Source organism: Paroedura picta, chromosome 5, assembly GCF_049243985.1.
Source record: "Paroedura picta isolate Pp20150507F chromosome 5, Ppicta_v3.0, whole genome shotgun sequence".
NCBI lineage: Eukaryota > Metazoa > Chordata > Lepidosauria > Squamata > Gekkonidae > Paroedura > Paroedura picta.
In genome coordinates, this window is record NC_135373.1 from 16,850,745 (window position 1) to 16,990,541 (window position 139,797).

Sequence of the window (139,797 nt, forward strand, 5' to 3'; positions counted from 1 at the left end):
TTGATTTTGTTTTATTATCATCTCATCCAGACCACTGATAAAAATGTTGAAAAGATCCACACTCAGTCCCAAGCCCTGTGGCTCCCCACTGCTCTCCTCCCTCCAATCTGATGAAATACCATTGACAATTACCCTCTGGGTGCAGTTTTCTAACCAGTTCCCTCTCCTCCTCTTTCTAAGCACAACGCTGACCTGGTCACCTGCCCTTGGCAATAGAAAGCGGGTTCTCCCACCAATCTGCAAAGTGAGGTTTGAAACCATGTCTTGTTTTAAACAATGTCCATTTAAAACAACGTCCAGATGTCTGTGGTCAGCAACATCAGCCTTTGGCTCTGTGGCATTTTTGTTTTTTTTGTCCTGGGTCAGCACTGCAAAGGGCCTTCAAATAGCCCAGATCTACATTTCTAAAACAAGATGCCCTTGAATAGATCTGTGTTGTGGTCTCATTTGGGATACTATGCGCAGTTGGAATACTTTTTCGATCTGGGCCCCAGCTTGATGGAATGTTCATCCAAGCTGCTGGAATTGTACTTGGCAAGTAATTTGGTGAAGTTTGCCCTGAAGGACTGTTGTTGTTTAAGCCACTGAGCTGTGCCTTTGTGCTCACTAGTGGCATCAAACAGTCATTTGTCAGGTTGCAGGGAATTCTAAGCTGTGTGCTCTGAGGATTCCTTTGTTTAAGGTGGGCTTCCACCTGCTTCCTTTTTCTTCAGGAAGAGCAGATCAGTGTGTGCTTTTGCTGAAGCAAGGCACATCCATTAAGGCTCTCAGCTGTCTCCCAACTGCTGGTATGTAGGGATGTAGTCCGCTTGCAGTCTAGCCACAGAGGCTTGCAATGTGCTGCTTTTGTAACTACTCTTTAAGCTTTTGTACTCTGCTTCAGTAAAAGAGCCTCTTGTGGCACAGGGTGGTAAGGCAGCGATATGCTGTCTGAAGCTCTGACCATGAGGCTGGGAGTTCGATCCCAGCAGCCGGCTCAAGATTGACTCAGGCTTCCATCCTTCCGAGGTCGGTAAAATGAGTACCTAGCTTGCTGGGGGGGTAAAATGGTAATGACTGGGGAAGGCACTGGCAAACCACCCCGTATTGAGTCTGCCAAGAAAACGCTAGGGTAGCGATCCCCAACCTGTGGGCCATGGACCTTCAACTAATTGGAGGTGGGTCCTGAAGGACGCCTTCTCTCCCCCCCCCCCAGCCCTTTACTTCATCCCCCCCGGCCCTTTACAACACACTTTGGGTGTCATTGTCTCCCATCACTCCCAGATGGGACTATCTCGTTGCAGAGAAACAAGCTCAGGGTTCCCATTGATTTGTCATTGTCATGAGTTAAAATTTCCATAAAAATAAAATGTTCCTTATGTTTGTTGTTGTGGCATGTCTGTATCTTATTTTGAAGGGGTGTTTAAATATTACCATAGCAATCAGAGAGCGTTAGGGCAGTGGTTGAGAGTAGAGGAGTAAACTACCCCCACACACACACCGGGCCTCAGTACAAGGCGTTGAGTGGTCCCCAGCGTTGAGTGGTCCCCAGTGATAAAAAGGTTGGGGACCACTGCGCTAGAGGGCATCACCCTAAGGGTCAGACATGACTCAGTGCTTGCACAGGGGATAACTTTACCTTTACCTTTACTCTGCTTCAGTAAGGAGACTGAAGCAGGTGAATATGATATCTATTTGTAAATAATCTTTCCTGGTAAAGATTCTCTCTTATAAACTTCAGTGCTGTGGGTCTGGATCTGTACATCGTCCACAAAAGTAACTAATAACTGCATACTTTCAGAACACTCTGCAGCTCTATTTCTCTGGAGGGACACAGGATCAAGTCAAGTCCTAAAGTCCCAACACAAGCAAGATTATTAAACAATTCCGCCAGACCTGCAAAACAAAGTTGTTCCACCGGACCTACAGATGACACCTAAAATTGTTGTGATGATCTCTGGCCTCCCTACTGAGAAGCATTTAATAGCTCTTGACTATCAGAAAACTTCTGACAATTTAGCACCTTATGTTTCCCCCTCTCCTTCCAGAGAGAAGGTAAGAGGGATGTGCGCTTCGGCACAGCCTGGCTGCCTCGGCTGTCACCGAAGCCCGAGGTGGCACGTAGGAGGTCAGTGCCTACGCACTGCCTCGGCCTTCGGAGATCGCCGAGGCGGCCAAGCCAAAGCACGCATCCCTAGTAACAACTCAATATGGCTTTTAACTCATTTAATTGGACTGATTTTTAAACGTTTTAATGTGTGTTTATTCATATTCTAATGCTATGTTATTTTATAGGATGCTGTGAGTTGCCCTGAGCTTTCGGGGAAGGGGCGGCATACGAATCTGAATATAAATAAATAAAATAAATAACTTGCAGTCACCATATCTGGAAAAGGCCATTGCAAAAAGTAGAGGAAGGCAACCGAGATGAATCTGGGACTCTTCTGTTTAGCAAAGAGACAACTAAGGGGGGACATGAAAGAGCAGGGGTAGTCAAACTGCGGCCCTCCAGATGTCCATGGACTACAATTCCCAGGAGCCCCTGCCAGCGTTCGCTGGCAGGGGCTCCTGAGAATTGTAGTCCATGGACATCTGGAGGGCCGCAGTTTGACTACCCCTGTGATAGAGCTTTATAAAATTACGCCTGGCGTGGAGTTGACAAAAAGCTGTGTGGAGTACTCCCAAATGTCATGGCCATCGCAGAATTGCCAACTGATCAGAAAAAAACTGACCTGGCCTGCTTCTGTGCCATAAACTGCAGCTAACTTTGCAGGGATGCTCGGAACAGAGTTATTTCCTGGGCCAACTGAGCTGATCTTCACAACACAGCTGCAGACACAGGTTTGAGAAGCTGGCAACAGTTCCTGCTGTTGTTTTGGGATTACAGGCCTGATGGACTGGAGGGTGCTGTGATGACCCAGCCTGCTGTGTTTTCTTTGTGTTTTGTTTCCCAAGTAACCGTTTCAACGTGGAATGACAATGGGGCTTAAAAGCCTGAGATTAAATAAATGTAACAGGAGGTTGATTAGAGTTCCGAGCGAACAGCTCCATAAAGAGAATAAGTGCTCCAAGGTTGGCCCAGTGAGTCTCTTTTCCAAAGTGTGGTTTCATTTCCCAGAAATCAGCTGAAGTGCTTGCAGACAATAATAAGATAGAGTGCGCTGGGGGGGGGGGGAGGACCGGTACTCTGCAGCACTGAGACGGGAAGGAAAACAGATTTTTTTTTCTCCTTCTTGTCAAAGTGTTATTGAGGCAGGCCGATGACGCTTCCTCCACCACTGCCTCTCCCTGCCTTGGAAACAATGCCTGTTGTGGAAAGAGTTGCCAACCCCCAGGTGGGGCCTGGAGAGAGAATGTCAGTCCAATGAGAATGCAAAGTGAGAAAAGAACCGACCATGGCTGATCAATAAAACCGTTTATTACTCAAAATATGTTTTTCAAATCAATGTCTTAAAGTTGATTAGCAAACTTCTGACAACAATATTGGGTCACCAAAATGGGTATCTAGGTTCATACCATGTTTTCCGGAGGAATTCCTTTCTATATGGCCTGCCTTCCAATTCTTCTGATTAAAATCCAGTTTTTACAGATAGGGTGAAACAAAATATTTTATAGTATTTATTTATTTATTAAATTTATATACTTCCCCTCCCAGACCAGCCAGATCGAGGCGGTTCGCAACAACACCACAATAAAAACACAAAATACTATAAAAATACCAATACATATCCCAACTGCAACACAGAAGGTGGTGACCATTCATGTCTCTATTAAAACCCTGGACACCTCGGCACTTCGGTTCCCGGGCGTGAATTCACTCATATTGCTGGATGATGTTAGCCCAAGGGGCAATGTTCGGCCCCCAGGGGGGAGATACGGGGGAGGAACCCATCATATTTCCCCAGTCTTTAGCCCAGCCTCAACCATAAGCCTGGTGGGAAAGAGAGAGCTCCCCCAGGGCCCTCAGCTCCTTTGGGAGCTTATTCCACCAGGTAGGGACCAGGACCGAAAAAGCCCTGGCCCTGGATGACTACCAGCAAATTCATGCCTGCAGAGCAAAGCACCCTGCGGGGAGCATAAGGAGGTAAGCGATCCTGCAGATAGGTAGGACCCAGGCTGCATATAGTATCACATAGGCAACATGCTCATCAAATAATGGAGAGTCCCACACGCATATCTGAATGGAGGAGATGGCTGCTTTGGAGGATGGACTCTTTGGTGTAAGAGCCCAGTTGAGCACCCTCCCCTCCCCTCCCCAGGTTACACGTTCAAATTGTCAGGAATGCCCTGAAAATAACAGTGCAATTTTCATACAACAGCCCATCTTCCTACAAGCGTCTCTCCCTCCATCTAACCCAGGGGTTAGTCAAACTGCTGCCCTCCAGATGTCTATGGACTACAATTCCCATGAGCCCCTGGTAGTCCATGGACATCTGGAGGACCACAGTTTGACTACCCCTGGACTCCAACCTAACCTTGTTCAACTTTTTTACCTTCTACAGGCAGCAAGAAACCCCAGGAGTGGGGCAATCAGACAGAATATAGTTGGGAAGCATAGCTGTGGACACGCCCACCTGGGGCCCCTCCCTTTCTCCCCCTCCAGGACCATCATTGGCCATTTTGGGAGGGAGGGGCAGGTCAGCATGACTGTATATGGTCATATTATCCAATAAATGTTTAACATTTTTTAAAATATATATTAAAATTAATTAACTCTACCCATCCAGGAAACCCGGAGCCATCAAAAAACACCAGGCTTTCATGAAACCGTGGTTGAGAAAGCCTGGTTAAACCTCACAGGATTGTGAAGACAAAACAAGGGGGAAGAACCACATACGCTGCTCCGAGCTCCTCCAGATAGACAAAAGCGGCTTTCCAAACCAGATATGAGCAATATATTTGATGATCGACCCAGTTCGTCCCTGGGGTTGGTAACCTCCAGACGGGGCCTGGAGATGTGGCATCTGATCCCCTGGAGGAGATGGCTGCTTTAGAGGGTGGTCTGTATGGTTTCACACCCTTGCTGAGCTCCCTCCCTCCCCTCTCCTCCCCAAGCCCCATCCCCTAATCTCCAGGAATTCCCCAAGCAAAAGTTAGTTGCCCTATCCAGAGAATATACCACCAAGTTCTCTAGGCAACGCAGCTTCTGTCCTCTGCTCGATCACATCGCAAGCATAAGAGACCCCACCCCACCCCATAACAGCCAGGTGGTTCTCTTGTGTGGCCCGGAAGCCTCCCTAGCTGGCTAGACCAGACCTGCCCTGGGGCCTTTAAATATCAACTTGACCTCTGCCAACCGGGTGGAGCTTTGCCTTTCCCATCAGGGAGATAAGGATGATGGAGCTGTCACACTCTCCCTCTTCGGGATGGTTTCCAAAGCAGAAGGGTTGGGCGTGTGCACAATCGCCTCTTCCTTGGATAAAACTTGGCCAGTTGTCCAGGAGCCCCTGGACTCAGACTTTGTCCTGCTGTTTCCAGGCCCAGGCGGGTGCCCACCTGAAATCTGTCCTCACGCTGCAACCGTTTCCTTTTTTGAAATGCCCCAGGGAAGACTGGCTCTCTGCCCTGCCCTTAACGGGGAGTAGCAGCTACTAGGCCCAACCTGGTGGAAGGAGCTCCCAGGTGAGCTGCGGGCCCTGCAGGAGCTGTCAACATTCCGCAGGGCCTGCAAAACAGAGCTCTTGCACCTGGTCTATGGTTGAGGCTGGGGTCTGCGAGGTAGATCGAGCCCCCCGGGTATGAGCAGTACATCGACTTCTGGCCATCCCCTCTGGTAGTGGGGATGGGGGGGGGGGTTCCAGCATGTTTGGGATTTTTATATCTTTTAATGGGGGTTTAATGGGTTTTTATGAGACTTTGTAAGCCGCCACGAGCTGGCCTTGGAAGTGGCAGGAAATAAATCAGGAAAAAAATCAGAAAAAAATCGATAAAATAAATAAATTGTGTTGTGAGTCCTACCCTCCAAAGCAGCTGTTTGCTCCAGGGGAAGTGATCTCTTCAGCCTATAGATCCATCGTGATTCCAGGAGCTCTCCAGGCCCCACCTGGAGGCTGGCACCTTTGTCTAAAAATTGATCAAAGTGAAGTACCAAGCTGGGGTGGAGAGCCAGAGGGATGGAGAAGTCCCATGTTCAAAATTCCACTCTGCTAACCTTGGCTATGGTCTCTTTCTCTCTGAGTCAAACCCACCTCACAAGGTTGTTCTGCCTTGGCGTTAGCCTCTCTTTCCCTCTCTCTGAGTCTAACCAACCTCAAAAGGGTGGTTGTGTCTTGGTTAGTACATGGATTCAGCTTCCAGTGTGGTGTCTTGGTTAACAGTGGTAGCCTCTCACCTGGATAGCTGGGTTCAATTCCCCACTCCTTCTCCAACTGATCTTGGGCCAGTCCCAGTTCTCTTAGAGCAGGGGTAGTCAAACTGCGGCCCTCCAGATGTCCATGGACTACAATTCCCAGGAGCCCCCTGCCAGCATTCGCTGGCAGGGGGCTCCTGGGAATTGTAGTCCATGGACATCTGGAGGGCCGCAGTTTGACTACCCCTGTCTTAGAGCTCTCTCAGCCCCACCTACTTCACAGGAGGGTCTGTTGTGGGGAGAGGAAACTGAAGGTGATTGCAAGTCACTTTGAGACCCATGAGACCTACTGGGTGACCTTGGGCCCATCCCAGTTCTCTCAGAGTTCTCTCAGCCCCGCCTACTTCACAGAGTTCACTGTTGTGGGGAAAGGAAAGTGACTGTAAGCCGCTTTGAGGCTCTTGGTAGTGAAAAGCAAGGCACAAAATACCAGCTTGTCGTCTTCTTCTTCCAAGTCAGACTCCTGCTTCCTGATCCGTCTGTATGATTCATGACTATTTCATAGCATCCCTGATTTTGTTTTCCTCATTCTGGGCTTGACACTATTCAGAAATAACCGCTCTCCTCTTTGTTTTCCGCCCCCTCCCTCCACACCCTCCCCAGCTCTCCCCACAGGTGCCCAAGGTAATTCCTCCACTTTCCTCCTCTCATTCTTTCTGGGTGAATTATTGATGCACCATTTACTGGAATCTCACTTCTCCTCCCAGCCAGGGCTTAAGAGCTGAGGGTGGAGGATGCCGGGCGTTTACCTCCGGTGGCTCCAGCTTCCTCAAGCGATGGCCGCTGAAACTGCAGCACTTGGCAGGCAGCAGAAGTCGTGAAGGACGTGATTCTCGAAGAGAACCACTCAAGGCTATAACTCAATAATACAAATCTAATACATGGGAGCGTGAATTAAATTATTCTGTTTCAGAGTCCACCATAAGGTAGACAGGGCTTGGCTTGGATGATTTCCTCCAACTTTCTCAGAGTTAGTTGTCACTTGGAGAGAGGGAGAAATTGTGACTGTAGAAGAGAGTCTGGGGGAAAGACCCTGCGTCAATTTTTTTTTACCTAAATTGATTTCTAGCCTCGCTTCCCCAGCTGCATTTATATCCTCACTTCTCCCTCTCCCGTTTTATCCTCCCAACAACCTTGTGGGGTAGGTTGGGCCCGAAAGGTATGAAAGCGCCAAGGCAGAGGGGGGGATTTGAACACCGCTACCCTGGCGCTACGTCAGGGGTAGTCAAACTGCCGCTCTCCAGATGTCCATGGACTACAATTCCTATGAGCCCCTGCCAGCGAATGCTGGCAGGGGCTCAGGGGAATTGTAGTCCATGGACATCTGGAGGGCCGCAGTTTGACTCCCCCTGCTCTACGTCTTTAAAGCAGCTGTATGGAGTTACCAATATGTTCAAAGGGTTACTAGAAATCTTAACCTAGTGTTGTCCCTGAGGGTACTCTTCAACAGATATTACAAAAAAGGGTGTTGATCACTGTGGATCATGTGACCCTCGGGGCAGTGTGATGGGGGGGGGGGGGAGAGCCTGCTTGGAATCCAGTTCAAATATCACCTTTGCAGATAAAATACCAAGAAATATCACCCCATTCCAGTGTTTCCCCGTATCTCTCAAGATCATCTCCCAGCCTAGAACTTTGCTCCCCATTCCAGTGTTTCCCTGTACCTCTCAAGATCATCTCCCACCCTAGGACTCTGCTCCCCATTCCAGTGTTTCCCCGTATCTCTCAAGATCATCTCCCACCCTAGAACTCTGCTCCCCATTCCAGTGTTTCCCCGTATCTCTCAAGATCATCTCCCACCCTAGAACTCTGCTCCCCATTCCAGTGTTTCCCCGTATCTCTCAAGATCATCTCCCACCCTAGGACTCTTCTCCCCATTCCAGTGTTTCCCTGTATCTCTCAAGATCATCTCCCACCCTAGAACTCTGCTCCCCATTCCAGTGTTTCCCCGTATCTCTCAAGATCATCTCCCACCCTAGAACTCTGCTCCCCATTCCAGTGTTTCCCCGTATCTCTCAAGATCATCTCCCACCCTAGAACTCTGCTCCCCATTCCAGTGTTTCCTCGTATCTCTCAAGATCATCTCCCACCCTAGAACTCTGCTCCCCATTCCAGTGTTTCCCCGTACCTCTCAAGATCATCACCCACCCTAGGACTCTGCTCCCCATTCCAGTGTTTCCCTGTATCTCTCAAGATCATCTCCCACCCTAGAACTCTGCTCCCCATTCCAGTGTTTCCCCATATCTCTCAAGATCATCTCCCACCCTAGGACTCTGCTCCCCATTCCAGTGTTTCCCTGTATCTCTCAAGATCATCTCCCACCCTAGAACTCTGCTCCCCATTCCAGTGTTTCCCCGTACCTCTCAAGATCATCACCCACCCTAGGACTCTGCTCCCCATTCCAGTGTTTCCCCGTACCTCTCAAGATCATCTCCCACCCTAGAACTCTGCTCCCCATTCCAGTGTTTCCCCGTACCTCTCAAGATCATCACCCACCCTAGGACTCTGCTCCCCATTCCCGTCTTTCCCCATATCTCTCAAGATCATCTCACAGCCTTGAACTTTGCTTCCCATTCCCATCTTTCCCTTCAAGGGGCTTTCCTCAGTGCTGAATGATGTAGGCTATAGATTAGATGAACTGATATCCAGTCTTCAACCATCATGTCACTCCCAGACTGGGTAGGGAACCTGAACTCGTTTCAGCTGGTGTTCCTTACGAGGCAGGTATAGAATGTTGCCGCTGTGTGGATTCCCCGTCAAGCGGATGGGAGAGCTGGACTAGGTAAGGTGATCCTTTCACTGGGAGCTGGTTCAGTGGGGCGTATTGCCTTACCTCCCCGCCTCTTTTGTGCAATGCTTGTTAGCCCGTCATTAATGGCTGGGTAGATTTGATGACCTTTGGAAGAATAGCAGGAACTGATCCCCAGCAATGAGGAAGGATGTAACTATGTAAGCTAGCAACAGTTGTGGTAATACGCTGGGCTTTCACGTTTTAAAGTGATCATGTTTCTAGTCCTTATGGGAGGGGAAAAGCCCCATAAGGAGATTGTGCCAAATTCTCAAGAGGAGTCGGGCCTTTCAGTAACCAACTGGTCATGCTATGAAAATAATCATTATATGTAGGTCTTTCGGGTTGCCATCCTCCAGGTGGGACCTGGAGATCTATGGACATGCCTTCCCCCAACTCCACCCCTAAAAATCTCCTGCAATTCCTCAACCTAGAGTTGGCAAGCCTGACATTCTGGCTTCATTTATGAAGAAGAAGAATTGGATCTTATATGCCGCTTTTCTCTACCTGAAGGAGGCTCAAAGTGACTTACATTCACCTTCCCTTTCCTCTTCCCACAACAGACACCCTGTGAGGGAGGTGAGGCTGATAGAGCCCTGATATTATTGAAGAAGAAGAGTTGGTTCTTATATGCCGCTTTTCTCTACCCGCAGGGGTCTCAAAGCACCTTACATTTGCCTTCCCTTTCCTCTTCCCACAACAGACACCCTGTGAGGTGGGTGAGGCTGAGAGAGCCCTGATATCACTGCTCGGTCAGAACAGCTTTATTAGCACTATGGTGAGCCCAAGGTCACCCAGCTAGCTGCATGTGGGGGAGTGGGAAATCAAACCCAGCTCGTCAGATTAGAAGTCCGCACTCCTAACTACTGCACCAAGCTGGCTCCTGGACGCATTTGCAAATATAAAATAAATAAATGAATCTTTATTTTTGGAAGCTCAGGGTAGGTGAATTTTGAATATAAAAATCACATACTGAATGTAACCAGTAAAACATTGTATATTTGAGTAGACCCCAACTAGTTTAGACTGGGGGAGGGTTCAAATTCTTGGAGGGCAGATTCTCCCTCAGTTTTCAGCCGTGGGAACGGCCCTTTTTGATGTCCTGCTTTTGGGCCCTGGTAGAACAGCTCTATCCTGCAGCCCTGGGGAATTGTTAAGGTCTGCCAGGGCCCTGATCTCTTTCTCCAGAGCATTCCACCAGGCTGGGTCCAAGGCTGGTATCTCCTTTGGGCTACAGATCCTAATCAGGTTTTGGCCAGATGAGCTTAGCGTCCTTAGGAGGGCATAGTGGAAAAGTCAGTCCCATAGATACGCTGGCCTCTGACCATGTAGGGCAGCTTTTCTCAACTTTTTTTACCATTGAGAACCCCCTGAAACATTCTTCAGGCTCCACAAAAAAAGCCCCAGAAGTGGCATGATCTTGCAGAATAGGTTTGGGAAGAATAGCTGTGGACACATCCACTTGAGGCCCTTCCCCTTTCAACCCCCTCCAGGCCCTGCAATGGCCAGTTTGGGACGGGGGGGCAGGAAGACATTAATGTATATGGTCATATCATATAGGAACTTAAAAACTATATATAAAAAATTAATTCTATCCATCCTGGGAACCCTTCCAGGGTTGTCAAGAAACCCCATGGGTTTTGCAAAATCCCGGATGAGAAAACCTCGGTTTTAAAGGTTAGATTCAAATGGGTCGCTGTGTTGGTCTGAGGTAGCACAACAAAAATAGAGTCCAATAGCACCTTTAGACCAACAAAGATTTATTCAACGCGTGAGCTTTCGTGCACCCCTTGAATAAATCTTTGTTGGTCTTAAAGGTGCCATTGGACTCTATTTCTATTTTAAAGGTTAACACAAAAACCTCAAACCTCTTCTGGTCTCCATTCTGGAATCAACGCAGCTGGGAGCACACCAGGGTCATATGTGCCCTCCACGATTTCCCTTGATGATCTGTGACATCCCATTTTGGACCAGCTGGAGCTTCCAACTCTATGATTCTGTGGTTCTGTGATTCCAGAGCTGTATCAAGGGAAGGCCAGCCTAATGTCTGAATTATTATTTAACTGCATCTGACAAACTGGGTGTGGAGGGGTTATCCAGAGAGCTGGGCGCAAGAGGGGCCTAAGACACAGACTCAGCTTAAAGATCTGCAGTCACTTGTGGGATTTGGGTCAGACCCTAATTGTTACAGATTTTGTATAGAGGCCAGCTGCCTTCTATGGCCATTCCTTTGAGGCTGGAGTGCCACCTAGTGGCAGTTCTTGGAATGCATTTGAGGAAGTGTCCATGCACACGAAAGTTCATATATACCTTGAATAAAACTGTTGGTCTTAAAGGTTCTGCTGCTTCAAAGCAATAGGGCTAACCACTTGAATTAGCTCTCCTCCTGCTAGACTTGAGAAATTCAGATTTGACACTCAGCATAATTTTCTCAATTGTTGTTGTTAGGTGCAAAGTTGTGTCTGACCCATTGCGACCCCATGGAAATGATCCTCCAGGCCTTCCTGTCCTCTACCATTCCCATTTAAGTTCACACCGACTGCTTCAGTGACTCCATCCAGCTACCTTATTCTCTGTCGTCCCCTTCTTCTTTTGCCCTCAATTGCTCCCAGCATTAGGCTCTTCTCCAGGGAGTCCTTCCTTCTCATGAGGTGGCCAAGGTATTTCAATTTCATCTTCAGGATCTGTCCTTCTAAGAAGCAGCCAGGACTGATTTCCTCTAGGACTGACTGGTTTGTTTGCCTTGCAGTCCAAGGGACTCACAAGAGTCTTCTCCAGCACCAGAGTTCAAAAGCCTCAATTCTTTGATGCTCGGCCTTCCTTACGGTCCAACTGTCACAGCCATGCATTGCAACAGTAAGCCCTGTGAAAACTGAGCTATGGTTGGACATGAAGCTAAGTCAGATAATTTGTGACCAGATTAGAGACCTTGGAAGGCCAGTGCCAAGATCTTTTGCAGATGAAGAAAAATGGATATGCACATAGAGCTCTCATTTTTTCTTCATCTGCCTACTCTTGGCAGATGCCTTAAGAGAAATCAATAAATATTCAATTGTGCTGTCCATTGTGTATATTTAAAGATATATCACATTCTATCCCAAGGGCTCTCCTATAGTGACTGCACTCATAAGCTGGAACACATGGATATGCATATAGAGATCTCATTTTTTAAAGAGGGAGATCTCATATTTAAAAGTGATATCATAGAGAAACAGGGTGGTGTCATGGTTAAGAGCAGCAGCCAATAATCTGGAGAACCGGGTTTGATTCCTCATTCCTCTTTCACATGCTGTCAGCTGGATGACCTTGGACCAGACACAGTTCTCTCAGAGCTCTCTCTGCCCCACCTACCTCAAAGGGTTATCTTCTGCGGGGAGAGAAAGGGCAGACAATTGTAAACTCCTTTGGGTAGTAAAAAAGAAGATACAAACGAACTGCTCTTCATCATAAATGGAACAAGCCTGTCCCAGTATGTTACCTGTAAGAATTAGCCAATTATAGTATCTACTCAAATGCAAACCCAGTCCCCCCACCCGGCAACTAGATATGCCCTTAAATAAAAGAGGGAGTTGTCTCACACTTGCATATAAGTTTGTTATGCCCAAGAATAATTTTGCATCTCTAAAATGTCATTTTCATTCAGGGTCATTTTCCCCATGGGGTGACCTTGGGCCAGTTGCATTCTCTCAGTCAAACCTACCTAGTAGGGTTAGAATAAGAGAAGGGACCTCCTGGGTCATCTAGTCCAACGCCCTGCATTATGCAGGACACCCACAACCCTATCACTCATCCACTGTAACCTGCCACCCCCTTGAGCCTTCAGATGGTTATCTAGCGTCTGTTTAAAAATTTTCAAAGATGGAGAACCCACCAACTCCCGAGGAAGCCTGTTCCACTGAGAAACCGCTCTAACTGTCAAGAACTCCTTCCGGATGTTTAGATGGAATTTCTTTTGCATTAATTTCATCCCACTGGTTCTGGTCTGTCCCTGCAGGGCAAGAGAGAACAACTCTGCTCCATCCTCTAGATGGCAGCCTTTTAAATACTTGAAGATGGTTATCAAATCCCCTCTCAGTCGGCTCCTCTCCAGGCTAAACAGACCAAACTCCCCCAACCTTTCCTCACACATCTTGGTCTCCAATCCCCTCACCATCTTTGTTGCCCTCCTCTGGACACGTTCCCGTTTGTCTACATCCCTGGCAGGATACACTTGTCGGGGATGGAACTCTGCATACAAGAGGAATTGGGAGAGTTAATAAGGAAAATCTCTGCTTGGGCATACTGGGCAGTTGGCGCCACCCTCTCATGGGTTAGATCAGCCTTTCTCAACATTTTTACCATTGAGAATTCCCCGAAACATTCTTCAGGCTTCAAGAAACCCCAGAAGGGGTGTAAAAATGCAGAACATGGTTGGGAAGCAGAGCTGCGTACACATCCACCCGGGCCCCTCCCCTTCCCATCATTGTCCATTTTGGGAGGGGAGTGGGTCAACATTGAACCATTTTAAAAAATATATAAAAAATGAATTAAGCCCCACCCATTGGGAAACCCTTCCAGGGCCCTCAAGAAACCCCAGTGTTTCATTAAACCCTGATTGAGAAAGCCTGGCTTAGATTTGGAGCCTCTTTGGCCATTGCCTATCTTTTGCTTTATCTTATCTCGCCCTCTCTTCTTCACTCTCTTACCTGGGCTTGGAGCTGAAGCAAATTAACCTGTTCCCAATAAATTAAATGTACCGACATGGATGTGTCATGAAAGATGCACTCATATTTTTGGAAGTAAAATTTCTTTCACTGGTGACCATTGAGTCAGATGGATCATCTTTGTATTTACTTTGGCAGACAGCATTTCATTCTTAACCGGGAAACCTGGAGGAGCGTGTGACACTTCTGTGCTTATAAGTGAAATGACTCCCTCCCCCTTAACCTAATTCTAAAAAATGGAGGAGAGGAGAACGATGTGAGCTGATTTGGTCAGGACGGAAGGTTGAGGGATACAAATGAAACAAATTTTTTTAAAAAATTAGTTTTGTGATTACAGCGCCCCCGTGTGGTGATTCGGGAAACTGCATGTCCTCTAGCAGCCTTTTCCTTCCTTTCTTAATAGCAAGAGGCAGGAGTACCTTCCCTCCCAGCTTCAGTTAACACTTTCAGACCTGAAAGAACAGAAAAGAACATTCAGGCCCCATGAATATGAATCGAGAATTTCCCAATGACGGGGAACTTTACCATCGCCAAGAGCGGGCCTCAGATTGTACCCAAGAGTCCAGAGGAGGATGAACTTGGAGACATCACTTTAGAATGGTCCCTGAGAGCCAAAGGACCTTCTGCAGCACTCGTTCCCCAATCCCACAGGGGTCCCCCAACATGGTGCTTAGCTCACTGACACTGTTGCTGGAGACTTTTTAGAACATGGTTTGGGCCTGTGAGGCAAGGGTAGTCAAACAGTGGCCCTCCAGGTGCTCATGGACTACAATTCCCATGAGCCCCAGCCAGCGCTGGAAGGGGCTCATGGGAATTGTAGTCCATGGACATCTGGAGGGCCACAGTTTGACCACCCCTGAGGATTCTGCCCCACAGGGCCTTTGGAGATCGGATTGGCTGTGCAGAGTTATTAAAAGTTGCTTCTTCACGGCAACTTTGTGTGTGTTTGCCAGAAAATATCTTTTTAAAATATGTTCATATTTTTAAAAACTGTCCCATTAAACATATAGCTGATGAAGAGACCTTTGGCTTTCAGAAGCTGATGTCCAGACAATCTTGCCAGTCTCCAAGACACTCCAGCTGTCAGAAGTGCCAGGCTTCTGCCAAAAATTGTAGCTACAGTAGATGTTAGGAATTGATGCCTCTGCTAAGTGCCCCTACGACCTGTTCCATTTCCTTTTGCTTTCATGCCTTCCCACCATCCATCTCTCCGGGGATGTGGATGGCAGCCTTGAAGTGCACCACTCTCAGGACTTTTGAAGAGTTCCTGTGTTTCTCCGCTTCTCACAGGAGGGGGGCTAACTGTGGGCTTATATGCTGAACCTGTCCTGTTGTTCCTTAGTTCTGACAAGGTATTGCTTTGGTTTTGTTTGCTTTCAATAAACTCAGTCTTCTGTGCCAAGGATTCGTGTATCCTGCAGAATCCTGATGCCAGGTCCCCGTCAGCAGGCGGACATGGCTGCCCTCCAAAATCATCCCGTGAAAGAGCTACTTAGAGCAATGCATAAAATCACTCCCTGACATTTTGAGATTGGGTCCACCTCCTTTGGCAGCCATTTTGCCACTGGCTCCACCTCCCACGGGAGCCAATTTGTGGCTATTCTGTGACTTGAAAGGGTTGGAGACCTCTGCCCAAATACTTTCCTCACACCCTCTTCCTGCCTAATCTAGACTGGGGATTGGAGGAGGGGGTTTCTCTTGTTCCTCCTGCCCCAGTTTTGTGCCAGTGCTCCAAAAGTTACCTTAACATCTCCTGGAGACAGAATCAAAGCCAATGGCCTCACTCACCGTATGCCTCCTCTGCCCCAAATAAGGATGCGGTGGTATTCTTCCCCTCGGTCCCCCCGCACGTAAGCAACAGCAGCCGCCTGAGGGAGAGAAAAGAAACTATGTTGAACACCCATTCTAGATTGGCCGGTATTTCTGTGAGAGGCTGTGGCTCAGGGGCAGAGCCTCCACTTGGCACACAGAAAGCACTGGGTTCAATCCCTGCCCTCTCGAGGGGCAAAGGGGGGCAGGCAGGAAGTGCTGGGAAAGAACTCTGCCTGAGACTCTGGTGCTGCTGTCAGTCAGCGTGGACAATACTGACCTTGATGGACCACAGGTCTGATTCAGTTGAAGGCAGCTTCACCCTGTTTACTGTTTCAACACTAGCTCCTAGGACAGGGGTGGACAAACTGTGGCCCTCCAGATGTCCATAGACTACAGTTCCCATGAGCCCCTGCCAGCAACTGTAGTCCATGGACTTCTGGAGGGCCACAGTTTGACCACCCCTGTCCTAGGAGCTGCCTTCTGACCCCTCTCCCCTTTCTCTTTTGTCCTCTTTTGCTCGCCACATGGCCTTCCACCGAGAAATGTGTGTGTCTGTAGGTCTCTCCTGTAGAGTTATGCCCTCATACTCCCACACACAAGATGCTGGACAAGCCGGCAATTTGTAATAGGAAAAGGACTCTTTAGTTTAGCCTTTCTCAACCTTTTTCACCATCGAGAAACCCCTGAAACATTCTTCAGGCTTCAGGAAACCCCAAAAGTGGCGCGATCCTGCAGACTGTGGTTGGAGAAGCACAGCTGTGGACATGCCCACCCAGGGCCCCTCCCCTTCCCACTCCCTCCAGGATCATCAGTGGCCATTGGGGAGGGAGGAATCAACATGACCATATAGGTCGCATAACCCGACAGATGCTTAACACGTTTAAAAAATATATCAAAAATTAATTAACCCCTACCCATTTGGGAAACCCCTCTGGAGCCATCAAGAAACTCCAGGGTTTCATAAAGCCCTGGTTGAGAAAGCCTGCATTAGATTCTCTCTTCTCTTGACCGTAGCCTGAATGTGAACTGGACCAATTTGAATAAATGTAAATCAGCTTTCTTTTTTTGCAATATCTTTCTTGAGAGATTTCTTTATCGCACCCAGGATCACACCTTTGTGGAGGGACCTGCAGAGACATGTGTCTCCATGAAAGACGATGCCAAGAGAAGGAGAGGGTTGCAATTCTGTGACTGGGCAAACTCTGCCACATTAACCAAATATCTCCAAACCAGGTTACCCCGACCCACAGACAGCCTGCAGACCCACCCTCTGCCTCAACCAAGCATCTCAGGGTCAGATCCAGCCTGCTTTTCCTCCTCGATCCCTTCCAAGTAAGTTTTTGCCAGTGTCGGTGCAGTTCGGCCACCTCAGCAATCACGAAAGCCCGAAGCAGTGTGTAGGATGCCAGAGCCACTTTGCACTTCAGTGATTGCCGAGGCGGCCGAACCACGCCGAATTGCATAACCCGACTTCCAAGTCCCCTGCTCTCTGGAGTCACGGTCCCTTGTGGCTTCTGTTTATGTTCCACAATCCCCACTGTGGGCTTTTCAGGCAGAGCTGCTTTCAGGGGTTATGAGTGGCCCCAGGGACCCTCAGCTTTCTTCCACAATGCCCCACCCCCCACACAGCCTTCTCCTGCTTGCAAGCTCTCACGCTCGGTTCCCTGCACCCCCTGAACACCTTTTCCCCAATACTGACAGATGCTGACAGATGCATCTGGCCATGGGGTTGCCAGCTCCAAGTTGGGCAATACCTGAGTGTTGGGTTTGGGGAGGAGACGGACCTCAGTGGGGCAGAATGACCTCCCAAAGTGGCCATTTTCTCCAGGGGAACTGATCTCTGTCACCTTGAGATCAGGGGGTGAGTAGGCAATACCCAGCTAACGCGTGGAGGTTACAACACACAAAAACTGGGGTACATAGTAAATGGAAAATACCAGAGGGAAAGGGGAGCAGCGTAATGGTGACTCGGAAACTATAGTCAATAACGCTTCCAAAAGTGAAAAAGAGCCATTTATAAAGTATCATCAAAACAATCATAACCACCAAACAACACTGTAAATCTGTGTACAATGATAAAACAATTCAACAAGTGTGATGCAAATAATAACTCAGGCAACAGTTCAACTGGTTAGTTCCAACTGAAGTTCAAACGAGGATCTGGTAGTCCCCCGTTTTGCAAGGTGGCTTCTACAGTGGCCCCGACAGAAGAAATGACGTTATCTAGTTTCACGAGGGAATAAGTAAGAAATTCTTAGAACAAATCCCCCAAAAGTGTACTAAATTCCCTACATCAACGGTGATTTTCAAGGCTGCACGTAGCTGACTCTGCGATCCAGGGAAGGATCAACTTGTCGAATTGTTGTATCACACTGAAGTGTTGTATTACTGTACACAAATTTACAGAATTGTTTGGTAATCAGGATTCTCTTTATGATACTTTATAAATGCGTCCCACAGGGAGGTTGGCAACCTGCGTGAGGAGGGCTGCAGTGGCCACTCAAGAGCAAACCTGCAAGAGCAAACTGGGAGCATGGGTACAGATGGATGGCGTGGGAGGGGTGGGGGTGAAGGTCAGCAGCCGTCAGGACCCGCCTGCAATCCTGGGGCCACTCAGCTAACCCCACCTCAGGAGATCTTGATAATGGCCCTGGGTTTGGGGTCTCCCTTGAGGGAGCAGCAAAGCTGGTGGGATCCACGCCCTCTAGCTCCCTTCCTGAGAGGTAAAGGCTGGGCCCGATGTCTTACTCACAAAAAATGCAGTGAATGAGGACTCCAATCAGCACTGCCATGCACAGGGCCCCAATCGCGATCCCAGCAATAATGCCCCTTTCCATCTTCCGTGAGCCTGCGGTGGGAGAGAGCTTTGAGTGAGCAACTGGACCAGCCAGCAAAATCCGACCCCAGCACCCCTCACAAACCGACACTGTTCCCCAGGGTGTATCAAGTGAGTATGGAGATTAGCATGTCTGATCAAGAGGCACAAGACCCAGGTTCAAATCTCTGTTCTGGCATGGGAGCTTGTTGGGGACAACCTTGGGCTGGTCTTACTTGCTCCACCTAACCTACCTCACAGGGTTGGTGTGAGGATAAAACAGAGGAGAGTGATGTAAGCTGCCTTGAGTTCCCAGTGGGAGAAAAGTGTGGACAAATGTTGATAAAATATTGATTAAAGCTCACTTTGTTGGAGATACCTTGGCTCACGACCTGGGAATATTTCTTGGTCTCAGACTCAGATTTTGTTCTGACAAAGGAATGAGGTGAGGAAGCTCATGTAGCTTTTCTCCCGCTTGCTGCCTGCCTTGCTTAATAAATCAACAGAAGTATTCTTAGGGACGTGAGGGAATCCATCTTTGTTTTGTTGACTCAGGCCCAACTGCCAGCAAATGGCTTCCCTCTGGAACAGGGGCGTTCCCACAGCTGCCAGTGGAGGGGAGAGGAAAACTATGTTTTGCAGCCTTTGACCTTAGTTTTGGGGGTTACTGTGGCAATCCAAAATGGCACCTGAGATCCCTACAGCCATCACTAGAAAGATATTGGGGGCGGGCAAGAAGAGACTGTGGAGAGGAGGAAGAGGAGAGTCAGATATTTGAATTTATTTAAAATATATTATTTAGCTGCCTTTCTCCCTTGTGGAACTCAAGGCAGCTTACAACAATACGGTTTCACTTGGAACTGATACCACAGTGTCAGTATTCTCTCACTGCTCTTTCCTGGCGGTAATTTTTTTTAAAATCATGCCTCTTCTCCCCTGCACTTTGGCTTCCTGTAGCTCCGTTTTCTGCGGCAGCCATTTTGTGGCTGGCTGCATCACCTGCAGCAGCCATTTTGTTGTGGTGCCCACCGCCCTGGGTCTGAATTCCAAACGTGTGCACAGGCTCAAAAGGGTTCTAGACACCTGGCTTAAAGAATTAAATCTCCAAAAACATAAGAAACAGTCAACAAAGCCTACCCAAGGCTGTTACATATGCAGCCCCTATCTCAGAAGAAGCACCCCTTATGGCCTTGTACACAGTATAGTTTCTGGCATCCTCTGACTTCAGTCTCCTGATATGCAGAGGGAGCAGTTCAGCAGCCCTCCAGTCTCCCGCCCAGTATGGGCTGGGCCATTCCATTGCTCAGGCCTCAGCAGGTACATGAAGATCCACTTCCCTTTGTCCATTCCACCTCCATTGATACCAGTTGCAGAAAAGAAAGTCAGGTGACCCTCCAGGAGTTAGGGGAAGGTTTTGTCCTTCGAATGGACGCAACAGTTCCCACGTGGCAGGAATTTCCAACAGGAATTTACTGTACCAATCATGGAGGGAAGGTTGCAGCAGATCATCAAGACATTGTGCGCAAAGCAGCTTACAGAAGCCTCACAGCTGACGTCCAATTTGCTACTCCTTGGACACCCTTCCTCAAGGGCAGTAAGAGACTGAACTACCCTAAACAATTGTGCCAGACATGAGCTAGCGGACATGATGGGTGCTGCATAGAACTTGCATTAAGCAACCAGTCATAGGTTGAGGTAGGGCCAGAAAGGACATCGGGGAGGGATCTCGTTGATGGCAGCCAGCAGCCAGATAAGTGAATTGCTGACCAAATCATCTAATGCAGGGGTAGTCAAACTGCGGCCCTCTAGATGTCCATGGACTACAATTCCCAGGAGCCCCTGCCAGCGAATGCTGGCAGGGGCTCATGGGAATTGTAGTCCATGGACATCTGGAGGGCCGCAGTTTGACTACCCCTGTTCTAATGAGTCACCAAGAGACACTGGGTCCTGCAGAGCAGGGTTAGTCAACCTGTGGTCCTCCAGATGTCCATGGACTACAATTCCCATGAGCCCCTGCCAGCATTCGCTGGCAGGGGCTCATGGGAATTGTAGTCCATGGACATCTGGAGGGCCGCAGTTTGACTACCCCCGAGTCACCCTCCAAAGAACTGATCTCTGTAATTCTGGCGGATCCCCTGGGCCCACCTGGAGGCTGGCATCCCTAGTTACAATGCTAAAGACTCCTCCCTCCAGGGGAAATTGATCTTTTTCGCCTGGAGATGAGCTGTAATTCCGGAGTGGGGGGGGATCTCCTGGTCCTACCTGGAGGCTGCCCCCCCTATTCGTGGCTATTGCTCTGGCCCATTCAGACCAAGGGGCGCGGGACCCCCAGAGGGTCGGAATCCGGCCGGCAGGGCGAGGGGGCGGCTTGGCCAACTGCCGCCAGCCCGGTAACCGACGGCCATGGCGCAGGGCCGGCGGGGAAAGACGCGAGGAGGGCGGGTTTGGTCCGCCCCAAACCCCTTGAGCCGCCGCGAGGGCTTCCTTGGGGCAGGGAAGGCGGGATACAAACGCGGGCGGGCTCTCTCCGACGCCCTGGACGGGGCGGGCCAGAATGGGAAGGAGGAGGAAGAAAGCCCGAAGGGGTCCGCCTGGCCTTTTCGGCTCCCCCCCTCCCTCCCCCAGAGGGCCCCGATCCCCGTCACCTGCGAGCAGCCCTGCCCGCTAAGATCTGCCCCCCCGACGGCTGCAAGGCGAGGGCGACGGCTGCTTCCCCATCTTGGGACGGCGCTCAAGCGGAGCGTCCCTCTCCGGCGCCGGCCATCGCCCTCCCGCCGCGCCCGCGGAGCCCACGGGCATGGAACGGGTTGGCTTCCGGGGGGCGCGTTTCCCTAGAGCCACCCCCACCCCCACCCCCACCCCGGGGACTGCCTCGGCTCGGGGCTTGCAGGGAACCGAATGCAACCGGAGGCTGAGCCGTGGGGGAGGGGGGTGGGGAGTCTGCTGCACCCTTACTCCAGAGTAGGAGCCCTTGACCCAGGATGGTCACCTTTTTTTCCAATGCTGAGCCCACTTCGGTTTTGAATTTCCTTCCGTTCTTCCACCATGAGACCCAAACGCCACCCGCTCGCTAATGGCCTAGGGTTGCCAATCTTCAGGTGGGGATCTGGAGGTCTTCCGGAATGATAGCTGCTCTGTAGGGTGGAGTGGTCATTGGGCTGAGATCTGTGGGAGCCCAGTTCGAATGCCTACCTGCCCACGGAGGCTCACAGAGTCACCTTGGGGCATTTGTACTTTCTCCCCGACCCACCTCACAGGGTTCTTGTGAGGGGGAAATGCAGGAGAGGAAGGATGTCCGCTGCTTTACAGGCAGGACAGAAGGGAACGGAAGAATTGATAGCCATACATACAGCTGGTTGGGAAGCAGTTTAACTGGGGGATGCCAAGACTTTCCCACCACAGCCTGTCCCAACAGGGAAGTAGGGCCACCCCGCCACTGGCAGATGACAGGGGGATACGGTTGATTCTCCCAAGCTGGAAAACTACTGGAGATTTTGAGATCTAGCTTGGGGAGGACAGGGACTTCCATCTCTTTCTCTGCTCCTCTTCCATCTCTCAGGGGATTTCCACACCTGTTAAATGTAGTGTCATGCCAGTCGAATGTAGGCATTATATTCCCGCCTCTCCACATCCAGCGTCTGGCCACCCGACAGCTCACTACAGCTTCCTTTTTAAAGCACTTCTTTGGGAATCGCATAAAGTAAATTCACCACCCTAAAAAGTGCTAGCTTATGGAGAGCAACCAGTAGAAGGAAGGTATGGAGGCTCAAACGTGCTAGAGTCATCTGTAACGTCCCATTCTCGTACCTGCCTCCCTCTCCCGGGATAGAAATTCCTTTTCGAATATGGCGACATGCATGGAGCGACAAATAAATGGACATGAACGTAGGCGATGCCAGAAATAAAAGACCTTGAACGGAGACAGATGTGGCGGGGGGGGGGAGATAAGGCATCAGGGGAAGGGGCTGAGTGGTGAATAAAGACAAATAAATGTTTGTGGTACAAAGTGTGGCTCTTGAAAGCACTATCCATCTATGATTCCATGCATAGAGATTGCAATGAATAAGTTTGAAAGTTAAAAAATTTAGCGGGCATCATGGGACCTTTAAACTGCTTCATAAAATGGAGGCAGGGGATTGGTTGCCTGGATTGATTGACAGTCAGAAGCATGACGCTGGTCTCCCCTCATCTGCTGGTCCCCCTCAGACACCCCCTCCATGATCTGAAGCAGCCTGACCTCTCTGAGGGTTGTCCTATCATTCTGTTGAAGCCATTGTTAGATTATTGTTGACTAGTAATCAAGACCGCTGTAAAATAAATACAGCGGGCGCTAGGCAAGGGAGCCCCCGGCAGTCACACGCAGCGCGACTGCCGGGGGCTCCCTTGCCGGCAGCTCCCTTGCCGGCAGCCTGACGCGTCGGAGGTGCTTTGCGCCTCCCGATGCATCAGGCCGCCGACAAGGAAGCAACTGTGAGCCGCGCTCTGCGCGGCTCGCAGTTGCATCCTTGTAAGCAGGGTGGGAATCGGCTGGGCTAATCGGCAGGCGTGAAGCGCCTGCCGATTGGCCCGGCCGATGGTCTGTCGGGAGGAAGGGGCCAATCGGCACCCTTCCTCATCCCGGACAGAGCCCGCCCTAACTTCTCCCCCTAAGCCCTTACGGCTTTATTCAATCCGCGGCGCCTGTGGTGATGCGGGCTGTGTAAAGATATGTTATTTATGGCTATGTCATGTGATTAGACTGTTCTACAATGTTTTCTGTGAACCGCTCTTAGCCGCATGGGAGGGCGGTATAAGAATCAAATAAATAAATAAAAAGGTTAAGGTTCTTCATTTAGATAGAAAAAAATCATACGAATCACTATAGGATAGGGGAGACTTGTCTTGGCAGTAGCAGATGTGAACAAGATCTGGGGGTCCTAGTAGACCAGAGACTGAATATGAATCAGCAGTGTGACTCGGTGGCTAAAAAGGCAAACAGGATTTGGGGCTGTATCAAAAGAAGTATAGTGTCCAGATCATGTGAGGTGATGTTGGCATTTTACTCCACTCATGTAAGACCTCACTGGGAGTACTGTGTTCAGTTTTGGGCAACACAACTAAAGAAAGTTTCAGAGAAACTGGAGCATGTCCAGAGGAGTGCTACAAAGATGGTGAAGGGTTTGGAGGCCAAGTCGTATGAGGAAAGGCTGAGGGAGCTTGGTCTGTTTAGCCTGGAGTGAAGGCGAGTAAGAGGTGATATGATAACCATCTTTAAATACTTGAGGAGCTGCCATATAGAAGATGGAGCAGAGTTGTTTTCTGTTGCCCCAGAGGGGCCCAATCCAGGTGCACCCAGATTAGCCCATGGAGCGTGTCCGGCCAGAAGTAGAGGCCAGACAGCCAGAAACGGATTCCAGACACGTTCTTCCCCCAGTGTCTCTACTGAAATAGTAGAGCCACTAAGTGGTAAGGATGTTTTGTAATGTCTTAATGTAATTAATGTATTTTAATCATGTTGTTAGTGGCCCCAAGACTCCAAGAGAGGGACGAGATATAAATTAAATTATTATTATTAATAATAATAGTAACAATAATACAGCATCGTCCTGCACATGCGTCTTGCAGAACTCCCTTGACCAGACCTGAGGAGAGATCTTGTCGATCCATTTTACGCTTGCCTGTTCTCCTGATTGTCATCCCTTTTGTCCTTGCAATTCAAGTCACTAACCACCAAATGGCTTGCCACAACATCTTATTTATCCAACTGCCACTTTCATCCCCAGGCCGTATCCCTGGTGCATGGGGGGGGGGGGGGGGACAGGAGCCAAATGGAGCTTTTGCACAGCAGGGGTTCTGACCAGCCCTTGGAGATCTAATTGGCCCTGTCGATTTTAAAAAGTGCTTAGTGTAGTGGTTAGGAGTGCGGACTTCTAATCTGGCGAGCCGGGTTTGATTCCTCACTCCCCCACATGCAACCAGCTGGGAGACCTTGGGCTCGCCAGCTTTTGATAAAGCTGTTCTGACTGAGCAGTGATATCAGGGCTCTCTTAGCCTCACCTCTCTCACAGGGTACCTGCTGTGGGGAGAGGAAAGGGAAAGCGAATGTAAGCTGCCTTGAGACTCCTTCAGGAAGAGTAAAGTGGCATATAAAAACCAACTCTTCTTCTTCTTTTGGCAGCAGATGCTGTTGCAGCACAATGGAATCTCCCTTGTTTGAGGACAAGATTTGCAAGAGCTCCTCAAACAAAGCCAAGCAGGTCCTGTTACAAGGAAGCCATTCTGCACCAGTGCCCCCGGAGGACTGCCCCGAGACGATCCCTTTTTCTGTCCCACTCTCAGCCTTCCCAGAAATGATATCAGGAGAAGACGAAGGAGGTGGCAGGGGGGGAACGGCCGCTGATCATAAAAGGTTGGTGGTGAGAGCCCTGGCACGACACGGCCACTAACATGGAAAGAGTCCTCCTCTGGCTGCTGCTGCTGCTGTCCTTCTCCGTCTCTTGCTTCTCAGCCGGAGAGAAAGGTGAGCGAGAACAAAGAGGTCGGCTCAGGAGGTATCGCCTTCAAGAGCCAGCATAGTTTCGCAGTAGTCTGATCTGGAGAACCAGGGTTGATTCCCCACTCTTCCCCCATACGCAGCCAAGTTGTGGGCCTTGGGCCAGTCACAGTTTTGTTAGAGCTGTTCTTGAGGAGCAGTTCTCTCAGAGTTCTCTTGGCCCATCCACCTTGCAGGGTAGGTTTTGTAAATTGCTTTGGGATTCCTTTACTTCAGCGGTCCACAACCTGGGGGTCGGGACCCCTTTGTGGGTCGAACGACCCTTTCACAGGGTCGTGGCAGGGCAAGCAGCTTGGCTGGGTGGGGGGGCGCCACCACTGTTGCTGCTCCTCCTGCAGGCAGCCTTGCGGGGTAGATCGAGATAGAGTGCTCATCTGTCTGGAGCAGCAGAAAAGAGTGAGCTCAGCATGGTGGGACAAGAGGCAGAACTGAACTGAGAAACCCCGGAAAAAAGCAAATTTATATACAATCATGAACAGTAGATTTTCATGCCATGGGCCAGTTTCGGTTTAATTTCTATTAAAGAACACTTGCATAATTTTATGGTTGGGGGTCACCACGACGTGAGGAACTGTATTAAAGGGTCACGGCATTAGGAAGGTTGAGAACCACTGCTTTAGATAGTGAAAAGCAGGGTACAAAACCCCCAGCTTTTCATGTTACAGTCTTCCTGGCTTGCAGACAATTAGCCGGGGAGGGAACAGTATCTTTGCTTTACCCCGGCAGAACAGGACTGTAAAGTTAACTGCAGGATTGGGACCGGCTGAGGAAATACCCTTTTCACTCCTAATGTGAACCTCTTCTTGTACAGACTTGCCTGGACATTCAGGCCACTGTCCTTCAGGTGAATGAACAAAAGTCCACTACAGACAGGGCCTTTCCCCTGGTGGGCTCTTCCTTGTGAAATTCCCCTGCTGCCGACTCTTTTGAATTTTAGGCACGTTTAGTTGGAGAAGGGCACACCTGGTCTAGGCTTGCTTTTTGTTGATTCATCTTGCTGGCTTTTCAACTTTCCTTTTCCTGATGCGGTTCTGTTCATTTGTATTTTAGCCAGGCTCCTTGACCACCACTTGTTGCCATTTTAATAGCTGCTTTTAATATCCCTGTGTTTAAAAACAAATATTGTGGTTAATTTCTACCAACCCACCCCCAAAACCAGTTATTTATTATTGTATCCTGTATTATTTTACTGAGAACTAGATTCAAAGCCCGTTCCGAAGAATGAGCTTTGAAGGCCCCCCCTCCCCGCCGCCGCAGCCAGCCAGGACACCCGGCACTGTGGCTTCCCGGGCCCTCCGAGGACGGCTGCTGCCTCTGTGAGGCGGCAGGCCTGCTTGGCGGGCCCAGCAGAAGCCATCCCCGCCCCCCCCACCGATGCCGCGGCTTTCCCTGGCCCCTCTGAGCAGGCTCAGATCACAATGGTAATGCAGCTGGCATTCTACCACCTTCGTCAAGCCAAACTACTAGCACCCTACTTGGCCCCGGATCACCTAGCCTCAGGGATCCACATGAGGAAGTCACCTCTGGACTGGACTTCTGGAACTTGCTCTACGCAGGCCTGCCCTTGGCTTTGATCCGGAAACTGCAACTGGTCCAGAACGGAGCTGCCAGGGCAACGCCTCAGAGGTCCCACATCCTCCAGCAGCTGCACTGAAAATACATAACAAGAACAGATGTATTCTTAAACAGAGTTATTGTTAACTGATACCTATAGAGTAAGAAAAACACGCCTCTTCTTAGGAATGTACTGTGAAACTGGTTAGCCCCAGTCCCCATGGCAGCCATTTTATGGTTGCATCCAGCACCCTGGGTCAGAACACCAAACACGCTCAGAGTCTCGAAAAGGGCAGACACAGATTGAACATGTGAAGGGGAATAACCTCTTCTCAGATTCTGTGGTCTCAAGGAGTACATGTGGTAGGGAGTGTCAGACGCACAGGAAACTCACAACAAAACTTATTCAAAAGAAAATAGTTTTATTGATTAGCACTATACGCATTGGACTGAAAGTCAAATCTGACTCGAAGCCAGATTTGCCTCAGCTTATCAATACATTTCTCCCGCCCAAAACTTGACAGTTCCCAAGGAGGGGGGTTAGTGAGAAAAGACATATGTGAAACAACAACAGGATTCCAAACTCCCATCCTTGAGAGAAGTGACAACAACCCTGTGAGCCCATAACAAGATAAGGTTAAAATAACATCACTATTCTATTTTATTGCTTACAAACTACAAGGCCGGGGCTAGCAGGCGCCAGGTCCAATTAAACAATATAACTGACATGGAGGAACTCAGGCTAATTTATGACAGAGATTCTATAATCCTGACATCCCTCCGCATTAAAACTAACTTCACTCCCCCACCTAGCCGGCATCTACCGGGCGAGGACAATCAGGAAATGCTCGATGGAAAGCCCGGAGAAGGCGGGGTGCCTTCACATTCCCTGCCTCCACCCACTCTTTGTCCCCCGAGGGGAAATCTTTCCAATCGACCAGATATTGAAGGCGACCCTTGTGTAAACGAGAGTCTAAAATTTGGTTGACTTCATAGTGGGTGTCTTTGTCGATGTAAATTGGCACAGGCTGGTCTGGAGGAGGGTGCCACTCGTCTGGGACCGGAGCTCTTCGCAGCAGGCTGGAATGAAAAACCGGATGCACATTCCTATAAGTCTTTGGTAAAGCTAGCTCAACAGTCACAGTATTAATCAGTTTTACCACCTTAAATGGCCCCACGTATTTAGGGCCAAGTTTCTTTGATTTCTGCTGGCACCTCAGGTTCTTAGTAGACAAATAGGCCAGGTCTCCCACTTTCCAATCAGGTGCAGGTACTCTTTTCTTATCTGCTTGAGCTTTATAGGCTTGCTTTGCCTCCTTGAGGCTAGCCACAATTTCTGGCCAACCTGAACTGATGGTCGATACCCATTTATTTATGTCAGGAGTCTCAGTGGAGCTGAGTTCCCATGTGGGGGCTGTTGCCAAATCAGTCCCATACACTACTTTGAATGGTGATACCCCCGTTGAGGCATGAACCCCATTGTTGTAGGCAAATTCAGCCAGCGGTAATAAAGAGACCCAATTGTCCTGCTGGTGATTGATGAAACAACGCAAGTACTGTTCCAGGATTTGGTTTACCCTTTCGGTCTGACCATTTGATTCAGGGTGATAGCCCGAAGTGAGGGCTTGCTCCACCCCCAATAGTCTCAGGAGTTCCCTCCAAAACTTGGAAACGAACTGGGGGCCCCGATCCGTCAGGACACGTGTCGGGATCCCGTGCAGACGTACCACGTGTTCAATGAAAAGAGAAGCCAATTTTGGTGCTGAAGGCACTCCCGTGCAGGGAATGAAGTGAGCCTGTTTAGAAAAAGCATCCACTACCACCCATATGACGGTGTTCCCGTGGCTGGGAGGGAGGTCCGTAATAAAGTCCATAGTGACATCTGTCCATGGACGAGAGGGGGTGGGCTGTGGTTGCAATAGCCCCTTTTTCTTGCCCCCAACCGGTTTTGAGGCAATACAAATAGGGCATCCCTGCACATATTTCTCCACATCTTTGCGCAGGGACGGCCACCAATACTGTCTCCTGACTAGGTGCAGAGTTTTCACGAAACCAAAGTGGCCAGCAGTTTTTGCGTCGTGGCAAAGTTTCAAAACTTTTCCCCTGGCCGCCACAGGAACAAAGAGTCTCTCGCCCTTAAAAAAGAGCCCCCCTTTCTCAGTCAGATCAGGGCGGAGGGAGCCAAACTCCGGATCTTGTGACATCTGCTTCTGGACCCAGCCCCCTGGGATGGGCGTAACAGTCTTTACGTGGCTGCGCGTCACGGCGGCCATCCCTAGTTGGGCGGGGGTGAAAACGGTGTCTACCAATGGGTCTCGTTTGCTGTTGTACTGGGGCAGGCGTGATAATGCATCTGCCAAAAAGTTCATTTTACCCGGCAGATGCTTTAGGGAGAAGTTGAAACGGGCGAAAAACTCCGCCCAACGCATTTGCTTGGCGGAAAGCGATCGGGGCTGCTTGAGTGCCTGAAGGTTTTTATGATCCGTCCAGACTACAAATGGGATCGCGGACCCCTCTAGCCAATGCCTCCAGGTGGAAAGGGCCAATTTTACTGCGGCCGCCTCCTTCTCCCAAATTGCCCAATTTCGCTCTGCACCCGAGAATTTCTTTGACAGATAGGCCAGCGGGTGTAATTTCCCGTCCTCCCCCTCTTGGAGGATCACGGCCCCCATTGCTACGTCCGAGGAGTCTACTTGTACAGTAAATTGCTTAGAAGGGTCAGCATGGGCCAGTACTGGTTCGGACGTAAACAACAACTTCAGTTTGTCAAATGCGTCTTGACAGGGGGGAGTCCACAAAAGGGGCGTCCCCGGGCGGCTCGCCGTTTTTCCCCCTTGTTTGGTTTTCAACAAGTCAGTGAGGGGCAACGCCACTTTGGCAAAATTGGGAATGAAAGTCCTGTAAAAATTAGCGAATCCTAAGAAACTTTGCAGTTGCCTCCTGGTGCGGGGAGGTTCCCAAGCCAGCAAGTCGCGCACCTTGCCAGGGTCCATCTCAATCCCAGCCTGGGAGACACGGAACCCCAAAAACTCCACCGCATCGCGGTGGAACTCACATTTAGACAGTTTAGCAAACAATTGGTGCTTCCGCAAGCGGTTGAGCACTTCGCGCACCAGATCAGCATGACTCTCAACATTCTCTGAATACACAAGAATATCATCAATGTAAACCATCACCCCCTGGTACAATAAATCATGCATAATTTCATTAATCATATTCATGAACACGCCCGGAGCGCCGGCGAGGCCGAACGGCATTACAGTGTACTCAAACTGCCCCAAGGGGGTATTAAAAGCCGTTAGATATTCGTGCCCCTTCTTGATCCGAACTCGGTAATAGGCTTCCCTCAAATCCAATTTCGTAAAAATTCGTGCCTTCCCCAAGTGGCCCAACAAGTCTTTTATCAGGGGGAGCGGGTAGGCATTGCAGGTGGAGACCGCGTTCAACCCACGGTAGTCAGTACACAAACGTAGCGAACCGTCCTTCTTTTTTACAAAAAGGACCGGGGCCGCCAATGAAGATGTGGCCGGTCTAATAAAACCCCTCGCCAGGTTCTTATCCAAAAATTCCCTAAGCTCCGCCATTTCCCGGGGGCTCATGGAATAAAGTTTGGCTTTGGGGAGTGGTTCCCCTTTCTTCAATTCAATGGCACAGTCAGTTTTACGGTGGGGAGGAAGTTGGTTGCACTCCACCTCCGCGAACACATCAGCATAGTCCCGATACTCAGGAGGGAGCGCTGCCCCCCCCCGATCCCAAAGCGGCCACAATCCCCGTGCGTGGGGGATCCCGCGGTCGAGCGTGCTGCTCGCAGACGGGAGAGGTAAAGTCCACAGTCCCTTCTTTCCACTTCACTAGGGGGTCATGTTCCTTCAGCCAATCCAACCCCAACACACAAGGGAAGGCAGACTGAGGGGCTACCAAAGGCTGGATTTGCTCCCAATGTTTTTTTATGTCCAAGTCCATTGGGCGCGTTTTCGCCGTGGCCTCCCCTCCGGGAGCACATTTCCCATCTAATTGGGTGATTGGCAAGGGTTCCCTCAGCGGCACCTTTCCCACCCCCAAAGTCTCGGCCAGTGCCGGGCTCACTAGGGATTGGGTGCACCCCGAGTCCACGATACACCGGACTCCCACTGTTTTCCCGGACTTGGGGTTGGAGAGCTTGGCAGGTAGGAGTAGCAAGGGGGAATCACTCACCACGCGTTTGCCCCTGTTGGCGGCCTGCTGGCGGGGCGCCTTTACAGCAGACCGTCCTCGTTTCCCGACTGCTCCTCGGCTTGATCCTCGTCCTCCAGCCCGCTTCCCTCCTCCGAGTCGTCCACTGCTGGCACGGCAGCCACTGGCACCAGGAGAGACTTGGCACTTTTCTTTGGAGTGGTTTTCTTGGCGGGCTGGGCTTTCGGTGGGGCGCTGCTCACGGCCCTCGGGGCCGCTGCTGCTTTTGTCGGGCAGTGTGCGAGAAAGTGCCCCGCTTGGCCGCAACCCAAGCACAGCCCCTTTTCCATGCGCCGGGTGCGCTCAGACGGCTCCAACTTGGCTCGGGGCTTGACTTTCGCCGGGGTGGAAGTTTTCGCCACGGTTTTGCCTGCCAGGACCTGCACCATCGAAGCTCGCTCCAATCGATTTTCCATCTCCCCAGCCAATTGGACCCACCCTTCAACTGTAAGCGGGTCTTCCAGGAGGAGGCATTTGTCAGCCAGGGTAGGATTGAGGCCCCCCACAAACGACAGCACGCGTTGGGGTTCCGTCCAGTCCGGCACCGAGGAAGCCAGCTCTTTAAACTCCCGGGCGTACTCGACCACTGACAACTTCCCTTGCCGGTGAGCCCTGAGTTTTTTCTCCGCAGTCTCTCGTTCGAACGGTTCCACGTACATCTGGCGCAGGGCTCTCATAAAATGGTTGTAGTCACGGATGGCTTGGGGGTGATAACGGTACAAGTCCACGAACCATTTGGCCGCTTTACCTTCTAGGGCTTGACCCACGAAACGCACTTTCTCAGCGTCGTCCTGGAAAGTGAACCCCATTTCCATCATGTAGGCCTGGAGATGCACCAGAAACGTAGGAAAATCGGAGGGGTCCCCGGAAAACTTAGCCTTGAATTTATAGGTGCTCCGCATCTCCACACCACGGAGGTGGGCAGGTAGGCGCCCTGGGCCCCAATCCGCCGGTGCCGGGGCCGGTACTAGGGGTCTTGCACCACGGCCGATGCCTCGTCCTCTCCCCGCCGCCACTCTGGCTCGTTCCGCTGCCCGTGCCGCCTCTGCTGCTCGCGCTGCCGCTCGCGCCGCTTCGCGTGCCGCTGCTGCCGCCGCCGCCTCGGCTCCCGCAACGTCCGCCGCGGCCGCCGCCGCTGCTGCATCCTCGCCTCCGTCCGCGCCGTCCCCTCCGGCTCCATCGCCGCCCGCGCCGCCTTCGTTCTCTCGCTCCTCGTCCTCGCCTTCTCGTTCTCTCTGCGCTCTCGCTCGAGCCTCTGCCTCCGCCTCGATTTCCAGCTGCGCCCTGGCCCTGGCCAACGCCTCAGCATCCGCTGCTGCTTGCGTGTCCGCCATGCCGTGTTCCCGCAGTGCAAGCCCGCCATTCGCTCTTCGCAGGCTGGTATCGTGCGCACCACCACCAAGCACTTCCTTCAGCAGGCGTTGCGTTCGGCGCTTCTCCTCCGGATCCAGCCGACCCGAAAGATCCTGCAGCCAGTTAGTCACCCTGTCCAGCTTGTACTGCAAGTCCTGTGTCTCACCCACAGGCTCCAGCGCGTAGCTAGGCAGTCCCAGGTGCTCCGGCCACCTCTCATCCCCAGTAGGGCGGTCGTATCTAGACAATCGCCTGCGCTGGGTGACGTGTCGTTCCAAAAATTCCTCGGGCCCCGGGGTTGTCCCCGAGATTGCCCGCATCATGCCCGAGCTGTGCGGGCCGGCACCCGCGCCGTCGCCCTGGGAGAGGTCCCAATCCAGGCCCTCTCCCTGCTCAGAAAAAGTATGTCCCTCGCCCTGCATTTTGCAGGTGAAAGGAGTTGTGAGATTTGACTTGATGTCAGACGCACAGGAAACTCACAACAAAACTTATTCAAAAGAAAATAGTTTTATTGATTAGCACTATACGCATTGGACTGAAAGTCAAATCTGACTCGAAGCCAGATTTGCCTCAGCTTATCAATACATTTCTCCCGCCCAAAACTTGACAGTTCCCAAGGAGGGGGGTTAGTGAGAAAAGACATATGTGAAACAACAACAGGATTCCAAACTCCCATCCTTGAGAGAAGTGACAACAACCCTGTGAGCCCATAACAAGATAAGGTTAAAATAACATCACTATTCTATTTTATTGCTTACAAACTACAAGGCCGGGGCTAGCAGGCGCCAGGTCCAATTAAACAATATAACTGACATGGAGGAACTCAGGCTAATTTATGACAGAGATTCTACAATCCTGACAGGGAGGCTGGCTTATTCTCCCGGGCATTTCTGTCCAGGCCCTCTTAAATGTTGTCAGATCAGGAAGGCATCTGTTTTCTGCTAGCTCTGGAAAACACTTTGTATGCGTGTCTTTGTGGCTCCTGCTGCTAACTGATCCACTCTTTCCGGAGCAGATCGAGGATTCCAAGTTGGCCAATCAGAGGGAAATCCCAGCAGACATGAAACAATCGGAGATGGGAGTAAGCTGTGCCTATGCTCAGGTGAGTGCTGCTCCACTTCCGACAGCCAAGGCACAAAGCTCCGAGGCAGAAACTCTGGTTTTGCTTTCCATTGCAGAAACAGGTCTGGTTTCTTTTCCAGCTGAGGTTGCCCTCCAAAATGTCCCTCTTGCATGGCATCAAGTTCTCCAGTCTGATGTTTCCTCAGACAGGGTAAACATTGATTCTAGCAAGGTGGCATATTTCTTTGTATCCCACTTTCCTGCAAAGAGTTTGGGTGCTGTTTCTTCCTTCCTAGTTTTATCACAATCTTGTGAGGTCAGGGAACTGGGAAGGAAGCCACTGGAGCAAGGCCATCTGGAGATGCCATATTAAGGAGGGGATTCTAACTCAAACCTCTCCTACTCAGACACTAAACACACTGAGTGGTGTAGTGCAGGGGTAATCAACCTGTGGTCCTCCAGATGTTCATGGACTACAATTCCCATGAGCCCCTGCCAGCATTCACTGGCAGGGGCTCATGGGAATTGTAGTCCATGGACATCTGGAGGGCTGCAGTTTGACTACTCCTGCCATAGAGTCGGGGAAGCAGGAGTCCTAGAGTGGTGTCACATCTTTGCAGAGTTCTGCACCAAACTAGACCCTGCCACCAGACCTGATGACCCTGTTGGGAATAAGGTTGCCAACCTCCAGGTGGTATCCAGAGACCACCCAATCTGACAATTGATCTCCAGGCAACCAAGATTAGTTCCCCTGGAGAAAATGGCTGTTTTTGAGGGTGGACCTTGTGACATTGTATCCTTCTGACGGCTCTCCCGAAACCCTGTCCTCCCCAGGCGCCACCTCCAAAATCTCCAGGTTTGGGGTTTGGAGACCAGGACATATGAGGAAAGGTTGAGAGAGCTTGAGACTACAGGTTGACTTCAGAGCAGCTGCTTCTAATCTGGTGAGCCGTCTGATTCCCTGCTCTTCCACATGCAGTCAGCTGGATGAACTTGGGCTCGTCACAGTCCTGATAGTACTGTTCTCGCAGAACAGTCCTGTCAGAGCTCTCTCAGGTTGTCTGTTGTGGGGAGAGGAAGGGAAAAGCGATTGTAAGCCGCTGTGAGACTCCTTCAGGCAGTGAAAAGTGGGGTGTAAAAAACAATTCTTCTTTTCACTGGGTGCTCTTTGTGTATGTCACCTTTTTATTTCAGTTATTTGTTCCATTTATATACCGCCCTCCCACCGAGCTGTTCAGGGCAATGTACAAAGCAAGTAATAGGGCACTGGGGGACCGGTATGGTGTATCAAATGTTACAGTATAAGAAACAGACTTCTAAGGATTCTTCAAACTTCAGTTGGTTCTTTAATGCCCAGAATAGTAAACAGATCCCAAATGTGTGGCTTTTTCAAGGGGCATAAATTTCAAAGTTTTCAATAGGAAGCTTCAGTTTAGAGAAACAGTCTCTTAACAGAGAGTAAGGCTATTCTAGCAACCTCTACTCCTACTCAGGGCAGTGTACAGCATGTATTAAACAACTAAAATAAAATTTAAAACAGTTAATAACATGAAAACCACTTAAAGCAGCATCCGTAACCAGCATCCACATCAGTTGTCAGCATTATTTCTAACAGACTATCAATAGGCCTTTCCAGATTAAGATGTTTTTGTGGAGGTTTATTTGTTTGCTTGTTTATTTACCAGTTATGGGGACCCACTGATGGTCTCATCCACAAATCCGATGTTAGCTTGGAAAAGGGGAAAAAACATTAAAGAGCTTATCAGGCCTATGCCTGTCAGAGCTCACGTCCTCTTTACCTAAGGGGAACCACAAATGTGGTAAATGCTCCGTGTACAGATACTTACAGGAGATTGATGTTTATAATCACACCAATGGCTTTAGGGTTAACATTAATAACTTCATCATGTGTGACACTAAAAATGTTATTTATGTTATTTTATGTGAATGTAATTCGGCTTATGTTGGCATTTCTACAAGAGCTTTGAAAATTAGAATCCAGGAACATCGATGTTGTATCAGAAACCATAGTAGGGACACTCCGTTGGTCCATCTCTGGATAGAAAAACAACACAATGTGGATATACAAACATGTCTTCAACAAACAGAGACTTTTTAAATTTTAGTGTGGATACAATAACCCTGAAAGGTCTGAATTCCAACATGGACTTTACTTGTTTTCTGCAATAAATAAATAAATAAATAAATAAATAAATAAATAAATAAATAAATAAATAAATAAATAAATAAATAAATAAATAAATATATATATATATATATATATATATATATATATATATATATATATATATATATATATATATATATATATATATATATATATATATATATATATATATGAATATGTTTGTCTACTGACTTGCCCTTTAATTCGCACTAATTGGCAACACCTGCGTAATTAAGGTGTTTTTTTAAAACATGGACTGGGGATAATAGTAGCTGGGCACGTAGGAGTAAAATTGCCTCAAGATGGAGAGCTTAAAGAAGAAGAAGAAGAGTTGGTTCTTATATGCCGCTTTTCCCTACCCGAAGGTGGCTCCAAGCGGCTTACAGTCGCCTTCCCATTCCTCTCCCCACAACAGACACCCTGTGGGGTGGGTGAGGCTGAGAGAGCCCTGATATCACTGCTCGGTCAGAACAGTTTTATCAGCGCTGTGGCGAGCCCAAGGTCACGCAGCTGACTGCACGTGGGGGAGCGCAGAATCGAACCTGGCATGCCAGATTAGAAGTCTGCACTCCTAACCACTGCACCAAGCTGTCTCTCTTAAAGCTGGGAGATACGTCTTAATTGATATATTACTGTTAAATGGATTACAGGTATGTTGGCAAATGGATCTAGTTTGGTTTGTATTATTTTGTACATTTCATGATATCTTGTTAATTATTATGAAACCATTTTGTTGTAGACTCTGCAGTGGCAATCATTGAAGAAGTATTTGAAAACGGGGGAAAATATACCTAGGAGCCCATTCGGATTGCCCAGAAGTTTATTATTTATTTATTTATTTATTTATTTATTTATTTATTTAATTTCTATATCGCCCTTCCATATGGCTCAGGGCAGTTTACATACAACATGGGGGATACATGGAACGGAAGTTATATGATTTATACACCAAACAAGAGTGGCTATGAGACTTTTCATTTTGGCCTGCTGATTTTGTTTTTCTCCTATCTCTAACATTCAGAAATCAACGGTGTAGTTCCTTTTCATTGAATTCATCCCCAAATCCTGACATGCACCCAGCTTAGTATGTATACCCTGACAGGTTGGTGTCATTTTAGGGTCACAGAGGCTTCAGAAACAGAAGAAACATGGCCATGTGTGTCCCTGTGACCAATTCATCATGCCTCGGTCAGGTAAGAAAAATGCTACCAAGCATCCTAAACAAATGCTTGATGGGGTCAGTGTTACACTTCTGCCCATGACCGGCGTTGCCCTCCTACCCTGTTTTCTACTCCCACATGTGTCCCTGCATCCTCCTTCCATTTTCAAGCTTCCTAATGCCCATGCTCAGTTCCCCGCACCATTGGAACGCCCTTTCCCCAACAGCACTGGCCAGACAATTCAGCTAGAAGCACTGCTATTATGTGCCACCTTATGCCCTTCCTCAGTGATGGTAGGGAGCACCAGCAGTGTGGAGTGGAGGTCAGAGGCAGTGGGCCACTGCAGTGGGCCCTAATGCTTTTGTCATGCCCCCCCCCCCATTCCTGGCTCCATGTAATTTATCAGGGAGTCACTTCTGACTAGGTTCTCTGGTATTTTCCATAGGCCCCCTGGCTTTCCTCCACCCCCTCCTTGCTCCATGGGTTCTCTGATCTCATGGCAGTATTCTTTATAGTCTAATAAAACAAAATCAGAGTCCAGTGGCACCTTTAAGACCAACAAAGATTTTTTTATTGGTATTAAAGGTACCAATAGATTCTGATTTTATTTTATTGTGCTGCTTCAAACCAACAGGGCTATCCATTTGAATCTTTCTTTATAGCCTGTTATCTTTATGCCTAGGCCGAAAAAAGTGAATGACCTTGTTGCTCTGTAACACCCAGGTGTCAAAATACTGAAATGCTTTCACTTTGCCTTTATGATTAAAAAGCCTTTTCCCTGGGAATGCATTTTGGCTTGCAAAATACCAATGGAAATAAGGCTATATGTATCCTGACTTTGCCATTAAACCTCATTTTTAGCAATGCATTCCTGTTGGGCTGAAAGCCCATATTCATCTATATCTATATAATTATAATAAAACAGCGTAAGGACTTTTCTCAAGAACCGTCCACGTCTGTTTTTCGTGGTTCCTCGGATGTGCTTCAATAGGTCGTAACAGCTTTGAATTCCTGGCAGTTGCTACAATCAGCTCTGAAAAGACCAAAATGCCACAGGGATCTCAGAGCCCCAGATTCTTGACACATCTTTATCTGAGTCTTATGCAAATCACCACCATCCCTGCAGGGAATGGGAGGGAATGCTGGCTCCTCCAAGACTCATTTCGTGTGCATTTTTGCCAGTCTGTAGCTGCCTATAGCCATTGTAAAAGGGTCCCTTTGATTTTTGACTCAACATGGGTCAACGAGGAAGGATATAGGGATATGAGGTATTGGGGTTGGGTAGCGGAGGAGACCCATGAGAGAAACACAAGGAGAAGACAGAGGAGATGGAGGAGATCTGGGGTTTTTTTTGTACTCTGCTTTTTACAACCCAAAGGAGTCTCAAAGCGGCTTACAATGGCCTTTCCTTTCTCTCTCCACAACAGACACCCAGTAAAGTAGGTGAGGCTGAGAGAGAGAATTAAGACTGGCCTGAGGTCACCCTGCTGACTGCATGAGGAGGAGGGGATCAAACCTGGTTTTCCAGATTAGAGGTTGCTGCTCTTAACCACTAAACCACTTAACCACTACACCAAGCTGGCTCTTGTGTCCTGGCAAAGCAGAATCCATGGGAAGTGCATTTTGTCTGTGTTCCTCACATGGTAGTTTCCCCCTCATACTTGGGTTGACTGATTTGTCTTACAAGGAAAAGAATTATCTGGCTTAAAAAAAGAGGCCCAAGAATTAAAAGCCATAGAGCAGGGGTGGGCAAACTGTGGCCCTCCAGATGTCCAACTGTGGCCCTCCAGATGCCCATGGTCTACAATTCTCATGAGTCCCTGCCAGCATTCGCTGGCAGGGGCTCATGGGAATTGTAGACCATGGACATCTGTAGGGCCACAGTTTGCCCACCCATGCCATAGAGGGTTACCAACTCTGGGATGGGAAATTCCTGGAGAGCTGGGGATAGAGACTGGGAAGGTGAGAGACCTCAGTGGAGTTATCATGCTCTGAAGTAGTCATTTTATCCGAAGGAACTGATCTGTGTCCTCTGGAACTCAGCTGCCATGCCAGTCTATCTTGGACTCACCTGGAGACCCACAGTACAGTTCTTCTTTGTAAGCGACAGAAAGGAGATAACACCTGGCACCAGAAGAGAAAAAAATGGTTTGAGTCAGTTTCTTCTTTCCCCTTTTCCCCAGGACGCCACCACCGCCACACCCACCACAAGAATCGGGAACTTCCTCACCACCGGAAGCACAAGTGCCGGGATTTCCAGAGCAACTGCAAACATCGGAAACTCATGAAGGGGCTTCAGATCCCACTGTAGCTCTCAATAAAGCTCGTCCACCCGTTTCCTACTTTTGGGGTTGCGTTATGTCTGGAAAACGTGTCGAACGTGAACAGTCAAATTTGGAACTGATTCTAAAACTCTAGTTCAACCCTAGGCGGCTACAGGCCTGTAGGTAAAACCTCCCGTCCTCGGCCACCTGTAAAATGGGACTATGCCCTTGAGCTGCCTACTCTGGGTAGGGGTATTCCTTGAGATTTGGAAGTGAGCCCTGGGGAGGGCAGGGTGTGGGGGCAAACTCAGCAGGGATGGGATGGCACTGAGTTACCCTTTTGAGCAGGGGTATTCAAACTGCGGCCCTCCAGATGTCCATGGACTACAATTCCCAGGAGCCCCTGCCAGCATTTGCTGGCAGGGGCTGGCAGGGGCTCCTGGGAATTGTAGTCCATGGACATCTGGAGGGCCGCAGTTTGAATACCCCTGCTCTAGGGCAGGCATTTTCTCCTGGGGAACTGGTCTCCATGATCTGGAAGAATAAAAATGCTAGGGGATCACCAAGCCCAGCCTGGAGTTTGGTAACCCAGGAAGCACACTACATAAACTGCAAGCATCAATCTTTGGCGGCATATGCATTAGGCGTATGCCAGGAAATACCGGGAGATTTGGGGGCGGAGCCTGGAGGAGGGCGGGTTCAACGCCATAGAGTCCACCTTCCGAGGCAGCCGTTAGGTGAACTGAGTTCTGTGCTTGGAGTTGTGCAATTGGGAGATGTCCAGCCACTACCTGGCGGCTGGCAGCTCTATTTATGCACGCAGCGCCGGCCTTAAACCGCTTGTCTTATCCTGAGGTTTAAAAGTTCATTCAAAGAGGCTGAGCGCTGGAGGAAGTGAATCTTCCACTTGCTTCTGTTGCGCGACGGCGTTGGCAATCGAAGCCTCTCCAGCCCGAGCTGGAAGCGGCTCTCTTTGGGCTGCACGGGGGCGTCCCTCTTCTACAGGGCTAAAGGAGGGGGGGGGGTTCCCTGCATACAGTGACCCATTCATTATGCACGCATTGGTTAATGCACTTTCAATTAACATTAGAGGTGGATTTTCCTGTTACGTGCAAAAGCACATGGAAAGTGCATTATCCAACATGTGCCTAAAGGGTGCGTGCAAGCAAACGTGCCCCGGATTGCAACCTTGCAGCGCGATCCGGTGCACTTCTTCAGAGCTGCGAATCCCATCGGAGCCAACCTTCCGCTTCAACGCGCGTTACTTCCCAGTAGACCCAAATGGACACGTGCGTATTAAAAGCCAAGAAGGAAGGGGGAGAAAGTCCCCCAGACGTCGTCCTCCCCGCTGGCTCCATTCCAGAGAGCGCGGGCCCTTTAAGGCCGGCAGGGGAAGGCGGAAGCGAGAGCCAGGACGCGGTTGCCAGGACAACCCCGCCTCCGATGACGTTGCAACGGACCATCCCACCGGCTCCGCCCTCGCCCCATTGGCGCGCGCCGGTCATGTGGCGCCTGCGAGCGCTCGATCCCAGACGGAAGCCGGTTTGGAGGGGGGTCGCCTGGAGGGCGGCAGGCGAAGAAGGTGGAGCCCGGCTGGGTGAGTGCGAGAGGGGCTCCCCCTGCGGAGATGAGGCGGTTCCATTGGAGAAGGAGGGGGGCAGAAGGTGGGCTTCCCCTTTTTTCCGCCCTCCAGGCAGGATGGAGGCTTGTATTAAATCAGAAGAGCCCCACCCGCCGGAAAAAAAAACCGCCCGTATATCTGCATGGCATTTATTTCTGACACTTCCGTCTTCAGAAGAGGCTCGGGGCTGTTCCGCTTTTAATCTTTACAACAGCCTTTTGAGGTAGGCTGTCGGATAGAACGGATCCCTAGTGAGTTTCGTGGCTGAGGGCGGGATTCAAACCCAGGTTTTGGGTAGAATTCCGTGTGTGTGTGTTTGGGGGGGGGGAAGGTCCCCGTCCCCGCTCCCTCCCAGCAGCTGTTTGGGGAACGATAAGATGGGGAGGGGGCTGGAGTAATTGAAGGTTGCTGGACTCTGGTTGTCAGCGCTGTGGTTACTGAGCGACGCTCCCCCTCTGAGGATGGCAAGGGGGTGCCTGAAACCGTTGGGGCTTCACAACTCCCCCCCCCCCCCAATCATCTGTCAGTGCTTTGCAGGGTCAGCCTTCGACCCCCCCCCCCCACTGCCAATGGCCCTGGGCAAGGTAACTTTTCACAGCTTTGGACATGACGTTGGCACCTTTCGTTTTGCCCTGGGGCTGTGCTCATGAATGAATGCCTGGGTGTCTCGTCTGCATGCAATCCCAAGTTATTTCGCCTCATCACATTCTCTTGCTACCTTCTCCTGGGATGCAATCTCTCCTGCCAGCTGGTAGCCTCCATTTGCTGCTTTGTAATGAACTGTCCACAGCCCTGGTTCTGTCACCCCCCATACAAATGAAATGAGCATTAGTTAATAAACTTTTGTCAATCTGTGTGGTGTAGTGTCCCCAAATTCATCCTCTCTACAGTTTCTCACTAGTTTTCATATCTTGTTTATATAATTGGGCATTTGGGATGGAGAAGTCCATCTAGTGCAGGGGTAGTCGAACTGCGGCCCTCCAGATGTCCATGGACTACAATTCCTATGAGCCTCTGCCAGCATCCATGGACATCTGGAGGGCCGCAGTTCGACTACCCCTGATGTAGTGGTTCTGTTCAGGAATCCCCATGAGGACTGTGCTGCCTTCCCACAACTTTTTGGGCATTCCCCCCAATAATTTTTAGGAAGTTGGCTGGACCAGATGGGCTTTTCTGATGGGCCGTGCAGATTTTTTTAAAGTGTTGCTTTGGTGGTGGCTGCCACAGCAGAACAAAGATCTTCACTCTGTGACCAAATGTAAGTTATGGAAGGCATTTTGGGGCTGCGCCCAGCACACCAAGTAAGGTGCTTGCAGGCTCAAGAAAGTTGGGAACTGATGTTCTATTTCATTCACCCTGTTGAATGGTGGGGTAGGAGCCTTTGATCACTGACATAGTTTTATTTCTCCTATGTTTTTGTGAACTGCAACTGAATTCCAGGGGATTGATTGGCTGTTTTGGCAGAGAATTATCATTGGCTCTATTTGGATGTGTGACAGTTTACTAATTTAACATAATTAATTTTTGCTATATATTCCCACTGTCATGTAGGGAGTTCTTAGTCTGAAGAAGAGTGCTTGCACTCGAAAGCTCATGCCTTGAATAAATCTTTGTTGGTCTTAAAGGTGCTACTTTTATTGTGCTACTTCAGACCAACACGGCTACCCATTTGAACCTGTTTCCTTCCGGCATCCTAGAATAGTGAACGGGTTATTCCACTGCTAGGAATCCATATATATCCATAACCTTTGGGGAGGGCGGTATAAAAATTTGAATAAATAAATAAATATTAAGAGATGCAGTGGGGAATGTTTCTCTAGGTCAGGAATCCTCAGCCTTTTTGAGCTTGCTAGCAGATTTAGGATTCTGACAGGGTCTGGTGGGTGCTGCAACAAAATGGCTGCCTAAAGAATTGGAGCCCCAAATTGTTTGGCGCAGCTTAACTTCAGTCACACAGTGCAGATACTTGTACTGTGGAGGCAGCTGCTTCCAGGAGGATGTTGTGGTTAAAGACCGGTGGCTTCTAGTCTGGTTAGCCAGGCTTGATTCCTCGCTTCACCTCCACATGCAGGCAGCTGGGTGACCTTGGACTAATCGTAGGCCTGATGGTGCCATTCTCATAGAGCAGTCCTGTCAGAGCTCTCTCAGCCTTACCTCCCTCAAAGGGTGTTTGTTGTGGGGAAAGGAAGGGAAGGCGATTGTAAGCTGCTTTGAGTCTCCTTCGGACAGTGAAAAGAGAGGTACAAAAACCAACTCTTCTTCAAAGCAGTCTTCTAAAAGTTCTACACAGCCAATCAGAAACCTTGCTGTATGTGCACCACCCTGAGCTGGTGTCCGAAGGGCAGTCTAGACATTTTATTATTATTATTTCTAAAAGCACTTGGTAAGCACCATGTTTGGGATCATTGTTTTAGACCAACCCTTCGTAGTGCTAGGAAAACCCCTTAGCTGTATTATCAGCAGTACAGGTTGTCTGTTGCTGTCCCCCCCCCCCCCAGTCTCCATTACCCAACCATCAGCCACCATGGCTGACAACTTGATCTTCTAGTCCTGCAAGTTCATTTTGCTCCGCTTCCTAGCAGTTCAGCTTGCTTCTTCGCTAGTTGATTGTTTTGTGAGGTGTGCTCGAAACAGGGTTGCGTTGATGGCAGAAAGTAACTGAGGTGAGACATTGGCAGCTGGGTTTATTTCTCTCCTGGTTTCCAGCAGTGAGACATAAGAACATGAGAAAAGCAATGTGGGATCAGGCCAATGGCCCATCCTGTCCAAAACTCTGTGGTCACAGCCCAGAAGGTCCACAAGCCAAGTGAAAACTCCAGAAGCCCTTACACTGTTGCCCCCCAAGCCCCAAGAGTACAGAGCATCCCTGCCCCAAACAGACCTTGTGGCTAAAAGCCACGGATGGACTAAAAGCCACGGACTAAAAGCCACGGATGGACCTCTGCTCCAAATGCTTCTCTAGTCCCCTCTTCAAGCTGTCCAAGCTTGTAGGCACCACCATTTCCTACAGCAGTGAGTTCCACACGTTTATTACTCTCTTGGTGGACTTTGTTTGATCTATTCGAAGCCTAATGCTCATTCCTTTTATGGAGCGCTCACCAATTCTTGACATTCTCAGTCCCAGTACTCGATGAATCCTGGAGCCCTTCCTTCCGTGTGGTCCAAATGCAATCCTGTGAACATGTCTAATAGGCCAACTCTGTTGCGCTTTGCTCTTTGAAGGGTCCCTCCCATGATGGCAGGCGAGGCCCTGATCCAGCAGTGTCTGCCTGGAAAAGCAGCTCAGACTCGGTGGCTGTTTCCTGGAGGAGTACTCGCCATCATTGCCTGCTAGACGAGTCCGGCATAATTGCAGAGCAGGAGTGAAGAGAGAAGCAACAGTTGAGGCAGGAGTTCAAATTTCACCTCAGCCTGGACAAGGGGCTGATCTTGCAGCCTTGGCTCTTCATCTGTGATCTGAGGAGGCCAATGCTTCCCTGACCTGGATGGGCCAGGCTAACCCAATCTTGTAAGATCATGGAAGCTTAGCAAGGTCGGTCCTCATGAGTATTCGTGGGGGGAGACCACCAGGGAAGCATCTGGGTGCTTTTGGAAGATGCTGTCCTTGGTGGCTTCATAGAATCCTAGAGTTGGAAGGGGACCTTCAGGGTCATTTAGTCCAACCCCTACACAATACAGGAACTCACAGCTCCCTGCCCACCCACAGTGATCTCAATGTCATGTCTGTTAAAGAGACAATAAAGTTTTATAAAGTTATGAACCTTTGATTTATAAGTGTTTTTATTGGTTGACATTCGTACACTGGCAAGATTTGCTGGATTATGGTTTTGTAAGTTGTATGGGTCTTGTAGCTGGCTTGGAGCTGTGTTTTAATAAATCTAATCTAAATCACTCTTATAAATTTGGTACCTTGTTTCCTGCCCTACCCTGGATAGCCCAGGGAAGACTGATGCTGCCAGATCACAGTGGCTAGGCAGGGCAGACCCGGCTAATATTGGATGGGAGACCTCCAGGGATTTGGCGAGGAGTTCCTCCTAGGGACACTAGGGAGACAGGCAATGGCAAACCATCTCCAAGCGTCCCTTGCGTAGCTGCCTGACAACCCGCAGATGCTACAAATGAACCCCTTGCTTCTGTGTTTCCTGGCAGCTACAATGATAGCTGAGATCCAACTGATAGCGCTTGCTCCTGTCATTTTGAGGCAGAGATTCCCCTTTGGCATTTCTCCTTTTTGCCCTGACTGGATGGCCTGGTCTGGTCAAAGCTAAATAGAATCAGCCCTAGTGAGGGCTTGGAAGTAGGGTTGTGCACTTTGGCGTCCGAAGCGCTTTGGACACCGAAGCACCAAACCCTACTTGGAAGTGAGACCACCAAGAAAGCCCACGGCCACCAAGGAGCGTCTCTTGCCTGGGAAAGCCGACAGGTCGCTGTAAGATGGATATGACATGACCTCACTTTTTTTTGCCAACACAGTGCCTCCCTCCCAGGGATGTTGTAAGTAGAAAGAAGTGTGAAGCATTGGAAGTCGTGGCAGTGATTCTGATGATAAGTCCTCCCCCGTGGAAGCTCATGCAGGCATCAGACATTGTTAATAAGTCGACCCGAATCATGGCCTTGGCTCGGTGTTGCCAAACTGTCAAATTGGAGGCAGTTGTGCAACCGCACACTTTCTTTCCTCGGCAAAATCCCTGGCCTCCCGGCAGTTTCCACTTAACAGCCAGGGCAGGGAGTGGTTGGCATCTCAGCTGGCAAGCTACAAAGGAATCTGTGTTATGAATAATGAGTGCCTGGCAGTGCCAGGAATCGCTGGGGGAACAGCCAGGCGTCCTTGCCGCATGACGCTTGTTAATCTTAATTCTAGTGGGCACCAGCCTGTTGATGTTCTTCTTGTTTTCTCTCCCGCTCTCGCTCTTTTCCTCTCTTGGTCATCATTGTTTTCGTCCTGGAATCCAAGGTATCCGGGCAAAGAGTTGAGAGGGGTAGGTCAGGCGAAGGTGCGAGTCTGCCTTCCGCCAATCCTGGAGCGGAGGGCCCTAGCGTGATGTGGAGGCCAGACCTCTGAAGCCACTAATCTCTCGCACCAGTTTCCCCGTCTCTCTTCCCCCCCCAGCTGAGGTCAAAGGGCAAGGCTGCATGCGGCTCCTAGCCCTGGGGAAGGAAGGGACTTCACGTCCTCCCCGACTCCACCCTCTGCAAAGCTGGCTGTTGACTGTTTGCGTGGCCGGGTTACCCCTTGCCCTCTTGCCCAGTCCTCGGCGTTCCCTGTTCCTGGACCTCTCTGCCGTGTCCCCAAGTGCCGTCTTCAGATTCCTTGTAGCGGTCTCTTGTGGTCCCAAGCTGCCTTGATCCCACGGGTCATATCAGAGGAACCACAGAAAGCGTCAGGGTTTACAAAGGAAAACACAGGCTGGAGAGCAAACGGAGCGAGGCAGCATGGGGTAGCAGTGCACTCTGGGAGGCTTGAGTTTAAATCCCCAGTCATAGAATCATAGAGCTGGAAGGGACCTCCAGGCAGGGCTGGTTTATCCATGTCACATGTGCTACGGACCTCACACTTCTAGGGGCCCTGCACGGTGCCCTCCCTCTATGGATCAGGACAGTATTCTCTCCTCCCATCCTCTTTATGGACACTCAGAGTATCACCCCTTTCCCCTCTGCCCCTAGTCTGGCTGCTCCCTTAGCCATTGTACCCAGCTGGAGCCCCACCAGTCCTTAAACTGTCCTTAAACTGGCTCTGGTGCTGCGGCCCCTGCAAATCCTTAAAGCACTCCTGCCTCCAGGCTCATCTAGTCCCAGGGTGGGCAAACTGTGGTCCTCCAGATGTCCATGGACTACAATTCCCATGAGCCCCTGCCAGCATTCGCTTCATGGGAATTGTAGTCCATGGACATCTGGAGGGCCACAGTTTGCCCACCCCTGATCTAGTCCAACCCCCTGCAGAATGCAGGAAATTAACTACTACCTGCCCACACACAGTGACCCCAATTCTATACCCAGATGAACCCCCCCCTCAACAAAACAGAACCCCATGTTCCTGGGCAGGCAAGAGAGGGCTAGGAAAGCCAAGCAACCGGCACCATCCCTTCTGTCCACCCACTCACAGTCTGCCTCAGTCATGTCACAGAAGCTCACCTTGGGCCAATTGCAGGCTCTCGGCCTAACCTACCTCGCAGGCTTGTTGTGAGAACAAAACAGAGGAGACGAGAAGGACGTGAGCTGCTTTGGGCACTCACTGAGTAGCAAGGCGGGGTATAAATGAAACAAACAATGCTGGCAGGGGCTTGTGGGAATTGTAGTCCGTGGGCATCTGGAGTAACAGTTTGGCCACCTGTAGTGGAAAGCAAACATCATCAAGGACAGAGCAAGAGAGTTTAGATCAGCGAATGCTAGCAGGGGCTCATGGGAATTGTAGTCCATGGACATCTGGAGGGCCACAGTTTGACCACCCCTGGTTTAGATCATCAGTTCCCAGCGTGGGGTCTGTGGGCGCCACGATATCCACCGACTGCTTTCCTGTTCCTAGTGATTTGGCTGTAGAAAAGAACCTAGAGTTCCCCCAAATGTGTGGCAGGAGATGATCTTCTGTGTGCCCCTGTTTGCTTCTTTGGTGTTTTTGGAAAGTGGGTGGGGCTTCTGCTGGCCCCTGGAGACGGGATCGGCTGTGCGGATTAAAATGATTTTGTTTTAGCAGCATCTGCTGCTGCAATGTTGGTTTTATTCTTTCTCTGTCCAAGCATTTTTTAAAAATAGGTGTTTTGCAAGGGGTGTTCCATGGGTGTGACTTGGGTGGCCAAGGGGTGTTCCATGGGTGGCCAAACCATGGTTGTCCATATGTCCATGAACTACAATTCCCATGAGCCCCTGCCTGCTGGGGCTGGGAATTGTGGTCCATGGACATCTGGACAGCTACAGTTTAGCCACCCCTGCCCTGTGTAGAGCAGTGGTCCCCAACCTTTTTATCACCGGGGACCACTCAATGCCGGGGACCACTCACCAGGGACCACTCAGCGCCTTTTAGTTTACTCCTCTACTCTCAACCACTGCCCTAGCGCTCTCTGATCGCTATGGTAATGTTTAAACATCCCTTCAAAATAAGATACAGACACGCCACAACAATGAAGTGTGTTGTAAAGGGCTGGGGGGGATGAAGTAAAGGGCCGGGGGGGGGGGAGAAGGCGTCCTTCGGGGCCCACCTCCAATTAGTCGAAGGACCACATGTGGTCCGCAGCCCACAAGTTGGGGATCGCTAGTGTAGAGGACTTCTCTTCATCCAATTCCTTTCCATTCATAGTCTTCAGCGTATGCTAGTTTAATAATGATAAAACTGCTTTAAAAGAACATGGTTTCCCTCAGGACCCATCCAGACATATCTTAACTTGCTGGGTGAAAGCTGACTCTGCCACAGGGGGTGAGGGCACATTTGTTCATGTCCATCATCTAGCACCTTGCAAACTGCCAAGCTGTATCCAAAGATGGCTGTGTGCAGTACTGATTGGCCAGTACCTGTGAAATCATGTGCTTATGTTCATCCCCATCCCACCCCATGGAAAGGATTTTGCAACTGGAATTTCATTAGGAAAAAAAAGAAGAAGAAGCAACAAATAAGTACCAAGGTGGGGAACTGAAAAACCCACGAGGGCAAAACAGAATGATCTACATTTGAACTGTAGGTGGGTGCATCTTTCCAGTGTGGTTTGAAATCAGGGGAGCTCTCTGGCTAGTTCCGCGGCAGAAGCAAAATTTGGCAAGCTCTGCTTAAAAGTTCGTTTGCACACTTAGAGTTGGACGGTTCCCTTCAGGCCATCTAATCCAGTTGCTGCTTAGAATCATAGAGTAGGAAGGGATCTCCTGGGTCATCTAGTCCAACCCCCTCAACTATGCAGGCCACTTCCCTATTGCTTGAAGGCTGCTGAGAAGGGAAAGCTCACTACTTCCCTAGGTAGGTGTAATATAGAATCATAGTGGTGTATAATTTCCTTTGTTATATACCTGGTGTAAACCGTAATAAATCTTACTACTACTACTACGAATCATAGAGGTGGAAGGCCCTAGAGGCTATCTAGTCCAATCCCTTGCTCAATGTAGTATCAGCATAAAGCATTCCTGAGAAGTGTTTGTCCAGACTGCCAGGAACAGGGAGCTCATAGAGTTGGAATGGGTCATACCAGCCGTCTCGTCCAACCTTGTGCCAGGTTTTGATGGGCATGTAGAATTTGGATGCCCCCTTCCTCCAAACTGAATAAAGTCAATGTATGAGACAAAGGTGATTTGGGGGGGATAATGAATGGGTTGGTGATGCACTTGGAAGGTCATAGAGAAGGACAGAAATCTGGTGCAGGGAAGGGGTTGGATGGGGGTGCCATTTTGTGAGGTTTTTTCTGGGCACTCTTTGGTTGTGTTGCACTGGGAAGCCATGCTGGATCAGGCCAGTGTGTATGTGAAAGTAACTGCCTAACATACTTTATTTCCAGCTTTTCTCCCCAATGGGTACCCAAAGCCCTCATTTGATTACCTGCTTCTCCTCCACCTGAAGTCTGCTGGGTGCCCTTGGGCCAGTCCCCCTTCTCTCAGAGCTCTCTCAGCCCCACCTGCCTCACAAGGCCCCTGTTATGGGGAGAGGAAGGGAAAGCGATCATGATGATGATGATGATGATGATGATTAAACTTATTGACCACTTGCAGCAGTTCACAACAAACTATAAAATCATCACATCGCACAATAAAAAGCCAGTCCCCCTCCCCAGTAACCCTGTGAGTTCCACCAAAATGACTGACTCTAGCCTCAAGGGAGGTGTAGGTGTTAACAGCTTCATAGGTGTTAAGATAAAGCCAAACAGAGCCATTTGGAGGAAGGTCCGCACAGATCTTCCTTGCCCTGACCTCAACCAAACGCCTGGTGGAAGAGCTCTATCTTGCAGGCCCTCGGCACTTCTAGTAGCTCATTCCACCAGGTAGGGACCAGGACCAGAAAGGCCCTGACACTGATTGAGGCCAAGCATACCCCACGGGGGCTGGGGGTTACCAACCAGTTGGAATTCACAGAGCAAAGAGGGGCACAGGGAATTAAGCAATCCCCCAGATACGCTGGGCCCAGACAACAAATGGCCTTGAAGGTCAAAACCAGAACTTTGAGCCTGATCTGGAATTCAACTGACAACCTCAGCACCAGTTGGATGAGGACCCTCCAGGGTGTTCCTGTAAGGATCCCAGCTGCTGCATTTTGTACCAGTTGCAGTTTCTGGGTCAGGGTTATGAGCAGCTTAGAGACTCCTTAAGGGCGAGGAAAAAGTGGATAGAGAAAAACAGGGCATACAGGGTACTCATCACCTTCCTTTTCTGGTTCTCCATTTTATCTTCACTACCATGTTGTGAGGTAGTTTAGGCTAAGAGAGTGTGCCAGACCAAGATCACCCTGCCTACTTCCTCAGCCCAATGGGATTTTGAAACTGGATTCCCATCCCCGGAACTTCAGTGTGCCCCCTAACCACTCCACAGCCCTGCCTCGTTGTGACCAGCGGGTTCTTCTGGCCACCATTCTTGTCCTTCGGCTCTCTGTGCAGAGGCCAATCCTCTGCAGTCCCCCTCTCGGCACATATTTACTTCTAGCTGAACTCCAGGGAGTCTTTGGGGTCAGGGAGAACAGGGTGAACTTTCCCTTCCTGGAAAGGCTCCTCCTGGCAAACCCTACTCCCAGAGTTCCCATCAATGGACACGGCTCGCTGCCATGTCGGAGGAAGAGTCTTGTTTGTCTTATTTTCGTGGCCGGAGCCGATTGCTCAGCTCTTTCCATTCCAGGTCCAGTAGCATGGCAGCTAAAAAAAAAGGAAAACAACTTGATGGAGCCTGGGATCGAGAGAGGGGCCCCCTCGGCTGTGCCCTTCTGCTGTTCTTTAGTTATATATTTATCATGATTTATTGTTTTATCATACTAGATTCAAAGCCTGTTCCTAAAAACGGGCCTTGAAAAGCCCCCCTCCCCTGGCTCCTGGCCAGGCAGCTTAAGGTGGCTTTGGGGTGCAGCTCGCAGCCAGATGAAGTAGGGTGGGCGGAGGCTGGGCAGCTCATTAGCAGGGCCCGGACCAAGCAGGCAGGCACCAGTCTGGGAGGCCCTCGTCAGCAGGCCTAGCTTAGCAGGCCAAGAGGCCCTCGTTAGCAAGTCCTCCACCACAACCCTTTGCCCAGGGCCTCTCCCCTTACCTGCTGCTGGCTCCAGGCACTGAGACATCTGAGAGCAGGGACAGGGGGCGGAAGCTGCAGGGGCAGGGCCAATCAGGGCAAAGTTAGCTGCATCCTGATTGGCCCTATTCCAACTTGGACAACCAGACACATCCCACCCCCTAGGCTGTTCCATGAATATGTAGAGGAACAACAATGGATGAGGATATGACACGCCTGTAATATAAGAAAATAGGGGGGAGCAATTAGTGATCGTAGGGAAAGAATCTTGAGTATTCGTGAAACCCCCACACGTTTCGGGTCACGTTTCTTTGGGGGTGGATAACTTCAGATTGCAAGCAGGGTGTCCCTTTGGAAAGGGACATTCTGCTTGCAATCTGAAGTGATTTTCTCCCAAAGAGGTTTGACACAAAATACTCAGAATTCTTTCCCTATAAGTACTAATGGTCCTGTCCCATCCCTCCAATATTCTTCATGTAATAAACTCAGGAGATCCTAAGATTGTCCGACAGCCGAGCAAGAGGGGTAGAGGCGGTTTGCAGTTGCCTGCCCCCCCACATCACAAACCCTTCCAAGCACTATCCAGGGCTGACTGTGGTTGGCTTCCCTGGGCTATCCGGGTGGGGTCCCAATTCCGTCGATCGCTTGCCTTAGAGAAATCTGGTAGCAAACCGGATGGATGGTGGGCTTCTGTTTTTTGTGAAAGGGGGGGGGGAATTTTGTAACGGGGAAGAGGCTGACTGTTCAGACAGCAACTAGGGAGAGTGGATATGGGAAGAGGGGCAGTCTGATGGTTTGGTGGTCTTAGGGCAGGGGTAGTCAAACTGCGGCCCTCCAGATGTCCACGGACGACAATTCCCACAAGCCCCTGCCAGCATTCGCTGGCAGGGGCTCGTGGGAATTGTAGTCCGTGGACATCTGGAGGGCCGCAGTTTGACTACTCCTGTCTTAGGGCTTTCCCATAGTTTTTCTCACTCACACCTGCTGGTGACCCTTTTTGTCTTTTCCCCACTTCTCTTTACAAATCCCTTTCCATTTCTGTCACTCATGGCCTTCAACTTCCCCCCCCCCTCTTAAATTTCCTCTCACCCCAGCACAGTTTGGCAAGTAGAATTTCTGGCTGACATAATTCCATCACGGGCAGGGGTAGTCAAACTGCGGCCCTGCAGATGTCCATGGATTACAATTTGCTGGCAGGGGCTCATGGGAATTGTAGTCCATGGACATCTTGGAGGGCCGCAGTGATTACCCCTGCTCAAGAGAAACTGCTTGATTCCAGTCCTTAGACAGCAATAATACTTGGGGCGGCCAAGTATTGGCTGCTCCAAATCTCTCAAATCCTCTCCAAATCTTCTTGTTCTCTAAGGTGCTTCGGGGCTGGGACATAGCCATTTGACTGCAGAGCAGGACGGCCCGCCTCTGAAACAGGGAAAGTTTTCTTAATGCAAAGGGGCCAAGGAGCCTTCTCCCCTTATGCCCCCCCCCTCGCTAGGAACAAAACTTAGAGCTATCTAACCCCTGGAGGCCAAATGCTCCGTCCCTCCTCCCCCGTGCAGGCCAGTGGGTGGCACCTCCTCTGAGGCGGAGCTGGGCTTGTTGGTCTTTTAAGACAGCCAGTTGTCATCCAGCATCGAAGGAAGCTGCTGTGCCAGCCTGGATCCAAAGGCAGGTCTGTACCACTCTGCTTGCTCTCCAGATTGGCTCCAACAGTTTTGGGAGGGAATGTTGCCTCTGGGCTTCACATGACTGCGCGCGGAGGGGTGTGTGTGTGTGTATAGATCTCATCTCTGCTTCCAACCTTTTTGGTGCTCTTAGGGCAAGGGCGCTGCCCTCTCAGCCTTCCTTGGGGCCCGGGATGGTAACGCTGGCCCAACACTGGCCCGCCTTGCAGGGCTATTGGTAGCATTGCTGGGGGTAATGTGTGCAGACACGCCGTAGAAAGGTCGGCATTTCTGAATGAGTGAAGTGGCTGTGTCTGTGGATAGATCTGTATATTTATTTCATTTCTTTTGTCCCTGATGGGGTTTCACAACATCCCTGTGAGGTAGGTGAGACTGAAAGTATGTGACTGGCAGAGTGGGGACTCGAACTTGGGTCTTCCAATGCTGGGGGAGAGGAGCTCTCTCCTGCATATTGCTGTCTGAGAGAGACCCAGGCCGTCACAGTGGTGAACGTTGATGGACATTTGCACAGGAGAAAATCTCTCTGAGGGAACAGGTAGCTCTTTCCTGGGGGCCTTACAAGCTGGGGGTTCGAACATCTTCCTGTCTGCATTCCCCTCATATAAACATGGATTCCATTATAAGCCAAGGGAAGGGCTTGCAAAGGGTCCCAGGTTCAGTCCCCAGCATTTTGAGTTATCAGGTAGCAGTTATACGGGAGCCTCTTGTGGCGGAGAGTGGTAAGCAGCAGAAATGCTGTCTGTCCACGAGGCTGGGAGTCTGATCCCAGCAGCCGGCTCAAGACTGACTCAGCCTTCCATCCTTCCGAGGTTGGTAAAATGAGTACCCAGCTTGCTGGGGGGAAAACGGTAATGACTGGGGAAGGCACTGGCAAGGCCACCCTGTATTGAATCTGCCATGAAAACGCTGGAGGGCGTCACCCCAAGGGTCAGACATGACTCGGTGCTTGCACAGGGGATACCTTTACAGGGGATACCTTTAATAGTTATACAGAAGACCTTCAACTGAGGCCGTGGGAGGACTGACTTACTTGGACCCACCAACGCCTTTTCTAGCTCCTGCCAAGTGTCTTCAGAAAGTGGGTGGGGCTTTTCCCAGCAAGGTTTCCAATAAGCCGCCAGAGAACTGATTGGCCATGCAGACTTATTTTTTAGAGTCACTCTAGTCTTGGGGAGGGCCACTAGTTGTTTACGGTCCTCAACCAAAAGCCTGGTGGAAGAGCTCAATTTGGCAGGCCCCTCAAAACTGAGGGAGTTCCAGAAGGGCCCACAGTCTTTCCAGGAGCTCTTTCCACCAGGTAGGGGCCAGGACCGAAAAGGCCCTGTCCCTGGTTAAGACCAGAGGTACTTTCCTGTCCAACACCCCGCCAGGAAAGGATTTAGGAGGTTGAGCGCCAGCCGTTTTAATCCCACCATTTGTCTCTAATCTCATCAATCTTTTCATTTCGGAATCTTTCCCCGTGCTCCCTAACTCGGTCTGTCTCTTTGCAGATCCCCCCCGGGCGGCCACCATGGACTCCCGGCCCCTGTTCCAAACCCTGCACTCCCTGGTGGAGGATAACGCCACTTTCTTCCGGGACACCACCACAGAAACCAGCCAGCGCTTTGTGGCCGCCTTCACAACCATCCGGGAGCACGCCCAGTACCTGGAGCCCCTCCTCAGCCACTTTGCCACCATCTACCACATCTTTGACCTGGACGAGCACACGCCGGCCAACGGCTACCGCAGCCTGGCCCAGACGGTGCACTGCTGCCTGGCCCACATCGTCCACAAGAGCCGCTACGTGGCCGCCAACCGCAGCAGCATCTTCTTCCGCAGCAAGCACAACTGCGCTGAGCTGGAGGCCTACTGCACTGCCCTGACTCAGCTGCGGGCGCTGGTCTACCTGGCCCAGCGCCTGTTGACCCACAACCGCCCCGGCTGCCTCTTCCACCATGAGGAAGGGGACCTCTCAGAGCTGTTCCTGCAGGAGTACATCACCATGCACAAAGGGTGTTTCTACGGCCGCTGCATGGGCTTCCAGGTAAGGGAGGGCGAGAGCAGGGGAGCCCACTCTGGAGCTTATCCTCCCCACCCAGGCAAGGCCACAGAAGGACTTCCATGGGGCCCACACACTTTTGCCCCTGTCTCCACAAGTTCGTTTTTCTCCTTCTGATTTTAAAAGAAATTAGAACATCTGTGTGGGCCCCTAAAAGTATTGTGGGCCCTAGGCATTGTGCCTCCTGGCCCCTCCACAAGCTTTCCCCACCAGGGTTTCGTGAAAACCTGGGCTTTCTTGACGGCCCAGGAAGGGTTTCCCAAATGGGTGGGATTTTTGATATATTTTAATATATATATTTACATGTTAAACATTTATCGGGTGATATGGCCATATATGGTTGTGTCAATCTGTCCCTCCCCCATCCCAAAATGGCTAACGATGGGCTTGGAGGGGTGGGAAGGGGAGGAGCCATGGGTGGGCGTGTCCACAGCTCTGCTTCCCAACTATGTTTTGCATGATCGCGCCACTTCTGGGGTTTATCAAAACCTGAAGAATGTTTCAGGGGCTTCTGAATAGTAAAAAGGTTGAGAAAGGCTGGCCTAACAGATCGGTCGACTCTGTATCCACATAACCCGGCCCTTTGCTTTTCTGGGTCTCCTCTCCATTGTCCCCATCTCCCTCCTTTCAAAGGACTTGGTTAATTCCCCCCCCCCCCCCCGGTGGGCCCTTGAGTCTGCGTCTGTTCTGCATGGCATTGGCCTGCTGTCTCACCTAAGAAGCTTTTGGTTTAACCACACACATACATACACACACACACACACACACACACAAAGTCCTCGTTCCCCATTGATGCCTGAAACCATATCACAGGGGTGGGCAAACTCTGGTTCTCCAGGTGTCCATGGACTACAATTCCCATGAACTCTTGGGGCTCATGGGAATTGTATTCCATTATAACTTGGAGAACCACAGTTTGGCCACACCTGCCATACCAAGCTTCATTTCCCCCGCTTTCTTTCCTCCTGCTGTCTGTCACCCCAGTCACAAGAACCCCCTCAGTTTGAGACGGGGCAAGGACCTATTATCTTGATAGGGAGGGTCTGTGGCTCAGTGGAAGAGTCTCTGCTTGGCAAGCAGACGGTCCCAGGTTCAATCCCTGACCACTCCTTGATCACTGGGGTGTTATGGGAGAGCGTTGTTACCCACCAGGAGTCACTGCCTGGGAGCGGCGGGCTATAAATGTAAATTTAAAAATAAATAAATAAACTCCAGTTAAAAGGATCAGCCGTGGAGCAGCTGCTTGGTATATGGAAGGTTCCAAGTTGAGTCCCCAGCAGCTCCAGTTTATAAGGACCAGGCAGCAGGTGATGGGAAAGATTTCTGCCTAAGACCCAGAGAGCCAGTGCCAGCCTGAATCCACAAGGAGGATCTGAATGACCACCAGTCTGATCCATTATAAGGCAGCAGCTTCATGTATTAATTTGTAAGGGAGGGGCCGTGGCTCAGTGGCAGAGCATCTGACTTGCAAGAAATAGGTCCCCAGTTCAATCTCCCGCAGGTCCAGTTAAAAGGGCTACATTATAGGGGTGGTCAAACTGCGGCCCTCCAGATGTCCATAGACTACAATTCCCATGAGCCCCTGCCAGCGAAGGCTGGCAGGGGCTCATGGGAATTGTAGTCCATGGACATCTGGAGGGCCGCAGTTTGACTACCCCTGTATAGGTTATGGGATAGACCTCATCCTGAGACCCTGAAAAGTCACTACCAATCTTAGATAATCCTGACTACAATACTGTAGAAGGCAGCTTCAGGGGTTCGTCTGTAAGGAAGGGGTCCCAGTTCAGTCATGGAGCCTCTGCTTGGCATGCAAAAGGTCCCAGGTTCTATCCCCAGCATCTCCAGTTTAAAGGACCAGGCAGGAGGGCATGGGAGAGACCTTGGCCTGAGACCCCAAAGTACCACTGCCAGCATGGATTGTCGATACTGACCCTGGCGGTCTGATTCAGGGTCAGGCAGTCTCATACGGGTTCTTATGCTGTAGCCACAATGCTGTGTAAATGCGTGAGAACCAGGAGCTCCCAAAGCATTCTGGGGAAGGCAGAACTCGTTTCCTTCTTGTGCTCCTTGCTGGGAAAGGCATTCAGTGCCACATGGTTTGTGCCAGTCTCTGCCAGTTATGCCATCTCCTCCCCCACGAAAGTAGAGCTCTCTGGATGCATTCCAAAAGAGGAGCTCTTGACGGCATGGATCTTGGGAGGGGGGCTCCCCCGTGGTGGCTAGTCACGCCTGCTCCCCCCCCCACAATAGCAGGCTGCGGCCTTGGCAACGTGGCCTTGAGCCGACATGCTGCTCGGTGGTGCCCGTCCCCTTCAGTGCCCTCCCTCCGAGGCTCTTCCTAGCTGTCATCCAGCCGGGTTGGACAGGATCCCCAGCTGCTGAGCAGGGATGTCAGCTGCAGAGCCCCCATCCTCATCCAGGGCCTTTGCTGGCAGGAACAAACCAGCCTTTGTGACGGGAGGCAGGCACAGTCATCCAGCTGCTAGGGCTGGAAAGGTCTTTGCATCCTCCTCTCTCTGTGTTGCAACCCATCGTTTGCTGCCTTGGCCCAGGTGCCCTGATCTTGGTCTCCATGACAGGGGCTCACAGGTTGCCAGTTCTGGGAAAAACTTGGAAGTGTTAGAGGTGGGGTTGGGGGAGGGAAGCGTCTTCAGGGACCTATATGGCCATAGAGTCCATTTTACACAGTGGCCGCTTTCTCCAGATGAAACAATCTCTTGTCTCTTGGAGATCAGTTGTTGTGCGGTTGGCAACACATAGAAGACCCCCCTTCCCCAAATTTCACCTCCCCTGACTCTACCCCCTCCCATCAAATCTGCAGGTATTTCTCAACAAGGAGCAAGCCACCCTAGGGGTGGCCAAACTGTGGCTCTCCAGATGTTCATGGATTGCAATTCCCACAAGCCCTTGCTACCATTTTGGCCTCCTCTGACATCGGCAGGGGCTCGTGGGAAGTGAAGTCCATGGACATCTGGAGAACCACAGTCTCCGGCCGCTGACAGCCTTGGCTCCAAACAAGCCCTCTGGGGGTGGGAGGGAGGCCCGTCTCTCCTCTAACATCCCCCTCTGTCCTTTTGCCTCAGTTCGCCCCCTCCATCCGGCCCTTCCTGCAGACCATCGCCATCAGCCTCATCTCCTTTGGGGAGAACTACAAACAGCACGAGTCCGGCATCAGTGAGTATGGGGCTCTGGGAGATGGACTGGGCAATTTTGCAAACGCCACCCTGTCCGTCACGCCCAACGTGCGCCGCAAGGCCTGTCCCTGCCATGACGTGCCTCTTGGTCCCTCCCTTCATATCAGGCATGGCACTCAGTGACCGGCTGGGAATGGCCATCTGCTCTGCTGAAACAGCAACCCTCAGCCCCTTTGTGTTTGCCCAGCAGAGTGACACGCCCTGCCCTCGCCATATGGCAGATGTGTTCATCTTAAAGTCACCCAGTGAGGTTTGCTTTCTAGTTGCAGATAGTTCTGTTGACCTCGCTGTCTGCTACTAGTGACATGCTTCCTCCCCCCCCACCCCCGCCTTCTCCTTGTCTGTACTGGAGGGCAGGGAGTGTAATAGCAATATGGGGCTGACTCAGATGGCCCAGGTTAGCCCAGTCTCATCCTCTGTTGGAAGCTAAGCAGAGTCAGCCATGGATTGGGGGCCACCCAGGAAGACAGCACAGAGGCAGGCAGCGGCAAACCACCTCCAAGGATCTCTTGCCAGGTGGTCCAGGCTGCCCAATTGCATCAGATCTCACAAGCTAAGCAGGTCCTGGTTAGTCCTGGGGTGGTCTTCCACCCAGGGTTGCCACACAGAGGCTTCTTGCCTTGAGTTAGATGACCCAGCCTTCCTTATCTCAATAGATCTCAGAAGCTAAAGAGGGTCGGCCCTGGACAGGATTTGGATGAGAGACCCTCCAGAAAGCCCGGGTCTAGCTACACAGAGGCAATCACCAACCATGTTGAAAACCCTCCCTTGAATTCAAAAGCCGAAGTTTCCCTCGTGGTCCGGTAGACGGCCATCGCTTCCCCTCTCCCATCTATGCAGGCGTAGCAGCCGGCTCGCTTTTCACCAGCGGCAAGTTTGCCATAGATCCTGAGTTACGAGGCATGGAGTTTGAGCGCATCACGCAAAACCTGGACGTGCACTTCTGGAAGACCTTCTGGAACCTGACGGAGATGGAACTGCTGGCCGTAAGTAGCCCCCTCTGTGTGGAGTCTCAGATGATCAGGACGGTCAAGGGAAGGGGATGTCAATTGGGACTGCCTGTGAGTATTTGGGGAGGGAGAAGAGAGCAGAGGAGTTTTAGCATGAGGAGAAGAGAGGAGCTGAGGTGGAGAAAACAACTGGGGTGGTGATGGGGGCACCCAGAACGGGACAAGAAAGGGAGGGTGATCCAAACTGAAGTGTGTGCTGTGTGCCCAGTCCCCAGGGAGGGGGTGGCTTGATTGCTGGCCCCTTGGGAGGGACCCATGCCATAGAAATGCCTTGCCCTGGACATAGAACCATAGAGCTGGAAGGAGCCCTACAGGCCATCTCGTTCAGCCCCCTGCTCAATGCAGGATCAGCCTCAAGCATCCAGGATAAGGATCTGTCCAGCTACTGCTTAGCTCCCCACCACCTTAGGCAGCCCATTCCACTGCTGAACTAGACTCCTAGAGTGGGAAGGGGCCACACAGACCATCTAGTCCCACCCCTTGCTCAATGCAGGATCAGCTTCAATCATTCAGGATAAAGATCTGTCCAGCCGTTGCCTGAAGACCACCAAGGAGGGGGAGTTCCCCACCTCCTTAGGCTGTGCATTCTACCGCTGAACTAGACTCATAGAATCCTAGAGGGGGAAGGGGCCATCCAGGCCATCCAGTCCCACCCCCTGCTCAAAGCAGGATCAGCCTAAGGCATCCAGGATAAGGATCTGTCCAGTTGCTGCTTGATAACTGCCAGGGAGTGGGAAGGGGCAATGCAGGATCAGCCTCAAGCATCCAGGATAAGGATCTGTCCAGTTGCTGCTTGAAGACGGCCAGTGAGGGGGAGCTCCCCACTGCCTTAGGCAGCCCATTCCACTGCTGAACTACTCTGACTGTAAAAAAAGTGTTTCCTGATATCTACCTGAAGTTCAGAAGCCGTGTATGGGACTCCTTTTGGGGGTGGGGGGCAAGGCTACAAGGCAGGAGGACGACTAGGGTGAACTGGGTGAGGAAGCGTGGGTCAGGTCAACATTTTTGTTTTCCTCTGTAGCATGTGTGGAAAAGGGCCCTTGAACAGCAGCCTGTTGCTTAGCAAGGCTGTTGTATGTATGTGTGTGTGTGGCTACGGGTGGGAGGGTGGGCTGTGCTGAATCACCCAAGCTAGCCAGATCTCATCAGATCTCGAGAATTAAGCAGGGTTGGCCCTGGTTGGCCCTTGGATAGGAGATCATCAAGGAATACCAGGATCTCTCTCTACACTGAGGCAGGCAATGGCAGACGACATCAGCTCGTCTCTTGCCTTGACCTCGACGGCCCAAGCTAGCTCGGTGCTGTCAGCTCTCAGAAGATCAGCAGGGTTAGGCCTGGCTTGTGTTTGGATGGGAGTCCTCCATGTAATACCGGTGTTGTGAGGCAGGCCATGGCAAACCTCCCCTGAACGTCTCTTGCCTTGAAAACCCTGCGCAGTTTAAGTCAGCTGTGTTTCCACCGGAATGCTGTCGGCTGATTCTGCATTCAGTGGGAGACAGGCTAGATCAGGGGTAGTCAAACTGCGGCCCTCCAGATGTCCATGGACTACAATTCCCAGAAGCCCCTGCCAGCGAATGCTGGCAGGGGCTTCTGGGAATTGTAGTCCATGGACATCTGGAGGGCCGCAGTTTGACTACCCCTGGGCTAGATGGACCGCATGGCTTTTTCCAGCTCGGTGGTTCTATAAGATACGCAAAGGTTAAAAATGTAAGCAGAAAAGGAGAAAGAACAGCGCTGCTCATACAGCATCCATGGTATAAACACCTTGGTATAAAGGCTATGTTATGATGTCGCTTAATTCTGTATTTTTAAAAAAATATGAAGCCTGATCAAGAAACAAAGTACTTTCCCACTGATGGGCAATTTGGGGGGCTTTTGTGTTGGGGTAGGAGAAAGTAAAACAGAAGCACTTGTTTTAAGGCAGGCCCCGAGAACCACAGTTGGTTTTATTGGGTTGTGTGATTCGGCTGCCGAAGCGGCTGTTCCCACCCATAGCGGCCGAATCGCACAACCCGTCTGCTGCTTTAGCCTGCCGGGTGACATCCCACCTGTGCCCTTCTTGCAGTCCCTGGCCAACATGACCTCCTCCCAGGTGCGGGTCTCCCGGGCACTGTCAGTGCCGCCTACGTCCTTTGAGCTGCCGCTGGTCGCCGACCCCAAGCTCTCTGTTACCATCACGCCCCCAGTAGCCCACAGCGGGCCTGGATCCATCCAGATGAGGCTGATCTCCTACGAGCTGCGCGAGGGACAGGTAAGGGGTAGGGAGCGACCACAAGCAGCCCTGGCCGCATCTGGGGTTGGATGGGCACAGTAGGCCTCAGAAAAAAGTTCAGCTCTGAGTTATTTCTGTGCAGTCCATTCAGGGGGTCTGTCAGCATGGTGCCTGTGGGTGCCAAAGTGCCCGAGGAAAACATCCCTGGCATCCAGCAGAGCTTTCGATGGGCAACTGCCACTGCAGAGCGAGAGCCAGCTTGGTGTTGTGGTTGAGAGTGACAGCTTCTGATCTGGGTTTGATTCCCCCCTCCTCCACACGCAGCCAGCTGGGTGGCATTGGGCTAGTCATAGTCCTGACAGTGCTGTTCTCACAGAGCCATTTTTCTAAGTCTCCTCTCCCTCACAGTGTCTGTTGAGGGGAGAGGAAGGAAAGCCGATTATAAGCTGCTTTGAGACTCCTTCAGCTGAAAAATGAAGTGTAAAAACCAACTCCTTCCTTTATTCTCTCCCAAAGTGTTTTTTAAATTGCCCCTCTCCTCCCCTGCACTTGGGCTCTCTTTTGTGTGTCACTCCTCCTTTCATTTGGCCATTGGGTGGTCCCCCGCTGCGCATGACTCCTGCAGCAGTTATATTGTGGCTGGGCTCAACAGATGGTTTCCAAATCCCCAGGAATCCCCAAGATCCTCATGGCTCAGTGACGTGCCTTCGGCTGCATCAGAGCTGGGAGGGCAAACGGGGTCAAACATCTAGCCTTGCCATCTCCCGCCATGTGTTTTTCCAGCTCATGGCTCCCCACCTGCTGGCAGTGCGATTCCCACAATGAGACCATTTGTCTAGAGCGGGCAGAGGGTCCCAGGGGACGGGCGCTGCCATGAGACCCAGGTGAGTGCCAGATGGTCCCTTTGGGTTCTCACTCGGCTTCTTTTTCCTGCCTCCAGGACAGCGAGGAGCTGGCCAGCCTGGTGCGTCCCGAGGGGCCCCTGGCCCTGGAGCTGCGCTGGAAGACCAAGCCGCTGCCCCGCTCGCCCTACTTGGTGGTGCACATCCACGGCGGCGGCTTCGTGGCCCAGACCTCCAAGTCGCACGAGCCCTACCTGAAAGCCTGGGCCCAAGAGCTGGACGCTCCCATCCTTTCCATCGACTACTCACTGGCGCCTGAAGCCCCCTTCCCACGGGCCTTGGAGGAGTGCTTCTATGCCTACTGCTGGGCGCTCAAGAACTGCCACCTGCTAGGTGAGAGGCGGGCGGGAGGCAGTGCCAAGGTTTGGGTTCTGCTCCCCCCCCTTCCCCCAGATGAGAAGTGCTCCTGCGAAGGGGCTGCAGCTCAGAGGTGGAGTATCTACTTAGTATGCAGAAGGTCCCAAGGTCAATCCCCAGTGTCCCTGTTCAAAGGCCAGGTAACAGGTGCCATTAGACCCTGCAGGGCAGGTGCCAGTCCTGGCTTTGATACACTGATGATCTGAATGAGTATAAGGTACCTTCATGTGTTCATTTGTAAGAAAAAGGCAATGGCTCAGTGGTAGATCCTCTGCTTGGCACATAGAAGGTCCCAGGTTCAATCCCCAGTATATCGAGCTAAAATGGACCAGGCAGGAGGGGGTGGGAAAGACCTCCACAAGACCTTGGAGACCCATGAAGTGGGGCTGGAGCTCAGTGGCAGAGCCTCTGTGTGGCATGCAGAAGGTCCCGGGTTTAATCCCCAGCATCTCCAGTTAAAAGGACCAGGCAGGAGGGGATGGGAAAGAACTCTCTCTGAGACCCTGGAGAGTGGGGCTGTAGCTCAGTGGCAGAGTATCTGCTTGGTACGCAGAAGGTTCCAGGTTCAATCCCCAGCTTCTCCAGTTGAAAGGACCAGGCAGGAGGGGATGGAAAGACCTCCGCCTGGAGAGCCAGGAAGTGGGGCTGGAGCTCAATGTTAGAGCCTCTGATTGGCACACAGAATGTCCCGAGTTCAATCTCTTGCACCTCCAGTTAAAAGGACCAGGTGAGAGGGGATGGGAAAGACCTCCACCTGAGACCCTGGAGAGCTGCTGCCAATTTGAGTAGGAAGAATTGACTTTGGTGATCCAAGGGTTTGATTCGATATAAAGTAGTTTTACATGTATTCATGAGTATAAGAGCACAAGGAGAGCCCAGATGGATCAAACCAGTGAGGGTCCCTCTAGTCCAGTATCCTGTCTCATACAATGGCCAACCAGTTCCTCTGGAGAACCAACAATAGGGCAAAGAGACAGAAGCCTTCCCCTGATGTTGCCTCTTGTCCCTGGAATTCAGAGGTTTAGTGCCTCTGAATGTGGAGGTTCCCCTCATTCACCATGGTTAGTAGCCACTGATGGACTTATCCCCCATGAATCTATCTAATCCCCTAGTCCTGCAGCCATCTGGCAGTGAATTTCACATTTGAATCTTTCTCTGTGTAAAGTAGTCTTTCCTTTTGTGCATCCGGAACCTACTGCCCGTCAGCTTCCTTGGATGTCCTCGAGTTCTAGTCTTCTAGAAAAATGTCTCCTTTCCCCCTGGGAAAGCCAGCTGGGTGACCTTGGGCCCGCCATGGCACTGATAGAACTGTTTGGACTGGGCAGTGATATCAGGGCTCTCTCAGCCTCACCCACCCCACAGGGTGTCTGTTGTGGGGAGAGGAATGGGAAGGCGACTGTAAGCCGCTTTGAGCCTCCTTCGGGTAGGGAAAAGCGGCATATAAGAACCAACTCTTCTTCTCCTCTTCTTCTCTCTCCAACCCATGCACAATTTCATCAACCTCTGTCATGTCCCCCCTCGGACGCCTCTCCTCTGAACTGAAAACCCTGCACTCTTCAGCCACTCCTCCTCCTGTATGCGCAGTGAGAACAACCACATATGTGTTCTTGTGTAGGCTCCACGGCAGAGAGAGTGTGTCTGGCGGGGGACAGTGCCGGCGGGAACCTGTGCATCACGGTCTCCATGCGAGCAGCTGCCTTCGGGATCAAGATGCCAGACGGGATCATGGTGGCTTATCCGGTCACCCTCATGCAAGCCTTGGCCTCCCCCTCCCGCCTCCTGACCTTGCTTGACCCGCTCCTGCCCCTCAGCGTCTTGTGCAAGTGCCTCAGCGCCTATGCAGGTGAGGGCCCCAGCCAGACCGAGGCGGGAGGAAGGGGTGGGTCGCAGGAACCCCAGAGGGCTTCGGGAGGAGAGGGGCAGCACTCCGTCCTGTGTAGCTGGACTGCAGGTGAGCAAGAAGGACTCCAATGCAGAACCTTGGCAAGAGGCTGGATGGCATTTCTTGCTTTTTAAATTGTTTAAAATTATTCATTCATTCATTCATTCATTCATTCATTCATTCATTCATTCATTCATTCATTCATTCATTGGATTTATATACCACTGCTTCCAGCAACAACATCTGCCAAACAGGAAAGAAATATAAAATTGGACATTGCTGGACCAGAGCAGGAGTCCGTTGAATCCGGCATTCTGCCTCACAATAGTGGCCCCAGCCAGTTCCTCTGGAGGGCAGAGAGGCTGCGGTCTTCACAAGAACCTAACAAGAGCCCTGGTGGATCAGACCAGTGAGAATCCATCTAGTCGAGCACCCTGTCTCCCGCAGGGTCCAGCCAGCTTCTCTGGAGGGCCAGCCACAGGGCAGAGAGGCCAAGGCCTTCCCCAATACTGTTTCCTGGCTGAGACTCAGAGGTTTAGTGCCTCTGAATGTGGAGGCTCCCCTCAGCCATGGCTATACATGAGCATTTCTAAAAGGGTTCCTATTATTCATTTCAGAGGGCAGCCGTGTCGGTCCACAGCAGCACAGGAAATCTAGATTTGAATCCAGGAGTCGAGGCTTTTGAGAGTGAAAATCCCCTTTGACTGATTCCTGACAAAGGCCTCCAAGGTGCCCCTGTTTCCATGTGCCGTTGTCCCTCGCATTAGGATGTTATCATTCCTGCGTCCAGTCAGAGAATCTGGACTAAACAGTTTTAAAAGGACTTTGCCTATTTGCCTCTGCTTGGTGGCAGAGTTCTCCAGGATTTATCCATCTTGAAATCTGATCAAACAAGTCAGTTGTGACAGCAGAAAAGGGCAAGCGTCCAGGAGCACCGCAAAGACTTAACAAAATTTGCAGCAGGATAGGGGCCTTCATGAGTCACGGCTCACTTCTTCAGATACAGTTAGCATGCGAGTCCATCTGTCCTTACATCACAAGGTTGGTGGATTTCCACTTTGTACGGCTAAACGTGGTGCCTCCCCTGGAGACAGATTAAACCGGCCGTGCTAGGCTGTCCCAGCAGCAGAAAAGAGCAAGTGCCCACCCATTAGCTTCCGAAAGACTAACAGAATATGTGGCCGGGGAGGAGCTTTTGGGAGTCACTGCCCACCACTTCAGATAAAGCTGGATGCGTTCAGATAACATTTTAGCTGTCAGCTGTGACCTGAAAGTTCCTCCTCTGCACAAATTGTCTTAGTCTTTAAGGCACTCCTGAACTCTTGTCCTTTTTTACTGCTACAGATTGACTCAACGACTCATCTTGATCCAAGTCAGTGTAAGTTCTGTTCTCGACCAAAAACCCGCAGACCCATTTATCTTTTATTGGAAAAGTTCCAAACGTTGCTTAGTCATATCATAGCGAGCGGTATTTTAAAAAGTGAATTCTGTTCCAGGTTCTTGTCTCACTGCTTTTAAAGTAAAGGTAAAGGTATCCCCTGTGCAAGCACTGAGTCATGTCTGACCCTTGGGGTGACGCCCTCCAGTGTTTTCATGGCAGACTCAATACGGGGTGGTTTGCCAGTGCCTTCCCCAGTCATTACCATTTACCCCCCAGCAAGCTGGGTACTCATTTTACTGACCTTGGAAGGATGGAAGGCTGAGTCAACCTTGAGCCGGCTGCTGGGATCGAACTCCCAACCTCATGGACAGACAGCTTCAGACAGCATTTCTGCTGCTTACCACTCTGCGCCACAAGAGGCTCTTCTCATTGCTTTTAGGGAGCGTTAATTAAACCCTAGTCACACCCACCCAGAAATCTCCCCTGATCTTCCCAGACTTGCATCCAGGGAAACCTCATTTGCTTATCGAGGTTGTTCAAAGAAAAAGCTCCATCTTATCTTCCCCTAAATCTGTTCAGTCCTAAGGAGGCGGTGACTCTAGATAAGTCCTCCTGTGGTTCTTGATGAAATAGGAGCTAATCAATGCAAGGGCTAAAGAGCTGAGCAGCCAGGTCAGAGGAATTCCACCAGATAAAGCAAGATAAGAACTCTTAACCCCCATGTTAAAAAGCAGCTAATCTGACTCTTCTGTGACTGCTTCAATTAACTGTCACAGATTAAAGTAACTTGGAGCAAACAAGAGTTCACTGACAGTTGAAGAGCCTGCCAGTTCTCAGTCAGCACAATCAGCAAGAAAAGGTGACCCTTCCTACATTCCAAAATGTATCAGGCTTTCTCAGACACGGTTTCGTGAAGCCCTCGGTTTTCTTAATGGTCCTGGAAGGGTTTCCCAACTGGGGAATTAATTAATTTTTTACATATTTTAATTTATTTATTAAACATTTATCAAGAAATATAACCATATATGATCATGTTGACTTGCGCCCCCCCCCCCCCCCCAATGGCCAATGATGTGCCTGGAGGCGGTGGGGAGGGGAGGGACCTTGGGTAGGCGTGTCCACAGTTCTGCTTCTAGGGTTGTGTGATTTGGCTGCCGAAGCGGCCGTCCCCGCCAGGAGCAGCCAGCGCCGCAGCGGCCGAATCGCACACCCTATCTGCTTTCCAGACAAATTCTGCAGAAATGTGGCACTTCTGGGGTTTCTCGAAACTTGAAGAATATATCGGGTTTCTCCATGGTTAAAAAGTCGAGAAAGGCGGGTTATAAATGCAGAAATCCCAAATAAGCCTCAACAGGAGGACCTGTTGCTTAGGGGGGTTCTTGCCAGACTGAAAGAAGGTGCCCCTTGGGAACAGAATTTTGAATAAGTGCAACTCATGGTTTGTAGGTATTTGCTATGACACCACTTTTGAGGAATTTGTGTTCACTGTTTGAAATTTACTCCAGGGTCTGTTCAACCTCTTCTGATGTCTCTGCTGCTGAAGGAAATATTTTTTAAAGTGGTCGTTACCAGATGGCACTTTGGTGACGATTACAAATAAATCAGAAATAAGAACTGTCAAAAGTCATCTTCTTTTATCAGTTTACTTTAATGGTCCTCTATTCAGCCCCTGCTCTGGATGCTTTGTGATTTACTGGTCCCAGCTAGCAGCTTCTTTCCACCCCCCCCCCAAAATAATGGGGTTTTTTTAAGATAAAAAACGCAATCCTAAAAGAGAAAAAGAAGTATACAGATATATATAGAAAAAATTTCTGATTTGCTCTGCAACAAATATAAAGACTTATTGCTTACTTTGCAATTCTAGAAGGGGAAGAAAGCTCTCTTTTTTTCTATTTTCAAAACCTTTTTTCCCCTTAATCATCAAAACGACAAATTGGCAGATCATTTTTCATCCTCTTTTCACGCAAAAAGGCTTCCAGGGGATTCCAGTTAATAATGAATGCAGATACTGTCTTTTCTCTAATCAGAGAAGTAAGTTTATCCCTCTCTGCAGCTTATCCAGCTTTTCCAAAGTCTGTGGCATGGCCCTTTCTGGGAGAGAGAGAGAGAGCACATAGGGCATGGGAACTTTAGGTCATGGACATCTGGAGCCACCCCTGACATAGGGGAAGGGAATCTCATGGCACCTTTGCCAAGAGAATGTAATCCCACCTCTGATTTTGTGATATGGAGCCGAAGTCTTCCACCGGGGGCCATCTAGTCCACGGAAGCTTCAGTTCGAATAAAATCATGTTTGGGAGACAGCGGGGTGTCGTGGTTAAGAGCGGCAGCCTCTGATCTGGAGAATAGGTTTGATTCGGCATTCCTCTTCCACATGTAGTCATCTAGGTTAGCGATCCCCAACCTGTGGGCCACAGACCACATGTGGTCCGTCGACTAATTGGAGGTGGGCCACGAAGGACGCCTTCTCCCCCCACTCCCCCCACCCCCCGTCCCTTTACTTCATCCCCCCCGGCCCTTTACAACACACTTTGGGTGTCATTGTCTCCCATCCCTCCCAGATGGGATTATCTCGTTGCAGAGAAACAAGCTCAGGGTTCCCATTGATTTGTCATCGTCATGAGTTAAAATGTCCATGAAAATAAAATGTTCCTTATGTTCATTGTTGTGGCATGTCTGTATCTTATTTTGAAGGGATTTTTAAATATTATCATAGCGATCAGAGAGCGTTAGGTTAGTGGTTGAGAGTAGAGGAGTAAACTACCCCCCCCCAGTGATAAAAAGGTTGGGGACCACTGATCTAAGTGAACTTGGGCTAGTCATAGTTCTCTTAGGGCTGTTTTCACAGCAGTTCTTTCAGAGCTCTCTCAGTCCCACCCACCTCACAGGGCATCTGTTGTGGGGAGAGGATGGGAATGGTATCTGCAAGCTGCTTTGAGACTCCTTCAGGTAGGGAAAAGCAAAATATGCAAATACCAACTCTTCATCTTCAGGGGGTGATTAAAATGTTTTCCTCAGCAGTCCAGTTTACAGGCCCGTCTTCTGGAATTCTTCTTGGGAGACAGCATGTGTGAAGTCGGGACTCAGAGAAACAAGCACCTCTCTTTTCCCCCAAAGTACTGGAGTTGAGGAAGTGGGTGGGTGTTTTTCTGGCCCCTCAACGCCTGTTCTCTTTTTCTGCCTTCTCCTCCCCATCCAGGGCTGGATCCTGAGCAATCTGAAGACCTCACCCTGGAGAAGCTGAGCCCCATGAAGATGGTGAAGCGGGACACCTCCCTTCTCTTCCGGGACCTGCGCCTCAGCGCCTCGGCCTTTCTCAGCTCCCTGCTGGAGCATCCCGGCAAGGCTGACGGGGCAGGTGGGGCAGACGGTAAGAAGCAATCTCCTCGAGGCCACTGCATCCTTCTCCGGCTCCTCCTTTCCTGTCTTCTTCTCACCCGCCTTGTCTCTGCAGGGAGCGGCCCTCTTTCCTGGTGCCTTCAGAGCTACCTCAGGCCCCCCCTGACCCGGCTGCTGTCAATGCTGTCCCGGGTGTGTCGAACCCAGAGCCCGGCCCTTACTAACTCGGCAGCTGGTAGGAGCCCATCCCCATCCCTAACTGCATGCCTGGTGGCTAGAAGCAAAAAGGGGACGAGGTGACAATGTCAGCATTGTTAACGGCTTGGCATGCGTGTGACTGGCAGCAGCTGCGGCTTGGGCAAAACTGGAAGAGGACCGTGAGTGTCCCTCATCCAAACCCCCTGGCCCTGGCTTTGCATGGCATTTGTGGCTGCAGTCAGATGCCCTTTGCAGTCAGAGGGTTCCAAAGCTCTGTGCAAAATAAGATGCAATCGAGCAATGCAACTTCGGTGGCAGGACTGAATCCTGGAAACGTGGCGTATTTGGAGGCGGGGACTTCAATTTCCTTTGCGCCCTTGAAACTCACCAGCGAAGGGCTCTTGAAGTCACCCCTCCCCTTTCCTCATCTCTGTGTTTTCTTAATTTCCTGACACTCACATGCTTCCCCCCCAGCTTTTCTTCCAGCATGCTGCAGTTTGTCTCCGACGATCATGTCCTCTGTGCATGTTATACTTCTGGCTTCTGAAACAGGAAGTCCAGCCTTTCTCCTGCTGAGAAAGCCCTGAAACATTCTTCAGGCTTCAAGAAACCCCAAAAGTGGCGTGATCATGCAGAATGTGGTTGGGAAGCCTAGCTGTTTACACATCCACCCAGGCCCCTCCCCTTCCCACCCCCTCCAGGCCCATCATTGGCCATTTGGGGGAGGGGGCAGGTTGCCAAAACCATTTATGGTCATATCACCCAATAAATGTTTAACACATTTTAAGAATATACAAAACATTAACTCCCACTCATTTGGAAAACCCTTCCAGGGATGTCAAGAAACACCAGGGTTTCACAAAACCCTGGTTGAGAAAGCCTGGCCTAGCCCCACACTCAAACCACTCTGCCCTGCTGGCTCTCTCTTTTTCACAGTAAGAGGGGATACAAGCAGCCCGAGCTGCAAGGAGGGACAGGCAGAACCACAAGTCCTTTAGGGGAGGGAACAAGAGAGAGAAGAATATGCTGCGGTCAGCAGAGAGAAAGGCAGGGCCAAAATGGTGTCTCCGCTGTGGCAGAAACAGGGCAAACTGATGCACTCCCACTCACACCCTTTGCTCCCCTCTTTGGCACACAGAGTCCGTGAGGAAGAGTGTTTCAGAGGTGGCCCTGAAATCCAAGCCCACCCCCAGTGCCCAGGAGTCCCGCAAGAGCCAGACCTGCCACAACCTCTCCTGCGCGGCTGAATCCTCCCCCCTGGATAAGGGCTGCCCCTCTAGCCCCTCCTGGACCTTGGAACACCACCCGTCCAGCTTCTTTCTGAACAAGGACAATCAGGAAGAGGCGGCCTCCAGCAAGGGCCACAGGCTGACCTTCCCGGACGGCTTCAAGCCCCTGCGCTCCGACCAGCCAGCTCCCTCCCTGCACGTGGAGCTCTCGCCCATCTTCAAGAACCCATTCATGTCGCCTCTCCTGGCTCCGGACGCCATGCTGAAGGGTCTGCCACCAATCCATATAGTGGTGAGTGTGTCCCCCCCCCTCCCCCGGGCTGAGGGCAGCGGTGGGTGAGAAGCGCAAAGTAAATGGCGCCTAGAACCCCAACTGCAAATGCACATCGATGGGGTCTGGACTGGCAGTAACTGGCCAGGGAGAGATCTTGGAGTCAGGGTAGATTACTTGTTTAAAACGTCAACTCCGCTTTAGGAGACATACCTCGTTTTAGCCTTGCTTTGGATTTCCTTTGGATGCTGTGGGTCGACTCTAGCCTTTCTGCATTTGGGCTTTCCTCCCCTCATTTCCCAGGCTGAAATGCACAACAGGCAGCCTCCCATCATGCTTTGCTCCCTTCCCCCCAAAATATGTGTGTATGTGTGTGTGTGTTTTTTTTAGCAAAGTGGTGCCTGCTTGCACCTTTCTTTTCATTGGAACCTTTAATCTCACCATTCTGCGCATTTGATCACCCGACCCCTCCCCCCCAAGTGTCCCAAATGAACTTTTTAAAAAACCCTGGGTTATAACAGAATAACACAACTCCGTAAGACCGCAAGACTGCTTTTTAAAAAACGTAGAAACAGTGTTGTAACGCAACCACTCCCTTTTTTTAAAAAAGGCACATTTTTTGGGAGGGAGGATAGTGACGAGGAAAGGGGCATTCCTGAACAACTCAAAATGGCAGGTATGGGGAAAAACCCAATTGCACACATTTCCACATTGGCAGCCTTGAATAAGACCCCGTTAGACCCCGTTTTCTGGGGATTCCTTTGCTGTGGGGCAGGTGAGGGAGCAATTCAGGACTGTGCCTGAAGAAGCACATTTTAGTACGGAAACAGACGAAAAAGTTCACCCTTTAAAAATGCAAATCCGAACGAGCAGAAAAAACCTCAGTGTGTTACTGCAATAAAAAAGGCAAAAGCTATGCTTATTAGGAAAGGGACAGAAAACAAATCTGCCAGTATAATCCCAGTGCCTCATAAATCTATGGGGCTGCCTCATTTGGAATATTGCGTACGGTTCTGGCCACCAGACCTCAAAACGACGATCTAGCATTGGAAAAGGTGCAGAAAAAGACAGCGAAAAGGATGAAGGGCCTTCCAAAGCCAGGTGAACGAGGCTTGGGCTCCTCAACATGGAGTAACAGCGACTGAGGGGTGACGTGATATACAAAATTATGCATCCTATCCAACCCCCGCCCCCCACATCTCCACTTGCTTTCCACCACTCATGGTTCTAAGAAACCTGCTAAGATTTTTGCCCAAGAATACCTGCTGGTTGCATAAAGTTGTAGAATCTACTCTTAAGGGGCTTGTTCTGTTGACACCAATTTCCATTAGAGGCGTTATGCTCACTTTGTTCCCCTTTTACTTAACTTCACAACAGCCACTGTGGTAACCTTTAAGAACGTCCACAATGTGGCAACCTGGTTTTCGTGAGCAGAGTAGTCCTCCAGAAAGGTTCTGGATAAGAATAATGACCTCAAAATATTGCTTAGACCAGGGGTAATCAAATTGCAGCCCTCCAGATGTCCATGGACTACAATTCCCATGAGCTCCTGCCAGCAAATGCTGGCAGGGGCTCATGGGAATTGTAGTCCATGGACATCTGGAGGGCCGCAGTTTGGCTACCCCTGGCTTAGACAAATCCCACAATATCCAAAGCAAACAAAAGCACCAATGCTCTCGGGGCGGGTGAATAAAACTATGAGAGAAGCGGCTGGGTAAGTCTGATAGTTTTCATGGCCAAAGGGCGGCTGGAACAGAACGGTGTTTCCATGGTCTGGCAGGGCATCCACAGGAAGGACAAAGGAAGCAGAGTTCAGGTGCGCCCTTTGTCCGATACAAATGGAGAGAGCCCCCCCCCCCCAGGCCTTATCTTCCACTCAGAAGGAAGTAGGGGGTCCTGCAAAGATGGGAGTCAGGAGGCAGAAGTAGAATGCAAACGTAAGCAGCTCAATTAGAGCAGGGCAGAAACATTTAGGGGCAGAAGGTGTGGCCCAGCCGAGGTTTTCAAGGCAAGAGATGTTCTGCGCAATTCAGCCACCAAAGCAGCCGTTCTCACCCATAGCAGCCAGCACCACGCGGCAGTGCGGCACTGGCTGCTACGGGCGGGAAACAGCTGCTTCAGTGGCCGAATCGCATAGTCCTAGCAGGGGTGGTTTGCCCTGGCCTGCCTCTGCGTCGCCACCCTGGACTTCCTTGATGGGGGTCTCCCAGCGCTTAGCTTCCGAGTTCCGACTAGATTGGGTTAGCGGCTGTCAAGGAGGGGTATTGGGCACCCGTGCAGTGGGCAGTGCCCAGAATGATGGCCTTCTGCCCTGCTACTCCCTAGGCCTGCGCCCTGGACCCCGTCTTGGATGACTCGGTGATGTTCGCCCGGCGACTGCGAGCCTTGGGGCAGCCAGTGACCCTGCGGGTGGTTCAAGATTTGCCCCACGGCTTCCTCAGCCTGTCACAGCTGTGCCGCGAGACCCGCCAGGCCTCTGCCCTCTGCACGGAGCTGATCCGCGGGATCCTGCTTCCCCAGGAAGAGCCCCCCCCGGCCCCCGCCGCTCTCCTCCTCCCTCCGCAAGCATCGCAAACTGGAGAGGACCTGCCAGCCCGGGACTGACCTTCAGACAGCAGCCCAGGACGACAGCACCCAAACTGGACTGGACGGACAGGGCGGGAGCCTCGGAAGGAGCTCGGCCAAGGTAGCCCTGGGTGACCAGGGGCACCTGGCCGGAGGCAGCTTGGCAGCGGGCCACCCAAACAGGGCCGCCCCCCCCCTCCAATCCTGACCTCGCTGCTGGCCCAGACACCAGCTCTTCAGGAGGCGCAGTGGGACGGGGGGTGGGTGCCTGACTCCTCCCCTCTGTGCGCCCCTCGTTAGAACCGTGTGGCTTGAGACAACCCTGGTGTGGCCCGGCTTCCTCTTGCGATGGAGATCCTTTCTGGTGCTCTTTTCTTCTCTCTGTCGGAGGCCCTTGGAAATTGCCCACCATTCTCCCTCCCTCTCCGCTGGAGTGCTGTTTTATATGTGTGAGGCTTTTTAAAACAACCCATGGGGGCCTCGATAGGCCCCACCCGCTCCTGGTCTTTTTGGACCCTCCCCCCTTCTTCAGTCACCTTTCTCTCTGCCTTTCTTGACACCCCCCCCCCCAATCCCACCCCCCCCCCAACACTCCGGTACTCCAGAGCACAACACTCTACGGTTCTCCACACACCTTTGAGAGAGGTGCCCCTCCTTGCGCACAGAGACAACGCGGCCTTTAAGGGGGGAGTCTGTTCTCCCAGCACTGCCAGTGGGGGGGGGGGCTTTAAATAGCACTGGGTGAGCCTCCACCTCTTAGACACTCCACCGAGGCACAATGAGCCATGACAGCCACTGTCCTGTTCCTTTCACCGGTTTCCACAACCTGCCAGTATTAACCTGGGACAAACTCCGTAGTACTCTCCCCTTCCCACACACAGTCTCTTTGCCTTTCGACGTCTTGTCATTGTTGCTGCTGTGAACCAAAGGGGGAACGGGGGGGGGGGCTTCATCTCCTGCAAAGGGCTCTCATACTCCCTCACTGCCCATCTTCCGGAGTGGCAGGCAGCAGCAGGAGGAAGGAAGGAAGGGAGGGAGACACCCATGGATTTTTAAAGAAATAAAAAGCGGTTTGGTTTTGAGAGAGGTGGAAATCCAAATCCTTTATTGGCATCTAAAAACAGATATGACCGTTGGAAGTGGAATAAATAGACCTAAAAATAAACTTCAGTAAAAGAGTAAATACATTCAGCCCGCAAAGGAATTGAGAAATAGACAACAAATGGCCCTTAACAACAGCCCTGACGCACTTTAATGGCACCTAGCAAAAATTTGGCCACAGCTGCTGTTATTTCTGTATTGGTGTCATCCAGAGGGGGGGGGAACCTTGAGATGGTTGGGAAGTCCCTCCTTATTTCTCAGAATAGGACCCCAAAGCTTTCTACGAAGACTTGTGCAAAAAGGAGAAGAGAAGAGAAGAGAAGAGAAGAGAAGAGAAGAGAAGAGAAGAGAAGAGAAGAGAAGAGAAGAGAAGAGAAGAGAAGAGAAGAGAAGAGAAGAGAAGAGAAGAGAAGAGAAGAGAAGAGAAGAGAGAGGTATTCTGTTCTCGGGAACAGAGGCCACTCGATGTTTTCCTTAAAAGCAAGCTTGTGGCAGATGTTGCACCCTATGCAAAAATAACGCTCCCCCTCCCTCCCCCCAGGGACTTGGCTTGGCAACCACTGCATTATGCAAATAGATGTCCTAACACACAGTTACAGAAAGAGGCTGGCTGTGCCCGTAAGTGTGTAGACATTATTAGCCCATACCATTTTTGTCACCTTCCATGAGGTGCCGTATATTAGCAGCAGAGCCTTTTCTGGGCATGCAGAAGGTCCCCAGTTCGATCCCCAGCACTCTAGTTCAGAGGGGCAGGTAGCAGGCAAAGTGACCTCCGCCTGAGCCCCTGGAGAGCCACTGCCGATCTGAGAAGACAAGACTGATTTTGATAGACCAAGGTAGCTTCACTCATCCCTCCTTCCTTACACATACAGGTGGGCCTAAAGGGGGGGGGGAGAATCACATTTGCAAAGGCTCTATGGCAAGTCACCTGGAGGAGATTTGTAGTCACCCTAGGGCAGGGGTAGTCAAACTGTGGCCCTCCAGATCTCCATGGACTACAATTCCCATGAGCCCCTGCCAGCATTCGCTGTCCATGGACATCTGGAGGGTCACAGTTTGACTACCTCTGCCCTGGCCTAGGGGACAGGCTGGATCCGAAGTGAGTGCCAGTACCTCTGCTCTATGGCAGAAGGAGATCTTTCCTAGGCCTGCTTGAAAGTGAGACCCCCCCATTACATGGGGGCAGGAGAGATTGTGGCCAGGACTGTTTACGCAGAAAGCATGGCACCGGGTGGTAGCCTAGGAAACGATGTCAACAACACGCTTCCTTTGCCTCCATCGGAATGTTGTTTTGGCTGGTGTAGAAGATGTGGCAACATTTGTCTTTGGTTGCTCACTGTGGGACGGGAAGAGAGGGGGGGTGAAAGGTTTGGGGCTCCTCAGGGGAAATGACGGAGCCTTTCAGGGAAGGAGGCATTTCCTAGCCCACGTGACTGGATATTTGTTGGGAGGGTCGGGTGAGGTTTCAACTTCTGCGGTTATCTTGTTTATTGATGGAAGTCCTGTTTTGAATGAGGTTTTATCTGGGTTTTATGATGGACTGTTGTAGCTCTATATATATAGCTTGCTGCTGGGGGGTAAATGGTAATGACTGGGGAAGGCACTGGCAAACCACCCCGTATTGAGTCTGCCATGAAAACGCTAGAGGGCGTCACCCCAGGGGTCACACATGACCTGGTGCTTGCACAGGGGATACCTTGACCTTGACCTTTACATATATATATATATATATATATGATTATAATTAATAATCACATATAATAACATCAACATCAAGCTGGAAACGCCCCACACAAGGTCTCAACAGCAGAGACCACAAAGATGTTGTGGCACCTCACAGCTGCCCTGTATACCGACAGCCTGCAGCTGCCAGGCAATCTCTTGGTGATTTGGGGTTCTCAGAATGCAGAGATCCCACTGGGGGAGCTGTTGGGATCTCTCAGTAATGGGACACTGCTAAGACTGAAGCCTGATCTATGCACATGTGTGGTTTGCAGCAGGGAGTAGTTTGCAAGGGTGGATGAGGAAGCAAGGCTCCAGTTTAGGAAGTGGCATTTTGTGGGCATTCCTGTATCTCAGCTGCTAACCAAACTGATCTGGTGTAAGTCAGAATGGTTTGTTCCCACCCTCCAAAGTCTCTGTTTTCTAGAGTAACTGATCTCTGTGCTCTGGAGATGAGCTGGAATTCCAGGCGTGGTGGTCCGCAGGTTGCACCGGGAGATTAGAATCAGAAACTTGGATCTCCAGAGTCATCTAGTCCAACCTCCTGCACAATGCAAGAATTCACAATTATCTGCCCACCCACAGTGACCCCAATTTCATGCCCAAGTGAACCTCACCACCACCAAAAATCTCCAGAATCCAGCCTGGCCTGGAGGGAATTCCCCTACCATCCCACAGCGGCAATTAGCACTTCCCTGGGGATGCAAGGAAGGGCTATACGAGACAGACGCTGGCACATCCCTTCCTGGCCACCCAGTCACAACCTGCCTAAGTTCATAAAATCAGCATTTCTGTCAGATGGCACTGGCCACCTCAGCCTTCGCAATTGCCAATGTGGCTGGGGCGTGCTGAAGCACCCAACCCTACTTGGAATCCCTGCCTTCTGAGGAAAGGCTGAGAGAGTTGGGGGTGTGTTGCTTGGAGAAGAGGAGGGCCAGGGGGGATAGGATAGCTGTGTTTAATCACGTAAAAAGTAGACTTGTTGAAGAGGGGGCCCACTTGTTTGTTGCAGTCTTAGAGACAAGGGCTAGAAGCAGTGGGTTCAATTCACGGGAAAGGAGGTTCCACTTAAATTTCAGAAAGCATTTTCTGACCATGAGGGCTGTTTGTAGATGGAATCTGCTGCCCCGGAGGATGGAGGGGTCTCTTTCGTTTGAAAGTTTTTAGGAGGAGATTGGATCAGCACCTTTCAGGAGGGTGTGCTTTTTAAGTCCCCGAGAAGGTGCAGGGCTGGACTGGATGGCCCTCTGTGGTCTTTTCCAGCTCTGTGTGATTCTGAAGTAATACTCAACGGGGAATTATAAGAGAGCAGGTCACGGATTAGTACGCAGCATAATGAAAATTTTTACCAGACACAAGGACCCAACAGAAATAGCAAGCTAATTTTATCAGGTTGTCATTCATTTGGGTATCAGTCTGCGGGAAACACATAGTAAAGGATATAAAAGATTAAAGATTAATGGACAGATGCAGTCCCAGTTGTGGAACCTGAGAGTAATTAAAAGAGAATCTGTCACTTCACAAGCAGTGTTCACAAGTTAAGCATATATGTGTCTTGGCAGAAGCAGAAATATTAACGTAGGCCAATGTTGACATCTCCAGGATAATATGTTACATGAAATCCTAGTGGTCCATCTAGATCTTCCTCACAGTGGCCAACCAGTTCCCCTAGAGGGCCAGCAACATGGCAGGGAGTTTGAGGCCTTCCTAAGAACCTCAGAAGAGCCCTGCTGGATCAGACCAGGGGTCCCTCCAGTCCAGCATCCTGTCCCACACAGGGGCCAGATGAAATTCCTGGTCTAGTGTTCCCCTCCTTTATTTCCTCACATAACAGTGGATTGCGCCATCCTGTCCACTGTGTTGGGACTTATAAAAACGAACGCATCGAGACTAAACGTGCCTTATGAGTAGTGCGGGAGTCCAGTATGGGTAAGGGATGCCCAGGTGTACCAAACCTTTGCAGGCACAATTGGAATCCAAACGCAGTACGTTGGATGCAACAACCAAAAGGCCACTGCAGGGGGCGAAGTCTGCCACAAAATGATTGCCAGCCACTGGTTAACTTCAGCAATGCAGGGATCATTGTGCTGTGGTGGCTACAGCTGTCAAAGCCACAGGTTGCTTTAAACAAAATCTGTACAGCCAATTAAATCTCCAGTAGCCAATCAGTAGGTTTGCTGTGCACATCTGTTTGTCCAGGATCCTGCTGGCTTCTAACCTCATTGTATAAATGCAAGGATCTGAATTGAATTGAAAGGATGAAAACAATATGCAGAGCTGAGCCATGGGGGGGGGGGGGGGAGTTCAGCTGGGATACTCCATAACAGGTGGTCAAGATAGCATCAGATGGGGAGGAAATCTGTATTTTCCAGGTCACACATTCAGGTGAGGGAAAATCCTGCAGAGATTTACGTACTTAATGAGCTAAGCTGCAGGAATAGGCTCTTAATAGGAAAAAAATCTCACATCTTTTTTTGATTATAGAATAGCTTGGCTCTTTTCCTCTGGGTTTGGCAGGCTTAAAAAATGACTCAATTGCTGTTTCTAAAACAGTGGTCCATCCAGGCCAAACTGTGACTTTCCAGATATCTATGGACTACAAATCCCATGAGCCCCTGCCAGCATCATGCTGTAGTCCATGGACATCTGTAGTCCATGGACATCTGGAGAGCCACAGTTTGACAACCTCTGTTTTACATCATGGTGTAATTCCCCATGTTCTCCTCGCAACCACTCCTGTGAGGTAGGTCAGACAAACTGGGCCAAAATAAGCCATGTCAGCAGCAGAACCATAAGGGAGGGGGGGGGTGTCCCAAAGAACAAAAAAGGGGCTCTTGGTTAATTGGCAGATGGCTCCCTTCCCAAGCCCTTATTCCAGGGATCCCCAACCTTTTTGAGGCTGCAGGCACTTTTTGGAAGTCACTGCGGGCGCATCTACCAAACAGCTACGGCAAGAGGCACAGCCAGCCACACAACGGTTGCTGCAACTAACTTTCAATTGGCAACATCAACATTCCAAGTATTTGGAAATACTGAACAGTAAATCTGCCCATTTGGAGAGGAGGGCGACCATGAGCTTGGATAGAGTTGCCTGACCAGAGAGAGATCTGGTTGCAGGGAGGTGCCGTTGCTGGTATTTAGCCAAAGGCCTGGCAGAAGAGCTCCGTTTTGCAGGCCCTACAGACGTGTTAGGGCAGGGGTAGTCAAACTGCGGCCCTCCAGATGTCCATGGACTACAATTCCCAGGAGCCCCCTGCCAGCGAATGCTGGCAGGGGGCTCCTGGGAATTGTAGTCCATGGACATCTGGAGGGCCGCAGTTTGACTACCCCTGTGTTAGGGCCTCGATCTCATTGGGGCGCACATTCCACCAGATCAACGCCACCATCAAAAAGGCCCTAGTTAAAGGAATTGGCTGCAGCCAATCAGTTGTTGGACATGAACCCCAGCTTTCTAAACCCCCTCAGCGGCCCAGGTGTTAGTGGCACAAAGGGCTGCTCTAGTCCCTCTTTTATGCTCCAGGGGCCCGGAAGCAAGGTTGCAGCCAGTTCTCCCAATGCATTATTGTCCCCCAAGTGACTTGAACTTAATAGAAGGCAAATAGAATATAAAATTTAATAGAATGGCGTTCTCGGGAACAAACCCTCATTTAAATTGCCATCCCATCTGCAAATATAAATTGCAAATATCTGCCATCTGCAAATATAAATATGAACATGAAAATTCTGTTACTCTTCCCACTTGAGAGCAGGTCTCTTGTTCTCTGGTCACCCACAGATGGCCACGGGAGACGTCTGTCCTCTTTCTCTCGGTTCCTTGTTATATTTACACCCTGTCAAGAGATACGTGGCCTCCATAGCCAATGGGGCCTTCTGGGACCCTCCACTGGTTTCCAGTGGGCATTCATAGAATCATAGTTTCAAGGGTTATCTAGTCCAACCCCCTGCAGAATGCAGGCAATGGCCACAAGAGCCAAACACCTACACAGTTTGTTTTGCCCACCCACTTACAATCTGCCTAAGTTCACAGAATTCTTATCATTCGTTTTAGTGTATTGCACCAAAAAGATGTCCCTGTTTGATTTCTGCCTTGTCAAGGTACAGGGCAAGAAGGGGCAAAGGACTATTGCATGGGGAAATGTCCCTGTTGGATTTCTGCCTTGTCAAGGCACAGGGCAAGAAGGGGCCAAGACCCTCACCCAAACAGGTTGCAAAGAGTCATTGCATGGGGACGTTTGCAAAGGCAAATGGACCAGATTTGTGAGGAAACTCCAGGTAGGGGATGGTGTGGGGAAACTCCAGACATGAGCTGGCTGCCTTCGCAGGAGCAAGAGGGGGGACAGGATCTGGGGCCAGAGGTTCAGAGGGGGGGCAATGGTTGGGATTCTTTCCCTGCGGAGGGATACCACTTCTCGTCCTGACCCTTCACTTCCCCCTCGAAGTCCCCCTCCCCTCCCACTGCGCCCCAGCGGCGGGTCGCTTGGCGGAGCAATCCCCGCCCTTGCCCGCCTGGGGGAAGAAGTCCCGGACCCACGGAGAGACGGATTCCAAGATGGCGGCGTAGTTGCGGTGCCGCCGTGAGGACCCTTAACGAAATTGCCACTGTGCCTGTGTAAGGAGTGGCCGCCTCAAAAGGTTTTTTTATTTAAAACACGAAAAGGCAACGGCGTTCCCGAAGAACCGGCCCGACTAAGCGACTGATTTCAGGTGAGTGGTTCAAAAGCGCGCCGCTCACGTAACTTACGCTGTGGGTGGGAACGGTGAGGCGTACGCACCGGGGGCGGAGCGTAAAGGCTGTTGGTGAATAGCCCGCTAGGCTAGGGGGAGCCGCGTAAATGGAGCAGTAAGAGTCCTCCGAGCGGCCTCCAGGGGTCGCTGCTAGAGCGGCGCTGCGCAAGCGGCGTAATAGTAGTGGGCGAGGTCTCGAGCGTAAAGTGCGTAAGGGAGGGAGCGTTATGGGCGTAGAACGTTTCCGGGAATAAGCGTAAGGAAGCACGTGGGGAATGCGGTCCGTTCTCGGGTTCTTCGCAGAGGCTTCTCTAGGTTTTAAGTCACCTGTCCATAAACAGCCGGCACAAAGTAAACGAAGCCCTTCTGGCATGTGGTCTTATCCACAGTATCTCCCCGCCCCCTCCTGGCAGCAATAACAACAAAACCATTCAATTTATCAGAGGAACAAAGCTCAGTAACGCTTAAGATGTATCACCCAGTCTTTGTTTGGATTGCCGGCTCCTGGCTGGGAAACTCCTGGGGACCTGGTGATGGAGCCTGGGGAAGACAGGGCCTTCAGTAGAGCACAATGCCAGAGTCAGCCCTCCCAGACATCTCATTTGTGCAGGGGAATTAATCTCTATTCTGGAGCTGTAATGCCAGGAGATCTCCAGGCCCCACCTGAAATCTGGCAACCTTAGTTCCACATGTAGCTGGTGAAACCTCACATTGCCAGCTAAAACCACATTCCTCTCTATTCAGGGTTGGAATGCTGAGCCATTTTCCACTGCAAACATACAAGTTAAGAATGTAAGAGAAGCCCTGTTGGATCAGATCAGTAGCCCATCCAGTCTTACATTCTGTGTCACACAGTGGTCTCAACCCAGGGGCCATCAGGAGGTCCATCAGCAGAGCCAGAACTCCAGAATCCCTCCCACTGTTACCCTGCCCCCCAAGCACCAAGAATACAGAGCATCCCTACTCCAGATAGAGTGTTCCATCTATAAAAAGGTAAAGGTATCCCCTGTGCAAGCACGGAGTTATGTCTGACCCTTGGAGTGATGCCCTCCAGCGTTTTCATACCCTGCGGCTAATAGCCACTCTTGGACTCCTGCTCCAGATGTTTCTCCAGTCTACTCTTGAAGCTGCCTGTGCTTCTAGCTGCTCCCACTTCCAACGATGGTTACTCCAATCCAAGCCCATTACTCCCAATGTAAGTTTTTTGGGTTCTGACTGGGGTAACTGTGCATAGAAACGTTCACCCAATCGACTAAGATGGTACCTCTGATGAATCTGGTAACAGGTTCCTAGTGTGTGTATTTTTCAAATAAGCATATTTGCAAAAACTGCAGAAGAAGCACTTCCTCTGAAGGTTGCCAGCCTCCAGGTCCTATTCCGCACACAATAGATAATGCAGTTTAGAAGTAGATTTTCCTGTTCTGCACAGGGAAATCCAGCTGCCAAAGCACATTGAAGGTGCATTATCCTATGTGTGCTGAATGGGCCCAGGTGGGCTTGGAGATCTCCCAGAATTACGGTTAATCTCCAGACGTCAGAGATTACTTCCCCTTGAGAAATTGGCTTTTCTAGATTCTATGACCTTGCTGCCCACTGAGTTGCCTCCCCGAATGCTATCCTCCCAGGACTCCACTCCCAAATCACCAGGAATTTTCCAGTCTGGAGCCGGCAGCACTCGGAATTTGGGTTTGTGTGTTTCGGTGCAGTTCGGCCACCTTGGCGATCACTGAAGTGGCGCGTAGGAAGCCAGCAGCACGGAGAGGAAGGGCGGGAGCCGCCAGCTGGCATGCCACCGCCACCTCTCCACACCACTGACTTCCTGCGTGCTGCTTCGGGCTTCAGTGATCGCCGAGGTGACCAAACTGTGCCGAAGCGCACAACTCTACTCAGAATCATGAGTGAAACAGAGAAGAAAATAGCCATGTCCTAAAACGCAAGCCATATAATACATTTAATTGAGACCAAACCAAATAGCAGACCCAGCATATCAGCTTTGGAGTTTGCCAGAACTCTCGATTGTCTGGACATTAAAACACAAAACCCACAAAAGGATGTTTTGTTCCACTCTATCCTAGTCCCAGCTTTATTTGAATCTGGCATCATGGTTGGCTGTATCCTAACAGCCATTGCCAGTTTGGCGGCAGCTACTAAGCCCGACAGGATAATAAAATGTTTGAGGAATTCCTAGAAGGCTTCCCAGAACAGTTGTCCTTGACAGATGGGGCAATCAGCAAGAGATCAGCTGAGTTCTCCTTTAAAACAGCGGCATTTGCTGGCAGGGGCTCATGGGAATTGTAGTCCATGAACATCTGGAGGACAACAGGTTGACTACCCCTGCTTTAGAACGTCTCATCAACCCTAATGTGTCGCACTACGCAGGGTTTTTTCATGGAAAAAAGGAAATGTCAACTCTTCTCAAAAACAAGTCAAAAGACTAACATAATTTTGCAGAATGAAATCAGAATCCAGTAGCACCTTTAAGACCAACAAAAATGTATTCAAGGCGTGAGCTTTCGAGTGCAAGCACTCTTTGTCAGATTGCAGATTGGTTGTTGTTGCCCAAAGCAAGTGATTTGTAACAAGCAACAATGTTGCAAGCTTGTAAACTTCAGAAAGAAAGCCTTTGATCTAAATCATGTTGATGTGGCAGTGTGAAATTTCATAAGGAAACACTTGCAGCAGCTCCTTTTCATGGCAGATGCCAGTGTGTCTTGGCTCCCTTTTGGTGTGCAGTGTGTAATCTAGAGTTTTCCTCCCTTCACTGTTTTTTTCACCCCTCCCACCACCACCAGGAAGAGCAAAGATGGCTCCAGCCTGTGAGCAGCTGCAGTTCCGTTTCCCTGGCTATGGGGACGGGGTGCTGCGCCGCATGGACCAGCTACGGGAGCAGCGGCGCTTCTGCGACGTAACAGTGCAGGTGAACGAGTTGCGGGTCCCCGGGCACCGCGTGGTCTTTGCCGCCTGCTCCCCTTTCCTACGGGACCAGTTTCTGCTCAACGACTCAGAAGAGGTGTTCGTCTCGCCCTTCCAGAGCCCTGAGATCGGACGGCGGCTTCTCCTCTCCTGCTACACAGGCTGCCTCGAGGTGCCCGTCAAGGAGCTCGTCAACTACCTGACGGCCGCTTCCTTCTTGCAGATGGGCCACGTGGTGGAGTGTTGCGCCCAGGCCCTGTCCCACTATTTAGTCCCCAAGGCTGATGCTCTGCTGCGGGAGGAGGAAGAAGAAGAAGAGGGTAACAGCCCACAGCAGGAGGGGGAGGAAGAAGAGGAGAAGTATTGCCCTGCTGCGTTCAGAGGGGAGGCAGACTCTAAGGAAGGCAGAACGGAGGGACTGGAGTTCACCCCTTGCAGCTCCCGCAGCTCCTCCTCTCCCGCGATCTCGCTCTCTCTGATCAACTCAGCCATGGAAATCACACGCAGCTACTTGCAGGGCTGCTTGGATGAGGAGACGAGCAGCAAAGGCCTTCCTTTCCCGCCCCCAGTGCCTGTGCCTGGCTCCCAGTGGAGGCGCTACCCTTTGCACTGCCGCCGGCGCAGCACAGTCACAACTTACAGGGACTGGAGGCCAGGGGGTGGGGTGGCTGGGTGGAAGGTGCCCGAGCTGGAGCGTCCATACCGGTGCCCACGCTGCAATAGCATCTTCCAGCAGCTGGGCCATTTCGTGAGCCACGTCCGAGAGCACAAGCTCTTCCTATGCCTGCGCTGTGGCAAGGTCTTCTCTCAGAAGAGCAACCTGACGCGGCACTTCCGGGTGCACACCGGCTTCAAGCCCTTCCAGTGCCCCATCTGCCGCAAGTGTTTCACCCAAAATGCCACACTACAGGACCACCTCAACCTGCACAGTGGCCTCAAGCCTCACCGGTGCAACTACTGCGACATGCATTTCACCCACAAACCAGGCCTGCGGCGTCACCTCAAAGAGATGCACGGCAAGAGCACCTTCGAGAACAGCCATGAAGAGATTGAAGAGGTCACCATTGACTTTGATTGACAGGAGGGAGGGAAGGGGTCCGGGAACAGAATGTCAGGCTCTATGGATGAGGCCAGGCTGTGTCATTTGGGTGCAAAAGGAAGCAGAAAGGCCATGACCCAGACTGAACCTGATGGCACAGGCATAGGTGGGGCCACAAGCATACTCCCTCCTTTGTTAGTCGGAAGGGAAGTGATGCAATCCAGGTGTTCCTGGTAGAGAGAGAGAGAGGACATGGACTAAATAATTTCCTAGATGTAATGAGATACCTCAAAGTAAGTAGGGGACCAAGATGGGCTTTTTGTGGGCAAGAGGATGCTGTGACCTCTCTTGGAGATTATTCCACTGCAGTATACAGAAGGGGCCCTGTTGTGAGGCTGGGGGGAAAGTTTTCCAGTGTCATTGGGGCAGATGCTGGGAAAGATATGGCCCCTGGCACACGAGTCCAGCAGCACCTTAAAGACCAACATTTGTGGCAGGTGCTAAGCTTTCTCTGCTGACTTCTTCAGACTCGCCAAAGCCATTCCCCTGCCACAAATTTTGTTAGTTTTTTAGATGCTCTTTTCTACTACTCCAGACAGGCTAATGCAGCTTAACCATTGTGAAGCTACTGGAAAGTTCTGCTGTTCAGGACCTGTTGGAATAAACACAGCTAAGGTGGCTCATTCAGTCAGGACCTGTTGAACTATTAGGGAGCTCAGAAGAATGCAGTCTTGCCTTTTCCACATGGATTGTGTCAGAGATCTAGTGATATGCACTTGGGGGGGGTCAAAATTTTCGGAAATGGGTTTCCATACTGATATTCTGGATTAATTTGCTCCCCAGTTGCATTTTTCAGGTGAATCGCTCTCGGTAGAAGACAGCAAAGGTCCAGTGGGACCTTAAAGATTAACAAAATTTGGGGCAGGGTATAAGCTGCTCCCCTGCCACAAATTCTCTTAGTATTTCAGGTGTTCTCGGACTCTTGCTCTATTCTGCTACTGAGTGACAAATACAGTGACTCACCTTGAAAAAGTGAGCAGTGACTCAAGAAAGTACCTGCCCTGCCACAATTTTTTTAGTCTTTAAGGTATTCCGGGACGCTTGCTCCTTTCTACTGCCGACAGACTAACACAGCTTCCCCTCTTGATGGTCATTCCCTTTGGAGGGATTTTTTTTCAGGAGGGAGGTTGGGATGGCTCTTTTTGAAGCAAATGGCACCAGTATTTCAGGGAACCAACCCTCCAAGTTTCAAGCAGTTTGAATCAAGGAGTTCAGTTCTGTGGGTTCCTGGGCAAGGTGGTGTCAACGTGTCAATTTTGCCTATGGGAAAAATAAAACTCTGTGCATTCTCTGGGGCGAAGCAGCCAGTAGCCGAACAGGCAAGAGCAATCAACCACTGACCAAAACCCAGTGCAGATGCAGACAGAACAACAAGTCCAAAAGAACCAGTGTCAAACCAGAGCAGCAGGGCCCATGCCTGAAGCCCAACAGAGCCCATTCATACTAGAGAGCCCAACCAAATATTTCAAATTTAAGAAAAACAAACATAGGAGTCTTAAAATGCCAGCCCTAAACAGTTCCAGAGGTTTTCTTGCCCACTTTTTTCAGTATTCAGAAAAATCCAGATATTGTTCTTGATACCTAAATATGTCCAAAACTGTCAATAAGGTGTGTGCCCCCCCCCCCAAAAAGTATCTTTGGACTTGTCCCTCCTGACAGCTTCTCAACAGATAAGTGTGTGAAAGGGGTGCTGTTTTAATTTCCCACCTCAGACTCCGTTCAGCTGTTTTGGTTTGGGGCAGGGCTGGTGGTGGTGACAGAGGCTTCCCTCATGCCCTGATTGGGGAAACCCCTCTCTTGGCAGGCTCTTGTCAATTGCCAGGCAAAAATCCAGTCTGTTCTGCCAAGTTTGCCAGCTCAGAGAATTGTTTGGGCTTGGGATGCTGCGGGAACAATAGTTCTGCTCTCCATCTGCATTAGTGGAGTGACTTGGGGAGGGGGGGGCTCTGGGGGAAGACCAACTTCAGCCTTAACTGGCCTCCCCAGGCGTTGTGCAGCTCGGCAGGACTCGAGGCTGAGAGCAGACCAAGCCAGGATCAATGCGTTCACACCACCAGCCAGGGGGTGTCCAGGGCTGCGTTTGTGGTAGAGCACTGCGGGTAAGAGCACTGGGCTCCGTGAGAGTAAATGGCTTGTTCCACGTCGGGCTAAAATTCCAAGAGCAGCAGAGGTGGGCGGGGGCACCTTGCCACTGTCAGTTAGGCTGAAGTGACCATTCCCAGCCCAAAGAACGCACTGACGAGTCATTCACAAAACTGAGTGGGTTCAGGGCGTAGGCAGAAGGAAGATGAGGCCCACGTCCTGCCTGTGAGATCCTATGGCAGAGTAGCATTAATTGTATAACAAAATCAGAGTCCAATAACACCTTTAAGACCAACAAAGCTTTATTCAAGGTGTGAGCTTTCGAGTGCTTGCACTTTGAATACATCTTTGTTGGTCTTAAAGGTGCTACTGGACTCTCATTTTGTTGTGCTGCTTCAGACCAACACGGCCACCCACTTGAATCTATTAATTGTATATTTTCAGGATCAGGTGCTGCATTGAGTAGACTTCGTAGCAGGGAGAGGCGTCTCCGATCCTTTTCGTACAAAGAGATCTCCATTTTGATGATTGCGCTAACGACCTCGAAAGAAAGTGAGAAAGGCACAGCCAAGGGACAATTGAGGTTTTCTGACCTGTCAGCTCGTTCTTCCCCCTAGCCTGCTTGGCCCCGAACTGCCCTGATGTTTTCCATTCCCGCAGCCAAGCTGGCCTGGGCACTTGCTCCTTCCCTGCTGTTCCATCACTGGGTTGGTTCTCGCCTCCTGCTCCCTCTTGACTTCCTCTCTGCCTTTTCCTATTGGCCTCCCTCCCTCCTCCATCGCCATTTCTGTTCTTTGCCTTCAAAAGTGCTGGGGAACCCATTCTCTTTTGGCTCAGAGGACCACAGGAGGGTTAAAGAGGATGGAGGCACCAGTGGAGGTATTAGGTCCCTGTTCATACACAACAGCCACCCTTTGATGAAGGGAGCTTTAACCCTCAAAAGTTTATACCCCCAAAGTCTTAAGAACCTAAGGAATGCCCAGTCCAGCATACACAGCAGCCAACCAGAGGAAGGCCAACCACAAGGCAGAGAGGCTGAGGCCTTCATGAGGAGTCCTGTTGGATCTGACCAGTGAACCATCTATTCCAGCATCCTGCCACACACAGTGGCCAGCCAGTTTCTCTGGGGGGGGCAAGAACAGGGCAAAGAGGATGCCTTCCCCTGATATTGCCTTTTGCCCCTGGGATTTAAAGGATTAAAATACCTCTGAATATGGAGGTTCCCCACAGCCACCATGGCGAGTAGTCACTGATAGACCTCTCTTTTGTGAATTATCCCTTTTTAAGGCTGCTTATTCTTATGGCCATCACCACATCTGTCAGCGATTTCCATGTTTGAATCGCTCTTTGTGAACATAAGGTTGACCATCCATCTGGCCCATGCAGGGTCGGGGGAGGTGACATGACTGTCCCAGGTCTGGGCCTTTTGTTATAAAGATGCAGACCCAAGGCGAGTGAACTTACAGCCCTGCGTTGAATTGGCAAGTTTCCGTTGGCACGTGACTCCCGTTCGTGCCACCCAGCTGGTAGCCAAGAGTCAAAGAGAGCCGGGTTTCAAAGCCACCTCCTGCACTGGGCAGAGAACCTTCAAGGCCGTGTTTCCCAGTGGTGCTGCAGGGCTGGGGGTGGGTGGGAACAAGCTCTCTCCGCTGATACCACCGGGAGTTTGGTTACGATGGTGGGCCTCTGGGTAGTTTTGGGGCTGGGGTGGGAACAGGACATGTCAATTCCAAGGACTCTGATTTTATTGTGCTGCTTCAGACCAACCCGGCTCCCCATTTGAATCTCTCCGGAAACTGAGGCAGCCTTCGCAGCTCTGCACAGCAGCTGACACAGATAAGCCAAACAAGCGTGACTCACCAGGAAGCACCGTGACAAGCCTGTGAACAAAGTGGAGGATTAGAGTGGCCTAAACAAGCCCAGGGTGCACGACTGGCGCAAGGGCGGCTTAGCCCGGCATGAGCGTAGCCTAGGAGCAGGGCGCCCGAGCTGCTTTAAGGAGGCCCTAAGTTTGATCTGGCGTCTCCGCCAGCAGACGGTTAAGTCAAGTGGCTCTTCAAAGGGCGCCAGGCGATATCCGGGCCAAATCGCTGGAACGCAGCTTCTGTGACATTTCCACAATAATCTGCTCTCCGTTTCTGGCCTCCTCTGCATCCTGGTCTAACGTGGCAAGGCAGTTCTAGAGCGGGCGTCCTGCAGCGGTTACGAGTGTCAGACTAGCGCCTGATTCGGAAGGAGCAGAACCAACTTTGAAGGCAGTGGCACCTCTTAGACCAGCAAAGTGTCATCCGAGGGGTAACCCGTTTCTGTGCGTGGCCACTTCATCAGATGCAGGGAACCAGCATAAGTGCCCTCAACCATTTCATACCGGGAGAGAGAGGGTGGAGAGGTTAATTGCCGGGAAGGGCTGGCTAGAACTTGGTTGTCTTTCCAGCCCACACCAGACTTAACTCTTGTATTCGTATGCTCATTTACGGCAATTCACGGATCTTGATTGCCGCCTTAATCCAATCTCAGCTATTATCTCTCTGGCTCTTATGCATCTTGAATCTAACCAGCCCTTTCTGACAATTAAACCCCCTACCATATCTCTACCACAGCCTTTGTCAACTTTTTGAGCGTAACCCCTGGAATAAATTGGCAAGCTTCACCAGAAGTCAGCTGGCCATGCCTCCCTGCCAGCCACCCTCCCTCCATTCAAGCCCCAGAGCTCGCCAGGGGCCTTGTGGCTGGATGAGGCCCGAACTCTGAACTGTGGCCAGGCACTAGACAAAGACAGGCCCCTCTACCACCCTGCACTTTCAAACAAAAACCTCTTGTCAATCCACCAATGATACAAGTCGATGAAGTGATAGGGGCTTTGGCTGGCAAAGGTTTGAATGGCCAGGGAGCCCTCCCCTTCTGGACCCCTCCAGGCCCGTAATTGGCCACTATGGGAGGGGGAGGGGTTGACCTGCCCATATAAGGGGGACATTTTAATTATAAATCTCTAAATTGCAGCACACTATAGGGTAAGGGTGGCTAAACTGGTGTTCCAGGTGTCTGTGGTCACCTCATGGGCTCATGGGAATTGTAGGCCATGGACACCTGGAGCACCACTGTTTGGCCAACTCCCCCTTAGGGGTTCCTGTGACCCACTATTTGGGAATACCTGCTGTGCCAATGCGTAATGGCTGAGGATATCTGAAGGACCACGCATGCACAGAAAAGCTTATACTTTGAATGAAACTTAGTTGGTCTTAAAGGTGAAACCTGGACTTTGGCCTCATATCTGGAAGATTGTGCTCTGAATCTCGACTTGTACCAGGAAATTTGCCAGGTAACCTTGGACCATTTGTACTTTCACAGCCTCACCTGCCTCGCAGGGGTGTTTTGAGGATAAAGTGGGCTAGAGGAGAACTGTATATGCTTTCTTGGGTAGAAAGGCAGGGTAGAATTAGGTGGAAACTACAGGGTTTGGTCAAAAAAATGTTCCATCTTTTACCTTGAGACACACTCCAAGTGTTTTTGGAGTGTCTTTTTAAAAAAGTCTTTTTAAAAAATTACATGGTGCATGTTGCTTTTCCCCTTATTGTGGACTATCCCACCCTCTTCGTTACCTCAACAGCGCTTGCAAATTAATAGTTTTGGTGCATTTAGACAACAATTAAAGCCCCTGGGAGCGGCCCCTGTTCCCATTTGCAGCCCTTCAGCAGGGCCTGGAGCCTTCTGGCTGCTTCCCTTCTGTGGGTGGGGCTGAGCAGTGTTTCGGTGGTTGGGGGGAGGAAGGAACTCACTTGGGCTTTAGGCCTAAGAACATGCTGACAGCAGAGGATCCAGCAGTGAGGACAGAGGGTAGGGCAGGCAAATTGCAATTTCTGGATAAAACTGCAACCAAGCGCAGTTTTGTGTGGTTTTTTGTCTCTGCGGCTTTCGCTTTTAATTTCGAATGCAGCATCTGCGTTGCAGAATTTGTACACAATAAATAATTGGTCACAGAAGTGGAGACCTGGATCCGCTTGGAGAGAGGGTGGTGTGTTCAGAATCGAGTCCTTCTACCTGCATGCCTTCCCCCAAAAGCACAACGCTCTGGCAAATGGGTATCAGCAGCTCCCTGGGGGGAAATCTATCTTTGGGGGCTGACGACCAGTCATACAGCCTCACTGATCTCAAAGGAGGTCAGTGGCCCAAAAGAAGGTCAGCCCCCCCCCCAATTCAGTGAGGGGGTGTGTTTGGGAACTTTGGTAAAGTTGAGAAACAGTTTAGAAACCACCTTGGATTAATTCAAGGGGGTCGCCGTGTTGGTCTGAAGCAGCACAAAAGATTTATTCAAGGCGTGAGCTTTCGAGTGCTTGCACTCGAAAGCTCACGCCTTGAATAAATCTTTGTTGGTCTTAAAGGTGCTACTGGACTCTCATTTAATTGTGCACCGTGGATTAAGTTCTGGGATTGTACAAGCTTAGTTTTGCTTTGGCCTGTTGCTTCTTCCAGACAGCAGGCAGCTGGACCTTTAATACCACTACGCCCGTCCATTCTTGGTTGTGCGCGTGGATGCTTGCTTCCCTGACCCAGGAGAGCCTGTCCGTTTAGGGCAGCCTTTCTGAACTTTTCATCCTTGAGGACCCCCTGGAACATCCTTCAGGCTTCGAGAAAGAAGCCCAAGAAGTGGCCCAATTGTGCAGAATACAGTTGGGCAGGATAGCTGTGGGCACGTCCGCCTGGGGCCCCTCCCCTCCCCACTCCCTCCAGGAACATCATTGGGTCATAACACCTGATAAATGCTTAACAAAACTGAAGGATTTATTGAAAATTATCCCCCACCCATTTTGGAAACCCTTCCAGGGTCATTGAGAAGTCCCACGGTTTCATGAAATCTTGTTAGTCTTTAACCCGGGTAGCCCAGGTGAGCCCGATCCTGCCCAATCCTGGCAACTTAGCAGGGTCGTCCCTGGCTAGCACTTAAACGGGTAGTGTCCGAGGAATACCAGGACTGTGATGCGGGGCAGGCATTGGCAGATCACCTCTGGACATCTCTTGTCCACCAACCAGACGATCTTAGCGCCTCTTAGCTACATTGCTGAGGGGAGTCTAGTACTCTTGGAGTCTAGCTCTGGACAGACAGACCAGGTGAGAGGCAGCTTTTAAAATGCTGGCTGGGCCTCCCTTGAGAGCGAAACAAGCCCAGGAGAACAGCTCCCAGCCTGCCTTCAAGACCCCTACAGCTTCCTCAAAGCCAAGGCATAAGGGGGGGGGGGGTTGGGTTCAGAGAATGACCACTGGTTTATTTTCCGGGGCCCTCCAGAAAGCCCTAGCTCCCTGTCTGCATTCCTTTCCCTGTTAACCTGTTCCTTGCCTTCCCTAATGCCCTCCTGGGCTGCAGAGCTGGGTGTGGAAGGCAGTTGCCACTAGTAATCCTGATGCATGCTTCCTTCACACCGATTTTGCCAGTGGGAGAGTGTTGGCAGCACCTCCCTTGCTGGGACTTTAGTGGCCTGGATTCATTGTCAGAAGACCTGAAGTGCAGTCTCCCCCCCCCCCCCCAAATCCTCTGGGCAGGGCATCAGAGCAGGAATGGTGGAGGGGAGAGGAAGAGGAAGCAGGGGTAGTCAAACTGCAGCTCTCCAGATGTCCATGGACTACAGTTCTCATGAGCCCCTGCCAGCGAATGCAATTGAGACGTGAGTGTCCTGCATAGTGCAGGGGGTTGGACTCGATGGCCCGTAAGGTTCCTTCCAACTCTATGATTCTACTAGATTTAAAGCCCATTGTATATAGGAATACAATGGGCGCTGCTGGCCCCGGCAGCCTTGCAGGGTTCCTGGCAGCCCCCTCCTGCGCAGCCTCTCCCCCAAGGGCCCAGCTTCGGTGTGGTGAAAGGAGCAGGCCCAGTTCCTTTCGCGGTGCCAAAGCTTTCCCCCCCTCCCCCCCCCAAGGTCCCGGCTTTGGCGCTGCAAAAGGAGCAGGCCCGGCCTGCTCCTCTTGCCACACCAAAGCCTTTCCCGCACACCCCCCCCCCCCCGAGGTCCCAGCTTTGGTGCTAGGAAAGGAGCAGGCCCACCGCATCGTTGAAAAGCCCTGCTCCTTTCCCGGTGGCAAAGCCTCTTCCCCCGTCCCCCTCACCTCCGAGTCTGGGACGGGACAAGGGGCCATTTGGGAGCTGTGTGCTGTGCGGCTTCTGATTCGCCCCAGATTGATACTCAGAGGGCCAATCAGGAGCCCCTTCAAGTTTTTATCCTGGACTCGCCCCGCCCCTTTCTCCTCCCACAATGCCCTTACTAAATTATTCTTACCGCTTCTGCGGAGCGGTTTAAAGATGATTCTATGATTCTATTCTATGACATCTGGAGGGCCACAGTTTGACTACCCCTGGTATAGAGTTTAAGCAGGAGCAAGTTTGCACTGGGAGACGGATGACTCAGTTGCCACCTCTGGGTTGGGAAATGCCTGGACACCTTGGGGGTAGAGCCAGGAGTGGTGGGGTTTGGGGCAGAGAGGGACAACCACAGTAGAGTATAATGCTATGGAGTCCCCCTCCAAAGCATCCGTTTTTTTCCAGGGGAACTGATCTCTGTCACGGAGATGAGCTGTCAAACCAAGTGCACCCTGCCCTCCCCATTGGCATCTGCTCCCCTTTCTGGACACAGTCTGCTCCAGCTTGTCTTTAGTCTCCCAGCCCCACATTAACTCCTTAGGGCTCTGTTTCTCCGCTGCAAACTTGCCAGAGTCTTCAGATTAGGGATCACCTGGTCAAATACACTTAGGAGAGCACCGGAATGAAGCTCCGTGTGCACATGGAACCAGGAAAGAGGCCGGAGGGACGGGATCGACAGGCCTTCCCAATTCTGTATGCAGAAATCTGCAGGAAACTTGTTTGAGCAAGCCCCTCTCTATAGAGAGACACAAAAAATGGGCTTCTCTTTAATGCATGGCCACAGTGGTGTGGCTGCCTGTGTCTGCTGCTGCCTTTTATTCCTGAGCTCAGATCTTCAGTGGCTCCAGCGGCCTGCCTTGTAGTTTCCACCACTTGCTGGCCTCAGCTGCAGAGCATCTGCTCAGCATGTGGAAGGTCCCAAGTTCAATCCCCAGCAGCTCCAGTAGTTGATATGAAAGACCCTGGAGAACCAGCTGATGCTGGTCTTGACTGGAGACTTCTCACCTTGATGGACCAATTCGGTATTGATTCAGTGTAAATTCTCATGGGTTTTCGTAACAGACAAAATGGGGCTTTCAAGAGATGGGGGGCTGCATTTTCTTCTGCCAAGCCCAAAAGACATTGAAACATTTGCTTCCTTGGAAGCTACTTGGTGTGGCGAAAAGTGCCATCAAGTCATAGCAGACTGACCCCTAGGACAGAGGTGGCCAAACTGCTGGCAGAGGCTCATGGGAATTGTAGTCCATGGACACATGGAAAGCCACAGTTTGACCCTAGGGTTTGCAAGGCAAGAGATGGACAGAGGCGGTTTGCCATTGCTTGCCTTGATGTGGTGACCCTGGACTTCCTTGGCAATCTCTCATCAAAGCACTAGCCAAGGCTGACACCACTTGGCTTCCAAGATCAGGTGAAACCAGATTAGCCCAGGCCATCCCGCACAGGACCGAAGCTACTTAGCTTGTGGTTTTTATATTTTCCAAGTCCACATTCTTGGAAACCTGCTGCAGCATGCCCTGAGTTTCTGGGATACAGCAGGCAGTATGGTGTAGCAGTTAAAGAGGGACCAAGTGCAATTTCATTCCTCTACATGCAGCCAGCTGCGTGAACTTGGACCAGTCACAGTTCTTTTAGAACTGTTCTTGCAGGGCAGTTCTCTTAGAGCTTTCTCAGCCCCACCTATTTCACAGAGTGTCTGCTGTCGAAAGAGAAATGGAAAGCTGTTTGTAACCTGATTTGTGACTCCTTCAGATAGTGAAAAGTGGGGTATAAAAAAAGCAGCTCTTCTCTCGTCTTCTGGGGAGCAGGTGAAGAGCGTGTTGCGATGGGGTTTTTGTTTCTGTCTCTTCTAATGGTGTGTGGACAATATTTGTGGGTGAGTGGGTGTTTTGTAGCCTGCTAGAGTTTCTGTTGAGTGCTTTTGTTTGTGGCTGATTGAGGAAGAGTGTGGCTGAGGGGTGGAATGCAGCATTGGTGGTCTTTAATCAAGGGCTGGACAGATACTTATAATGGATGCTTTATGATCTTGCATTGAGCAGGGAGTTGTGCTAGATGGCCTGTATGGGCCCTTCCAACTAGGATTCTATGATTGCAGGCCTTGTCTTGCGTTGGGCTGTGACCCTGCTTCACCTCGTCAGAGGCACAAGCTAAAGGGTTCTTGGCCTGGGAGTTTGTCCGGGGATCAGCCTAACATCTTTATCTGAAAGGTAAAGATCCTAGAGTGAAGGAATCTATTTGGGAGACAACTGGATACTCAAGGCCCTGCAAGGACTGTGCCATGTTTGTTTTCCTCCCTGAAGATGACACTTGTCATGAGTGTAAACTGATAGGGCTTTTAGAAGAGAAGATTAGGAGCCCAGAGGAGAGGATTAAAACCCTGCATGAAATCAAGGAAGGGGAGAATTTCATTGACAGGAGCTGTGTGGACATGCATAGGGATGAAGAGACCAGTCCAAAGGAGAATAAGGGGGTTGGCTTCCCTATGGAGCCTCCCCTTACTGCCTCAACACAAGGTCTAAGAGGCTTCGAGCAAGACGGCACTCGGAGTCATTGGAGCTCAGGGATAGATTCCAGGCCCTGGCAGGGGAGATGGAAGCAGCAACAAGGGCAGAGGAGGAGCCCAAACAAGATCAAATCTGGAGTGAAGAGGGCATGGGGACAGGAGGAAACAGCAATGGAAGGAAAAGCAAAGTGTTGGTCATGGGTGACTCTCTGCTGAGGGTCATGGAACGTCTCATGGCTAGGCCTGACCCCCTAGCCGGAGAGCTGTGTCCCTTCCCAGGGGCCAAGATTAGAAATATTACAGACTGGATGCTGAAACTGATTATGAATACCTATTTGTGATGGTCCACATGGGAGCAAATGACATGTCTGTGAACTCAATGGCAGGTATTAAGGCTGACTGCAGATCAAGGGAGGCAGCTGAAATGAATGGGGCACACACAGTATTCTCATCCATCCTGCCTGCCTGTCAGGGGAAGTGGAACGAGTCTTGGGCTGTGTCAGCAGAGGCAATCACATCAAAATTGCAGGTGTGCTCCTAATCATGGGCCAAGAGGCCCGAAGGTGCTTCCCTCCCCAGGGCTCCTCGGTGCTTTCCAGGAAGGAGGGCTTGGTGAGCTGGCAGACTCCCTTGAAGCTCTGCTCTAACTGTGCTGCTCGCTGGGTGACCCAGGGCCAGTCACACCCTCTCAGCCTGACCTACACCAGAGGGTTGTTGTGTGGGCCAAATGGAAGCGGGGAGAACAGCATAAGCCATTTGGGAGCTGCTCCTTAGCTGGCGTGAGCTCCCGAGAGGGGTGTGTGCCAACTGAAGCACAGCTGCTGCCCATGGCCCAGGCCAGCTTGGCAGGTTTGACTGTAGGGAGGTGCCTTGCTCCAGCTTTGAGGTGTGGCTTCCCCTCAGAGGTGGGCTGGAGGCAAGGCTTCCAACACACCCCTGCAGGTGGATCTGTCAACATCAGAGAACAGGTGGAAGAGGCAGGAATTAGGTGTTCTGTGCTGAGACAGGAGCCAAGTGAATCCCGGGAGCCAAGCCTTGTTGGCACTCACCCCTGCCTTGTGCTTTGGGTAGGTGGCTGTTTACCTGGGAGGAGGAGGAGCAGCCTTGCCTGTGGCCAGCAAACTCTGCACTTCGGCACAAAGTTGTGTTGAGTTGATTGGATTTTTAGACCCCCCTCCTCCCCTCCACTCCCCGCAAGCCGGATCAGGGCAAATGTAAAATAAGCAATTACAACATATAAAATTAAATTTAAATTAATTTAAAAGAGCAGTGACAGGTTAAAAGAGCAACGATGCAGCTGTAAAGCATCTGTTGTGGGTGTTGAATTCTTCCAGAGATTCAGGATGTTTTGGGAGTGGATCAATACATAGATAGATGGACAGATGAGTGGGCGGGACCACAAATAGGCAGGTAGATAGCTGTTAACTTTGGCTCCAACCAAAAGCCTGGCAGAAGAGCTCCGTCTTACAGGCCCTGTGCGATGGCACTAACTGGGAGCTCGTCTCACCAGGTAGGGGCCAGGACAGAAAAGGTTGTTTGCAGGCAAGCCCCCCCCCCCCGCTCTGCCCCAGTTAAAGGGATAGATCCAGATGGGCAGCTGTGTTTGTCTGAAGGAGCAGAAAAGTGCAAGAGGCCAGGAGCACCTTCAAGACTAACACATCTGGGGCAAGGGAGTTGCTTTCAGGAGCCACTGCTCACCTCTTCAGATACAGGTAGAAGACTTCTGAATGTAACTGAAGAAGTGAGCAGTGAGCAGAAGTGAGCAGCTCCCCACCTGCCATCGCTTTTGTTAGCCTTTCAGGTGCTCCTGGTCCTTTGCGCTTTTCTAGTCCTGCAAATGGATTAACACTCCTGAAAGTTCATCCCCTGCTGCCAGTTTTGTTGGTCTGGAACAGGGGTAGTCAAACTGCGGCCCTACAGATGTCCATGGACTACAATTCCCATGAGCCCCTGCCAGCGAATGCTGGCAGGGGCTCATGGGAATTGTAGTCCATTGACATCTGGAGGGCCGCAGTTTGACTACCCCTGGTCTGGAAGGTGCTCCTGGGCTCTTGCTCTACTCACAGACGAACACAGCAACCCTTCTTGATCTGTCTCCAATTTAGGGTTGTGTGCTTCGGCGCAGTTTGGCCCCCACGGCGATCACCAAAGCCCGAAGTGGCGCAGCAGAGAAGAGGGGTGGTGGTGGTGCACCAGCTGGTGTGTTGCCACCACGCCTCCTCTCCGTGCCGTGGCACTGGCCGCCTCGGGCTTTGGTGATCACCGAGGCAGCTGAAGTGCACAACCCTAGCAGGGAAGGTGCCACATTGAGCCATAGAGGATGGAAATCCCGCAGCCTTGTGAAACAATGACACATGGACTTGCATTCTAGCTGTGTCAGAAGTGGCGAGCAGTGACTCACGAGAGCTCCTCTCTGCCGCACATTTTATTAGCCTGTCAGGTGCTCCGGGATTTACTAATTTCTACAGTTAAAAGGATGAATCAGCTTAAGAAGGGCTTTAATGTTGTCTGAAAGCTCTGCCCACGAGGCTGGGAGTTTGATCCCAGCAGCCGGCTCAAGGTTGACTCAGCCTTCCATCCTTCCGAGGTCGGTAAAATGAGTACCCAGCTTGCTGGGGGGTAAACGGTAATGACTGGGGAAGGCAATGGCAAACCACCCGATATTGAGTCTGCCATGAAAACGCTAGAGGGCATCACCCCAAGGGTCAGACATGACTCGGTGCTTGCACAGGGGATACCTTGACCTTTACCTTTACTTTTTAAAAAAACCTAGCTTCCCAGGCCAGGGTGCTAAAGCTTCTGGGCTTGGAGGGAGTGAAGCAGGATCAGAGCAGGAGGGCATTAAATGGAATCCCTTGCAACCCTGGCTGAACCAAGAGGTCCAGTTGCTGCCCTGCATTTAAGCCCCTGCAGGCCCGAGCAGCTGGTAGTGCCACCCCAGTCCTCACCCAGTTTCTTTCAGCAGGAATCAAAGTTCCTCTCCCTTCAGTGACCCCCAAGTCTAATTGATTTGGTATGACAACCCATCAGGGTTGGCCCAAGGTGGACACCTGGTCCTGTGGGTGGACCTCCTGATTGCCCCTGTGCAACAAGGGGTTGGACTGGATGGGCCATTGGCCCGATCCAACATGGTGTCCCTTATATGTGACCTTGGCACCCATCTAGAAGAGCATTCCGTTTTCTAGAGCTTCTAATCAGATGTTTTGGAGAAGCCAACCGATGTCACCCCAAAGGCTGCAGCTGCCCCCACTGTGAAGCCCAAGCAAGCAGCACTGCAGCATGCATACGCGGAGGCGATGTTCCAGCCTTGGCCTGCCCTCTCCTTCTCCATTACTCTCTCTAATCCCCCCTACGATCCTGTCACTCTCTATAACCCCCCCCCCCCATGGACACATTTCCCCTGATCGAGGCATGCATGCGCTGAAGGAAAGCACACCCAGTGAGGTATGACACGGAAGATGCTGTTCCCAGGATTCTGGTTTCCAAGATACAAGCGAGAGGGACGGAAAGGGCAGGCTGCTAGGAAGACTGGTCCTTGACAAACTTTTTGGCCTGGACTAGGGTGTGCTTCAGCAGCCAAAGCAGTTGTTCAAGCTTGAAGCAGCCAGCGCCGCCGAAGCACACAACCCTGGTCTGGACCGACAGGCTTGGGAAATGCTGCCCCAAAATACGCTTCTCTCCCTTCACTTTAGCCTCTCTCGGAGCATCTCCTCCACAGGAAGAACGTGGGAAATCAGAGATTGGTTCTCCAGGCTTTTAAAACGTTGCACGGGGATCCCGATTTGAAGGGGAGGGAATTAAACCCTCCTGCCAAATAATTTCCCCAAGATCAGGGTAGAGGCATTATGGTTCATCCTGGTAGGAAAGAATGGCGTCTACAATCACGATGCCTGTGCTGAGATTTCCATCAGGAAACAGCAGGGCGAAAGGGTGAAGCAGCAGCCAAGGGGAGGGATCTGACACTTCGAAAAGATAACGACACCTGGAGATCTCATCCTAGATCACCTACGCAATGCACAGCTCAGCCCTGAACAGTCAACAGTTGATCCTGCCACCTCTGTGCTCTACTTAACAAGTCAATAAAAAGAACATAAGCGGCTGTCTCTTACAGAGGTCTGTGCCACTTGCAAATACACTGGGAAGGAGAGAGAGACACGTCTTGCTAAGAGTTGCTCCCAGATGAGGAAGGACGAGTCGTTCCCCCCTTTGGAACCTCAGCAAGAGCGGCAAAGAAGAAACTGTGACAAAACAGGAGTTGCTCACTCCAGTCTTTATTGTGCTTGCCTTACAACACCCCTGTGAGGTAGGCCAACCTATGAGATTGCCATTTGGAACCAGAGAACTGGTTGAAAGTGAATCGGACAGGACATTAGTGGTTGTTGGCACTCCCTACCTCCAAGAGATAGAAAGAGATATCCTCCCCTCCCCCCTGCAATCCAGAAAGGAGGACCAGTAGGCAGCAAGATCCAGCATTCCCCAGCAGCATGAAGCCAGTGCATCCTGGCCACCCAGCTCCTGCCAAGCAGGCTGCTTGGTTTCCCAAACTATTGGCGATTTCATCCTGCAGTCTTGGCGTGTAGCAGCCGTGCCCCAGAATGCCTCCCCCTCTTCAGTACTCATCACTGGGCCCTTCAGGCTTCGTTCAGTTCTTCTTCTCCCTCCCCGTTTCCAAATCTATTCCTGAGACCGGAGTGGCCCAGATTTTGCAGAGGGTGTTCCTGACTCAGTGGCTTTCCACCTACACACCCACCTCCTCCTGTGGTGTCCCATTCCAGCCTCTTACCTGCTAGCGTCATTCAAGCCGAGCCCTGACTTCCCAGAACCCAGACTGGGGAAGGAGGATGATCTGAGCAAGCCCTGGCAGTGAGCCCTGGCTTCCCACCAACCAGCCGGGTCTTCCTGCCCCAGGGCCCACGCCCGCCACTTCCCAGCCGCGCTGAAGAACTCGCCCCGCCAAAGGGCCTTTCAGCCATTCTGCTCCAGCATCCCCGAGGGAAGAGAGACTTGGCTGGGGAAGGTCGCCTTGGGGATTTGGAGAACGCCGAGCGGTTGGGCGGCTGACGCTTGGACCTCTTTCCCCTGTTGGCTGAGGACCCTTCCTTTCCAGGGCACCTGCCCCGATGGCTTCCCCACCCTGCCCTGTGGTCACTCAGCCGGTGGCCATCGCCCGGTACTGCCCAACTCCGTACAGAGACTGGAAGACGGATCTCCTGGACTGCTGCTCTGACAGGGGGATCTGTGAGTCTCAGGGATGGGCCGGGTGGAGTGGGAAGCCTGCTGTGAGAGAACAGTCATGGGGTGGTCAAGGGAGACACGAGGACAGTTGGCCATCGCCTGCCCCTGCGGCAGCACACTCCATGGCACTCCTTCCAGGCACCAGCCCTGCCAAACTGCTGAGGGCTCTGGTGAGATGCCGGGCCACAGGGTCCACCCTCCAAAGCAGCTGCTTTCTCTGGGGGAGTCTGGAGGTGGGCTGCAATTCCAAGGGGTCCCCAGGCCACACGTGGAGGCTGCACCAGAGAAGGAAGAAAGCTGACAGGGATGGCGGCAAGTTGAATACCTTCTTTATTAATTCACGGTGAGAGCCAGATGTTTTAGGGGTAATCGCTTCCCTCCGTGGCTCCCAACGCTGGCTTGTCATCACTAAGCATTTGCTTTACAAGCGGACTTTCCATATTTTGCCACTTTTTCATATCAATCTGACCTTTGGCTCTGGCGGTAGATGGAGGACCACGGCTAGCAACTGTCTCTGCATCGGGTGGGTCCTCATTCTGCCTCTCACTGTGAATCCATGAGGAGGAATTTCTGGCACTTGCAGCCGCCCACCTCAGCCTCTTTCCTCCTGCAGTGCTCCTGGGGGCTCACAGGTCCTCTCGTTCGGCCCACCTGGAGGTTGGCATCCCTGTCTCAAGGCAGCCCCCAAATCCATCTGGTATGCTCAAGGGGGGGGGGACTCTCCCGGGGAGTGACCCAACCTGTCCCATCCTGTCAATTTGCTTAGTAGGACGAGGGTGAACATGAATGTTGTGCTTTCCCTTGAAGAGGACATGGTTACTTTGCTCTTTTCATCACCTTCCTAGAGAAAAGGTGTTTTTCCCCACACCCTGCTTTTGATTACCAAAGGAGCCTCAAAGCGGCTTCTAATCACCTTTCCCCTGGGAGTTGAGGCTGAGGGAGCTCAGAGAGAACTGGGACTGCCTGAGGTCAGGGGTTAGGGCAGGCGACGAACGGCACGTTCTCCAAGTCGATGATTGCCCTGGCAGAGGACAGGGGGATTATGGTTGCCAGATCCAGCCAGGGAAGTCCTTGGAGATTTGGGGAGGGCAGGGATCCCTGTGAGAGCACCAGCTGAAGCCTTCTCCAGGGGAGTCAGGCAATCTGCAATTCCAGAGGAACTCCAGGTCCTGCCTGGAGGTTGGCATTTCTGCTCCAGCCACACACTTCTTCCCAGGGTCAAACTGTGGCCTTGCTGCAGGGCTGGCCCTCAACCAGGAAGGCTTTCAGAGAGGGAGGCAGTAGCAGAGCCAGGATGTCTTTTGTCCAGGTTGCTGAGGGCGCGAGAGAGGTTGCTGCCCCAGCTATTCTGTGTGGGGCTGGCTAGAACCGGCTGGCCGGCTGCTGCAGGAGCAGAATGGTGGACTCGAGGGGCCTTCGGTCGGATCCAGCGCAGCTCTTCCTACATTCTCCTCCCTCCCTCAGGTCTCTGCGGGATCTTCCTCCCCTGTCTGCTGGCGTGCAAGGTGGGCGTGGAGTACGGCGAGTGCTTCTGCGTCCCATTCCTCCCAGGAGCACTGGTGGCCATGCGGACGGGCCTGCGGGAACAGCTTCGCATCCAGGTACCGTCTCCCTTTCCCTTCGGGCTTCCAAGGGCAGGCCAGGCCAGGCCAGGCCAGGCGGCCAAGAGCCAGCTGGGGCAGGAGCAGAAGCATCTGTGTTTCCCAAACCAGCAGGCGATCCCAAGCGGGTTAGTGGAAGAGGCCGTGCAAAAATGGCTGCAAACATGTAAGGCTAAGTGGATCAGGGCTGAGAGGGAAACTGGCTCTGGAGTTAGGGAGGATGTCAAGGCTGAAGCAGGAGGTTACGAAGCTGGGAGGGCAATACACACAGGGGGTGGGCAGCATGCCCCTTGGCGGCTGTTCCCCCTCCCTTCCCAAGTGAGCTGCCATCTACCACTTTGTTCGGTGGATCGCCCACAGCCAGTCAGCGCAGACGCTATAGGGACCTCGATGCAAAATGCAGTGCCCCCCGCCTTACACATATCCCCCCCCAAGCCTTGGCAGGAGCGCCTTGCAAGAGGGCAGCTGTAGGGAAGAGATCAGCCCAACTGCCGAGCTCATGTCCACAAGACCAATGGAGGCTGGTGCTGCTGTACCCTCCTGGCCAAAGTCCCGAGGACCCTGAAGGGACTGCACCGCTTTGAGGTGCCTGCGGGGGCCTGTGGCATTCTGACCCAGGCGGGTGGGAACAGCGACTGAACTGCTGCCGCCACTTACCTTCAGCCACACGCTGACAACCCTCCTGCTGCTGCTGTCCAGGCGGCCTTTCTAAAAGCGTTGAGCACCCAATCAAACCTCCAGTGGCCGATCAGAGGCCCTGCTGGGCAGAAGCCCCAAATGCCCTGGTCTTGGCGGGCACCTTGTTGGGGACCTTTGGAGTTGGAAGAGCTGGGGAGGGGGAGGGTTACCCCCTTTGTTACTACCAGGAGGAGTCTCAGGTGATTCATGAGATGTAGCAAGCCGATCCTGGAGCTTTGTGCCCACCCTGACTGACCGCGACCTTCTCTTTCCAGGGCTGTGTCTTCTGCGACCTTGTGGCCTTCTGCTGCTGCTGCCCCTGCGCCCTCTGCCAGATGGCCCGAGAGCTGAAGAGCCCCTGCTAGCCTGCTTTCACACAGAGTCTGCACCCTCTCCAGGTACCCGGCCGAGGCCAACACCCAGGAGGGCGTTGCTGTGGAATGAACAGAGCCCCGCTCAACGCCTCTTCCCGATGAGGCTCAGCAGCGGATGCTGAGCCTGGCTAGATGTTCTTGCTGCAGGGGAACCGGGAACCACAGCCCAGCCACACACGGGAGGGACGGGTTTTGATCTGGCCTGGCACAGATACACACACACTCTCTCTCTCTCTCTGCCCTTTTTAGATGTTACTTCACAGATTAGCAAAACACAAACCTCCTTCTAAAACCGGTACGGAAGGGTTGTAATCGCTGCCTCTCCCTGGTAATAAGTGCACTGGGAGACAGATAAAAGGAGATGGGGAAAACGCCGTCCACCTCTGATTCAACAGCAGGGCTCCCAGGGCCACCTCTGAGGGCGGGGCCACCGAGCTGCTTCCAAGAAGGCAGACTGCCCTGTGCCAAGACAAAAGCAGCCGTGGAGGAGCGAGGGAACGCAGAGTGTGCCAGATACTGAGAAGAACGTGGGCCGGGGCTTCTCCTGGACTGGACTGCTTGAGGCTGCAGGCAGGAATGCTTACAGCAGGGGCAGTCAGGCTGTGGCCCTCCAGATGTCCACGGACTACAATTCCCATGAGGCCCTGCCAGTGAACATCTGGAGGGCCGCAATTTGACTACCCCTGGCTTACAGGAACTAATTGGGGTGTGGGTGGGAACCCTCACGGAGCAAAGGACCCCATCAGCAAGGAGATGAGCTCCTGCCGTGCTGTTTTCCTCTGGTTTTCTTTTGTAAGGGAGCTTTTAAAAACTCCCCCATTGAGCTGACGTGGCCTAGCCTAGAAAGAGCTTTACCACCGGCTCTGAAGCTTGACTGTCCGACTAGGAGGAACACCAAAACAGCCAACAGCGGTCTTTATTACCTTGGAGGGGGCGGGGAGGCAGTGCTGTGTAGAAAACCCAGGACAAGTGGAAACGGCAGGGAAGGTGCTAATTTTTTGAAAAAATAAAACCGCCTAACACATGCACCCAGGCACTGAGAGTCTCTCCCTTCCTTTCGCCCTGCGTTTCTGAGACATTTCTCCCTGCCTTAAGGGAATCTCTGGCCTGTACTCTGGCTAGCCCCTCCAGGCCAGCCGCTCCGTGGTCTGCACCAGGGAAACGGCGGAGGGGCGGTTGCTGGGAATGGCCCCTGCCTTTGAGACGTGCAAGAAGGGCTTGCGTCCACGACGTGAGAACAGGACACAGTCTCTCTCGCGGAAGCCAGGGCAGACTGCCGAGGAGCGCTGCAGGAGCCATGACCCCCGCCTGCCGGAGCCCCCGCTCTGCACCCTCCCTCCCTCCCCCCCCCGTGGCTCATAGTGACATGCTCGTGAGGTTCTCGTGGCTGAGGATGCCTTTGCGGGAGCTGCTGACCCCGTGGCTGCTGCTGCAGTAGTCCTGGAGGTTGTGGCGCAGCGTGACGAGGGCTGAGCCAAGGCAGGCCCGGTTGGGGGCCTGGGGCCCTCCCGGCAGCTGGAAGAGCACGGTGGCCACCCCGGCCATACCGTCGTCGGTGGGCTCCAAGGTGATGGGCCCCACGCGGAAGCTGGAGTAGGAGTAGCCCATGAGGTGAGAGAGGAAGGGCTCCGAGCGGCGGAAGTGGGCCACCGGGTAGGGCACCTCGTGGTACGGCTTCAGGCGGCTGGGCAGGGGCTGGGCGGCGGCCAGCGCCGGGTGCTTGTGGGGGCGGGCGGGCAGGAAGATCAGCTCGGCAGCCACCCCCAGGGCATCCGGCTCAAAGTAAATGGTGACCTTGGCGAAGGGCCGGCTGGCCATCTTGGTCATCTCCTGCAGGTGGCGCCGCTGCTCGTGCCTCAGGTCCAGGAACTGCTTGACCTTCCAGAGCAGGACGCAGACCGAGAGGAAGAGGAAGAAGCAGGAGAAGAAGACCGAGAAGAAGACAAAGAGGTCGATGTGGGCCTGGTCCTGCCGGAAGGAGAGCAAGCCCTGGGACTCCGTGAAGTTGGGGCCGGGCCCCCCAATGCCCAGCAGGACAATGTAGAACCGGCTGGACTTGAGGGCATGGATCTCATGGGGGTAGGTGATCACCACCCGGTCACGGACACCCCGGACGATCAGCACAGAATGCTGTCCGCGCACGGTGATGTAGGTGATGAGGCCGTGGGTGCGCTTCTCTTGCACGGGCAGGGAGGCCTGGCTTCCATTGGTGGCCCCGCCACGCCCAGCCGCCTCGTCAACCGGGGACACCACCCGCACAAAGTGCGTGCCCGTGAGCGCGTCCACGTCCACGGCGAACGTCTCGTAGGAGGTGGAGATGTAGACGTCCACGCCGCCGAACGTCACGTCGATGGTGATGCGGATGTCCACGTTGGTGAACTTGGGCTGGACGCCGAAGAAGACGGTGCGGCCGAGCGGCAGGTTCTTGATATTGGGCTCGTGGAAGCAGTTGGCCTGGGAGGTGGGGTCGAAGCAGCTCTCTTGGTCCACAATGATCAGCCGGTAGCACTGGTGCCCGCCAACGGGGTTCCCGTGGAAGAATTCGCGACATTTGGCACACTAGGGCGGGGTGGGGGAGGGAGAGACAGCAGGGGAAAGAAGGTCACTTTCAGGGTGGCTCACGCTTGGATCTGGAAAGACAACAGACCAGGCTGGCCAAACTGTGCCTCTCCAGATGGCCAAGGACTACAATTCCCATGCGCCCCTACTGGGGCGCATGGGAATTGTAGTCCCTGGCCATCTGGAGAGACACAGTTTGGCCACCCCTGCAGTAGACCATTCTGCACATGTTGGTTAATGCACTTTCAATGTGCTTTTGCAGCTGGATTTTCTTGCACGGAACATCATCCAAAGTGCGCAGAATGACTATCAGCTCTCTTATCTCCGCACTGGAGAAACGGCTCAGCTATTCCAGTACTATCAAGAGGTATGAGCAACCCTGGGTTAACCCACGTGTGACGCCTTCAAATCCTCCCAAGAAAGTAACGCATGGCTCCAGCAGTAGAACTGAATCTCAGCCACAGATTCAAATATTTTGCTTTGCAACACGTGTCCTGGCAAGCAGAACGGCAGCCTCCAGATGGGCGCTGAGGATCCCCTGGAACCACAGCTCAACTTTGGACTGAGGAGATCAGTTCCCCTGGAAGCTGGGCTCTCTGGCATAGGACCCCACTGAGGTCCCTGTCCTCCCCAGGCAGCACCCACAGATCTCCAGGAGTTTCCCAGCCCTAACTGGTGAAGTAGTCCCACCCCCCGTGGATTGTGGAACTGGGATTTCGCTTCTCTTTTCTCAAGGGGGGGGAATGTCAGTGTGAAGGGTGTCTGATAACAACTGCCCAGTAGCTTGAAATGGATTTGTCTTGAACCCAGGTGGAGGCGTGACTACATCTTTGGTCTAAAAGTCCCAAGTGGGACTGGCTGTCTTCCCCAACTCCCTTTTCAGCCATTCCCTAACGTGACTTTCAGTGTTCAAAAAGCCTGTCAATTCTAGAAAGTCAGCCTGTCTGCTGCTTCCCAGAGAGTTTGGCGGCAGATCTAGCTGGATTTCCCTGTTTTCCCATTCCTGGACGCTTGTCCTTTCTTCTGGGCCCATTCTAGGACATCCCACCCCACCTCCCCCGGCATTCCACTCTGCCGAGCCCCGCATCCCAGGCCCCGCCCCACACCTGGTATTTGTAGCAGTCCTTTTTGTCGGACTGGGCGCTGTTCTGGCACGGCCCGGTCTCTGTGTTGTTCTGGCACGGGCAGTTCGTCCCGTCCAGTTCATTGCAGTAGTCGGCGTGGCCGTTGCACTGGCACCTGCAGAGAGAGGGACCAAAAGGGTGAGGAATCCACAGCTTTTGCCCCGGGCCAAGTGGGAGGATCACGCCAAAGGGGCGAAGTGAGGGTGACGCTCTTGCCCAGAAAACCGGAGGGGGCTCTTAGTCATGGCATCGCCTGGAGCACCGTGCCAAGAAGATCCGGGAAGGATCATCATCCAGCACTGCTGAGTTGGTCTGAAGCAGCAGAACGAAGTTGGAGACCAAGGACTCCTTCAAGACCAGCAAGTTCTATTTAAAGTCTACACCTCTTCTCCTGTCTGTTCATTAACTCTTGTGTGCCGAGTGCTGATTTATGGCTATTCACAGATCTTGACAACTGCCTTAATCCAATCTCAGCTATTGTCGCCCAGTTACTTACGCATCTTGATTATAGCCAGCCCCCCCCCCCCAATGTAATGGCCGAGGATATTCCCTTTCACTGTCTCCGAGGAAGAGGACTTGCACCCCGAAGCTCATCCTTTGAATAAAACTTACTTGATCTTAAAGGTGCTGCTGGATTCCTACTTGTTTTGCCTAGAGTGGCACTTCCCGGTCTGCGGGTTGGGACCCCAAAGTGGGCCTCTAAGCCTCTACAAGGGGGTCACAGGCTCCCTAATGGCCTCTCCCTGCCCTTTCTGTTGCTCTCTTTTGTATAGTCACATCGCCGGGGGTGGGGTGGGGTGGGGGTGGGGGTGGGTTCGGGTGCAGTTTCTCTCCCCGTCAGGCGCAAGGTCTTACTTGGTGCATTTCCCCTCCAGGAGGAAGTATCCGTGCAGACAGCTCTCGCATTTCTCCCCAAAGCTGTTGTTCTGGCAGTTCACGCAGACGGCCACGTCCTCAGTGGGTCCCTCTGCCACCCACTTGGGGATCTGTGGGGGAGGCAAGGGGTCAGGAACACAGGCTGGCAGGCCAGCGCCACACCCTCACTCCAGAGACCTCAAGAAAGAGATCTGGAAGAACCGGGCAGGGACTCCCGAAAGCTCCTCCTCTGTCACGAATGCTGTTAGACTTAAAGGTGCTCCTGGACTCTGGCTCTTGCCTCCTGCTACAGACAGACTAACGTGGCTGCCCATTTTAGGTGATCTCTCGGCATCCAGTTCTGGGCACTGCAGTTCAAGAAGGGTCTTGCCAAGTTGGAGAAGACAAAGGTGACCAGGATGGCTGAGGGGTTGGAATCCCTGCCTTACGAGGAGAGGTCGGGTGTGGGTCTCTTGGACAAGAGGAGGGCAAGGGGTGAGATGGTAGTTGTGTTTAATTACATAAAAAGTAGACCTGTTGAAGAGGGGGCCAACTTGTTTACTGCAGCTTTAGAGACAAGGACGAGGAGCAGCGGGTTCATATTACGGGAAAAAAGGTTCCATTTAAATATTAGAAATCATTTTGTAGGTGGAATCTGCTGCCTTGGAGCGTGGGGGAATCTCTTCTGTTTGAAGTCTTTAGGAGGAGATTGGATGAGTGCCTGTCAGGTGTATGTGATTTTTGAGTCCGGGGGGGCGGGGGGGGGGCTTTGGGGTCTCTTAGAGCTCTGTGTGAGTCTGATTCTGATCTCCCAAGATAAAGAGTGAAAAGCAGAAGACAACTAGGGGAAGACAGACATTTTAAAACTTTGTTTTTCCTAATAGTCTTTCGACAAGCTTGTTCACCACGATGGGTGATAAACACTCATGCATCCGTTTCACTTAAAGGCACATGAAAAAGAGAAAAGAAATCCAAGTTTATAAATAGGATCAGTTGGAGAGGCTGTCGAAAACGCTACTCCCAGTCTCCCTGGGCACGTCCTGGCCGGCACCCGCCTAGAAGGGAGGTCTTAGCTGATGGGCAAATGGGCTGGCTGACCCAGGCCCCACCAACAGCACCACTCCGTCCACAGAGAGGAGGGGAAAGCAGGACAGGATCTTCCACTCCCCCCTGCTCCGAGCAAGAGCCACTCAGTGCCTGTCACACCTGGCTCTTGGACAAAACCCAAATGAGGGGAGTGTACAACAGAAGGCCTACATGTTAAAAAAAGGAAACCAGACTATCTGGAATCCAATCATCAAAAACAGTATAATTTCACAAAGTCTGTCTGGATTGTAATTCAAAACAAATATTCCAAGTTCACAATTATTTCAATTTCTACAAATAAAATTTATATTCAGAAGTTAGACGTGTGTTACAAAGTAAACCATCAAACACAGTTTCTGTGCAGGAATAATCCTTACAAAAGTCCCTTCATTTCTATGGACAGGTGTTGAAGGCGGTGGCTGATGATGTAGAAATCGGAATAATTGTGAACTTGGAATATTTGTTTTGAATTATGATCCATACAGGAATGGCTTTGTAAAATTATAGTGTTTTTGATGATGGTGTCCACTGGATTCCAGATAGTCTGGTTTCCTTTCCTGATGTGCATCTGGCTCTTGGGCAGCTGTCTCTGCAGCCAGTCACAGCAACCCTGTGAAGTCATGATGGCAATTCCCATCTGGCTTGCAGGAGATGAAGGCTGCCCCTTCCTTGGCCCAGGTGGGGAAAGCCAGAACGTGACTGTGTGTTTGGCGGGGGTGGGGGGAGGCAGGGATCCCAGGGCCCCAATCCTGGACTTCTGCCCCTGGTTCCGGAACTGCCGAGATTACAGCTCCTCGCGTGTCTTTCTGTGACTCACCAAGGCCGGGTCCAGCGGGTAGCGGGCAGGGTCCCGGCGGGCTCGCTCGTACTCCTCCTGCGTGATGCACACATTGCTGTTGCCCCGGCAGAAGGCGTGGCAGGGCCGGCAGGAGCCCCCGTTCAGGGCGGAGCCCACAAAGAGCGGCTTGCACTTCTCACAGTGCTCTCCCTGGGGGGAGGGGAGGGGGCACAGTTGAGGAGGCTGGCAGTAAGTGTGTGTGTGTGTGTGTGTGGGGAGGCTGAGGAGACATGCAGGGACTGGTGAAACACCTTCCACTCCCCCAGAGGCAAGTCTCATCAGCAGACGATAGGCTTATCAGGGGCCCTGGGAATGGATCCATCTCCCACCCATCCTGCACGGGGCTGGAGTTCCTGGAAGAGGAAGATGGCTTCCTCTGGGGGAGGGGGAGGGTGTGTGGCTGGCTCTGCCTCCCATGGTGGCCATTTTGTGCTTGTTCCCACCACCCTGTGCCAGAATCCCAAAGGTGCCTGCAGGCTCAGAAAGGTCTGCTGGTTCATGGCTCTTGCCATCCTTGCGCCAGGGAAGGGCTGCCTCTCGCTGGGGCTGACCAGTCCAGCCGCCCTCTGGAATGTTTCCCAGGGGTGCTCCTGGCCGATCCCTTGCTGAGGTTAAGGCCTGTGGCTCCTTCACCCCTGCAGCCTCCCTCCCTCCCACCCAGCCCTTCGCTTCTCCTCACCATGGTGTTGTTGAAGCATGCCAGGCACTGATCCTGCGCCTCCACGCCCACACAGTTGCTGTGCTTGTTGCACTGGCACTCCACTGAGCAGTTCTGCCCCACGTAGCCAAAGTGGCAGAGGCAGGAGTTGGGCTCCACGCAGGTCCCGTTCAGGCAGCCCTGCTCGCAAACCGGCTTGCACAGCCCCGTCATGCTGCGAGGGAGACAGAGAATGGGGGCAAAACCCCGTCAGCCCTTCCAAAGACATGGACCAGAGGGAAGAGGCACAGGGGCAGAGCTCAGAAGCATCAGAAGAGCCCTGCTGGATCAGGCCAGGAGTCCCTCTAGTCCTGCATCATGACTCACTCTGGGGCCGGCCAGTTCCTCTGGTGGGCCAAAAACAGAGAATGGAGGCCGAGGTCTTCCTAAGAAACTCAGAACCGCCCTGCTGGATCAGACCTGGGGACCATCCAGTCCAGCCTCCTGCCTCAATCAGTGGTCAGCCAGTCCCTCTGGAGGGCCAACAGCATGGCAGAGAGGCTGAGGCCTCCCCCTATTAAGAATATTGTCCTGAAACTACTGCCCACCAGCTTCCTTTGGCGCCCTCGATTTCAACTCTTTTGGGAGAGGGAGAGAAAGTAGTGAAGGCATCAGCTCCACGGGGGATGGCGAGTGGGAAAGCCAATCCAAGGCAAAGCAGAGGAAATTTGACAGGGGTTGGAAAGGGTTGGGTGCTTCGGCGTCCGAAGCGGCCATTCACACCCGAAGCAGCCAGCGTGGAGTGGCTTCTTCGGACGCTGAAGCGCCCAACCCTTGTTAGACTACCAATTTGAGGACTAACTGGATGCTGGGTCCCTTCCTCGTCATCTTGTTTGCCTTTATATACGGCTCTCTGGGGTTTCTCTCCTCCTCCTCCTCCCTGGCCTGCTGCAGAACTGCTAGGACTGAGGAAATGTGACCGAGCATGAAAGCCTGTGACCGGACATCTCCCCCTCCTTCATACCGCTCCCTAGAGTTGGGGGGGGGGACACAGAGTGTGATGTCACATCCAGGGGGACTGTCTGGTGACACGTGACTTCTGGGGGGCGTGGCAGGGAAGTGTCGTTTGCTGACATCACTTCTGGGGTTGTTCGAAGCCAGACAAATGTTTCAGGGGTTTCTCAATGGCTAAAAGGCTGGGGAAGACATATTCGAGGATTTACGGGACGATCAGTCCCTTCCACGTCTGGTCCAGGACGTCAGTACAGCTCTTTGTCCTAGTCCTTTTCCAGCTGGGATGATCAGGCCAGGCCCAGCATGGAGGGTGGGGGGTACATGCAGCGGGAGACCTACACCCCTTCGTCTGCCCCTTCCGATCAGCTACCCGCAAGGTATCTGAAGCCACCCTCTCCTCCCTTTCCTGTGCCCTGGCCGGGACTCACTTGTCCAGCGTGTAGCCGTTCTTGCAGCTGCACTGGTAGCCATGGGGCAGGTCGTTGCAGTTCTGGGTCTCGTTGCAGTCGTGGTGCCCGTTCAGGCACTCGTTCTCTGGGGGACATGCCAGGAAGGCCCAGTCTGCCTCCGTGGCACACAACTGAGAGTGCACTGTGGGGGGCGGAAGACGGGACAGGACACTGTGAGAACCGTGCGTGGGGCAGGCAACTTGAGGGAAAGGAGACAGTCCCGGGATCACCCACCCCCCCAAACCCAGAGGAAGGAGACCTCCTGTCCACACAGGCCCCAGTTCAGAAGGAGTTTAGAAATCCCTGATTTTCCAAAGGTCAGAGGAAACCGTCAGAGGCAGTGCTACAAGGAGCCACCACCCCCTGGAGCGGACAGACGCAGTCCCAGTTGGTCTTCCTTTCCACCCAGGAAGATGCCCCAGAAATGCCAGGCTCAGGTTCTGTCCGGGACCTACCGTTGTGAGGGCCTCTCAGCCCACCCTCTATGCAGCGCCCCTTGCCGTTCTCGCCCCAGAGGCCGCACCACCCACATCGGGGCTGCTGGATGCAGAGGGCACACTGCTGGAACTGGGAGCAGGAAGGGGAACAGCTCTCGGCCCCGCTCAGCACCCTGCCGCACATCCCAGCCGCGCAGCGCATGGGCAGATACGTGGGGCTCATGCACTGCAGGGAAGAAAAAAGTCTGTTAGCCCTTGCTTGCCAAAGTTAGCCTTCACTGGCCAGTGTTAGCCTTCACTGGCCAATGGAAAGGCTCACTCTTTTACACCCCAAACACACAGTTCTTCACCATCTTCAATCCCTTGAATCTCCAGTTACAAGGATCAGATTGTGGCAGGTGATGAGAAAGACCTCAGACTGAGATCCTGAAGAGCCAGGGACAGAGAAGAGAGACCCATGGGACAGCACGGTATAGTGGGAAGAGCGCCAGGCTATTTTATTTACGTACTTGAGTTGTATCCCGCCTTTCTCCCCAATGGAGACCCGAAGCGGCTTACAACATTCTCCAAGTTTCTCTTCACAACAACCCGGTTAGGCTGAGAGCATGTGACTAGCCAAAGGTTCAAGCTTCCCTGGTAGTCGAGATTCAAACCTGGGTCTCCCAGATCCTAGTTCAACAATCTAACCACTAAACCACACTGGCTCTTGTCGGAGACCTGAGTTTGAATCCCCCCCCCTGCCGTGGAATCTTGCTGGGTGACAGACGCATCCTCACCTTCCCCACCACCCCTTGAGGCAGCAGATTCCATCTAAAAACAGCCACCACTGTCAGAAAATGCTTTGTGATATTTAAGGGGTGGTTTAGTCTCCTCCACTGAAGTGCTTAGGTGGAGACTGGATGATCCCGTGTCTGGAGTATGTGATTTTTAGGGGCCTGAGAAGGTGTGTGTGTGTGTGGGAGGGGGGCTGGACTGGATGTCCCTTGGTGGTCTCTTCCAACTCTGTGATTCTGATTCTAGGAAGGGACTGTGCAGACAAGGTCCCCCCCCTCTTTCTGTGTAGATCTGGCCCTTCCTGCTCTGAGCTTCCCTGTTGTCCCTGTGACGGATGAAGAATCCCAGAACAAAAAAAGGGCCCTTCTGTCTGTCTGCCCCAGCATCCTCTTTCCCACCAAGGCCAGGCAGGTGCTGCTTGAACCCCCGGCAGTGAGACAGAAAAGCAACAATCCTCTTCCCTGAGCCACCCCCAGCAACTGACGTTCTAAGGTACACTGCCACTGAGGGTGGGGGCATGGCTGAACGGCTCTGAGAAGAAGCCCAAGGCGGAGGGGGGAGGCACCTGCTGCAGGCTGACGCTCCAGACGCACTGCTGCCAGCCGCCGTCGGCCCCCTTGGAGCTGAGGCACTCCTCGCAGGTGCTGTGGTTGTGACAGGGCGTCGGGCAGGCCAGGGGGGGCGAAGACTCCACGGGCATCGGGGAGACGTTGAGGAGCGAGTGGCTGAAGCAGGTCCAGTCGTAGGTGGGCTGGACGCTCAGAATGCGCCGCGTCTCCCCTGGGAAGGAGACAGGGGCTGGAGCTCAGTCCGGGGGGAATAGGGGGAGGCATCAAGCATGGCAAAGGACAGGGTGGGGCCACGATTAGCAAGAGGTTCCCCAGCAAAACAGGAGAGATCGTGGCTCTGCCAGCAGGAGAGATCTCCCGGGCAGCCTGAAGAAGACTGTCAACCTCCTGGTGGCATCTGGAGATTTCCTGCTGATGCAACTGATCTCCCGATCACCAAGATCGATTCTCCTGAAGGGTCGACGCTGGGGTAATATGCCCCACAGATATTCCTCCCTGCCCCAAACCCCACCCTCCTCAGGCTCCACCTGGATCTGGCAACTGCCCAAGTGGGAAGGCAGGTGACTGAGCAGAGGGTGTGTTCAGGGCCAGCGCTCACTGCCTCCCCCTGTGCCCCCTTCAAGCCATGCACGAGTCCTGCAACACCCCCCACCTGGCCCTCCCCAACCGATTCCTTGGCCCTTCCTTCCCCAGGAAGCCACTCAAAAAGGCCAGGAAGTGAGGCAGCCCCCTTCGTGCGTCCCCCGGGCCTCCCCCCTCCCCCAATCAGTCCCCCCCTCACCAGTGCGCTTGAACTGCCGGGTCCACATGCACTTCCCGGAGGCCGTGCACTTGGCGCAGTCTGAGGCCTCGCAGGAGATCTCCGAGCAGTTGCTGGCCACGAAGATCTCGCGCTGGTTAATGCGGCAGTCGTTCTCCGAGGTGCAGCTGCCCGTGCTGCCGATGCAGGCCCCCTCGGGGCAGTTGGTGCACCACTTGCATTGTGGCCAGGCCTGGGAGAAGGGGCGAGGGAGCCGCGTCAGAAGCCCTCAAGGGCAGGGGGAGTCAGACTGCGGCCCTCCAGAGGTCCATGGACTACAATTCCCAGGAGCCCCTGCCAGCGAATGCGGGCAGGGGGCTCCTGGGAATTGTAGTCCATGGACCTCTGGAGGGCTGCAGTCTGACTAACCCTGCTCAAGGGTCTCCTCCAAACAGCTCCCCGTTGCTTTCTAGGTTCCTTCACGCTAGCAGGTCCCCAGCCTTTCTGAGCCTGCGGGCCACTCTGCAATTCAGACACGGTGCAGCGGGGCTGGCTTCAAAACACCTGCTGCAAAAATGTCCCCTTGGGGGGGGGTGAGCCAGCTGCAAGATGGCTGCCTCAGCGGACCTTCAGTCAGAAACAAAGCTCCTCTTGTGTTGCAGTGGCAGCTGCCGCCAAAGCAATATTTTAAGAAACCTCCATGCCCCCAGCTAATAGAAGTTTTGTGGGGCAAAAGCCCACCATGCACATTTCGCAGGCACCATCGAAAGCACCTGTGGGGACCACCCACTACAAGTCTTCTGGCCCCTCCTTCCATGTCCCTGCTATGTGCTTCTTATGCATTTGTGATTTTTTTATTGTAAGCCGTCACGAGTCCCTGGAGAAGTGGCGGGAGACAAACCCATAAATAAATTAATGAATAAATGAAATAAAAATGTATCCCTTTCTGCCCAAAGCAGATCACAAAGTCAAAATATTAAAACAGCTGCAAAAAAACCTGATCAATAATGTACAAGTTGCAAAAACTAGCCAGGGCTTTAAAAAAAATATCAAACCAGCATTTAGCACCTTGAACCAGAAGAGTTCTTAGGCTTTTAAACTATGAAAGAGCGGGAAGAAAATGGAAAATGGGGTGGTGTCCAGAGGCCCTACAGCTCCTTGCAAACACAGGATATTATCGGCTTTCCCCCACAGTTGCATTGTTCAAGCTCAGCCGTTTGGCATTCTGGAATGCTGGACCCATCTGCACACTTCCTGAGATCCTTTTCCAGCCGTTAAAGTGAAGTTAGGACCATCTCGCACCAGCAGTGTGCACTCAGCCTAGCCTACCTGACAGGGTTGTTGTGAGGATGACATGGAGGAGAGGAGAACAAGGGAAGTGGATTTGGGTCTCCGTGGAAGAATTCCATCAAATAAATAAAACAAATAACAATAAATAAAACAATGAAAAACAAAAAACAAATAAATAGAATCCCCAGTGCTCCTAAAGCCATAAAACCCCTACCTCCCCCCCCCCCCAGGGATCCCCAGAAGCCCTGCAATAGGCGGGCAGGAGGTGCTTCCCAGCGCTCCCTGCTGGCTGCCCCGCCCCGCCTGACAGGAGGTCTACTCACGGGAATCCCCAGGCTGTGGGCCATGGCCCGGGGGTGCTGGGCAAGGCACTCGCTACACGTCCGGAGCCGACGGCACTCATCCGCAGATCGAGGGGTGGGGAAGCAGGAGGCCCCCCCGAAGGAGCAGCCCAGCCTGGGGCAGAGAAAGAAAGAAGCCACAAATGTTGGTGCCGCTATTCCCCTCCATGCATCAAGTCATAACTGACTGACAACGAAACCGTAGGGCTTTCCAGGCAAGAGAAGAAGAGCTGGTTTCTTAATGCCCTGCTTTCATTACCCAAAGGAGTCCCAAAGCAGCTGCCGATCGACTCCCCTTCTTCGCCCCCAAGGGGCTGAGAGAGCTCTGAGAGAACTGTGACCGGCCCGAGGTCTCCCAGCCGGCTGCACGGGGAGGAGGAGTGAGGAGCTGAGCTCAGTTCTCTGAATCAGAATCCGCCACCTTCGTCGTCTTAACCATGACGGTGAGCTGGCCCTTACTCCAGAGCAGCCGTGTGGGATAAGACCAATGCCTCATCAGACCGGCCACCCATCCAGTCAACCCAGGGTTGTTCCCCTTTCCAGCCCACGAGCCAAGAGATCTTCTGTAGCAAAATGTAATTATTGGGCATTCCTAGGAAGCAACGCCCGGATCTGGACGGCCCAGGCTAGACCGATCTCTTCAGAAAAGCTCAGCAGGGTCGGCCCCGGTTAGGACTTGGCTGGGAGCCCACTGAGGATGACTCAGGGTGCTATGCAGAGGCAGGCAAGTGCAAACTGTCTCTGAATTAGGGGTGACCACTGAAGCCCGAGCACAGAGAGGAGGGGCAGCGGTGGCACACCAGCCAGTGGCCACGCACAGGCGCATGCCCCTACTCTCCGTGCTGTGGTGCTGGCCACCTCGGGTTTCGGTGGTCACCAAGATGGCCGAACCAAAGCACACAACCCTATGTCTCTTGCCTAGAAATCCCTGTGGGGAGGCATCTGCAGGACGCATCGAGCAGGGGAGTGTGGGGAGGTAGAGTTGCATTTCTAGCACTGTGCTGGGGGGTTGGGCTAGATGACTCTTGGGTGCACCCAGCTCTGTGTTTCTAAGGTGCTTTCATAGGACTTACATGGTGTAGACCAGGGGTGGGCAAACAGTGGCTCTCCAGAAGTCTATAGACTACAATTCCCATGAGCCCCTGCCAGCAATGAACTGTAGCCCATGAACATCTGGAGAGCCACTGTTTGGCCAGCCCTGGTGTAGATTAAAAATTGAACAACCAGATCGACATGGGCGCTGACCCAGCGCCCAACACCATTCCTCTGAGAAACAACAGATTTGAGCAAGAGGATTCTCTGCTTCCCCAAGTCGGCCCCATCCGAAGTCTCCCATTCTCCTCTGCTCCCTGCCAGCACCTACCTCTCGGCCGTGTCCGCAGAGAGACAGCTGGCTCGGCACCAGGTGCAGCTGGCCCCGGACCCATTGCAGGCTTCGGGGCTGGAGAAGATGAGGCATGGGTCGGAGGGCACCGAGAGAGCCACCATCCGCCCCAGCGCCACACCATTGAAGCCCCCGGAGAGGTAGATCCGGCCCTCTACGGCAGCCACAGCGTGGGCGATAGACTCCATGATGGGTTCCCCCACCACTGCTTCTGCTGAAAGGGGTGGGGAGGGAGAGGAAAGGGGCCACAGAGAAGCAAACATCAGACAGCAAAGCAAGAACTGGAGCTGCTGGAACTAAGGCTGCCAGCCTCCAGGTGTGACCTGAGACCCCGCAGAATTACAGCTCTTCTCCAGACTGCAGAGAGCAGTTCCACTGGGGAAGATGGATCCTTTGCAGGGTAGACTCTGTGGCACTGGGCCCCAGTGAGGTCCCTGCGCACCCACAAATCACCAGGATACGACCTGGAGACCTTCTGGAATTACAGCTCATCTCCAGGGCCCTTTTCCAGGCCTGTTTTCTGTCTCCGAGTCCCCTCCCTGCCTTGTTTTTCAAGGTTTTTCCACAGATTCCACAGCCTTTGTGTTAGTCACAGAGATCTGCCCTAACAAAGGGTTTGGATCCTTTGCTCTGACTTCATAAATCTTCAGGACAAGCAGGGGACGGGGAACTGTATTTGCTTCTCCGCACTCCCAGTAGCTCCCTGGCTCCCAAATCCAACCCCTTGTCTGGCAGCCGCCTTTACCTGTGCTGTTGGGCAGGATCCAGGTGTTACAGTTCAGCTGGTAGAAGAAGAGGTGGTTGGTGAAGTTCTCGCGCTCCGTGCGGCCTCCGATCACCACCATGGTGTCCTTCAAGACCGCAGCCACGTGGAAGAAGTGAGCCAATGGCTGGCGTTGGGGAGACAGAAAGGGAGGGAAGATACGATGACATCACTTCCGGCATGACCCAGAAGGGACACCATCACGTCTCCAGAGATACTCGATCATTCCCAGACAATAATGTCCCTTCTGGGGCTTGTGGGAAGTAACCTAATGGCAACGGAATTTGGCGTGTTCATTTATTTATTTCATTTACATCTCGTTTTTCTTCCCAACAAAGACCCAAAGCAGCTTACAGTTGTCTCCTCTCCTCTGTTTTATCTTCACAACGACCCTGAGGCAGGTCAGGCTGACAGCATGTGACTGGCCCAGGGTCACCCAGAAAGCTTCCACTGCAGACTGGGACAGAGAGGGGATTCGAACAGGGGTCTCCCAGATCCCACCCCGACACTTGAATGCTGTCAATCCACCCCCACCACCCATTTTCCCCCTGCTGCCCAGTTGAGCGGCAGTAGCAAGGAACAGCAGGGGGATGGACGTGTCCCACCAAATCCCCAGAAAGCCCAAGTCTGACCCTGGTATCAAGATCCCATTCAGAAGTTTCCATATTTGTGCCATAAGCTGCTCCTCCGCCTTGAGCTATTCTGTTGTTGAACTGACCTCTCCTGCTCCTCTCTTGCATTCACCTGTTTCTGTGGCCCTTCCCTTTGGTTATGTCACGGGATGTTCTCAGGTTCGTTTGTCCTGACCCCAATTAATGGAGAAGTGATTTCTCTCCTGTGCTAGCTCCTACCCTGTGCCTGTCCAGCAAAGGAAATGGATTGGAAGTTTAAGCATACTCGTGCTGCTTTTGCAAGCTTTGAGCGTGGGGATGCTAACAGAAAGATTTTTGCACCTGCCGCCTCCACACGAACAGGGATGGGGGTGGGGGGGAATCATGGATGCCCGTATAGCAGGGGTGGCCAAACAGTGGCTCTCTAGCTGTCCATGGACCACAATTTCTACGAGCCCCTGACTAATTCCTGGCTAATGGGAATTGCAGTCTATGGACAGCTGGACAGCCATATAAGTTCTTGGAGAACAGGTGGCAAAAGATTGGAGGCGGGCAAATGTTGTCCCCATCTTCAAGAAAGGGAACGAGGAGGATCCTGGTAATTAATGACCCATCAGCTGGATGCCAATAGCTGGCAAAATTTTAGAACAAATCATCAAGCAGTCAGTCCTTGAGCAGCTAGAGCAGATGGCTTTAATTACTAAGAGTCAGCATGACTTTCTCAAGAACAAGTCATGTCAAACTAACCGTATCTCTTTTTTTGAGAAAGTTACTACCTTAATAGATCAGGGGAAAGCTGTGGACAGAGTTTACCTTAATGATAGCTGTCATGTTCTTCATTTAGGTAGAAAAAAATCAAATGTATCACTATCGGATGGGCAAGACTTGTCTTGGAAGTAGTACATGTGAAAAGGATCTGGGGGTCTTAGTAGACCACACAATGAACATGAGTCAACAGTGTGGCTCGGTACCTAAAAAGGCAAATGGGATTTTGGGCTGAATTAAAAGAAGTATAGGCCTCACTTGGAGGACTGTGTTCAGTTTTGGGCACCACAACTGAAGAAAGATGTAGAGAAACTGGAGCATGTCCAGAGGAGGGCAACAAAGATGGTGAGGGGTTTGGAGACCAAGTTGTATGGGGAAAGGTTGAGGGAGCTTGGCCTGTTTAGCCTGGAGAGGAGATGACTGAGAGGGGATTTGATAACCATCTTCAAATATATGAAGGGCTGTCATGTAGAAGATGGAGCAGTGTTGTTCTCTGTTGCCCCAGAGGGTTGGGCCAGAACCAATGGGTTGAAATCAATTCAAAAGAATTTCTGGCTAAACATCCAGAAGAAGTTCATGACAGAGCGGTTCCTCACCGGAACAGGATTCCTTGGGAGGTGGTGGGTTCTGCTGCTTTGGAAGTTTCTAAGCAGAGGCTAGATAGTCATCTGACAGAAATGCTGATTTTATGAACTTAGCCAGATTGTAAGTGGGTGGGCAGGAAGGGATGTGCCAGTGCTTGTCTCTTGTGGCCCTTCCTTGCCTACCCAGGGAATTGCTGATTGCCACTGTGGGATGGTAGTCGAATTTCTTCCCGGCCAGACTGGATTCTGGAGATTTTTGGTGGGGGGATCACTTGGGCATGAAACTGAAGTCACTGTGGGTGGGCAGGTAGCTGTGAGTTCTTGCACTGTGCACGGGGTTGGACTAGGTGACCCTGGGGTCCCTTCCAACTCTATGATAAGTATGCTGGCATAATTGTAACTCGGTTTCAGCAAGGAAACACCTTGTGGTGCCTGCGGTGCATTTCTTCAAAAAACAGATTTCTTTTGCATCAATGAATCTGCCTGTGAGAAGTTCAACTGGGCTTTGACATTCTACCCCAGCCAGCTCCTCACCAATGTAATTTTCTTCCCCTCCTGATGGGAGTAATTCATGTCCAGAGAAGAACTGCTGTAGCCTTAAAATGGGCAGTGGGTGGCAATGCCACACCCTGCTCGGCTTCCAACTGCTGCTGACCAGGGCTTCAGATGTTTGTGAGCAGCCATTCACCCGCACATGTTTTGGGGATCTGCTCCTCACCTTTGGCCCCTGGGAGGGGGCCAGGAGACTCCAAGTCAGGTTGGGGTAATAAAGACTGTAGAGCTCTGGGGACGCCGACACCATTTCCACGTGGAAGCGGTGGCCGCCGAAGACGTAGATGGCATCGGTGCCTTCATGGTAGACAGCTGAGTGCCCATACAGACCTGGAGGGGGAAAGACAACCAGAAAGACTGAGCTGGTTTGTGGAAGAACTTCCTGGTTTGTAAAGGACTAAACTATTTCAATTAATTAATTATAGTCCAATCACCCCAAATGGGCCACTGAATAACAACCCAGGCATTAGGATTGTAGAAATCTGGCAACACCACCAGAAAGAACCAAAGCATCACAAAAGTATTCATATGTCATGTGAAGTGGGACAGAAATAACATTACATAACATGAAGGGAGGGAGGGAGGGAGGGAGGGAGGGAGGGAGGGGTAAACAAAATGGAAGAAGGAGAAAATCAATAAGAAATAAAATAAATAAGAAAAAAATAAAATAAATAAGACAAAATAATAAAGAATGGAAAGAACATTAAATAAATAACACTCTAGTTACAATAACATTTAATAACTAAGCATTTATTTCATTATAATATTTAATATTAATTTAATAAATAACCTACATACAATAAGCTGAACACAGCAGCATAGACTACAGCCTCTAATAATTGATGAAGCTTAAGTTAACTTAAGCTTAACCCACTCCATACAGCACAACCTTTTTAGCTGGGCAGAAAAGCCCTTTTGACTAGTTCAGCTGTGAGTGGGGAATGGTGGGAAGGAGGAGCACCTGCACTGAATTTACCACTTGGGGGGTGCTTCCGGAGGGGGGGGTGTTTCTGTGCATGGAAGTTGGGTGGCTGGGGATTCGCATTCGTGCCCTTCCCTGGCAGTCAGCTCCTCACTGGCAGAGACATGGAGGCGGACATTTCCCGTTGTTGCCCCGTGCCGCTGTGGCCCATGGCATTTGTGCAACCAAGGAAATTGTGGGCTAGCTGGGGGGGTCATTCAACAAGGTTCCCTCCTGAGATTCCCTCCCCCGTACCCCTGGTTACCCTGGAGCCCCCCTCTCAGGGCTTGCAGATGCTCTACCTGTTGGCGGAGTCCCAGCCTGGTGCACAGATTGCCAGCTCTCCGATGCCACATTGTATTCCAGCAGTTTCTTGTTGAAGCCGTTCTCTGGAGAATAGCCGCCAATCAGCAGCAAGGAGGAGCCATGCCGGGCTGTGAGCGTGTGGCCCGCCACGGCTGGGATCAGGGGGTCCTGAGGCGGCCAGGAAGACAAGAAAGCAACTGTCAAGGACCCAGAGAAGTGGGGTGAGAATTGACTGGAGGGGGCCTGCGTGGTAGAATCTGGGCTTCTTTCAGGTGAGCAGAAAAAACTGGGCATCTAACGATAACCCCTGTACCCCTAGATCTCCAATCAGGTTCACTACTTATTTTCAGTTATAGTCACCCTTTCTTACTGGGACTATTTTTCAAAAGTTTGTTTTAATTGTATATTTTTATGATAAATCAAACTTCCAAACATGCGTTTTTAAAAATAGACAATAATTAAACATAGGTCTGTATAACCATTGTATTATGTAGACTGGAGCCCTTTTTGTTATAGTCTGTTATATTTTTTATTTCACTCTGATATGCAAAGTAGATTGTGAGTACGATAAAGCAATTCGGACAATCAGAACACTGATTCACAAAATGTGAGAATGTCTGGGTTGATCCCTTACACCAGGGGTAGTCAACCTGTGGTCCTCCAGATGTCCATGGACTACAATTCCCATGAGCCCCTGCCATGGGAGTTGCATGGGAATTGTAGTCCATGGACATCTGGAGGACCACAGGTTGACTACCCCTGCCTTACACCATAGCTTTTCTCTCCGAGATTTTTGTTTGGGACATTTTGCTTAATGGCAGAAGCATGAGGGGCCTTCCTCACTGCCAGACAGGCCGACCGTCCCGTAACACAGACAAAAATGCACATGGCTCTATTACCATCATGCAGACAACAGAGATTATTGGTTTCCCAAATGGTCATTCCAGCCTTTCTCAACTTTTTCCGCATTGCAAAACCCCAGAAGTGCCGTGTTCGCCCTGACTATGGTTTGGAAGTCGAGCTGTGGACATGCCCACCTGAGGGCCCTCCCCTCCCCACCCCCTCCAGGCCCATCAGTGGCCATTTGGGGAAGGGTGGGGTGGGTGGGTCGGCATGACCATATATGGTCAAATGACCCAATAAATGTTAAAAAATGTTAAAGGTATAATAAAAATGTATTAACTCCCACCCATTTGGGAAACCCTCCCAGAGCTGGCAGGAACGCCAGGGTTTCCTGGAACCCTGGCTGAGAAAGCCTGGGTTACATAGTCCCAGGAACATGAGGCCCCCAGTTGACACCCTCGAAGCAAGGCACTGACCTGCACGAGCCTCCACTGCAAGGTGGTGAGGTTCAGCAACCAAAAATCGCTGGCCACCCCGTCTGCCGTCAGCCCACCGAGCACAAACATGGCTTTGCAGGAGGGGATGTAGGCCGCTGCGTGGAAGTAGCGAGGGTAGGGCCCCGGGCCCCTGTCCTCCGTCCCGGCCAGCATCTGTGTCCAGCGGCGGTCCGCGATGGAGTACCTGGGAGTGAGAGCAACCTCGCCCGTCGGTGATGGAATGTCAGCTTTGGTCTTCCTCTGCAAGGCGCTTTTCCTGTAAGTTTTCTGTCCCTACAGAGAACTAACTGCCTGGTTTTGTTTTGGGCTGACCTCTGCACAGAGTTAGGTTTTGGCAGAAGTCTTGGGAGCTTTCTGAAACGTTTGTACTAGGGTTATGCCACGGCGCTGGCTGCTTTGGGCTGGAACGGCTGCTTTGGCAGCCGAAGCACACAACCCTAGTTTGTACACAGTGCAACACTTCACATTCCTGAAATGGCCTGAAAGGGGACAAGGGAATCACATGATGCCTTGAGCTAGCTGAACTATGCTTATTATTAACTGGCTGATAAGAGAACGGCCTAATTTGGGGGTGTTATTCTGACCGTATAAACATCTGTGCCCAGAGTGGCTGGATGTGCTGGATTTTGGAAATGAGCTGCAGGGCCACCTTTTAATCGCTGCAGCCTTCTAAAATGGGAACTTGGAAGAATAATCTGACCAGTTGAAGATAATTTGGATCCCTATCCTGCAACAGATTCAAACGAACCAGTCCCTAATAGGGCACAGATATCAGTACAGAGGAAAGCAAGTGGAGGACATCTGGGGAATCAGCCACCTCTGGGGGGGGGGGAAGAGTGCCTCTGCCACTTTACCTGTACACGTTCCCCAGCATCCCCTCTCGCAGCGACATGCCCCCAAACATCCAAAGCGTGGCATCTGGCCCCTCCACCATGGTGTGGCCCAAGCGATGCAGGAAGCGGCTGGCCGTGTCCTAGAGAAGGAGGAGGAATGATAGAATGGAACAGGGATCCCCATTGTGATGCCTGCAGGGGCCGTGACACCCACCAATGTGGGTGCCTCCTGAGTGTTTTCAGAAAGCAGACGTCACCAGATGGGGGTTCTGAAGAACAGTGGGGTTTTATATCCCGCTTTTCACTGCCTGAAGGAGCTGAGAAGACTGAGAAGTAGGAATTGAGCTGTTCAGCCCTCTCTTCATCACCCGTTAAATGCCACTTTCTAGTCCCCACAAATCTAACTCCTAAGCGTTCCTCGGGGGGGGGGGTTCACCCCCAAACATTCCCCAGCTCACACACAAGTCTGCTCGCCAATTGGCCATGCCATTGCAGAGATGCCACCACAAAGGATAACCTAGAAGCCACCATGCAGGGGGAGGGGCATCACTCACTGCCGTCAGCTGGGTGTCGATCAGGGTCTCCCAGACGATCTTGCCGGCGTCGAGCGGGACAGAGCAGTCTGCTCCAGCAAACCCCTCACTGCAGATGCACAGCGCCAGGCTCTGGAGGGAGGGGCAGGGACAAGGGAGGGACACAGGAGGATTCGGAATCCCTTCCGTACCAGCGTCGCTCAGGACCGGCCAGGAGACAGCCCACAGAGGACCCCTATAGGTGCATCTTGCAGGGGCTGACAACGTCTCTGAGGGCAGTGGGCTCCCGTCCCCTCTAGATCTGGCCTCATGAGTACTGAAGCGCAAATGCAGCCTCCTCACTGCTTGTAAGGAGGCCTGGGTTATGTTACGCTAGGACAGGGGTAGTCAAACTGCGGCCCTCCAGATGTCCATGGACTAGAATTCCCAGGAGCCCCTGCCAGCGAATGCTCCTGAGGGGCTCCTGAGAATTGTAGTCCTTTTACATCTGGAGGGCTGCAGTTTGACTACCCCTGCCCTAGGGGGCAGTGGTGGATTTTCTGCACCAAAAAGCCCTGCAGGTGGCAACAGAAGGAGAACCCTTTGGATCCACCCAACAGCGTTGCCTGGAAGGCCCTTCTTCTCACCCTGTTGCAGACCCCTTGCCCGGCGTGGCTGCTACAGTTGCCCGGGCAGATCTGGAACCGGCAGTTGGGCCCGGTGAAGGTGTCCTTGCAGACGCAGCGCCCCTCCTGGCACTCCTGATTGGCCCGACAGCTCGGCCGGCAGCGGTGGACCGTGTAGGTGGCGTTGAAGCCCGAGGACTCACTGGAGTTGGCCTCGTAGTAAATGACCAGGAGGCCTGTAAAGATGGGCCCGGCAGAGAACCAGGAGGAGAAGAAGAGTGGGTTTTATACCCCGCTTTTCACTACCCGAAAGAGTCTCAATGCAGCTCACAATGGCCTTCCCTTCCTCTTCCCACAACAGACACCCTGTGAGATAGGTGGAACTGAGAGAGCTCTGTGGGAACAGCTCTAACAGGACTGGCCCAAGGTCACCCAGCTGGCTGCTTGTGGAGGAGTGGCGAATCAAACCCAGTTCGCCCGATTAGAAGCTGCCGCTCTTAATCACCACGCCACTCTGGCTGCCCACCAACCGTGGTGGAGCTAAGCTCAAGGGATGGCCTTGGCCAGGCTCCCTCTCGGGGATGAGTCACGCATCACTGGGCAGCCGGCGTGAAGCCTTTGCATGCATTCATTTATCTCTCCATGCTTTTCTCCCTGCGGTTGCAGGTCCAGGTGGCTTCGAACGTCTTCCTGCCCTCTCCCAGTTTCTCATGACAACACTGTGAGGTAGGCCACGTTGACAGTTTGGGACAGGGCCACAGTCGCCTGGTGAGCTTCCATGGGAGAAGTGTGGATTTGAATGCGGGATGACTGGGGTCCTGGAGCAGCCCTCTATCCACTACCCCACACCTGGCAGGAGGACCTTGAATCAGATGCATGCTGGGCATCCTGGGCATTCTCTAGCCCCCAGGCAGGGAAGTGGCTCCTCACCTAAGGCCTCCCGTCCCAGGCCTCTGAGTGGCCACAGCCAAGATGCAGAAGGCAGAGCTGGGGAGGCCCCAGCAACGCTCTGGGCACTCTCGCCACCCTCCCTTCGCCACCCTCCCTCCGCCTGGCTTGGCTTACCTGAGAGAGCTTCCGCCGTGACCGGGCGGGGACGGCCCTGGCCACAGAAGGCCCCAATCAGCGTGCGGTCCAGCTCGCCCGTGTTCAGGAAGGCAGGCAGGCCGTCGAAGGCATAGACGTAACTGGTCTAGGGAGAGGGGCGAAAGGCAGGGGTTGGGGTTCTTGCCCTTATAAAGGAACCTGGTTGGGTGAGTCTTCTGAAACGGCAAGCTCCCCTCTTCTGCCAATGTTATGAGCCCACGTGGAACCACCCCCTTGGTTGGCCCATGTCTCCCCTCCCCCGCCTCTCCCTGTGCTCACCATGCAGAGGGTGTCAGGCTGGAGCGTGAGGGTGATGGTCGGGCAGGTCTGCTCCGGACGACAGGGCCCCATGCTCTCGCTGGCTGACAACACCCAGACACAGTAGGAGAGCCCGCCGGGTGGGGGTCCCCCAGCCCGCTGAGAGCTCAGCGAAGACGAAGAGGAGAGGTTGGTGAGCAAGGTGCGGCCCAGGCACTCCTGGTAGCAAATGCCCTTGTTTCTGGGGAAGACAAAGCCCCAGGGGGCCACGTCAGGGACGGTGCAGAACCTCTCCCAGGGCCAGTTGAAATCTCACCTGCACTATGAAAAGCTCAGCCCCTCAAGCGGCATGAAGCTGTGTGAGATAATTTGAGACAAAGCGCTTACAGCCTTGACTCTCCACACCACGAGAGCGTTTTTTGCCTAATTATATTTCAAGCAGATTAACATACGGTAAAATATGACTGCACAGGCCTCTAGCAGTTTGTAAGTTACATTTCAACATTTGTTCTAACAGGTACTTTTATGTTACAGAGCACATGGAGTGAATATATTGAATTTATTAATACCATTTTGTGGAGGTATGGACATGTTTGTACATTGTTACAAGGATATTTTGTGATTTACGACTCATTTTTGCCACTGATAAAAAGATTGAAAATAGAGAAATAATCTTGAGACCGTTTTGGTAGAGTCCAGGTGGAAATTATTATAATAATAAAGAGATAACAGAGACTTAGATTTTGATTAAGCCATTGGACAGATTCTTTTTTTCCCCCTTTGATATACCTAAATATAGCAGCCGGTTTCTCTCACCTGGGATCCCCGTAGTAGCCGGGGGCACAGCGCTCGCAGTGGGGCCCCTCAGTGGGAGGGGTGCAGTAACAGGCCCCCGTGGTCCCATGGCAAAAGCCCATCTCCTCCAAGCCGTGCCCGTTGCAGGCGCACTCCCTGCAGCCGCCCTGGTGCGTGGCGTTCCCGTAGCTGCCCGGCCGGCAAAGGTGGCAGCGTTCGCCGTGTGTCCAGTCTGGGGCGGAGGGAGGGGGAAACCGCATCAGAGAAGCAGGCGAGGGCCAGGGCAGGAAGGGAGGGTGGGGAACGGCAACTCACTCTGACACTCGTCACAAACCCCGGGCCCCTGGGCCGCGCAGCTGCTGTGGAAGTGGCACCCGCAGTCCACGTTGCACTGCACCCCGCTGGAGCTGCCGTTGGAGCCCCCCACGCCCGGCTCGGAGGTCCAGCCCAGGTCGCACACGCAGGTGAAGTTGGGGCCCCCGCTGCACTCCCCGTGGGCACATTCGTCGTAGCAGCTGTCAGGGGAACAACACAAAGGTAAGCGAGAGACGGGAGATCTGCTCCGGAATGGAAGCAAACACCCCCCAAGTTGCTGGCTCTTTGAAAGGAAACGGTTGCCGTCAAGTCACAGATGACCCGTGGTGCCCCCTCACGGGGTTTTCAGGGGAAGAGGCACCCAGGGATGGTTGGCCATTGCCTGCCTCTGACCTTGGGATTCCTTGGTGGTCTCCCTTCCAAGGGCTGGCCAGGGCTAACCCACCATGGGCTATCCTGGTCAGGGCTCCGAGAGGCACTGTTAGAAACAAACACAAAGCCAAGGTGGCCAGCCTCCTGGTGGGACCTGGGCCTCTCCCACAATTGCAGCTCCTCTCTGGGCTCCAGAGATCAGTTCCCCCGGAGAAAATGAATGCCTTGGAAGCTGGGCTCTCTGGCATCGGACTCCACTGAGGGCCCTGCCCCCCCCCGGCTCTGCAACCCTCCAGGAGTTTCCCAACCTGGATCTCGCAGCCCTACCACCTCGTCCACAGGGGGGGGGGGGCATAAATCCTACACAAACCTGTGCAGTCGAGCTGTTTTAACTTCCCCAACCTGACCCCTGTTTGCAGCCGGTTAGGAGAGTCCCTCCGGGGTCCTTCTTGGGTAAATCACTTCTTGGGAAGTAGGAGATCGCCATCAGATGGAAACAAGATATTGTAAACTAGGGTTGTGTGCTTTGGCTCGGCCGCCTCGGCGATCACCGCAGCCCAAAGAAGCACGTAGGAAGGCAGCGCTGCGGAGAGGAGGGATGGCAGTGGCGCGCCAGCCGACAGCTGCACGCAGCATGCTGCATGCAGCTGTTGGCTGGCGTGCCACTGCCACCCCTCCTCTCCGCAGCGCTGCACTGGCTCGGGCTGCGGTGATCGCCGAGGCAGCCGAACCGAGCCGAAGCACAACCCCTTACTGTAAACCAGTTTCTTTGGGAAGAGGCTGTTATGGAGGGGGAAAGCCCCCCCCCCCAATAAATATTCAGCCCTCGGAAGCTAAGCAGGGTCAGCTCTGGGACGGGAGACCACCAAGGAAGGCTCTGCAGAGGGAGGTGATAGCTGACCGCCTCCGCTTCTCGCTTGCCTTGAAAGGCCCTGCCAGAGATGCTGGAAGTCGTGTGTGACTTGATGGCGTGTTTTGAGTTCAGTAGCACCTTTAAGCCTAGCAAAGGGTCATTGGTCTTAAAGATGCCGCTCTGTTGCGAGGGCTGGCAGGGGCTCATGGAAAGTGGCTACCGTTTGGCCACCCCTGTAATAGATCAAGATTTGAACACATAACACGAGACAAAGAAAATTTAGACAATGACAAATAAATTTCTTACAAAACGAAGCAAAATTGCCCATATAAAGCCATACATATAAAACCATACAAACGATTCTCTGCTCAGTCGCCTGGATTTCTTGTTACGGCCTTTGCAACGAATGCTAAGATGGTGACTGTAAATGGACCATATATATGGACAACACAATCAACCCTGCTTGTATGCGATGAAGGGAGCTTTGCCCATCAAAAGCTTTTGCCCTGGGATTCTCATTGGACTTTAAGTGCTCCTAGATTTGAATATGGCTCTTCTACTGCAGACTGAGTTTCCCTCTGAAACTGTCTTGGCATGGTGCCAATTATCCAAGAATATGAGTCTCCTCTGGTGGGATGGCTAGCTATTGTGGAAAGCTGGGTTTCCTCAACAATGAAAGGCTCTTTATTGACCTCAGGCTAGCGGGAGCCCCCCCCCCGTGTTCCCCTACTCACGTCTGGTTGCAGGAGGCCACGCCATCGCCTGCGTAACCTCTGTTGCAGTGGCACTCGAAAGAGTCCAGCGTGTTCTTGCAGTTGGCGTACGGATGGCAGTTGGCCAGACCCAGACGGCACTCGTCCACATCCGGGCACTGCCCGTAGGACCACTGGGCGGGGTGGGTGGGAGGCAGGCCGTGAGAGTCCCACAGAGCCACCGAGCAGTTCAGGAAGGACTTCAGGCCGGAGAAATCCCCCGGGAGGCACCTGTGGAGGGAGGCGGGCGGCTGACTCTCCTCACAGGACCGTCAAGTTGGTCAACTACTCTAGGAAAGGCTTCTGGGCCTAGAGTACTTATGGGAGTATGAGACCATAGAAAACAGGCTTAATAAAACATTTTCAATAAGCTTTAATAACAGCTTGACAGTTTGATAGATACCAGAAGGAATGAAACTGCCATTATCTGTAAGCCTCTGCCGGTGAGAGTTACTCTGTTGCCAAAATTCTATGTGTGAGATGGGGGAGATGAGTCTGCTGCAATTTGCAAAGGGGACCCCAATGTTGCCTTCACAGATGAAATACTGCAGGCCTAGGAATGTGCACGTGTGGAGGAGTATCTTGATGAACTTGGCTTGTTATTTCTGTAAGGCCCTTGTATCTGGTCAGATCTGCATTGCGCTGTTTATTAATCCATGACCCACTCTCTACTTGTACATGTGGCCTTGTAATTCGTTTCATTGTCTCTGACAAAGTGTGCTATGCACACAAAAGCTTTGATCTTAGTGGATCTTAACGGCGCCCCTGGACTCAAACTTTGTTCTGCTGCCTCAGTCCAACACGGCTGCCCACGCGCATCTGGCTCACACCAGACAACCTTTCTGTCATATTTATGGGAGCACAAAGCAATATTATGCTCTCCACCTCTATGGCAAAGTGAGGATTTAACCCTGGGTGTCCCAGGTCCCAGACTGGCTCTGGAGCTGCTACACCACACTGATCTGGCACTAAAAGGAGAAATTCATCAGGTGAAGCTCCAGTGATGGGGAAAGCTACACTTGAATTTCAGCCTGCCATACAAACTTTAAACACAACCCAAGGAACAAGCAAGGGTGTTGGGAATTCTTTTTGCACAGCTAACTTAGAAGACTGACACTTTTTTTTATCAACGTGATGGCAGAAATATGAGAACTAGTAACTTGATCAGGCAATGATCGATTTAAACAATGAAATCAGAGAGGCATGCTTCTAGGTCTGCTGAATCATGGATGCATGACCTGGTAGTTTCACCATCACTGCTTCCGTGCCCCCAGAAGTCAATCAAATTTCTCAGGCACTCTGGCTTTACTGCAGCCGGAGCACAACAAAAATAGAGTCCAATAGCACCTTTAAGACCAACAAAGATTTATTCAAGGCGTGAGCCTTGAATAAATCTTTGTTGTTCTTAAAGGTGCTATTGGACTCTATTTTTGTTGTGCTACTTCAAACCAACTCGGCTACTAACAATTGAGATGCCTAGTTCCAGGTGGGACCTGGGGAATCTCCTTGTAAACACAGCTCATCTCCAGACTGAGGAGATCAGTTCCCCTTAAGAAAATGGGTGTATGGGGGGTGGACCCTGTGACCTCGCACCCCTCTGAGGTCCCTGTCCTCTGCAGGCTCACCCCTAAATCCCCAGGAGATTCCCAACCTGGAGTTGGCAACCCTTCTCCCTGCCCCAACCTCCAGCCAGAAAAACCCAGCAACCTCAGGAGAGACCTGCCCTCACCTGCCAAGGGTTGGGTTGTCTGAGTTCCCGCACCAGCCGCATTCAAAGTTCTGCAGGCATTCGCGGCAGGTGTTGAAGCGGGTGCAGTCGAGGCACTGGGGCACCGAATGGACGCTGAGGCCAAAGGGACAGAGAAAGCCGGACAAGGGACAGGAGAGAGAGAGAGAGAGAGAGAGAGAGAGAGAGGTCAGCTACATCCAATATCACTTGGGGTTATGAAACTTTCAAAAGAATGAATCAAGTTGCTAATCCTCTGGATGATTCCCCCCTGCCACTGCTGCTGCCGCTGCCTTCTGATAACGGAAGGGGCAAAAGCCCAATGCCTCATGGGACATTTCCCTGCCGGTATTCCTGTCTGGGAAGGGAGAAGGGCGACAGAAAAGACCCTCCCCTGTCCTGAGGAATGGTGGCAGCATCCAGAAAGGTGAAACAAGGCAGAGCTGCTTCGAGTCAGATTCCAAAGAGGAGAAGAGCGGGTTTTTATACCTGGCTTTTCTGTACCCAAAGGATTTTCAAAGCGGCTCCTGATCGCCTGCCTGCCTTTCTTCTCCCCACACCAGGCACTCTGTGAGAGAGGTGGGGCTGAGCTATTCCTGAGAGAAGGGTGATTGGCCTGAGGTTACCCAGCTAGTTTCGTGGGAGGGGGGGGGAGGAGTGGAGAATCAAACTCTGCTCTTAACCTGGACTGAGCAGCACCTTCAGGACCAACACCCTTTTTTTCGCGGGATGAGCTCCTGTGTGTACGCCCACTTCCTCCGATACACTGAAGGGGGAGTTGCCAGTCCACACACCGTGCAAGAGGGTGAGCAGCAAATCAGCAGGCAGCATCATAAAGGTGTTTAACGGATGCAAGGACCCAACGGGAATAACCAAGTGAGCTGATATGGCCCTCATTTGTTTGGGTTTAACTCTGCGGGGGGAAAGGTAGTGGAGGAAATAAAGAGATCAAAATCCCCCAGCCGGTGTCCTGGGAGGAAGGAGGGTCCAATCTGGCAGCCCCTTTCTCTCTCAACAATTTGTGTGCCCAGAGTGCCACTCGCCCCTTCTGCTCCCTGTCGGAGGGAGGCACAACATTTTGAGAGGGAAGGAGGTGGCCGTCGCTCCCATTTGCCGGCCAAACCTTGCCCCCCTCCACGTACCTGTCATACCAGCCGCGGCAGTCTCCGTAAGGGTACTTGGCCAGGTAGGCGGCAAAGAAGAAGCAGTTCCGCGTGGACTGGCACCAGGCACACTGGCTGGAGTTGGAGAGGCACTCGGAGCAGGTGGTGCGTCTAGAAGTGGGAGGGGGGGAGGAAGAGAGGAACGGCTGGCTTGCGATGCCAGGGGCCGCCCGCCATTCCCGTGCCGAAAGCCCACTCAGCTGCAGACAGGAGCCACGCGTCAGGAAGGGGAGGAGCGAGCGCCACAATCAATACGCTTCTGACATACAGCAACCGTGGGAGTTAAGGACCTCCAAAATGTCCTGCCTTTTGCAGCCTTGCTAACCGAGGGCCCCGGCTTCCTTGGTGGAGTCAGTCCATCTCCTGTTGGCCCTTCCCCTAGCAACTGTCTTCTCCCCACTGGGCGCCCACAAGAGACACTGGCTGCTACGTGGTCTCAAGGGCAAACCATCCACAGCCCACACTGTAGAGCAGGGGTAGTCAAACTGCGGCCCTCCAGATGTCCATGGACTACAATTCCCAGGAGCCCCTGCCAGCATTCGCTTGGGAATTGTAGTGCATGGACATCTGGAGGGCCGCAGTTTGACTACCCCTGCTGCAGAGCAACCCCTGGCTCGTGCCACCCCCTCCCCGCCTCCCCCTCTGGGTCACTCACTGATTGCAGAGCAGGGGGCATTCTTGCGGGGAGCGGATTGCGCTGGCCAGGCGGCCTCGGCGGCTGCAGAGAAAGTCCCCCTTCTTGCTGCTGTTGACTTGCCATTCGCAGAACGGATCCTGGGGCAGAGGACAAGACGAGGAGGTGAGGCGGCCGTAGCATGACTGACTTTCATGCAAAGCACGTCCCGAGAGTTGGCCAATCCCTCTTCTCTCTAGGATGGGCATGTGCAATCCTCTGTGATCAACCGCGGCCACTGTCGACTGGCTTGGTTTTGGGTGCACACGACCATCATAGCTGCTGTGAGATAAACCCTCACCCTGCAAAGGAAGAAGGGTCTCTTTCTGGGAGGGGAAGTAAGTAGGACCAAGATTTCAAGACACCTGAAGGTTAAAAAGATTCAGGGCCCGAATCAGAGACTTGCCCCCATACCAGGTGATACCAGGTATCACCACGATGTGTGATACCGTCCAGCTTGGTGCAGTGGTTACAAGTGTGGACTTCTAATCTGGCAAACCGGGTTTGATTCCCTGCTCCCCCACATGCAGCCAGCTGGGTGACCTTGGGCTCACCACAGCACTGATAAAGCTGTAATATCAGGGCTGTCTCAGCCTCACCTCCCTTACAGGGTGTCTGTTGTGGGGAGAGGAAAGGGAAGGCGACTGTAAGCCACTTTGAGACTCCTTTGGGGAGAGAAAAGCAGCATCTAAGAACCAACTCTTCTTCTTCTTGGGTGGCACCATCTCAGGGAATAGGAAGGGGTTGGCACGCTGGGAGCCTGATCCCTAGGAAGAATTTCCTGTACCTGGAAAGCTAGCATTTCACTTGAGCCTCCCTTGACAGGCTAACTTTCCACAAGCAGCTAGATGATTAAGTGGGAAAGCCCTCAAAGACACAGTCCCCAGCCTGAAGGGGTCTAATCCGGGAGGGACTTTTATTGTACCCCAGGCCCAGATATCTGAATCAGCTCTCACACTGGTCAGAGGACATACAGAGAGGGTATGTCAGAGCCTCTTCTAAAATCCTTGCAACAAGGCAAGAACGAGGGACAGTTTCCAACCCAGCAACCGATCTGTTCGCATTCTTTACTTACTTCCTTCTTCCTCTGGGACCCAGAAAGCCTTGTCTCCTCTTCTCTTCCATTTTATCTTCACAACAACTGTGTAAGGTGGATTAGCCCGAGAGAGGAGTGATCAGCCTAAGGCAGGGCTAATCAAATTGCGGCCCACGCTGGCAGGGGCTCATGGGAATTGTAGTCCAAGGACATCTAGAGGGCCACAGTTTGACTACCCCTGGCCTAAGGTTACCCAGCACGCTTCCGTGGAAGAGGGAGGATTCGAACCCGAGTCTCCCAGATCCTAATCCAGTGCTCTAATCACAACCACACAAGGTTCTCCGTGATTTTTGCCATAATTCCCTCATTCCAGACCAGGGATCCCTAACCTTAGCCCACAAGCACTTTTGGAGTTCTGGCACATCGTGGTGGGCACAGCTGCAAAATGGCTGCTGCAGGGGGTGGAGCCAGCTGCACAATGGCTACTGCAGGAGGAGGAGCCAGCCACAAAATGCCTGCTGCAGCATTTCGTCATTCTCATGACAAAGATCCTTATATTCTAGTGGCAGCTGCTGCTAAAGCAATGCTTTTAAAATCACACAGTCAATCAGATCTCCAGTGGACAATCAGAAGTTAGGGTACTTCCTCAGTGGAACAGGCTTCCTCAGGAGGTGGTGGGTTCTCCTTCTTTGGAAGTTTTGAAGCAGAGGCTAGCGAGCCATCAGACAGAAATGCTGATTCTATGAACTTAGTCAGACTGTGGGTAGATTGAAGAGATTGTGTTGGAGCTTGGCTCTTGTGGCCCTTTCTTGCCTGCCCAGGAAAATATTGATCACCACTTTGGGGTCGGGAGCCAAATTTCTTCCAAGCCAGACTGGCCAGGGATTCTGGTTTGCAGGGGCAGGGCATCATCTGGGCATGGGGTCAGCTAGTTCTGGGGGGGGGGGGCAGCTAGTTCTGCAGGCAGTTGGACTCTATGACCATAGAGATATCCTTCCAACTCTATGCTTCTATGATTTTATGCGTTGGTTATTACACCCCGCTTTACACTACCCAGAGGAGTCTCAAATTGGCTTACAATCGTCCGCCCTTCCTTTCCCCACAACAGACATCCTGTGAGGCTGAGAGAGCTCTGAGAGAACTGTGACTGGCCCAAGATCATCCAGCTGGCAGCCTATGGAGGAGTTTGGCAGATGCGAGGCCGCTGTACTTAACCACGACACCACGCTGGCTCCAAAAACTTGCTGTTCACCCCATTCCTCCCGCCTTGTAAAAACACTTGGTGCCCCCGGGTGCCATGTTGGGGACCCCTGCATTCGCTGGCAGGGGCTCATGGGAATTGTAGTCCATGGACATCTGGAGGGCTGCAGTTTGACTACCCCTGCTCTAGGCTATATGTCTGCCCGACTGTGAGCACACCAGGGTTTCTGGTTTTGGAAACATCTTTCCCCTCCACAAACAGCTGTACCGCTTAAAGCGCCAGCTTCTCTCTGCTTCCCAAACAAGCTTCAACCCTGAGACATCCAACCAGAGTGCAGCTCAACCCTCACCTTGCTACAGGCGTGGCAGTCGCGGTAGTCCTCGCACAGGATGCAATTGCTCGGCACCAGGATGAGGCGCACGGCATCAGCGCCACAGGGCCCGGCATCGTCCTTCTGGGCCAGGCGTCGGTGGCAAGTGGCGCTGAGCGGGCACCAGCCGCACCCCTGGTCAGCCAGGCAAGCCAGGCAGGAGTGGTACGTGGTGCACATCTCCGAGCGGTAGGGCTCCAGGAAGAAGTACGAAATCTCCTACGCAGTCAAAGCGGGAGAGGGAGAGGGAGAGGGAGAGGGAGAGGGAGAGGGAGAGGGAGAGGGAGAGGGAGAGGGAGAGGGAGAGGGAGAGGGAGAGGGAGAGGGAGAGGGAGAGGGAGAGGGAGAGGGAGAGGGAGAGGGAGAGGGAGGCTCCAGAATTAGGATAGCTCAGAAGCAGACCAATGCAACATACCTCTGCACCCTCCTCTCCCTCTCCCTCCCAAATGCGGTTCAGGGGTCCCCGCTCTTTTTCAGTCTGTTGGAAACTTTGGAATTCTAACAGAGCAGGGGTGGCCAAACTGCGGCTCTCCACAGAGTCCAATTCCCATGCTGGCAGGGGCTCATGGCATTTGTAGTCCATGGATATCTGGAGAGCCACAGTTTGGCCACCCCTGTAATGGCACCGCCATATGGCTGCCACAACTGGCTCCTGCAGGAGGCGGAGCTCTCCACATAATGGACACTGCAGCGTTCCTTCAGTCACCCAGTGAAGATCCTTGTGTGATGAGTGGCAGCTGCCACCAAAGCAACCTTTCAAAAAATCTGCCCAGCCAATCCAATCTCCGAAAGCTTGGCTGCGTAAAAGGCCCACCTGGCCCTGCCCACTTTCTCAAAACATTTGGCAGGGGTCAGCGGGCACCCTCGTGCCCACGGGCACCAAATTGGAGACCCCTGTCATAATATGTCCATGAAGCTTGTTGGGCAAAGTCATTCCCCACACTGAATCACCCCTTCTCTTTGTTTTCAGTAGCTGTATTAAGCATTTGGCTCAGATACCAAACGCATTAAAATCCCATGCAGCCAGTTATTACAAATGCGCATGCCAGAAAGAATACTAACAAATGGTCATAAGCCGAATTAGAATGAGGATAAAACTATTCACGGTCCTTCACAACCAACCCACAGACCCTGGGAGCGGCTAGGAGATACTGAACAAGCCACCTGAACACGACCTCCCCCAAATCCACGTGACATTTTATCAAGTGCTGATCAACCACGGTTGTTTAAAGCACTTTAGGTGAATTTTGACTCAATGGAGAAGGGGGAGGAGCAAAAAGGCCACTGAGAATTTCATTCAGACACCCTCTTTCTAGGAAGTACTTTCCAATAATTCACCAAAATACGTGTTCAAGAGATTATGAGAATTACTGGCTCATAGTTGCATTAATTCTGGCCAGGGCTTACGTAGCACAGAAGTCGCAACTCTTTGCTTGAACTGGGGAGGAGCCCTCAGTGGAGGTCCTGTATTGCTTTTGTGGTTCTAACCCGCCCCCCTCCATAAGGCAATGCTTGGTCGGTATGGCAGTGGTGGGGGGCTGGTCACTTGTCAGGAGGGAGGTAAGGAAGGAAACAGGAACAGCCCAGGTGCCAGGCTGGCCCCAGGGGAGAGGGATGACAAAAGGTGTGCGACGGAGCAGGGAGAGGTAGCTGACCAGGAGATGTGAGCTACAAGTGAGGATCCCGGGGCTGAATGGTGGCCAGCTCATGCTAAAGAAAAGGGGTTTAAACAACGCCACAAACATTGCAACTAGGGTTGTGCGCTTTGGCTCGGTTTGGCCGCCTCGCCAAGCACCGGAGCCCGAAGCGATGCGTAGGAGGCCAGCACCGTGGCGCAGAGAGGAGGGGTGGCGTGCCAGCTGGCGGCCACATGCAGGCAAAGAGCTCCGCACCTGTGTGCAGCCGCCAGCTGGCACACCACCACCACCCCTCCTCTCCGCGCCACTGGCCGCCTCGTGCTTCAGTGATCGCCCAGGTGGTCGAAACGAGCCGAAACGCACACCCCTAACTGCAACATGGCACTCATCATGGAGATGAGGAATCAGATCAGACAGGATCACATTAAAAACGGCAAATCCCACCGGCTTTTGACCACCAGCCTCCTTCTGGCCCAGATAGAAAAACCAACAAACCATCACTCGTGCTAGTATCTGATGAAGCGCACTTTGACTCATGAAAACGTATCCCCTGCAAAGAGCCACTGGACTCAAATGTTATTCCAGCTACTCCAGACTCACACAGCTACCCACCGGGAACTCTGGCTATAAAGACCGGCTGACTTTCACTCCTACTAGTGTGGCCTGTGAAGCGCCACTGGACTCAAATTCTGGTTCAGCTACTACAAACTAAGACAGCTCCCCACCCAAAACCATCTTCAGTAGAAGGGCTCACAAGCAGAGCCCTTACAGACCCAGCACCAGCATAATGCTTATTGCAACTGGTGCCTGACAGGAGGGGGCCAAAACATTGTGCCCCACAGCGGGAGTCGCCCAACAGTGGCCGGGTCCCAGTGGTCAACACAGGGACGCAAAGAAACTCACGCTGCCTCCCGGCACTCCTGTACGGTCCCAGGTGAGAGTCAGCTCACTCGTCTGCCCGTTGCCGGAGTTATTGAGGTGGCCTTCGACCAGCACGGCATACTTATTGCCCCTCTCGGTGCTGGGGAAGAGGCGCTCGGCCCCGGGCCGCTGGAGCAATCGCTTGTTGTTGTCTAGTTGTACGGCCCAGCGGCCGACCTCCTCCTGGAACAGAAGAGAAGACACGATCCATCGGCACAGCAGGCTTTGAGTGGCATGGAGCAAAGTAAGCAAACGGACAGCTGGGTGGACAGCTTTCTGCCTGGTCATCTATGGTGAAGCAAGAAGCTCCTGGAGGTGACCAGGCAGGCAGACAGTATAAAGATGTAACGGATTTGCCCCCCCTTGCTTAGAACAGAAGTCCTTGTGGGGCAGGCGTTGTAGTCAATGATTTTAGGGCCTATATACTTAAAAAATATTTATTATTTTAGACTTTAGCTGCCTTTCTTCCTTATGGAGATCAAGGCAGCTTCCACAATAAATGAAATACACAAAATACACAGTCACCTCCAGGACTGATTTCAGGAACTAACTCTACGCAGGCCTTCCCTTGTCCTAGATCTGGAAATTGCAGCTGGTACAAAATGCAGCAGCTAGGGTCCTCATGGGAACAACATGGAGGGCCCATACCCAGCCAGTGCTGAGGCAGCTGCATTGGTTGCCAGTTGTGGCCCGGATCCAGCTCAAGGTTTTGGTATTAACTTTTAAGTACAAACAATACATAAAGCTAAAATATTAGATCACGATTGAAGATGGCTTTAATTCAATGTGGTATCAAATTGTCTTCAGTTGCCTCCTACGAATCAGAAGAGAGGGGCCCAGAAACACCTCCTTGGGGAGGCTCTTCCGTAATTGTGAGGCCTTTCATACATGAAGTGGGGCCGCAGCTCAGTGGCAGAGCCTCTGCTTGGCAGGCAGAAGTTCCCAGGATCAATCCCTGGCATCTCCAGGCAAAAAGACCAGGCAGGAGGGGATGGGAAAGACCTCCGCCTGAGGCCCTGGAAAGCCCTGAAGCAGGGCTGCAGCTCAGTGGCAGAGCCTCTGGTTGGTGCACAGAAGGTCCCTGGTTCAATCCCCGGCACATCCTGTTTAAAAAGAATCAGGCAGAAGGCGATGGGAAAGACCTCCATCTGAGACCCTGGAGAGCCATGAAGTGGGGCTGTGGAAGAAACTTTGCTTGGCATGCAGAAGGTCCCAGGCTCAATCCCTGGCATCTCCAGTTAAAAGGACCCTCAGGAGGTGATGGGACAGACCCTGAGATCCTGCAGAGCTGCTGCCCATCTGAGTAGAAGAGACTGAATTCAACGTGCCGAGGGTCTGATTCAGGCCCCAGCAGCTTCCTGTGCCTCCTTACCAGCTCCAACGTGCCAGGGCTCCGGCCCAGCTTGGCCACCACAAAGAGGCGCTGGATGCGTGCCCAGATGGAGATGTCCTCAGCAGGAGCCGGGTTGTTCACCAGTGGGTGGATGAAGCCCTTGTAGACCAGGGAGACGTCCATCTCAGTGCTTGGGTTCAGGGTGATGGTGGTGCTGCGGACAATCGAGACCTAAGGGGAGGACATGGATGGTCAGGCTGGGCTCTTGCAGAGTCCAGAGTGAGAGAGAAAGAGGCGGGGGAGCAAAATGCTGGCTGCAGACAGGCAAGATTTTTCATTCAAGCGGGCAGCAATGTAGAAACCATGATG

At 52.0% G+C, this 139,797-nt stretch overlaps 5 protein-coding genes and 1 long non-coding RNA gene across 7 annotated transcripts in view; 4 read left to right on the forward strand and 2 right to left on the reverse strand.

Moving 5' to 3' along the window:
- Positions 1-14,110: 14,110 nt before the first annotated feature.
- LOC143838960 (uncharacterized) lies at positions 14,111-21,272 on the reverse strand. Its single transcript, XR_013231497.1, has 4 exons — positions 21,092-21,272; positions 18,384-18,479; positions 15,608-15,687; positions 14,111-14,271 (listed from the first exon to the last, which is right to left on the reverse strand). It is a non-coding gene; the product is annotated as an uncharacterized LOC143838960 (long non-coding RNA).
- Positions 21,273-24,668: 3,396 nt separating this feature from the next.
- Positions 24,669-38,849, forward strand: LOC143837164 (uncharacterized). Its single transcript, XM_077336691.1, has 4 exons — positions 24,669-24,945; positions 33,113-33,199; positions 36,466-36,540; positions 38,691-38,849. The coding sequence occupies exons 1-4, from the start codon at positions 24,873-24,875 to the stop codon at positions 38,816-38,818; spliced, it is 363 nt and encodes a 120-aa protein (XP_077192806.1). The 5' UTR covers positions 24,669-24,872; the 3' UTR covers positions 38,819-38,849.
- Positions 38,850-39,986: 1,137 nt separating this feature from the next.
- Positions 39,987-73,993, forward strand: LIPE (lipase E, hormone sensitive type). The gene is given in 12 exon segments (XM_077336690.1): positions 39,987-40,368; positions 53,741-54,273; positions 57,372-57,462; positions 58,323-58,468; positions 60,558-60,743; positions 61,645-61,939; positions 63,579-63,806; positions 68,426-68,596; positions 69,902-70,284; positions 72,589-72,789; positions 72,791-73,006; positions 73,008-73,993. Coding segments are annotated over 12 exon segments (2,859 nt in total). The 5' UTR covers positions 39,987-40,052; the 3' UTR covers positions 73,101-73,993.
- A 6,040-nt stretch (positions 73,994-80,033) lies between these two features.
- Positions 80,034-85,015, forward strand: LOC143837167 (zinc finger and BTB domain-containing protein 26-like). The gene is made up of 2 exons (XM_077336696.1): positions 80,034-80,355; positions 83,169-85,015. Exon 2 carries the CDS (start codon positions 83,180-83,182, stop codon positions 84,365-84,367), a length of 1,188 nt encoding a protein of 395 aa, XP_077192811.1. The 5' UTR covers positions 80,034-80,355; positions 83,169-83,179; the 3' UTR covers positions 84,368-85,015.
- Positions 85,016-99,353: 14,338 nt separating this feature from the next.
- Positions 99,354-139,797, reverse strand: part of MEGF8 (multiple EGF like domains 8) — a 68,801-nt gene continuing 28,357 nt past the window's right edge. The window contains exons 15-43 of one of the 2 annotated variants that reach the window (XM_077336693.1): positions 139,468-139,659; positions 138,078-138,278; positions 135,517-135,756; positions 132,913-133,031; positions 132,237-132,368; positions 131,098-131,211; positions 129,351-129,599; positions 127,392-127,591; positions 127,098-127,308; positions 126,303-126,522; positions 126,003-126,129; positions 124,959-125,173; positions 124,354-124,464; positions 123,821-123,939; positions 122,946-123,150; positions 121,623-121,794; positions 120,526-120,689; positions 117,830-117,974; positions 117,064-117,295; positions 115,683-115,815; positions 114,112-114,322; positions 113,327-113,541; positions 112,006-112,213; positions 111,530-111,692; positions 110,130-110,322; positions 109,430-109,600; positions 107,527-107,657; positions 106,654-106,786; positions 99,354-105,547 (exon numbers count right to left, since the gene is read on the reverse strand). In XM_077336693.1, the coding sequence (XP_077192808.1) occupies positions 104,345-105,547; positions 106,654-106,786; positions 107,527-107,657; positions 109,430-109,600; positions 110,130-110,322; positions 111,530-111,692; positions 112,006-112,213; positions 113,327-113,541; positions 114,112-114,322; positions 115,683-115,815; positions 117,064-117,295; positions 117,830-117,974; positions 120,526-120,689; positions 121,623-121,794; positions 122,946-123,150; positions 123,821-123,939; positions 124,354-124,464; positions 124,959-125,173; positions 126,003-126,129; positions 126,303-126,522; positions 127,098-127,308; positions 127,392-127,591; positions 129,351-129,599; positions 131,098-131,211; positions 132,237-132,368; positions 132,913-133,031; positions 135,517-135,756; positions 138,078-138,278; positions 139,468-139,659 (6,129 nt within the window). In that variant the 3' untranslated portion in view covers positions 99,354-104,344. Of the gene's footprint in view, positions 105,548-106,653; positions 106,787-107,526; positions 107,658-109,429; positions 109,601-110,129; positions 110,323-111,529; positions 111,693-112,005; positions 112,214-113,326; positions 113,542-114,111; positions 114,323-115,682; positions 115,816-117,063; positions 117,299-117,829; positions 117,975-120,525; positions 120,690-121,622; positions 121,795-122,945; positions 123,151-123,820; positions 123,940-124,353; positions 124,465-124,958; positions 125,174-126,002; positions 126,130-126,302; positions 126,523-127,097; positions 127,309-127,391; positions 127,592-129,350; positions 129,600-131,097; positions 131,212-132,236; positions 132,369-132,912; positions 133,032-135,516; positions 135,757-138,077; positions 138,279-139,467; positions 139,660-139,797 lie in introns of both variants that reach the window. The other variant, XM_077336692.1, reaches the window with a different exon arrangement.
- Positions 100,208-103,012, forward strand: LOC143837168 (cornifelin homolog A-like). The gene is made up of 3 exons (XM_077336697.1): positions 100,208-100,338; positions 101,800-101,936; positions 102,890-103,012. The coding sequence occupies exons 1-3, from the start codon at positions 100,221-100,223 to the stop codon at positions 102,977-102,979; spliced, it is 345 nt and encodes a 114-aa protein (XP_077192812.1). The 5' UTR covers positions 100,208-100,220; the 3' UTR covers positions 102,980-103,012.

Coding starts and splice junctions, on each gene's coding strand:
- LOC143837164 (XM_077336691.1), top strand. CDS start 24,873: ATGGAAAGAGTCCTCCTCTGGCTGCTGCTGCTGCTGTCCTTCTCCGTC. Junction 33,200..36,465: donor TAAGCTGTGCCTATGCTCAG/GTGAGTGCTGCT, acceptor GTGTCATTTTAG/GGTCACAGAGGCTTCAGAAA. Junction 36,541..38,690: donor ATTCATCATGCCTCGGTCAG/GTAAGAAAAATG, acceptor CCTTTTCCCCAG/GACGCCACCACCGCCACACC.
- LOC143837167 (XM_077336696.1), top strand. CDS start 83,180: ATGGCTCCAGCCTGTGAGCAGCTGCAGTTCCGTTTCCCTGGCTATGGG.
- LOC143837168 (XM_077336697.1), top strand. CDS start 100,221: ATGGCTTCCCCACCCTGCCCTGTGGTCACTCAGCCGGTGGCCATCGCC. Junction 100,339..101,799: donor CTGCTCTGACAGGGGGATCT/GTGAGTCTCAGG, acceptor TCCCTCCCTCAG/GTCTCTGCGGGATCTTCCTC. Junction 101,937..102,889: donor GGGAACAGCTTCGCATCCAG/GTACCGTCTCCC, acceptor TTCTCTTTCCAG/GGCTGTGTCTTCTGCGACCT.